The sequence below is a fragment of the Danaus plexippus genome (genome assembly GCF_018135715.1).
Source record: "Danaus plexippus chromosome 13 unlocalized genomic scaffold, MEX_DaPlex mxdp_40, whole genome shotgun sequence".
Classification (NCBI taxonomy): Eukaryota; Metazoa; Arthropoda; class Insecta; order Lepidoptera; family Nymphalidae; genus Danaus; species Danaus plexippus.
This window is the reverse complement of record NW_026869850.1, coordinates 624,130-768,308: the sequence shown is the minus strand read 5'-3', so window position 1 is coordinate 768,308 and position 144,179 is coordinate 624,130. Positions and strand designations below refer to the sequence as shown.

The window sequence follows — 144,179 nt, the reverse complement described above, 5'->3', positions numbered from 1 at the left end:
ATTGTAAGTTTACTCACAATTAAAAACCGTGTTATATTTAAATAATTTTCCATACATCAAAGTAAACGTACATAAAGCTGAATACAATCGACCGTTCTGAAGTAATTTGTTCCGAACATCGCCATGTTGCGATACGAAGTCATTTCCTTATTCTATATTGATGCTAGATGCTCTCCTGTTTGTGTTGCACCGCTTCAATCAGACCGACGTGTTCAAGAAGCCTTTTACGGTTCGCTATAAATTAGAATATGTCTAAGATTAAGTAAGGGTTTGACTACGTTTTAGGGCTTAAAGAGTAATAGCCTCAGACGAATGATGACCTCTGTATTGAACTTATTTGAAATAAAATTGTTCACATAATGAGATCTAAGACTTTCGCTAGTGTTCATCCAAATAAAACAATTATTTTATTAGTTGTAGAAGTCGTAGGTAGTTGTAGTCTATTTTATAAGTTGATTAAAACAAGCTGCATATTAATAATTTGGTTAAATTATAATCATTCAATATTTGATAAAATTGATAATACTCAATGTATATATATGTATATACAATTATGTAAGGCTAATATTTTCACTGTGATTGAACGGTTTTAGCTTAGTTTTATAATTATATGATATAGCGGGCAAGGCTCGTAGTTTATAATGTTATCCTCGGAATACAAATATAAAGTCATACGAAGACAGTGTTAGTTATTCAGTTAACTACACTAATGAGTTCGTTATCAGCTGTTATCAAATGGGCGAGCGAGCCTCGGAGTTCGGACACAATTATCGGTAGTTATAACCTTGTAAAGGATATTTTTTACTTACTTTGACAAAGGAGAGTTCTGTTTTCAACTTTTCTTAGACACGTTTGTTTATTATATCACTATCATTATAAATGGTTTTTAAAATAATTTTGAAATAAATTTATATTTCGGTATAAATGTACAGATTTGTTCAAAGTACCACATGCCATATCTTAGGTCACAAAAGGTTTCGCATACATTCAATCATATATAGCCTGTGTCCTTTCCCTTACTATATTATTTTATTTGCCTCATGTTTATAATGTGGTGCCAGTAAGAATTTTGCTCTCGATGAAACACATCTTTAGTACACCGGTATTAAAGAACCGATTAACATTGTGTTTTGAAAAAATATATTATTTTCTATTCTATTCCAACCATTTTTCTTTGTATGCAATAAAGATTTTAACCTTTAATTTTATATGAGAAATCCTTATGGTGGTAGTCTTGAAAGGAGAATTGTTTGACATTAAAGAAAAGGTGGCCATGAAAACCCCCTGAACGAAATGCCAAATAGACTAACTATCCGAATCATGACATTAACTTATTTAATATTATATAATTTAAAGAGTGAATCATGAATGTTTTGCGTGTATTAATCAAATAGTATAATTTGTATGAAAAATGCTTTTGGGAATAGTTTATGAGTCTTCCTAATAATTAAACTTTTTCCTTAGCTCAGCACGCTTGTTGCTGACCACAGGCTTGCCTCCACATACCAATCGTTTCACGTTGATACTCTGTTCGAAGATTTATGTTAACGCTCCGTATATAGTGAGCTAAAAACTTGAGGTAAACAAACAAAACCGCAATATTGTGAAAAGCAAGTTAATTTACATGTATTTTGAATAAATAAGAATTTGTGATGTTTTTCTCAGTAAGTTATGTTTTTTAACTTGAGTTATCTAAATATATTCCACTTACACGCAATGCCTTCATTTTTGGTCTGATGTCTGAATTAAACGTAGTGTTTCTACTCGCTCTAGTTCCCTTAAAAAGGTTGTGCCATTTCGTGTTAGATATAACGTGTTCTAGTTAAAAAAAACATGAAGAAAAAATATGTCTGATTTCTGGTTAGTATTAGATGATAGGCTATTTTACGCAAATATTGATGAAAATCCACTGACTGTCGTACTGCCTTCTCATAGTACGTTGTCTAATTTGGACACTTTGTTCGTTAACAGAGTTACAGAAACCTTAAGAGTCTCTCTTCCCTTTTATGTCGAAACTAATGTCCGTTCACATAATCTGACACCTTGATACAGATGATCTTCATGGGTGACATCACTATAACATAAAAAATAAATAATTTCTGTAATAGTATATAAATATATTAAACAAATTTAATATCAAGCATTTTCGTTGCTTTTACTGCAAGGACAAAGATTCCTAGGAACGGTTTTAATGACTATCTCTCGTCTTCATAACATAATGTGTGAGTGTACCGTGTTAGCGTGAAAATAAATAGAGTGTACTTGAACTAATTACAACAGCTGAGTCAATCACGTGTTCGTGATATTGGAATCGAGAATGATCTTGGATAGTATTAATATGTAACAGAAATACATACATCCCTACACAATCTAGACAAGGTGTATGTCGTTTAACCGTAGCGAAATAATGGTACAATTATGATATCTTTATGATAAGGATAAGGATATCATTATAAAAGTATCATAATTGTATAAAGTCAATTAGTTTATTGTTTCTTTATCAGGAGTACTGTTACCTACCTTATATCTAATGATACCATTTTCTTACCTAATCAGAGACCACTACAATCTGGAAACCTTAAAACAACCGAGTAATCTTCCTATAATAGAGACCGCTTTAAACAAATCGATGGGAGAATTGATTTTATACAAAATTATTTTGCCATCACAATCTTTTTAGAACATATTAAATAAGTCGTATTGTTTTCGTATATAAATTTGAAGGCCTATATGACACAGCAAATAGTTCAAAGATTACTTGCTCCCTTATTCGCCCCCTCGCCGTCCTCTCAAGCATAATAAACTCCTTCCACCTGGCCTCACACAGTCGTATACAAGTCATTTTCCTTACCTCTCTTGAAAGCGTGTCACAACCTAATGGTCCCATCAGTGGAAATAGGTCGTCCGTCACTCAAAGACGGAGCCATGTAATTTGTACATCCTTCCCTCGAGTCAGGTTGCTTGAAGCCTGTGTCGTTTCCATTTTCAATCCTGCATACAGCGATAATTGGCAATATCCCGCAGTGAGTCGCAAATTGTTTGAGGTGTTTCGTCTCAGGCACGTAGATTGTTCCTTGAATTCTGATTTACCTTTTATAACGTTTTATTGATATTATTTAATTAGCATTATGGCCAAAAAAATAAATACACAAGACATCGTCAGTTATAATATTTGAAAATTAATTTTATATTACAACTAGGAGTCAGTTCCGGCTTCGCACGGACTCTTTACAAAAAATATAAAAAAGACTTTTAAATTTTGAGAATTATTTAACTTATATTATGATAACTTTCAAATGGTTCGCCCGATTTAAATGATGTAAAAAATAATTTACAGATGATGATTACTGATGTAGGCTTGAAAACGAAGTATTTTATTTTGATAAGGCTTATGTAAATAGCTTTCCAATAGAAGCTTTAGTAATGCCAATTTTTAAAAGTTTAAATTTGATATAGTATGTTATGCTTAAGGTATAGACATATGCCACTGCGGACTGCTCTGTAGGCCTATATAAGATACACAAATTCACCATATATTATTTTGTTATATCTCAAAGACTTTAGGCAGCGTTTTCGTTAAAAGCTCTCCTGCTCATGTTTTCTAAACATCTTCAACAAATATCTTTAATGTACACCAAAGTAAATACAAAATCTTAACAAATTATATACTAAAACCTTCCTCGAGAATCACGCTATCGAGTGGTGATAATTGTTTGATAATCAGTGCAACAGTGTTTCCGTTTATCGCGAACAGACAGACAGGCGCGGCGAGTGCCTTTGTTTTATAATATGTATTGATATTATTATTAAAATAATATCCGATAAAAACATCACTAAATTGATTAGATCTATGAATTTTATGTATTAATTAAATCAGTACATATTAGTGATTATAAAACATTTTAACTTTAAATCAGTTAGTTGGAGGATGTAGCTGTTCATCAAATGGTTTGATCAATTATAAATGGTTATGATTCAGATCAAGAAGCATGACATTTTTTTAATAGTTTTTTGATGAATATAAATATTATAAAGAAAACAATTAACACTAGCATTACGTCTACTAACCTAAGTTGTATGATTACTCCAAGGTTCATAGTCACACTCCTGAAAAACTATTAACGCTCCGTATTTAGTGTAACGATGGGAACTTGAGGTAAACATAAAATGTTCACTATTCCCTAGATTTTAACAGTGAGCCGTTTATGTCATATAAAGTGAATTAAAACTCAATTAACTGATAATGTATACAATACACTAACCTAAATAAACATTGCTATACAAAGGGCAGTATGATATTAATATCCTGAGAGTAGTGTGAGACGGCTAAAGTTTAGCGCGTCTGTCTCATGACCCGCGAAGTCGGACGATGACCTCCTTAATGTCTTCATTTAACCATTCATTTGCCACGTGACAACCGATGACTCCGGCCCTTTATGATGAACTGCCTCAGAGGAAACACTGTCCACAATGTTATCAGGTTAAGACAACAGTTCTAAGTTGGCTGATGATTCAACCGCGCATTCCTTCTCAAGTCGAAACAAAAGCAATTATAAAGTATGGTGGTCTTGATGAGAGGAACGCTAACAGTTCAATGAGAGTCGTCACCTCTATTTCTCACGATCGGCAAACCTTCATTAGGTTCTGTATATATTTTAATATGAATAAAACACAATTACCTCCGTCACGTTACACATTATAATAAATAACAGAGGTATTTATATTAAATTGTTGTTTTCAACCGTGAGTTATTCAGAACTATGTCTTGAACAATAAACCGAAAACGTCTTTTTAAAAATTGCATGTACTTAAATCTGATTATAATGATCTCATCTCCACATCTAGCAATACTATTACGTTATAAAACTTATTTTTGATACAATACTTTTATATCTATTTATATGTATGAGAAACAAAAGTGGTCCAGATCATGACACTCGGATGGCGTGGTTGTATCTATTAAGTGAATAATCGGTGACGTAATGTTGACAGAGTTAGTGTCCTTGAAGTTTGAGTAGATTCATATTTTGATGACTATATATATATATATGTGCGTGTGTGTGTGCGCGCGTGTGTATATATTTATTTTTGAAGAACTTAGTAAAGCATTTGATCGATTGTATGCGGTCACAAATCTTTTATAGTTTTCATCATTAATGATGTAATTCATTTATTGATTATCATCATTTCCACAATTTAATGATGATCAGTCTCAGCAGTCGCTGTCATGTGTATTTCGAAGTTAGCTCTCACACTAACGTAATCTTTAATTTCAAATGAAATCATTAAATATCAGATATACAATGAATAGCGACAATGGTTGTTATAACCATCAAGTCATAAATGCTTCAGATAAAAGGGTTTTTAGCGTATGTTCTCGTGTAATGTTATTTCTATCACTTGTATAAATTCCTTTATGTTATCTATCGGTGTGTGTTTGTTAGTGTGAATGTAAACTGAGCATCCGAAATCGGAAATAGATCTGTGTTCCTCGCCTCCTGGATCGCAGCGGCGCGGTCCGAGTTTAATATTTATATTATAAGCGATCGAATAAAACATCTAACAAAATGTAAACATTCACATTAATAGTGGAGTTTTCTTAATAGAATCTATATTTGGATTTATCCCACTGACACCCTTGACGTTTATATATCTCAATTCCTTTAAAAGCTTCTTAATTTCCACTACGATATCAATAACCTTTCTCGGATGAAGATCATGTATGCATACTCTGTCGTCATTTCTTGTGTGATCTCATAGTCTCTATATATACATTAGAGTCCAACATTAGTGTTGTATTTTATATTTAGAGTTCAAAAATTCTATTTCGGTGTCGACCCGCCGCCTCTTTCGTCCTCGTTGTTATTATTATTGCTATGACTTGAATCTCACCTGGAGCTGTTACATGTAATACAATTCACGCTACTCGTTTAATCGCTCGATTGTTCTGTTTCTGTATTCTTATAAAGGCCGGTTGTCCTCGCAGTCCTGTTTGGGAGCGCCCACCGCACGTGCCTTCCATGTGCTGACACGCTTTTCATTTATGAAGGTCACGTACTCGGCACTTGTATCGGACACTACTTTCGAGTGTTTTGTTTTGCAGCACAAGAGGTGACAATATATGCTGATGTTTAATTGTGAATATCTTTAATTAAAGATGGGGAGAATTAGGTTATATTAAAATCTCAGTTTCATATTTAAAAGTAGGCATACCAGTCTATGGTAATTTTAACAAGAGATCAATAGAAACGTAGGGATTTCTAATGTAAAACATAAAACTCATGTACCCCGTGTAAAGTCGGTGGCGAGGACTAGTAGTATAAAGTAAATTTTTCATCAATAGTAGAAAATATGATGTTCTCGCTCAAGAGAGTGTGGGTACGACTTACGAGCATCTGAGTGCGCTGGGCTGTTATTAAATATTATATGTGAGTTCGTCTACTCACATTAAGTAATAAATTTCAAATTAATGTTAGTAATTTAAATCTTATAGTCGACTAATAAAACATATTTTTAAGTTTAACTTGTTCGGCAACAGTATAATCTTTTAAATATTTATTGGCAACTTGTATAATACGCTGTGAGTGTTGCACAGTTCCTGGATTGTTAATAGGTATCTGAAAGATATCTTTCATTTGAAAAACTTAATAACGGAGAAGACGTAACTGGGAAATTATAAAAGAAATTCGTGAGAATTCTACAAGAGAGTATACGGTGTTGTTGTGGCTCACGACAATGGTGAGCCACACACAGACACATTACGTAACGGCCTATGATTCAGTGTCCCAGTAATGGACATGACTTTATCAAAGCTTATCAATGCTGTCCACCTTATCTCACGATATCAACACACTTGATATAAATTATGTGCAAATACGAAAAGTTTTGAACAATTTTAAATAACAGTGTTTAATAGTTATTTGTTTTCGTCTCATTTTCGTAATATTAATTTTCTAGTCTGTTTTGTCATGCTATGCCCAATGCCTTGTGGGGATGACATTATTCATTTTTTTTTTTGGGTTTAAGAGTGGTGTTTCCACTTGTATCAACTTTTATAAAGTCAAGTACTTTAAAATATAACTTGTTAAGTAAATTTATTGCTACTTTGATTCTATGAGGTAAATTTGTAAGGCAAATAAGTATAAACACAATGCAACATTATCATTACTCATCAAGGTCATCTCTGATGATCTCTCTTAGTAGGTACAATAGAAATATATAAGATCATTGAAAGAAATGTTAGGTCTTCATATTTCAAAGCTTGTTTTGTTGAAGAGAACGTAATTTACATTTATAATATAACAGAAATTTGTATAAACTTCCATCAAGACAAATATAGGTACTGATGAAAGCTCATATTTCATTATGAGAAAGCTGGTACAGGTGGTAGCGTCCCGGTCGTATGAGCAACGACTCCGTGGCGCTACGTTAAGGCTATGACGGTTATCGTTTTGGTTAAGTAATCACTCCTGAGACTATCCTGGGGAGTCCACACACAACACGAAAAGTGATAATTCGCTTAACCAATAAAAAGAAAGGGGAAGAGTTAAACTGCAGGTCCTTATTTGTTTGGCTTGACGGGGACAGTACTACCCTTCTAAGTACATCAAGTCCAAAAAAACTATAACAGTACTGGAAACTATAATATTCCTAAATCCTATACACAATGGGGCGTTAAAACACCTGGAGCTGTAGACAGGTGTTGACAGACGACTTCATGCTATGACTTACCGTCTGATAGGCCGGTCGTTTGTTGTTTTCGATTGGGCATACATTTAATTTGCATTAGATGATACATATAAATTAATACATACATTCACAAGTTTACTGAAAGCAACACAACATGAGGATCATTTAAAATGTATTTAAACGTGTTCAATAAATATTTAGTAGTATGTTTTTAATCGTCTATGAATCATGTCATTTTAAACATAATGTTATTTTTGCGTGACTCATCGCAGAGCTAACCTCGTTATATCACAACTGAATTAATGTTACTTTGAAAACGAAACTTGTCTTCTCTTATATAATAAAAGAGCGAGTGTAAAACACGTTCGTCTGTAGTTTTTACTCTTGGGTCTGTTACGGTCTCATGAGTAGGCTTATAGTGGTCCTGGAGTGAGGACTAAACGAGGGTTTTTGATCTTATTTATCGAAGGTGATCAAGTATTATGAAGTAGGGTGACATAAGTATGAAAGGAAAAACAGTATTTATCGAACGCAATCATCCGTCATAACTGCTCTACACCTTTGATTGGACCTAAGACTATGGCGGGGTCGATTCCTCGTTTGAGACAGTTTTTGTGTCAGTAGCCGACCTGGATGCAATTGGCCACAGCCAGGTTGGAATACAATGTACAGAAAAATCGTCTGCGGTTAAGTAAAAGTATAAAAAGATAGCAACATTCATATAGGTCGTTTGTTATTATAGAGGACTTGAAAGATCCTTCGTCTTCAGTTCTCAAATGTTCTCCTCTTCGTCGAATACTGTGCACTTTGACAATCAGTTAACAACTTCTTTGCGATAATAATATCTGCATTAGCATGAAATTACGGTTCTATCGGAATGAGGTCGTAAAGCATTACCGATCTTTCCTTAACGCGATGCTGTATCGAGCAAAAAGCCATAATAACAAAATCGCTAATGTATTTAGCCTCAACGCCGGCTGATCTTGAACTGAGAACCGGCCTCGGAGGAGTGCGGCCGGTGACGTCATCACATGAACTTGACAATACATTAATAACACATCACACCATTTTGAACTCCAACCCCCGCTCTTTAATGACCAAAATTCATTAATGACGCTCAAGGTTCATTAGAATTCTATTTATATACAATATGTCGAACTGTATATAAGATAGCCTTATATTTTGTTAACGTTAGCTAAAAAAAGTCTTGCAAAAAGTCCGATTAAAATTTCAAAGGATTTAATGTATGCATGAGTCTGGAGTTTTATGATTTATAAATGTAGTATGGAGTGGCATTAAGGTCGTGAGCAAATTGCTCTCGAGGCTCCTAGTGCCAGAGCTTGAGCTCAGAGCTACAGTCCGTTATAGTGAGGCGTTTATAGTGACGTTATAATATTGTGGTAACGGACAGCGGACGGCTGCCTCTGATGATGATCATGACTTTAAGAAGGATTTTGGTATTCCCGAAATATAAAAATCCCTTTCCTATTATAGTATTAACCAAGTTAACAGTACTTAATAAAAGTTAAAAGGAATATCTCTGTTTTGTATCTCTGTTTATGACCAATATGTATCTACTTATCTTATAAATGTTTTATTCTCGCACATAATGGGAATGCCTTATATATAAAGAGTAGATAGATATTAGGGTTATTTCCTGTCAGTATGATTTATACTTTTCCATGGATATTACATCAAGGCGTGCTGACATGCAATGAGCTTGTGAGGTCAATGGACTCCCATGTGAATTTTGGCACGTATTTCAAAAAAATATATAAAAAATAGAATGTCTGTAATATTTATACAGTAGTGTGACGTGTGTTATTTCGGTGTTAATTTTATAAATGGTGCTGTAATGGTTTTGTATTATATTAAAAAAATCGATGTCTTCAGGTACCAACACAACAAGATCTACACGTATATAGGCGAAGTGCTGGTCTCTGTGAACCCTTACAAGTCTCTGGACATCTATGGCCAGCAGCACATGGCCCAGTACAGGGGCCGGGAGATGTTCGAGGTCCCTCCTCATGTGTATGCCGTAGCCGACGCCTGTCAGAGAGTGCTCAGGCAACAGGTCGGTGGAAACTTTTAATATCTGTTATAGATCTATAACGTTTAAGAAGCAATACGAATACTATTAAAAAAATGATAATTATGAATCAATATCTATAGGTTGCAGAGAGAATTTTTTCATTGTATATTTTTTTAATTGAATGTCAATTCAATATATTGTAAACCAAAATTTGTTATTAGAACTTGGTCCGTTGATTACATAATTGTTTGATACCTTTCCCAACCGCTCCGTCGTCTCAGTGTTTGTGGTTTGACTTTATAATGGATCCAAATATATTATGACTGAATTGTAATATGAAACAATTCACCCAGATTCACTTTACAACAACAATATATGGGATTCGCTTGCTAAATATTTTATTGACAAGTGATGTGTGTTTTAGTTTGTGGTTTTTATTATTATTATTATTATTATTTACACTAAACGTAGAAGGCTCACGTAGAAAATATAAAATATCTTTTGACTTGAACAACAGCGATGTTCATTATCGTCTGTGGTAATTCCAACATCATAAATAATTATCATAAAAACATAAATATTTATCGTCAAAAAAGCACCACTTAAAACATTATCACTAATATATTACATAAATTACTGCTTACATCTGACTTATTTCTTTATAAAGTCGTACCACAAACAGCAGAAATAATCTTTACCTCGATGACAATTGGCTTTATGTATCACAGATCACTGACGATTAGAGCTATTGCAAATAAGTAACTAGTCAATGGCACTCGTAATATTACTGAACACAATATTGTAACGCTCATAGAAACGATTTAAAAATTCTTTATTGGTAGGAGCATTTATGTTTGCATTATGTTTATGTATGTACATACATATTTATATTGCAAATTATATCATTGTCGTTGGATGCAATTCTACGGCGTAGTGTGAGAAGTTTTCTGTCAGGTTCTGTGTCTTTAATAGGCGATCATAATACTTCGTATGGAATATTTCACAATCGCTTTGTATTAGATATGACCAGCACCGACCGTATACCAACAATAACCGTGTCCAATCCGGGACACTGATTAAACCACAATGGATGTTTATTGTAATAAAAATTACAGGGGAGGGACACCTGTGTGCTGATATCAGGTGAGTCCGGTTCGGGGAAGACGGAGGCCTCCAAGTTCATCATGAAGTACATAGCGGCCAACACCATGCAGGTGCACAGGGAGTATATCGACAGGTGAGGGGAATCCCAGCCCACACACACACACACACATAGAGTTAGTATCTAAAAATGACTACAATGATAGCATTCTCTTTGTTGTCACAGAAGTACAATCACTTTAAATTAACCGACAGTCACAGATAATATTGGATTATATTAGTATGTGAAGACATAACACAAACCTAGACGTTGACATTTAAGACTTTAAAAGCGTCGCATATTATTTACCATATAATATTCAAGCCGCGCTATAAATACTTCATATCGATATGTTTCAGAGTGAAAAACGTCTTGATACAATCGAATTCTATCTTAGAGACATTCGGTAACGCGAAGACGAACAGAAACGACAACTCCTCAAGGTTCGGTAAATACATGGACATACACTTCGACTACAAAGGGGATCCCATCGGCGGACACATCAGCAACTACCTGCTGGAGAAGAGCAGGGTCGTCAGTCTGCAGCCCGGGGAGAGGAACTTCCACGCCTTCTATCAGGTCAGTGACCTTTAACTTCGTCACTACTTGCAAATTTATATAGAACATTCCGGGGCTGTCCAAAATGAAAAAAATCGGAAGTATTGATCTGATCTGAAAATATATCCCTTTGTCAGAAAGCTTATTTAGCGTAAAAGCTTATTTACAAGCGATACGAGCCTGTCAAGAAGGAATGTTGCAAAAATGGGGGGGGGGGAAATTTAGTTAGGTCTGTTCATCACTTTATAATTTGTAACTCACATTAGTGATGTATTTAACAATGACGGAACTAAGTCCATCGATTGGCTGTCGGGATGACTTAACACTCGTCTTTGTTTACTCTACCAATAACATCACTCACGTGGTGATGTAACGATTGTTACACAGATGATGTTACACCCGGTGCATTTAGATAATGTGGCATTTTGTCACGTTAATGTTTTGATAATCCTATGTACTTTGCTATAATAATTACAAGGAACCAGCCCCGCTTCGCACGGGCTCTTTGCAAGAAATATAAAATAGCGTATTTCATAATGGAACTAAGACTTCTGCGAGTTTTATTAATTTAAATGACATTAATATTATTCGCAAAAAAAACTACATACTCCCGACGTTTCGGTTACTTTTCAGCAACCGTGATCATGGCTTTTACAAAAATAAAGCACGCGTAGTATATCCGAATAATATTAGCATCATTTAAATTGCCTATGTCATTTTAAGAATTATTAAACTTATATTATGATAACTTTAAAATGTTTCGCTCGATTTAAACGATTTAAAAAATAATTTACAAATAGTGATGTAGGCTTGAAAACGAAGTAATTTATTTTGACAAGACTTAATACCGTATTTATGTAAATAGCTTTCCAATAAACGCTTTAGTAATGCCAATTTTTAAAAGATGTAAAATTGATATAGTATGTTATCCTTAAGGTAGAGACATATGACACCGCGGATCTTTATGTAGATTTTTATAAGATACACAATTCCGCCATATATATTTTTTTATATCTCAAAGACTTTAAGCAGCGTTTTGGTTCAAAGCTCTCAGACGGCTCATGTTTTCCTCACAATTAATATGTTAATGTGCACACAAGTAAATACAAAAACTTAAATTATATACTTAAACCTTCCTCGAGAACTAGCAGTAGTTTTTCCGTTTACCGCGAACAGACGGACAGACGCGGCGAGGGACCTTATTTTATAACATGTGTTCATATAGTTGTGAAGATGATTAAGAAAATAATTAAATCTCATGGCCCTCGAAATGTTATGTTCTGTAACCATCCTATTCTTCCAGCTCTTAAGCACAAACAACCCGCAGACGAAAAAGTATGGATTGAACTCGAGTTCCGTGTACAAGATTTTGGGCAACGAGCGTGCGACGGCACAGGACTCTAAACTCTATAACGTGACCAAGAGCGCCTTTAATGCTCTGGGCTTCCCGCCGGCAGTCGTCGACGATATATGGAGCATCGTAGCCGGAGTCATCTTATTGGTAAGATGTTCGGAGAATAGTTTAACAGCTCGTCTCAAGTGACCGGAGAGTAATAACGGACAGAGTTCAGACAAACATTATAAGGAATTAATTACACAATCATTTCTATGACTTGACTTTTCTGACTGGGGTGATTTAAGTGGAGGAGGAACCTCGACAAATTAGGTCCCTTCAATGTTTTTTAAGGTTTTTACGAGAGGATTCAAGGGCTCCTTACAAATAATTAACAGCTATTACATCCATATCAACTCAGTCGAGGAGTGAACCCCTAATCGAGATTGACTGAAATCAGCTATCATGTAGAGAACGTGTTTGGGCGCCCTAAAACATTTTTATATAGGACACATAATGAGTAGGTCTCAACACCCGCCCAATTTTCGCTGACTCTGTTAAGGTTGCAGGTGTAACAGCTATACTTATTAAAAAATATATATTCTTGTTTCTAGGGTGAGTTGACATTCAGCGAGGGCGCGTCGGGCGAGGTGGTGGTGGGCGGGCCGGTGTCGTCGTGCGTCTCCGCCCTGGGAGTTTCACAGGAGTCTCTAAGGTCCGCGATGGTGGGCAGAGTGCTAGCGGCGGGCGGGGACTTGGTCAGCAAGGAACACACCCTCACTGACGCCCACTACACCCGGCTGGCGCTGGCCAAGGCCGCCTACGACAGACTGTTCAGTTGGATCGTACAACAGGTAAATGTGTATGCATTACAATGGAACCACCACTGTTGAAGGTGAGGTACCCGACAAGCGGAACACCACGGACCGTTGATATAATTTTTCATTACCGTAAGGATTGATTAAATATTTATTTGAAAGCGCAAAGTGGGTATAAATAACTGGGAGGAAACAATTCTTAGTGCAATTGGTATACAACTGGTGTATGTATCCGCCAGTCCGTATAATGTGTGATGCCCCACCGTCAGATCAACGCGGCGATAGAGGCGCCCTCAGCCTCGTACCGCTCCAGTGTGATCGGCGTCCTCGACATCTACGGCTTCGAGATCTTCGACACCAACAGCTTCGAACAGTTCTGCATCAACTACTGTAACGAGAAACTACAACAGCTCTTCATAGGTGACTCATGCATACACACATTGGAAATGAATGATCTTATAAATTCCTCAGACCCCCTCCTCTCCCCCTCCCCTCCCCTCCTCTAAAGTATCAAATGAATAATAATAAAACTATAGACCTTATCTGAAGCTGTAGTTGACTCAAGACGTCATGTTGTTTGTAGAGCTGGTGTTGAAGCAAGAACAGGAGGAGTACTCCCGCGAGGGCATCACGTGGACGCCGGTCCCCTACTTCAACAACAGAGACATCTGTGCTCTAGTGGACGCGCCGCACGCCGGGATCATCGCCATCATGGACGAGGCCTGTCTCAATCCCACCAAGGTCAGCAGCTCGAGAGAGGGATCTTAACATCACACATCATTGACAATTAAATTGACAGTGACATCTATCCCCAGACATTAAAAGCTCTTTTCATGATTACCTCTGTTATAACATCGCTCACATTCCAGATATCCGACGGTCAGCTGTTGGAGGCGATGGACAAGCGCCTGAACTCGCACAAGCACTACACCTCCCGCCAGTTGTCTCCGCTCGACAAGAAACTCAAACACGCCGTCGACTTCCAGATCACGTGAGAATGACTTTATACTCAGACATTATCCTGTATATAGAACATGAGTGAGATATGTGTTGTTGTATGCGTACTGAAACAAGTTGATGAAACTATTACCGCATCAGCCACTACGCGGGTCAAGTGACCTACAACATCACCGGCTTCATGGAAAAGAACAAGGACTCGCTGTGGCAGGACCTCAAGAGACTTCTGCACCGCTCCAGCAACGCCTCCCTCGCTAAAATGTGGCCCGAGGGAGCCGTCGACATACAGCAGGTGACATACACAATACACACGCACACGCACACACGCACACGCACACATTATAACTATCACGCGTAAGAAACTAGAATATACATATATCTGCTAGACCGACCACAGTACTGACCCTAACAAAGATAGTGTCTTGTTTCCCTGCCCTCAGAACATAAAAAATAATTGTTCATAAATACTACACACTCTAAACAATATTAAGTCAAACAGTGGCAGTCATAAACGTTCCTCTTGCAGTAATATGTTATTATTCCTATAACCCCAGACGTCCAAGCGGCCTCCGTCCGCGGCCAGCCTGTTCCGCTCGTCGATGGCGGCGTTGGTGAGCGGCCTGTCCAGCAAGGAGCCGTTCTACGTCCGCTGTGTGAAGCCCAATCCCGCGCAGGCGGCCCACCTTTGGGACGAACAGCTGGTGAATATGACACCATAATATACAGAACTATTCAGTTGTAGGAGGCCCTACTGTTCGTAACCGATTTCAATAAATGAGTATATAAGTAAGGCGGTAAATAACAACTTAAAGAAAGGGAACAAAAAGGTCAGCGAGCCAATGATAACTATTTTCTTCTTAAATATTTGAAGTAAAAAAGCAATCTAACAGTGTTGACAGCGAAATTGATTTAACCTGCAACCTGACACCGTGTTCCATTGAGTCGCTTTGCTGAATTGTTAAAGAATCTTTCTTAAAATATCCTTAAAGCCAGTACACATTGTGTTAAGTCCTATATCTGAAGGAGGCGTCGTGTGGTTCCAGGTCCGTCACCAGGTGTCGTACCTGGGCCTGGTGGAGAACGTGCGTGTACGGCGCGCGGGGTTCGCCTCCCGCCAGCGGTACGACCGCTTCCTCAAGCGGTACAAGATGCTATCTCAATATACGTGGCCCAACTTCCGAGGCTCCAGCGACAAGGACGCCGTCATGGTGCTGCTCAGGGACCTGCACATCACCGACGTGCAGTTCGGGCACACCAAGCTCTTCATACGGTAGGCACGGCTTATGACCACCATTCATATGTTACACGAAACGAAATTTCTCAGCATCAATGCATTCGCCGTGCAGTTTTAAGTAGGTTTGTAGGTTTAAGGAGCCGCTATGTTTAATCGAGTATTTTAATCGATTCACCAGTATAATATTACAACTATTTATAAAGTTTTCATAGTATTATAGAAAAAATATTTATATCTGTCAAATTATCCACACTCTCCCCATTTTCCCCCTCCAGGAGTGCTCGTACCCTGCACGAGCTGGAGCGCGCTCGGTCCGAGCTGATCCCCTCCATCGTGGTGCTGCTCCAGAAGCTGTGGAGAGGAACCCTCGCCAGGCAGCGCTACAGGCGGATGAAGGCGGCCCTCGTCATATACAACGGATGGAAGTTAGTACTATCTGATATCTACTGATAACGTGACGGCTCAGGACATTGATCCTCATACCTTAATACATATACTAACTGATAGGTCGGCTCCAGAACACCTTCCTGCGATTTGTTCTTTAAGGATGTAACTTAGGAATGATCTCGTGGTTTAGATCTCCCTTTCGTCGGCCAGAGTCGGCGGAAGTTCACATAGTTTCTTTTAGAACACACTCTTTAAATCAATACGTTAGTTGAATTGAAACTCTGAACCCCAATATTTTATTGTGTCATTTAAGTGTCGCCACCCGCTGTTCCTCGTATAGCCCGTGTTTGTCCGCAGACGGTACCGCTTCAGGCGTTACATATCCGAGCTGCAGGCCATCCTCTCCCGGCACCGTAACGTGATCCCGTCGTGGCCGGCGGCACCCCGGGGGGTGGCGGTTCCCTTGCTGCAGGCGGCCTATCGTCGCTGGCGCGCCTACCTCACCCTCAAGCCCATCCCGAGGGACCAGTGGCCTCAACTCAAACTCAAGATATCCGCGGCCAGCGTGCTCAAAGGCAGGAGGGCCCAGTGGGGGGCCTCGAGGGAATGGAGGGGGGACTACCTGGCTATTAATTCGTACAACGATAAATCATGTAAGCAACTATCAACATTCTATTCCGTATGTATATTTATATGCTGACCCAACCCTGGTCTCTGTTCGCTAGCGTCGTACCTGTCGTGCGTGTCTAGTCTGCAGCGCTCGCAGTCTTTGGGCAAGCCTCTGTTCTCGTGCCGCGTGTTCAAGTTCAACCGCTACAACAAGATGTCGGAGCGCTGCTTGCTGGTGACCGACACGTCCCTGTACAAGCTGGACGCGAGCTCCTTCAAGCCGCTCAAGAAGCCCACGCCCATCACGGAGGTCAGTTACATCACTTGTATTGTTGTATTCGTCCTTTCGACTCACAATTTGTGTTTTCAAATAAACATGAGGTGTAAGTATTTATATATCTTTTTTGACAACTAAGTATTTTAATCCAGTCAAATGTAAACCTAGTGTTCGTATACATATAATGTTATGTGTGTGTGTCCAGGTTGGCGGCGTGCGTGTCATGAGCGGGGAGGCCCAGCTGGTGGTGGTGGTGGTCCCGGGCGCCAGGAACGACCTGGTGGTAGGGCTGGTGGCGCCCCCACACACTGACCTGCTGGGGGAACTGCTGGGAGTGCTCGCACATACGTACCACAGGTACGAGACGTCTATATATACACTACAATTGTTTTAGTTCCGACCGACTAGTGCTCGGATGTCATCCAACTCGTCCCTCAGCACGAGCCTCCATCGTCCAACCATCGCAGTGTTATTAAGATGTCATTAACATTCCTCAGTCAACGTTTCCGCGGCCCAAGATCAATGCACTCTGAGGATCAATAACAACACTCAGTGTTATAACCTGTTAATGCATTCATTTTGTAATTAAATGACAGTGTAATGAAAGAAGTGACCAAAATACTTCAAAATGAAGCGGCGGTGTCGTACGTCGTAAGGAACGGGGGTGATAACATTATAAAAACCTATTATTAATTATTAGAGTTCAGGGGCTTTTGAATAAAAACTGATATTAAAGTGAATTGTTATATGAGAGTTTCAATGAATCCACCCACCGCCAGGCTGACCGGCTCCGAGCTACCCGTGGAGGTGGAGAGCGGCGCCAGCACGAGGTGTATCCTGGGAGGGAAGACGAGGGCATTGCAGCTACCGCCGGCGACCACCAGCCCCGCCTCCCCCACCGCCACTCCCGCGCCCTTCACACACGCACACAACGTCATCACATACCACCCGGCGTCGGCGAGGGCGTAACCCGCGCCCGGCCCGTCCTCGGGGAGAGTGTATTCATAGTTGTGATATATTACCGTATGTGAGCGGTCGCCCGCGGCGCGGCGCCGGTACTTAATAGCTTCACGTCTCCTCACTCGTTGCGGCGTGTGCGGCGCGTGCGGTGTACAGACATCACGTGGGGTAAAAGAAAATTAATGTAAGCGTATTTAACATAACAATTATTTTTGTTAGTTTCGCGCATAAAATGATGTTTTATTTTTTGTTGTAAATAATTAACGAGCGTTTAATGTTTGTAATTTTAAGTTATTTTTTTATCTTATTTATTGTAAATTCCGTTTTATTCGCGAGTTGATGGCTTCGATGCAGTCATCGAGAGCGTCGTGACTAGCTTTCTTTAGTTTCAAACCACTTTAGTATTATCTATGACAGACGAAATCTATGAGGCGGACAGTATGTCGGTCTCGTAATGTATATAAAATAAGTCGTATAATAATAGGCGCCCTCTATCGACGTTATGAGTGGTTGTGGCGTGACCCTGACGATGTGCCTTCAGCCGGTGCCGGTGCCATGTCCTTTGTTTAATAAACGGAATATTTATTATCATTGTGTTTTTATTTCTGAACCCCCTCCAAGGTTTTGTTGCGCTTCGGGACGAACAAACACACATCAAAACTGGTCTATTTCTTAAACAAATATGTATTGGAGTCTACATAAACACAAAAGAGAATTATTATACCTCGCACAAGACTGGATACATCAATGGATATTTATAAAATAACAGTTGTCAGGAAATAATACTAGTATATTGTACGGGGACGAGATTTGAAACACGAGCCTTTATATAGACGAGGCAACAGACCGCGCGGAAGAAGCTGTACCTACAGTTACAGCAAGAAACACAACGAGATACAAGTGACATTCCTTCTACAGCTATAATATTATTGGTTAAAGAATACTAGCAATATTTTTTGCACTATAAAGAACATACGCATACCAAATAATACGCACTTCTGAAGAAGAATTTTTTGTCTCCTACAAAGCTTTTGTTTCCCTACAAAGCTATTGGTGTAAGTGAAAGTATGTATATTCATTTCAAAGTCAGAGCCGACTGAAGATTGTGGCTTGAATTAAATTCATATAAATCTTAACACTACAATTGGCACTCCCTACTTGATAATTAGGGCCCCATTTTTTTTTGACATTTGATCTTGAAATGAGAGTATACGACATGCAAAATATATTGTATTATTTTGTTAAAGATAAACAGACATCAGTATTTTAAACATTGTTATCTTAAAGTATAGGATACATTTTTTAAAGATATAGATTTATATAATTCAATCAATCAATGCTCTTTTGTAGAGCCTTTGTTCTTCTATCCCGTTCTATCGTTTCGAGAAACGTCTACATGTTTGCCAACAAGTATAAGCTAGGAATGTATACTTTTAACTGTAACAATAAGGCTTAACTTAAATTAATGACCCAAATTTTAAAATCTAAGAGATTTTAAATACTTGAGAAACGTGAAAACGTTCACATTAATAAAGTAAATTTACTGTTATTAATAAATACATTTTTTTATATCTTGTACTTAATTTTAGAGAGACGAAAAACATTTTACAATTTTACTAGCTATATATATATGAATATCGCTTGTAAAATCTATCTGTTTATCTAAAATAATTGATTGTATTTTTTGTTATGTTAAAGGTGGCAAAGGAGCAGACGGTCTACTTGGTGGGCAGTAGCTACCGTCGCCCATGGACATCCGCAACTTCTCTGTTGCGGATGCCTTGCCAACCTTTTTTGTTAGGAATAGGGAAGGGTGGGAATAAGGGAATGTCAGAAAAAGGTGGAAATAGGGAAAGGCATCTTTAATGACGATATTAGGCGCTTCTTTCCCTAACCTAATCAGTAAACTTGTGTGGATGGCCTGTCTTGATAGATGACAATAACTTCTCCCATGAAACCAGCTGTACAAAATAAGTCAACATCAGCAGCCTCAGTGAGCTGTTTCTATAACCGAGTCCTTTCCTGTTTATTGCTCTATGATCGGTTGATATCAGCATAAACTATTTCGTCCACGGCCGTGTACACCATAGTGGAAAAAGTAAGAAAAATGGAAGTGTTCAAGGTGCCTGGCATGCTGGTAGCAGATGTCACTGCTGATATTCACAGACACGAAAGTTATCTCTCTGTAGGACATCGAAATTGTGTCACCGTCGTAATAAGCAAGGATCGCTTTGTAGTCTCTGGGTGGCGGACAACTGGGAAAAAAATTGAGTGCTGACAATCGATGTTAAAAGGCCTATTAGATGGATGGATGTGTAACCAACCACTTTAAAACTTGACTCTTTAAGTTACATTAGTATTAAAATAGAGTGAATAGATTATTATAATGGAAGAAAGTTGAAAGAGACCTTGAAATAATAGACCAGCAACAGAACCAGACCGTGCCGAAGGTTAATTTGGAGACTGCGGGAACGCCCGAATCCCAACAGAGATCGCTATCGTGGCTTCTCGTCCATTCGCTAACCAGTACGACGGAGTCATCCTAGGATCATACACAGTTGTTCGGGCAGCTTGTCATAGAATAACTACCCTAATATCTTACTACCCTATTACCCTACTACCCTACTACCCTATTACCCTATTACCCTACTACCCTATTACCTTACTACCCTATTACCCTACTACCCTATTACCCTACTACCCTATTACCCTACTATCCTACTAACTGCGGAAAGCCAGTGGAGCATCCGTCCTTGTGCCCCGCTACCCTCCGTAATCAAGCACACGACACCACGAAGAGCCTGGTGTATTGCACTCGGCTAGACTCAACCCATACTTATCTTTAATAGACAACAAACGGGAAGTGTCAGGAGGCTACATACTGATTCAAAAAAATATTTTAATTATTTAATTTTTTAGTACCTACTTAAGTTTATCTGCACGAAATTATTTATAAGTTTCCCTTCATCTCGTAACGATTCGAAGCGCGACTATAAACTCTATAAGTAAATAAATAACGTCAAAAATATGATGGTATGTCGTAGAAATTTTCAGTCTCGCAGGACTTATAAAGTGGAATATTCTCGATCGTCGGAATTAGTTGACATTGTTTTGATAATTAGTTACTATTTGCTGAATACCTACGAACACTTGACTTGGTTCCTATACACTGTACAGGGATGTATATTTCGGGGTTTCTCATTAATATATACAATAAAAGGTATGTTAAGAGTTAATTGCTAAACGTTATTAAAGCTTAGCTAATTGAGTTTCAGTACAGCTACCTTACCTTATTAAAAATACTACGAGTAAGTGAACTAAATATCTGTAAAGAGATTAAGTTTATTTCGTAAGTGCCTTTTATTTAGTTTCGATTACAGGATCGCTTAAAAATAAGCTAATAAGATATATTTTATTAAAACTGGAAAACACAGCACGTAAATATAATATATTTCAAGCAAACTAATTCTAAACAGCTAGTATATTTAAATATATTAGACTAAATTTTAACAAAGATCGAATCTGGTTCTAGACTTTTCCATCGTCAGAATGAGCTGGAGCGCCAGTGTGGCCCGGGTTAATTAGGGACGGTCCACTGGCGATAAGACAAACGTTACATTACCTTGACAAAAACTGGGGATCCATAATTCAACTCAGCTCACTTTAATTTTGAGAGAAAGTTTACGTGAAAAAAGTTAGTGAAATTATTCATTCAGTACCTATTTCTAGGTTACATACATATATTCATTTCTACGATTCTTCATTCTACGATTTGTTGTTCCATTACACTTGCAAATAATGATACATAGGGAAGTTTCTAAAAGACCGTCGTCATAATTTATGGTATCTTACTTAGGATTTAAAAGGAAACAGAGAGAGAATTACACATAAGAGATCTAAGACCTGAGTGCACAAAGGCCACTTACCTGACGTTTAAAGGAAAAGTTAACTCAATTTTAATTAAAAGATTAACCAATTCAGTCAAGCAAGTTTAAATATAAGTTTATCCACAGCTCTTAAAAATACATGTAATTTGTATTAATATATTGTTAGTGGAACCTTTTTTAGTAAATGGATTTTTTTTTCGTATATTATAATTTGCCAATTTTGTTACTATTATTATTTTAAAATTAAATGTTGTCTGGTACATTCTGCGTTGTTTTACGAAAACAGATGTTTCTGGAATCAATATTACTCTTATAGCGTTTAGTTGGAATGAGGCCGATATTTTTAAATTTATAACTTAATAAGTTAGCAGTATTAAAGACGAAAGGAATGCAAATTAATATTACATTATTATTTTTTGTATAATATTTATATAGCATGAGATGTGAGCAGCTACACCAAAGCTTTCCGCCCACCTCCCATCCCCGGTATAAATACTGTGCTCGCTACGAAGGTCAACAGTAGACTTGTAGCGAAGCTGACGGAGTGATTTAAATCATAAACGAGATAAAACCAGGATGTGGAACATCAGGTATGTATGTAATTTGAAATATATATCTAGTCGTTGTCTGTACTGATATATACACATCGAGTATTGATCCCATATAAATACTTCGACGTAGCCTTGAACTTCGATCGAAAAAGTGCATTATATGGCGGCTCATCTGAACGTTACTTAATGTAACTCACATATATTGCTTTCGAGTTTAAATTGAATTACATTAAAATTAAATATATTTCATAAATAATTATACTTTATTACTTATTTGTTGAAGCTGCAGGCATGTTGAGCCTGCAGTTTCATTCTTCTCAAGACCTTCATCTAACATCGATTGATGCACAACCAATCCGTACAATTTGTAAATTATTGATAATAATCAATGAAGAATTTATGTTAAACTTATTATAAGTATAAAACAGTTCCTTGGTTCAGAAAAAATTAGAGTGAAATAAAATATCCGTGGGAAAATCATACACAATGTTGCATTAAATTAGCGCGTAGTTTTCTAAATGCACGTACCTATGCTTCATCCAAATTGATGTCTTGAAGTAAAAAGGAGGTTTGTAATCATTATATATGTTTGTTTGATGGTTCGTATATGTATTCTTCAATGGCAAGCAGATTTATAAGACGGTTTAGTTAAATTCTTTACTAGAATATGACTTTTTTTGTTTAGACTTTTTTTTATCAAATTTAATGTGGGACCATTTATTTAAAAGTTCTTCTTAGCATCTCGAACATTCCTAAGGAAATCGAGTATTCAGATTTTTGTCGTCGACCTTTGTGACAACTGACAAATAGCCACTATTAACTATATCAAGAATAGTTCACTACACAATATCACCAAGAACATTTGGACCAACTAATGCGTTTTTAAGATAATAATTAATAATTGTTATGTAATACCATAACATTACAGTAAATTTTTGTATGTTCCTTTTAATAAAATTGATTTTAATATATTTTAAAGAAACTTGTTTGAGTGGACAGAGTAATTATTTTAGTGTTTCAGATAGAGCTTCATACAAAAAAATCTCTGACTATGATCACCGCTAATATCAGGAGTAAGGTTATAGACTAACGAATGATAATGATACCTGTAAAAGTTTTTAAATGCTATATAATAATCGCAAAACAAACACATTAATAGCAACCAGTTTTAATTTAAGGCTTAAGGTAAGGTAAGGTATTAGTATTTTTCCGCCTTCATTATAAAGGTGAATGACAGGATTTGGAAACCTTTTTCACAATTTTAATATCTCAAGAAGCCTGAAATAAAAATCAAAATTTTAAAGGTTTCCTTAAGATACAAAACGATATTAGAGATATGTTTTAAAAAAATATGTACATATATAAATGAGACTTCCAACTCTATTAATTTTCTATATGAATAGAGTGTTTATATTGTTTGTGTTTGTTTATGTTTAAAGTGTTGGGAAAACAGTTCAACTTACGCCTTCAATAATAAAAAATAGACCATTAGGCAATTTAAACTCATCATTTGGCAAACAAAGCGATGAAAATTGTAATGAAATGCTGCTAAATTGGATGTCATGTAAAAGAAAAGTCATATCAAAGAACACGGAACATTTAAATTTTTTTAATGTAGCTATACACGTTCCCACCGTCTTGCTATTTTGTCAATAGTAACCATGAAACCAACTGTATACTTCACATTATAAGTTGTAGCAACTGTTTTGCAAAGTGATATTATTCTGGAAAAAAACGATTTACTGCTGGAAGAGGACGCAAGATTGGATTTCATGGGTCTAGCAACAAAGTATGGCCACCCAGCGGTACGGCACCAGGTGACCACGGCCGATGGCTACATTCTTACACTCTTCCACATTCCTGGTAGAAGCAAATTACCTGTTCTTCTTATGCACGGTCTTCTGGACACAGCAGATACTTTTTTATTGAGAGGAAATGATTCGTTGGGGATCGCTTTAGCTAATTCCGGCTACGACCTATGGTTCGGTAACTGCAGAGGCAACAGATACTCACGAAGACATCGGGATCTCGATCCAAATAGAGATAGCAGTTATTGGAGCTTCACTTTTCATGAAATGGGATATTACGACCTTCCAGCTATCATAGATAGAGTTTTAAATGAGACAGGAACTCCGAGCCTCACAGCAATCGGCCACTCACGAGGAAATACCATCTTTTTCGTTCTGGGTTCCACGAGACCGGAGTACAACTCCAAGGTTAATGTTGTCATAGCTCTTGCGGCCGTGGTCTATCTAAAAGATTTACCTCTCCCTTTTCAAACCATTTTAAATTCACTTCCCGTGTTATACAAAATACTAGCGAGTGCAAATATACAGGTGAATGAATTTTTTGGATACGACAGTGTCTCGACCATGTTCCTCAGAACTTTCTGCCCACAGAACTTTATAATTATCAGTTTTGCTTAAACCAAATATTATATCCACTATTAGGCTTCGACCCGTTCACATTTGATCAAAGTTTTCTACGTATATTTCTCTACCACTATCCTGCTGGAACCTCTTGGAGAGATTCTTTACATTTTACTCAATTAAGTAACAGCAGAATATTCCGACGTTACGATTTCGGAAACGATATAAACATGTTAATGTACAATTCCACAAGTCCGCCATTGTACCCGCTGGGGAGAGTCACGATGCCAGTGGCTTTGATAGCGGCTAGGAATGATCCTATTTCAACCCTGAGCAATGTTGATCTATTAAAACGTCAATTACCGAACGTGGCCGATTATGCAGTGGTTCCGTGGTTACTTTTCAATCATGGTGATTTTGTGTGGCTTCGAACAGCGCCAATACATTTATTTCCTCAAATAAAACGTGTTTTGTTTCGTTTCAATCCAATATATTTTTTAACAAATTCTCTTTTATTTTATAAGTTTGCTTTTCATAATTTGTTTTGAAATCCATTAAAGAAAGAAGTTAAATAAAGCACCATTTTTTTAAAACATGTTTTGGTATTTGTAACAAATGTAATAAGTTGTGAATATATAAAGTAATTTTGTTTTCTCTTTAGTTGTAGACTTTATAAAATATTAGAAACATGTTAATGTACACGCAGGTAACGACAGTTGAGGTAAAACAAGTAAAGGTTACCTCCTATTTATTGTCCCCTATAAATAAATAATGTGCAGTGTTATTGTCCCTCATCTATTTCCAACGCTTTTAAACCCAGCGTTAGTTTCTGCCTCTCTGGAGTCTGGAGCAAAACGCAACAGTATTAAGAACGAGATATAATGAACGATAATATTTTAATGAATTTAAATTTACATAAATCTTCAAGTAAAGTATACAGAGCAGTTAGGTTTCAACACATACTGATATTTTGTCGGAAAAAATAAAAAAATCATCAGTAGTTTTGTAAAACCACAGTAGTGAATATAAGTATAATAATGAATTAACAGACATATTTTAATTTTTTAATTTCAATTCTTTATGTTCTTTGACAAACTTATAATAGTAATTCTAATATCTTTTTTATTCTCATACAAAAGGTTTCTTTTTTTCCATTAGCTTAAGGAAGATAGATGAATTTAAATGCTATTTGGAAAGTCGTATCGTTATTTTTCTAGAAATAAAATCAAATTTCTGATATCAGTTTCACATCACGTAGATGTTTCTAACTCCTCGCTGTTGTCTTTTCATAAATATTAAATTAAATGTAAGGCTGGGATGAGTCACTTTTATCTCGTTTGTTCGTTATTCTTACAATATTCGGTAAACATTATTCTTATTGTCCAGGTCAAGGTTTTCCTCAGCTTGTGCTGTTGTATTATTGAGTCTCCTCGTGTCGTCTGCTGCCACTGATTCGTACTTCGACAAGACCAGTCTAGACAATGATTCTGAATATAAGGTGGGCAAAGCATCAATCAAGGTAATGAAAAGAAAATTATATTTCCTACATAAAACATATATATTTAAATAAATATCAACTTATAAAGTTTGTCTTGATTACTATAAAAATATATTAAATTCTTTAGAAAAAAAAAAGATTAAAAAATCCGTTGATTTTCCAATTTAATGTAATTCGTAAACAATTGATCGATCACATAGGAAGCCCAAAATTCTATTCTGAATTTTAAGAACATCATTTGTTATATTTTGTTGTTTAGATTTTGAATAAAAAATATTTACCTTTAAACACAGGTTGAGAATGAGAACACAATTTATCCAGTGGCTGAGTACGAAGACCTCGGACGTGCTGGAGAGGATCCCAGAAAAAGTCTGATGGAGAACATGATGGAATACACTGAGAGGCTCACTGATGCCGAGGACAGACGGTATTTTTATATACTTATAAAACGTATTCTCCTGTAGATAGGTATACAGTGGTTGTAAATTTACATTAATTATTAGTAAACAGTAATTTTTCCTGCATTAAATACATCTCTCTATCACTGAAGTCGTTTGTGAATAGATCCAATAGATTTTGTGTGATTCTAATACAAACGAAAATACTCCAATCCTGATGACTTATGCTGACCGTTATTAAAAAAAACATTTTTACGTTTTATCAGGTTTATTGGTGATCTAAGACGAATTGTTAAAATATTAAGACAGACTATGAGCAGAGACAAGAAAGAGTTAGAGTTTCTGCAATGTAATTAAAGTATTGATCGACAAAAACTTATTCATAAAAAGGAGTGACACCAATCGCAAAAAACAATTTATATTGTTGTAGTCAATTTCCTTGTACCTACCTACCTTCCTGTGTTATCGTAAATGTACATATAACATGCTGATATATAATTATTGATAATTATTTTAAACTGGTTCTTCGTATTAACAATTTTATTAGACGTTACTTCAGTTAAATAAAAAACAAGAGAACATAAAAAAAAATAAGATTCCTATAGAGTTTTGGGTCCTACAACATCATATATATAATAATATCGAGTTGTATAAAGGTAGTTTTTATTTTTAAAATACTTTTTTACCTTACAAAGTTTTTTATATTTCTAATCAAATGTACTGTCTTATATATTCTAAAAAATATATTATTCCTTTTCAGTAAAGTTTCATTTTAAAAAGTCAATTATAAAGAAAGAATTATATTATATAATGACGCTAATCGTCGAATCCCATCCCACGAGTTTTCACCTCCAAACTAAACACTCGTCGGGGTAGTCTAGATCTAGCTCTGGAGGTTAAGGCTCGCCTCTCGTACACGAGGGTGCGGATTCGAAACCTGGCAAATACCAATGTAATTTTTTCCGAGTTATATGTACTTTCTAAAAGTATTAAGACACCACTGGCAGACGGTGACAGAAAATTCCTTAAGGAAACCTGGACTTACAATTTCAAATTAAAAATTTGAAATCACAAATCCGCCTTAAGCAAGCGTGGTGATTAATGCTCTAACTTTCTCCATGTGAGAAGACGCCTTTGCTCAGTAGCGGGCACCAATAAGCTGATGACGATCATGAACTAAACACATACAATTTTCAGTTTCGCCTTCATGTGCTTACGTTAATACGATAATTAAAACCTGGAAACTGCTTACCCCACGTTTGAAGCGCCACACAACATACTGAGCGTTCGTAGTTTTCATTTATACATCTTCCCGTATATAATATTAATGTAGGTTATTGAATGGGATAACTTAAACTCGTGCTTATCACGCTGTTGTTTGGATCGATACAAATAAAAGCTAGGAAAAGGTATCAGTGTTACCAAATGTGACTTTAAGAACAAAAGTGTGTTTTTGTAATTTCGATAAATTCATTGCTTTTAAGTATTGATTTTAAAAGTACAGAATACTTTACAGCGATATAGTCCTTCATGTGGATTTTGAAATTTAATTAAAAAATCAAATCTCTTGATTAGCCCATCTCCGAAAGTCGAAGCCAAGTATCCGAGCTGGTCTGAACTCGCCGGTCTGAAGGATGTAGGCATCAAGAAGTGGGTGACGGCGCTCAGCAACAACGTCAGTTCCAAACTGTTACCGAAGAATCGCCGTCAACTGAAGTGGAGGAAGGGTATCTAACAAAAATATATGCCTATGTAAAATATTATGTTGGTTGACCGGGTGATTTTGCCCGTCATGTCATATATATACATATATAAAAATACATAATGAAAAAATTCATAAGTCAATTTCATTAAAAAAAAACAAAATATTTATATTCCATTTATATTGCAATAAACGAATATCAGTGACACGAACATGCTGACGATCATTCAACATTACATTTTACAAAAATCTTGTTAATTTCTAACGTTTTACTTGTAAACTTTACGTTACCCTGTTTAAGGCACCACTGTTGTCTGCTACCTGAAGCTGTGTTCCTTCAAGCAACCTTTCTGAGAGCAAAGTTCATCCGGGGTCTACAACAGCCAACATGCGTTCAGACCGAAGATTCGCCGAGTCACTATTTCCGTGATGTTGCATCTGTTGCTCGTAGGACAATTGATTTTAAATCCAATTTTATTAGATGCTTAATTTTCTTTTTCCCTGATTTTCTCTTGAATTAATTAGTAGTTCTAGAATTGTGTTAATAAAATTTATTAAATAAAGAGTTTATGATGTTATGTTTTTGTATGAACCTTTACTCTTGGTAAATAAAATGTCTTCACCTGATAAAAAACTAATGAACGACACATTATAAATTACAACACTTTTTACAAATTAAACCTAATAAAGACAAGGCTTTAATTGTTATTAGTTATTGGTAGCAAAAAGGTACACACTACATTCCTACAGTGTCACGTAGTCTGGACTCTATAGGGCCCTTGAAAGAAATAAATATTCCGGCGATAAAAATATTCCGGACGCCAAATAATAAACTTAAAATAATTTTAAAAGTATGAGCAGTGTTGCAGTTGAATATGGATCAATCTATCTACGGAGGACAGTTTTACGTCCAATATGAGATGGGGTCCTTTCATTTTGACTCAAGTTGTCTCTACTAATTGTCTGTAACGGATCACCATCCAAATCTCTTATCTTTTTTGGTTTGCTGCTAAGATTAGGTTAAAGAAGACAAATATATACTTTTTCGACATAAGCTTCCAAATTCGGCTTAATAATAGGCATAATTTGGCTTACGAGGGCTAGCACCCGTGTGAGTGATGACATGATTGGAACTTGGGACATCTTTGGAAGCGTATAACAAATACCAATAACACAGACTGTTTATAAAAATACCAATATCAGAGGCTCTTTAACATAATTTCAAAAATCAGAAGTTGTTGTCTTTTGTAATTAAGAGACCTGGTAGGTTTTCGAAGAGGATCAAGTCAAGTCAAATCTAGTAATTGACATAGCTGTGTACCACCTTCGTTTTTATATAGGCCACAACTGTTTTGTTGTGGCTCTGAAGAAATAGTATTAAATTTTAGACTTCCGTCACTTAGGGTGACGTTGTGTTTATTACTGTATACACTTTTTTCTAATTGCAATACTAGAATATGTCTGGTGTCATGTCGTTGCTCGCAAGGACTTCTTTCTCCTTGAAGCCTCCGTAATGACACGATTCGTCGGCATTCTTTTGGAATGGATTATTTATTTTGTATACATACTTTCTATCCACTAAATCAGTCCTCTTCACATGTCCTGAATACTGAATCTGCGATCGCTGATGCTTTCTGAGCCTTTTCCTATGTTGCAACAAACACTGGCAATACAATCTTTTCCGTTGGATGATGAATGGTTCAAAGTTTTGGGGTCCCAATAAGCGGTGTATCTATTTTTTATTGTAGGCGTTTGGGGATCAGTTTTCTTAAAAAATTGTTACAAAAATTACATTATCATTGTGGGGGAAATAACAAAAAACCTACAGTTTTTTTTTAAAGAATATTTAATTTAATCAATAAATAACATTAATACAACAATAACGAGGTAGTCGTAAGAGTCTGGATGACTAACGTCTTTATATTTAAAAAGTTTTCGGTAAGATAACTGATCTAATAAACAACTATATGCTTAAGTATAACTTTACTCTGCTTGTATATCCTAATTCAGTGTTCTACTCAGTGTCTCTATAGTAAATATCCTGATATTATTATTAAAAGAAAACTAAAAAAATTCTAAGAAAATTAACTGACACTAAATTTGACGAGTCTTTAAAAGCTGATTTTAAAATAATTTATGTTGAATATAGATGAACATCGTTGTTTAATAAAGAAAAAAAATAGACCAATGAGAGTATTTTGGCGACAAAATTAGAAAAAACGCGATAAGGACTTATAATTACTCGCCAGCTAATTTCGATGTCATGTAAAAGAAAAGTCATAATAAAGAACACGGAACATTTAAATAACATAGAAGTAGTATTATTAGCACTTGTATTAAAGATTCTAATGTAGCTATACACGTTTCCACCGTCTTGCAATTTTGGCAATAGTAACCATGAAACTTACTGTATTCTTCATATTTTCAGTTGTGGCAACTGTTTTGCAAAGTGATATTATTCTGGGAAAAAACGATTTACTGCTGGAAGAGGACGCAAGGCTGGACTTCATGGGTCTAGCAACAAAGTATGGCCACCCAGCGGTACGGCACCAGGTGACCACGGAAGATGGCTACATCCTTACACTCTTCCACATTCCTGGTAGAAGCAAATTACCTGTTCTTCTTATGCACGGTCTTCTGGACACAGCGGATACTTTTTTATTGAGAGGAAATGATTCGTTGGGGATCGCTTTAGCTAATTCCGGCTACGACCTATGGTTCGGTAACTGCAGAGGCAACAGATACTCACGAAGACATCGGGATCTCGATCCAAATAGAGATAGCAGTTATTGGAGCTTCACTTTTCATGAAATGGGATATTACGACCTTCCAGCTATCATAGATAGAGTTTTAAATGAGACAGGAACTCCGAGCCTCACAGCAATCGGCCACTCACGAGGAAATACCATCTTTTTCGTACTGGGTTCCACGAGACCGGAGTACAACTCCAAGGTTAATGTTGTCATAGCTCTTGCGCCCGTGGTCTATCTAAGAGATTTACCTCTCCCTTTTCAAACCATATTAAATTCACTTCCCGTGGTATACAAAATACTAGCGAGTGCAAATATACAGGTGAATGAATTTTTTGGATACGACAGTGTCTCGACCATGTTCCTCAGAACTTTCTGCCCACAGAACTTTATAAGTTATCAGTTTTGCTTAAACCAAATATTATATCCAATCTTAGGCTTCGACCCGTTCACATTTGATCAAAGTTTTCTACGTATATTTCTCTACCACTATCCTGCTGGAACCTCTTGGAGAGATTCTTTACATTTTACTCAATTAAGTAACAGCAGAATATTCCGACGTTACGATTTCGGAAACGATATAAACATGTTAATGTACAATTCCACAAGTCCGCCATTGTACCCGCTGAGGAGAGTCACGATGCCAGTGGCTTTGATAGCGGCTAGGAATGATCCTATTTCAACCCTGAGCAATGTTGATCTATTAAAACGTCAATTACCGAACGTGGCCGATTATGCAGTGGTTCCTTGGTTACTTTTCAATCATGGTGATTTCGTGTGGCTTCAAACAGCGCCAATACATGTATTTCCTCAAATAAAACGTGTTCTGTTACGTTTCAATCCAATATAATTTTTAATAAATTTACTCTCATATCATAAACGTTTGTTTTTGAACCCTTTAAAAGAAAGTTATTTAAAATCAATTTATAAAACATAAATACCCCAATACTATACCTAGTTATGTTTTTCTGTGAAAAGTTACAACACATATGTTCAAAAATATATCTAGTCTTAAATGATTTAATATAATTAAGAACGGAACCACCCTACGACATTAAAACTTTGTTCACGTTGGTTTTAAGAATGATAGAATACTTAATTATCTATTATTATTTTTTATGTTATTTACAATCTTAGACGTCCGACATTCAAATTTTTTCTTAAACCTTAAATTATTATAACAATGTACATGAAACATCGTTATTAAACGAATGTAATCTATACATATAATAAGACAGTAAAAATCGAATGTCTGTACATTAAATATTTTTCCAAAAACCTGACAGGAGGCAATTAAAGAAGGGTAATAGAAACCAAAAAAATATTTTTTGCAATTTTCGTCTATCTGTCTGTCTGGTACGTTATAACTTCAAAACTACTCAACGGATTTGAACGCGGTTTTCACAGTTAGATTACATATAATTAGGAGCATTGTCAAAACTTTGTTTCGTCAAAATCAGTTAAGGGAAAAAGTATTTATAGTTAATTGAAAATTTACTTCAAGCACTGCTTCAAAACTTTTAAACACTACAACTTAATATTGATTATTTATATATTATATATTAGTTAATTCGTTACTAAAAAAATATGTTCTAATATATGTTAATCTTAGAATTAAAACTTATGAGAGGTCACAAAAATAACAAATAAAGCAGTGCGCGCGGGCGCGGTTGAAGTGTTGAACACTGTGCTCGATAGATGGCGTTGATAAAATACGACATCAACCTAGATCGCGGTGTTAAGATTCTCTCTTGTGGTTGTCTGACATTTGTTATCATCTATTTTCTGTATGTAATTATTTTAAGTTTGATATATACATGTTAATGCGAAAAGCGACCAACACGCGGGCAGCAGTTAGTATATAATAAATGTTTACTATCAAATTGTACGTCTATGTAGCACCAGTATGTATAGCAAAAGTTAACAGGACCACACTATATACGAAGCGTTTTTCTTTATCATTCGTTACTCTAATACACGAAGATGTTTATATTATACTGGTCCATTTGTTTTGCGATGATGATTCTTTAGTTTCAAGACTGACACTCATTCCACATAATATTTTTATTTCTTTCACGAATTATAATCTAGAGTACTGTTAGTGAAAACACAAAGGAGTTTGTCGAATGACATAAAAGCGTTTAACTTAATATTTTACAAATAACATGTTCATTTCTAACGTTTTATTTATAAACTTTATGTTACTCTGTTTAAGACACCACTGTTGTCTGCTACCTTTTTTTAAAGGAGAAAATGATCAAATGACCTCTCTTCTCGTGGGTGGGGCAAGAGGGAGTGTCAGAGTGACTAAAATCCCCCCGTATCTTCTAATGCTCCGTTCCAGGCCGTGGTACACTATTGCGCTTGCACCCGCAACTCGGCTTGGTATCGGCTCTAGTGCTCCATCTGTGGTGGTCTAATGGCTCTTTGAGGCGCGCGGTACGCTACGCGCCGAACGCTTGCGGTCTTTTTGTTGCTCGCTGTCCGCAGACTCGCGCGTACGCTGGCTGGATATCGTTTCGGGATCCCCAACGTCCGGAGTTTCTCCTGCGGCGGCTGGGGCGTGAGGAAGATCGTTCCCCCATCGCATCATCTTTTGGTAACATGTCTTTTCCTTTCGCTCTAGTACCTCTCGTTCCGCAACATGGCCTGAACTAAACGTGCTTGAGAGGTTGCAGCCGCCAATGGTTACCCTAAGAACACGGCGGTGCTAGGCCCAAGCTGGGCACTCCGCCACCGTACGCTCCACTGTGTCCTCTGGTTGGTCGTAGCAATGTCGACACCCGGGCGTTTCCTTCCTCTGAATCCGAAACAGGTACCATCCGAAAAATCCGTATCCGATAATCACCTGCGACAGGCGGAAACTGAGGACACCGTTGCGTCTCTCCAGCCACTCCTCAAAGAGGGGTCTTAGCGCTGCGATACTAATGAGCCCGGTTGTCTGCTACCTGAAGCTGTGTTCCTTCAAGTAATCTTTCTGAGAGCAAAATTCATCCAGAGTCTACACCAACCAATATGAGGTAAAATTTTAAAATGAGTTCGTCTTTTGCTTGATAACAATTTTAAATTGGATTCAAAAAAATATTTTATTAATAGTTATGGTTGATAATATTCGTGACTCATCGGAAAGTATTGTGTGTAACATAGTATTAGTAGGACGGGGAAAAAAACAAAAAAAATAGAAAAGATTGCCTTCATTTTTCCGACAGTTTTTATTTGATAGTTCAGAAACTTGAATAAATTGATATAACTTTTAAATTTTTTAATTCATTACGAAGAAATGATTTTTTAACTTTACTGTTTATCATTAATTTATATTTACATTGTCCTGAACACCAGAAATAAAGGAGACCGCTCTTAATGCCAAATCACAATCTGTATCAGATCAAGGTATAAGAAAATTGCAATGAAATATATCTGGTATCTCTGACCTTGTAAAAAAACAATAATACAAAGCATTTCACTACATAACAATAATACATACATCCTGAATAAATTAATGTAAAAGTAGCTTATACCGGCTACAATATCCCTTCAACTTTCCCCACATACATAAAAAGGAAAGAGATGCTGTATTAAGCATTTTTATTTTCATTTGAAAAGTATCCCACAATTTAATGGAATGAAGAGTTAACGATGGAACGAACGAATGAATGAACCAAATATCAAAGGCTGTTTGTTTGTTTTTTGGTTCGATCATTAACGAATCCTTTTGTTATCTCACGTGCTCTATACATACATATGATTATTATTGCATAATTGGCATTTCCGTGTTGCAGTTTTCTGAAACAATGTTAAATAAACAAAAAATATCCTGCATTAGTTGAGATTTGAAATGGAGACGGCTACAACATTCCCTCTATTTAGAATATATTTTATATGTGATTTTTTTGGGATTAGTGAGCGGTTATCGGTGATCGATTGATTTTCGACTGATTGTTATTGTCTTCACCCTACCTAAGAATATTACAGGTCCAGTGCTCTTTAAAGATGCCAATTGTTAGTGATTTGCATTTGTTTTTGTCCGTCTGATAAAAAGTCTTAGTGCCAGCGGTACGTCAGTAATTTTTTAAAATTGAAGTATATTTAATTATTTTTTTAAATAATTATAATATTATATTTAGTCGGCGCCTATTCTGTTACTAGTCAAAGTTTATTAATTGTATAATGTTTCTCTCGTCGAATATTATAATTTTCGGAACAAAACGATTACTTTTGAATGTTTGTAAACAAAACATTTATATAATTAATGACACTTTACTTTTAGGGTTCGATATCAATGTGGAAGATATTTGACAGCGTCTTAATTGTCATAAACGCCAGGTCGCCATAAGCGACGGATCGTTTGAACAACCTGCTGCGGTCGACCAAATCGACTCACTCGTTGTAGATAAAGATTAAACCGTGACATACAAACTTAGCATTTATTAAAAGTGCACAAAGGTTATATTCAAATAAAATGTAATTTGGAATATATTGAGACACATTGTTGATTGCTGCATGTTACTCTCTACCTGTGTGCATAGTGATTTACATAATTAAACTCGACCAAGTGACCTGAAACTCTATAACAGCAGCTATTAGAGCTTAATTGAACTTTAGATAAGATTGAACTTGAAATATATTCGATTTCACGTGTCACCTTCTCAGCTATTTAAAACATCTCTACCACACGGCCGTATAAAGAAAGACATTTTTATATTTAAATTAAACAAAAAGTAATAATTTTTATTTATTAACTTGATAGGTTTCACTTATGTTGTTCTCAGAGCATGCTATAAATATAACAATAGTGTCTCACTATTCTATGACATTGATAAAATCTTCGGAAATATGCTATAGAATTGTTCAAACCAACATTGTCTTCTTTTAAAACAGGTTTATTTTACATAAATTCTTTAGTTTTCTTATGGATAAGTAACACACGATAGATGATTTCCTTTATTAATAATAATGTCTCGGCCTAAAGGCGCATAGCTGCAACAACCCGCCCCAATTAGATTTTACGATCCTCAGACTTGAAACTTCATTCTGCTTAAACATTAATTAATGTCGATATGGATCCCGAATGTTCCAGATAATATGAATGCAGGTCTCATTTACATTTGGAATTTCATTACAAGTCACAATCTAAGATGCCCAGTGTCTATTGAATTAAATAAATAATGTTAGCAAGTCAAGCAGAACGAGCTAACTTGTACAAAACTTTAATGCTGATTCAGATTTTGTGTATCAGCATTTTTTTGTGGGTCATATTCGTAAGATCAGAATTACTGTGTTATTCATATGACATGTTTGTTTTTAATTATAATATTTCATTTGAAATTTTTTAAGTTATTTAGCAGACTGTGAAAATTATATTTGAAATGGTGTGGGCAATAGTTTTATCGGCTTTAGGTGAGTGAAGAAGTTTTAAGAACTCAGTATCTCTATAGTAAAATTGTCACGATGTCATATACTTAATTATGAAATAGATCTGTCTATCAATCAAAACTGTTGTCTTACTGAGACTAATTTCTAAGATGTATGAAGTGCAGGCTTTGGAAACTGAAAAAAATCTTATAACTAACCAAATAGATATTAACCTGTTTCCTTAACACGTGAAAAAACCGATATGGTGTCTAGGTAAATATAAAGATGGGCGACGTTAGGCCTCTGATTGCACAGTACTGATGTGGACAGTATATCATATAAATATAAAAGTTAAAAAAAAATATCTACTGCTTTCGGATATTCCTTCACATTATTTAAAGTTATGCATATTCAGTTCTATATTCTATATATTCTTTTATTTTGTGAACAAGATTTTTTAATACTTCACGTATATTTCATTAAGGTAACGCTCTGTTATATCTAGATAGTTTACTAACAGATGCATATTGCAATCGTAAATCAAATAGAATGATAATTCACTGAGCAGTAAAGCCTTCCAGTTGTCTTATATTTGTCGTTCTTGTCAAAGCTTTGTTTTTGCCACTGCATACATCACTCAATCCTTATATTACTTTTGTAAAAACCAAGTTTTTCTTATCACTTCCACACAAGTTTTATGTTAAGAATACATTATTTAGACCTACAACATTCTGTGACTTTTTTTTCTATAATCAGCGTAACTTATGAGGATGTCTAAGATTTTCATTAGCATACAAATTTAAATAAAACTATTGTCTTATTTATGGTATACCGATTCGGATAAACTATGAACTGACAGACACATTCATATCGGCCGACCGCGATCACGGTTGCTGTAAAGTATATAAAATGTAATAAGTCGTAACGTGTCCGAAACACTAAAGCTGACATCATTATCATGCTCATATTATAAACCAAAATCGTAGTAGTATTTCTGTAGTTGGAAATATATTTTTTTAAGCAGATTACATACTTTTCTTGATAACTAATAGTAAAGCAAAAAGCAGTAAGTCATTATAATTCATTTATTTAAAAAATCAAAATGACTTATTTAGATAACATTAAAATATTTTGAATGACAAATAAAAAAGACGGTTTTTGAACTACAATAATATGGAACCAAAATAACGACACTTGAAAATGAAAATGTATATATGAATTTTATAGTATTTTATATAAAAAAAACAGAATGAAAAATGTATAAAGCTGTCGTTTATTATTGTCGTTTTCATCATTACATTCGAATATTAATTATATATACAAAATAACTCGAGGTTCTTTAAATCTCAAGGTTTGTTTCTACCGAGTGATCTGACACACAGTAGCCATAACTATTTTATAACGTTAACTTGACGCGCGTTTAATTATTATTTAACTAACTCATAAATAATGTGTAAGAATATAATCTTATGCTTGTTTGTACTTATTCAGTGTTCTGCTCAGTGTTTCGATGGTGAATATCGTGATATTATTTACAAGAGAACTCCAAATTTTACTGAGATTGGAACAAAACTAGGGCTCAGAGTAAACGAGCATGACGTCGTAAGTCAAGACGGATATATTTTAAAACTTTTCCATATACCGGGCAACGCTAGCAGACCTGTGCTTTTGATGCATGGTATTATTGATTCAGCTGATACTTTCATTATAAGAGAAAATTCTTCTCTCGCAATTGTTCTTGCTAACGCAGGCTATGACGTGTGGGTTGGAAACGTCAGAGGCAATAGGTACTCCCGCAGACATGTATTCTTGGATCCGGACATAGATAAGAAATTTTGGGATTTTAGCTTCCACGAATATGGCTTTTATGATCTCCCCGCCATCATCGACTTTGTGTTGGACAAAACTGGTGAAAAATCTCTAAGTGCAATAGGCCATTCGTTGGGAAACACGATATTTTACGTTCTCGGATCAAAACGAGAGGAATATAATCAGAAGATCAAAGTGATAATAGCAGTCTCGCCGATCAGCTATTTGAGCAATTTAAAAAATTCTGTAGCAAAATTAATGGAAGCAATGCCAGCCATATCAAATTTTTTCATTCTTATTGGAGAAGAAGAATTCGTGGGGGATGACACACCTATTGTTCAAGGACTAAGAGTTGTCTGCGGATGTAAAAAATATTATGAATTGTGTGTTAATGGTCTCTTCTTCACGATAGCCGGCAGAGATCCCGAGGAGCTGGAACCGAATTTCTTTCAGACTGTCGTCGCTCATTACCCCACTGGATCGTCAAGAAAGACTGCGCTGCATGTCTCACAGATTGGATTAAGGAAAACATTCGCGGAATTTGATTACGAACGGAGGAATAATGATGTGTACAATTCAACAACTCCTCCAGAATACGATTTAAATAAAGTTGTCATGAAAGTTGTTTTAGTCGCTGGAAGGAATGACGAGATCTCTACTCTAGATGACGTCCATCTCCTTAGAAAGAGATTGCCGAACACTGATTATATTGTTGTTGGAAGAAAGAAGTTCAATCACATCGACGCTGTTTGGGGACGAAACATGAAAAAATATTTATTCCCTCACATATTCCATTTTTTGGAAAAATACAATTGATTGACACTTAATAATTATACTTATTGTATAAAAAGCATACAAAAAGCTTAGTTCTTAATTATATTATCTGAATTACAGATAATAAATTTTGTCGTGAATGAAGTTTAAATATTACAATGTAAGTTTAAAAAATAAGAAAAACATATATATTCGTGATAAGATTTTATGTTAAAATTTTAATATTAAAATGTTACTTATTCTACTTATGCCTAACCATTATTCATTTGTTCTACTTAATTTTAAAGGTCGTGTTATATTTTCAATGCTTACGACATTTAGGTTTTTAAACGAGCCTGTGTCGTGAATGTCTTAACGAAGTTAATATATAAAAATTAAAAACTATTTTTTAATCAAGACACAGACTATAATATATTTGGATCTATCATATGTTTACAAACTTAATGATTTCTGATATTCCCAATCCTTATTACGGAATGTAGAAATATATAATTTCTTAAACTTCAGTTCGTGTCTTAAATATGATAAATAACGAAATTCTAATTCATATCTCTAGTTAATATAATAAGTTTAAAAATATTATGATACGTAGTTGATGCTCTTAGAAGGAGGTAGGCTAAATGTATGAAAGAGAAAAATACCTAAGGATAAAATGTGTCAAACGTCATATTGAAATAAAAAAAATAACTTAGTTTCGATTTTCAGTAAATACTATATCTATGTGTTTAGGACAGACATAAAAACTATGGTTCCTCGTTACCAGTTATTTATGTATCGTGAAATGATGTAATTAGTAATCTTTAAAGTTTACCTTGAATTTTGATCGACCTCTAAAAATTAACACTGTTTAACAATTTAATGTTAATAATATATTTCAACCAATGTGTGTAGAACAACATGCTTATGAATTAAATAGTGTACGATTTCTATTTTTGTTCATTTCGGACTTCGTTGACTCTTTTTGCATTAAAAAGGCTTAAAAGTATATATTTGAATACATTGTAAATTATCAGAACGTTATAAAACTCTTTTAGAATCTTGTTAATGTATATGGAGTAAGTATTATATAAAACTGTGTTTAATCGGCAGAATAAAGGAATTGACGGAAATAAAATAGGTATAATAGGTTTTAGATGATGCAATAGCATTGACTTTTACGTCATAGCTAGTAGTGATGAGCCTAGAAAATTAATACATTGTTTATTAATTATTGTTATTTTACATGTAGTAGAAGTGGAACAGCAATAAAGAAATTAAACTCCAACTACTCTCTCTCTCTTATTTTTGACTGTCATTTTTGTAATATACTGAAACCTTATTTTATTTGGGTAAAATAGAACATTTGCTGCATGCATTAATGAAGTCATTTCACAAAAAATTCTTGAAAATTAAAATTTGTTTTATGTAGTAAGATGTATATATAAGAACAATAATTTTTTTATGGTAAAGAGGGCAAACGAGCAGAAAACCTGCCATATGTAAGTAGGCCCGTCGACCAAGGACATCCGCAAAATACTTTTGCGGATGCGTTGCCACCCTTGATTGGGGGGGAGGGAGAGGAAAGGATGGAAAAAGGGAAAGGATGGAAACAAGGAAAGGGCAACCGGCTCTCTCACTCATCGGAGAACAGGCAGCCATTTAAGGCTACTTCACGCCGATTTTCTGTGAGAGGGTGGTACTTCCCCGACCGAGCCAGCCCATGTTTGAGCTGCAGCAATTTGACCACAGCTAGGGTCTACCATTATTAAAATTTTACTTCGTAGAGAAAATAGTGGAGAAATATTTCTTTTAAATAATTTATATTTCTTTTGAAATAATGTTTGTTTTAACTAGGAATCCAAGTTGAAACTATATATTTACTATGACATATATTTTTTTTAGATACTTTAGTTTCTAATTTCATTGTAATTTAAGCAGTCATGATTTTTTTTTAATGTGGTCACAGGAAACTTAGGAACTCAATTATTATGCTTACTGCTATACACAATACATTCGATAAGTTTTACGCACAGCACTGCTCTATATACGGAACTGTCATCGTCATGTGTCAAATTGCACTGTAGTTTAAAAATCCTATTAGGTTCAGAGTTAGTTTCCGGAATATAAATTTTTATATTGTATATTATTATTATTTCTGCTACCTAACGAGTAAAGTATTCTTGTCATTCGAATTTTAGAAAGCCGGGAAAATAGATACCTGCTTGAAATATGTACTTTTATTACAATCCATCAAGTGTATGAGGTTATAAAAAACTTAAACAATGACTTTTCCTGATGAAAATGGATTTTCCGTTGGTGATGCAGCAAGAGTTAGAGGTGTTCAAGGTCATACAATATCACAGGCTTACGCCGATGGTAAGTTTTATTCAATAATTCATGTTTTGTTGGTCTCTATAGCGAAACATTTAACACTAACTTTACATAACATTGATATACTTAACATAGTTGTACTAAATTAAATAATAATATACAAATTTACTGGAATAATATGAGATACCTCTTAATTTATAATATACTTTCTCAGTGGACCATTTTTTTTATACACATGTATGCCATATGGCATTTTGAATTATTTAATCAATAATTTGCTTGATTTGGAATGAAAACATTTGCCTTTTCAGTCCCATCCGCTGCTATCTAACATGACCCTGTAAGATATAAATGTTCCATGTACATATTACTGAAAAATAAATTTTGTTTTCAGACTTGTAGTTTTATTCATAAATTGAAGAAATTCTTATTTTTAATTTATTAAATCCCTTAAATATTCATATTTAATGTAAATCTTTCTCGGGCACCCCCGTAATTGAATCAGCTAGATTTGGTTGGATCATAACCGACCCATGCGATTTACATTCTGAGGAAAACAAAATAGGGATAATTGATATAACGGGCCCTTGTTTCACCTGGTCATGCCATATGTAACTCGAGAATGGCTGTGAATTCATGCGTTTTTTAAATGTTTTCTACTACTTGGTAGAAGATTTATGTGTTAAAAGAAATTATGAAAATTCCATATGCACTGCAAAAAATGAAAAACTGCCAGTCGTTCGAACACATCATAGACCACAAAAAACATTTGCTAAGGACATGTTATTCTAAACAGTCATTATATAATTTTTGAATTATTAATCTTATAGGTCAGAATCATGGACATTTAAATTCTTTGTTAAGAACAAATTATAGCTCCCTGGTCGGAATAACTTTTGCATGAGCCAAAGTATGTTGGGTATCTGAGTAAGGAAGAGATATGTACATGTAATATACAAAACGAGACATGTCTCTGTATATAATGGGTTATCATGTACAGTAAACTACATCTATTTATAACAAGATTGTGATTTCTGTCTCAATATAGTAAGCTCACTGTTTAATAAAATCATTAATTTATCTGATCTATCTTAGTGTTCATCATTTTATTACCTTTATTGATTTTATCTGTTGAATGTACTTTTGAATCTTCGTTAGTAATTTTTTAAAACAACATTGAAATAAATATAAAATATCTTTTTGTAGATAGATTTGGGTTTTGTTTATATATAAAGCATTATGTTAGCAATGTTTTTGAATAATAATGTCATTGGCAATAGAAAAAGATGTCATATACATTTTTAATTCCTTTACCTGAGACTTGTGAATTTTCAGGTCTCAATTTGATGTTGAAGTACTCTTAAAGGTCGTTGCACTCAGAGCTTGAAATCGTTGATCAAATAGAACGAAATTGTCAAAATGATTTAAATCACCAATTGATCTCGGTTAAATGTATATATGTGTCTGTGTGATGTTTTGCAATCAATGAATAATCAATGAGTTCAATTGAGTCCTTGTCAGTTATAAGGAGACGGCTATGTGGGTGCAAGTGTGCTGGCTTCTAGGTAGACTAACATAATATTATCAAATGTTTAATGTACAAGTTTTTATTGTTTACACATGTAATGTAAATGTGGTTACATCACACGTTACTCAACAGGTGGCTCGGTGTAAGGGCGACCGTTAAATTAGTGACTTGATTTATAGTTGATACTTAGTTGTGACATAGAATTTTTAATGCGCTTAAATAGAAATATGTTTTTCATATTAGCTTCATGCATATAAAACTAGCACGGATCAGCACGGTGGCTACGAAGTAAAGGAAACGTTGGGAGTATATAGTATAAAACAATATATGAACGCGTATTGATCAGAAAATATTAGTTTTATTTAAATGAATACTCCAGAAAGTCTTACATCTCATCGCTTCATACTCTTTATTTTTTAAAATTTTTGTGGTCGTTTAAATTTTTTTGTCAGTGTGTCAGTGTCATAAATGTTTGAAAATTCAATATTTTGACATACACACACACATACACACGCACACACGCATATATATATCTTGTTATAAAGAAGTTCCTTTCAGGTGGTATAAAGGCCGGTGCCGCTCGGGCAGCTAGACTCGCCTATGGAGTGCTCTCACGACGCAAGGCGGCCGAGGAAGGTGTAGCGAGGCTCGCGAGGGTACTGTCAGCACTTGACTTGACAGCCCTCGGTGTAGGCAGTACGCTGGGTGTGGGGGTGTACGTCCTAGCTGGTGATGTGGCCAAGAATTATGCTGGCCCTGCTGTGGTTCTGTCGTTTCTTTTGGCTGCGGTCGCTAGCGTATTCGCCGGTAACATTTGTACTGTTGTATAATTGAAATGATTTAAAACTTACATAGTTTAAGAAATGGCAAAGGAAAACCAATTGTAGTTTGTCGCTTTTATAAATTTTTTGTTGTAATTGAATGACCGCTTGGCGTTGAAAGACCGATGAATAGTATATTCTGGCAATTATGATTGACTTCCTACACAGTGTTCCTACCTGATTAAAAGTATATATGTTCTATCAAATGTCGTTACGAGAATAAGCCAAGAGCTTTTTGTGTTGTAATGAATTTAAATCATTGGTTCAAAAAATGACTATGGCCACTTTAAGAAAAAAAATATTTTTTATTTCCCCCATCTATTCACACTACTGAAAAACCAAATTATCATTTTGAACTAAATTAGCGCCCCCTTTTTTTTCTTGGTCTTTTTCGCCCCTTTTAGGCCTGCAGCACCCACAAGGGGGCGTGATCGCCCACTTTGGGAAAGGCTGATTTAGATCATAAAAAAATATCTATATTTAGAGTGTACATTAAAAATTTGAGTCATTTTAAGAAACTGTTACTTATGAATTGGTATAAATATTAGAACTATATACTACTATTTAACTATAGCTCGGAGAAACATGAAGCAGGATGGCCGGGAGAATTAATATTTAATTTTGGAAAAAATACTAGGTTTTTTTTTCTAGATAAAAAAAAATCTCTACTATAGGAGCTGGATTTATAGAATGTTTAATAAATTTAAAACTAATTTAGACAGCAAGTAGTCGTAGCTCGTATATTATGGTGTATCTGAAGTGTTCCCATAAAAACTGTATTCGTATTTGTTACATCCTAGGTCTCTGTTACGCTGAATTCGGTGCTCGCGTACCCAAGGCCGGCTCCGCTTACGTTTACAGTTACGTCTGCGTTGGAGAGTTCATTGCCTTTATCATTGGATGGAATCTGATATTGGAGTATATTATAGGCGAGTGGTTCAATTAACATCTATTACATAACTATGTGCGACATTCACACTATGGTGAGCTAATGATTAAATTAAAAAATAAATTAAAAATTATAGAATGAAAAATTTATCCTTAGGAGCAGGATCCCTTTTCAGGATTTCAGTTACTCTGTGAACTGAGCCATCGTCACTCGGCTGGACTGTGCGTAGTGCGTGTAAAACCTCCGTCCGGAGGGGCTCGGATATATAGACTGCAATTTTAATATTTTCTTCTAGTTTTTTCTAATTTATTATATTCAACTGTATACACAGAGTAGTGTATGTAGCGATGGACCCGGCTCCCGCACGCTGACTCCAAGGAACGCTGCGAAGTATTGTCTCATAGTATGGTTGTGCCCTGTAGGTGCGGCGTCTGTGGTGAAGGCGCTCAGTGAGTACCTGGACTCGTTGCTGGACAAGTCTATCTCCAGTCAGCTGTACTCCTGGATGCCGATGGACTCCCCTCACCTCGCCAAATACCCGGATCTGTTCGCCTTCCTCGTCATCATGCTGTTCTCTGGTCAGTCAACAACTAACATTCTTCTATAGCTGCTGTGTTAAGATTTGAGACAGCTCTTGATAAATATGTACAAGGTACGAAATGGGCTTCGCTGATTGGTGAGTGAATGTGTGTGTGTGCGACTAGTGCTTAACGAGGTGTGTGTGAGTTTAGGATATGTGAGTAAAATTGAATTTAATCGCTAAGTAACTACAGATCGAACATAGGCTGGCTCGACCGGTGAAGTACCACCCTCTCGCAGAAGGTCGGCGTGAAGTAGTGTTTAGTGGCTGTGTTTCGCTTGAGTAGTGAGAGAGCCGGTTGCTTTTTCGTTTTTCCCTCCCTTTCCTCTCCCGGGATTTTGCTGTGCACAATGATTTTCTGCCCTCTTGTCCTCTGAATTTTAGAATTTTAATTAAGGGATGACACGTTCTATATTTGAAGAGTACATTCAGAAGACACAATATTACGAAATTCATACTCGAATTGTTAATTATAAAACACTTGTGGCTATATGTTAACTATAAACTGTGTCAATAAAAATGTACGCAAACATATTTTGTGAAATAAGTGATGTAATAATATACTGGCAATACCAGTACTGTTATAATTGTTTAGGTGTTGCCTGTTCATAATAAACGTTAAATGTTTGTATAATAAATAAATCTATTCTATTGTTATAATGTGGTATTTGCTCGTAATTTAGAGAAATTATTCAGAAAAAATATTTTTTTTTTTGTAGAAAAATGTCTTGTTTTCTCCAATTTCTAGTAAAATTATTAAAATATGAAAGGTTTTTCAGTGGAGGGTGACTTACTTTTTTTATATCAATTTCAGTGGGTCTTGCATTCGGTGTGAAGGAATCGACCAAATTCAATAACTTCTGTACCGGTGTCAATCTGTGTGTAGTGCTGTTTGTCATTATATCTGGATCATTCAAAGGTAATCTTCACCTTCAAGATAAGTTCCAAATCAAACACTCGTTGTCTTCTGAGAACACTTCTCCCACAAAACCCGCTCCCCTACTATATCGAATTTGTTCAGAAAAAGTTTAGTCCAACAATTTTTTTATCAGCTGATACAAAGAACTGGCGCATCCCTGAGTCGGAGGTGCCTCACGACGGCAAAAAGAACTTCGGCAGTGGAGGCTTCGCTCCCTACGGCCTGGCCGGGGTTGTGAAGGGTGCTGCGGTGTGCTTCTATGGGTTCATTGGTAAATATCAATGACATGTGTTTGCTGAACCGGCGCCGACATTTTTATTCCGTTGTCTGATATAACATTATAAATAAACATTTGTGGTTTGCTGTCTGTGTGTTGGATGTCGTCCTTGTCACGTTAACCATATTGCAAGAGTGTGTTTTGGTTCCGACGAACTCATTAATACATGCTAACGTCCTAAGAAGAGAAAGTTGATTAAAACGTTGCATAGCCTCTGACCTCGCTCAAGCCTCTGACCTCGTGTGTAGGTTTCGACTGTGTGGCGACTGCTGGCGAGGAAGCTCGTCGTCCTCAGAAGTCGATTCCGTTCGCGGTGGTGGTGTCGCTACTGGTGGTGTTCCTCGCGTACTTCGGCGTGTCTTCAGTGCTGACCCTCATGATGCCGTATTACATGCAGGTAGTTACACAATTTCAAGTAAACGCCACTCTATTTCGTCTCTTTCATCTCTTTCATCTGTATGTCTCATGTTCCCAGGACGAGAAAGCTCCGTTCCCTTTCGTGTACGACCAGCTAGGCTGGACGTGGGCCAAGTACGCCGTCAGTGTCGGAGCAATTTGTGCTTTATTGTCTAGGTAATAACATAAACACGCATTTATTGGTCGTGTAGTACTGAGTGGTACGGACACAAAATCACAACGTTTCAATATTAAAGTTTTATAATATGTCTCTTCTGTATGTGATCTAAGCCTCTTCCTCCTCTCCAGTCTGCTGGGAGCTGTGTTCCCCCTCCCTCGTATTATCTACGCGATGTCTTCGGACGGTCTGTTGTTCCGCTGGCTGGGAGCCGTCAGCGAGAAACATCAGACGCCACTCGTGGGGACCATGGTCGCTGGTCTGCTTACTGGTTAGTTGTATGGACACGCCCGCACCTCCACGTACTCTGTAACAAGTGCACACTTGTATCGTGTAATATGTGGGTATGCCCCGGCTGTATGTGAGGGTGTGTCGCAGGAACCCTGGCCATGATCTTCGAGCTGGAGCAGCTGATCCACATGATGTCTATCGGGACCCTGCTGGCCTACTCCATGGTCGCCTCCTGTGTAATGCTGTTAAGGTCAGTAGAACTTGTGCCATACAATCTTCAACTACAATTCAATGAATATCACATGTCGGTTGTAGTGGCATTGCGCTACATTATTTAATGATACATTAATTACGTGTAATCCAGTTGTTTATAATTCCTAAGCCGGTAAAATTACATGCCTTTAAATTACTCATGAATAATTAAATTAAGTCACATGTAATATCAATAGTTCCTGCTATACTTGTAGTCTCGGCCATCGGTATCGGTATTATCAGTTCGCTGCTAACTGAGGCCTTTCCTAGACATTTCCACGTATCTCCGTTTGCGTCTGTTCTTCGCCATGTAGGCCTATCCACCTTTCCGATATCGTGCTCCCATATCATTTTTTGTCGCCCTTTCTTTCTTTTCCCTACTCGTGGACCATCTGAAGTTACCTTTATTTATACATATATTTGTTCACACTCTCTCACAGACACACACACACACACAGACACACACACACACACATATACACAACTGAAAAATGTAATATTCACTGAATTTAACAGCTGTTATAAATGAGTTGAAAATTTTAATATTTATTTTCCTTATTAAATTTATCTGCTAGGTGATTGTTCTTGAATAATATATATTTTTTGTTATTTATGACGCGGAAGAAACAAATTTGTCATAAAAAATAGTTTTTCATCAGTTTATCGAAAACATTAAATTAAACAGTAAATCAATTGTTTTCCTCATAGAATAATTCCAGAAGTGTAATTCTGCCAAATTATAATCATTCAACGGTTAGGATTACAAGCAAACTAAGATATGACACCTTCAGCGCTCCGCTAGTGTAAAATATGTAGAATGATTCATGCACTGACCATGTTCAGGAGTCGTGAGCTGCGCCTGTAACACGACTGGAGCCTCATGTCTCAGAGTTCGATCCTGTTCGTGACGATGAATTTTTCATTAATTTTTTCTTATATATCAGAATCGCGGATGTTAAGAATGTCTTGACCCCAAATATATTTATATATGTGTGTATTAAATATAGTATACAAGACTAAACATATATGTATCTATGTGTGTATAACGTCGGTTGTGTGTCATAATCCGCCGGACCGTCACCGTGTAATCCGTCCAGGTACCAGAGCTCCCAGTCGCCTCACCGCGCGCCGGAGCCCATCCGTCCGTGTGTCCGCGGCCTGCTCCGTCAGTGTGTGAACTTGGACCGTGTGACGTCACCGTCTCCGCTCAGCTCCACCGTCGCCACCACACTCGTCACGTTGTACGGTCAGTGAACACGCTGTATATTATTACGGACTATACAGGATGATGATACACAGGGTTAGTGTGTACATTTAGAAAAATAAAAGTTACATCATATGACATCAGCTATAGACCGTCGGAAGACCTGGCGGAATCACTTCAGCCGTTTCAAAGATTACTCTGAACACAAATCTACAAAGAAAAATGTTTGTATTCATATACACCTACACGTCTATACATAACATAAGCAGATAATTCAATTTTTTTTATTTGTAAAAAGAAGCTGTAAATGTGAAGCTGTAAGGAAAATTATAGCTATTGATTGGGTTTTAGCGCTTCCTTACATAGTAAGAGAACGATTGTAATATATCGTTTTAGTCTGTGTACAAATTCTAACGGTTTAAGTCTGAAATTATTGTTTATTTTTGGAACAATCATACGAACAACTTTAAATATGCAAGCTCTGGTTGCATATTGTTATATTGGTCAAAGTAATTAAAACTTTCAAAGACGTTGAGTTTTGAAAGAATACTTCTTAAATTAATGGGGGCAGCAGTTTGTATTCGTGTCTCAGTATAATCTGAATAATGTATCATGAAGAATTTGTTTAAATATGAACAAAGGAACGAATCCCAGGGTTTGAACCATCATTGTCAAACTGACCACAGACCTGCAGACAGCAGTACTGGAAATGTTAAAGCACATATTTTAAATGCATCTACAGATCTGTCTGAATAGTTTTGTAACTGCTAGTGTGGCTACAGGAGTGATGGTCACGGAGTTGTCTTTTCCAGGAGTATGGTCTTTGGTACTCATGAACAGTATCCACCAGCGCGGGGAGGCGGTGCTCTTAGGTGATCCGGCGGCCGTCTGCGAGGTGTCTGTGGGCGCCGCCCTGGTCGTGTTCACACTGTTCGCGATATCAAGACAACCTGTCTCCGAAAAGAAATTGGCTTTCTCGGTGAGAAATATTCCATTCAGGTAGAAATTAACTGTCTCTGTTCTGTGTCTTCTAGAAGATAATAATTGGTACTTCTCGATCCTTTAGTACTCTCGATCCTTTAGAAAGATAACGTCAACAAAAATTAGCTCGCTCGAGGTTCTGAATGTTGAATCCCGTGTCCTTAGGGCAGTCATGGGACACGGGCTTTGGATAGCGATTTCTTGTACAAAGCCGGGTGGTACAACTACTCAATATATATATTCCCAGGTGCCGTTGGTGCCGTGGCTGCCGGGTGTGAGTGTGTTGTTGAACGTGTACCTCATGTTGAACCTGGACCACGCCACATGGATACGGTTCGCGGTCTGGATAGCGGCCGGTGAGTAGAGGGGGGGGGAGTAGTGGGGGTAGTGCTGGATAGTAAGGAAAGGTAGGTGGTAGATAGTGAGAACTCAGGTGATACAAAAACTATCTTTGTTTGTTAGTTAATCAGTCAAACTACAGTTCACCCATGTACCTTGTCACCATTGACTTCTGTTTTCTTCAATTCTCTTTCCCCCTCCACTCCATTTCATATTACAAGTATTAAGTCTTACAGTGAAAAGAATTTACTTATACTTATATCCCAAGGGAAAATAAAAATCAGTTCCATATCAATGGTATAAATGATGACAACAAAAATGTATAAGAATATCTATTAAATATTTTCTATTGCTCGAAATATATGCGGGAACAGGTAGTTGGGCATATTCTCTCCCCACACGTAGTCGAAGTGGTTCATCAGGTAACGTTCGATGATTTGGTAGTTCTCAACGTTGGGTAGTTCCGATCTCAATCTTTGGACATCTTCCAGCATACATACTTTGTCGTTATTGGCTGCCAACAGGACCACTGGCATCGTAACCGATTTCAGTTCATAATCTGGAGGCATCAGCGATTTATATTCCTTCATATTCCTCTCTGGGCCGTAGTCGAATTTTGAGAAACTCTTTCTTCTAGCAACTTGGGCGAAGTGGTATAAATTGTGCCTTGTCGTACTGGACGGGAAATGTTCGATCGCTATTTTATAAAAAGCCGGTCCGAATTCAGTTACATCGAAGCCCGATAGCGGTAGCAGTGCGCCCAGAGCGCACACGGGATATCCGATTAACACGTGGTTACATAAAAGGTCAATAAGCTTCCCGTTTATAGTGGCATTTCCGAATATTTCGTTCAAGTTTATTGCCTTTGCAATGGTATTTATCTCCGGAGCGAACTTGATGAGTATTGCGAGAGGTGATGGCGCGTGGCTCAGATAACAGACGGGTGCTAGAGATACAAGAACGTTGATCTTGTCATTATACTCCGGCCGAGTGGATCCTAGCACGTAGAATATCGTGTTACCTTGAGAATGACCGATAGCTGTCAATTTGGTATGTTTTGTCTCGGATAGAACGGTGTCAACTATCGCTTTGAGGTCGTAATAGCCGTGCTCATGAAAACTGAACTGCCAGAAGGCACTGTCTTTGTTTGGATTTAGTGTTTTGTGTTGTCTGGAATATTTGTTGCCTCTGATATTTCCGAACCAGACGTCGTATCCTTTTTCTGCGAGTGTGATTCCGAGAGAGTTTTTGCCTCTCAACAGCCAGGTGTCGCTGGTGTCAGCTATTCCGTGCATTAACAGTATCGGTCCCGGTTTTTTTCCCTGAATATGGAATAGTCCAAGTTTGTAACCGTCATCGGTGACTATCTCGTAGTACTCCGCTTTGTATCCATACTTTGAAGCCAGAGAAGTAAAATTCAATGCGGTTTTCGATGGAAGGAAGGATCTCAATTCTTCACTGAATACTTCGTCAAGTATTAAGGACAGTAAAAGGACAGTAAATATTGAAACAAAACGTGTGTCCATCCCGCTCGCTTGACTATTGTGGGTCACTTAAAAGATTACACTTGAATCTCGTTCTAATATGAACCTTTAGAAATATATAGTATGTCGATAGTTACGAGTACATAGTATGTTTATTAAAAAACTTTTAATTACAAAATCTTTTCATTTGTTAAGCTACCACGGATTATTGATTTTTCTTATATAAATTTCCGTTATTATTTTTATGAAAATACAAATATCTTTAATTTTTTTTTTGCCCACACACTAAGATATAGACAACAAAGTAAGCCGATCGTTAAAGGACTCATATAATAAAAATGTCATTAAATACAAATTGGAACGTATCATTGACATGTTCCAAATTGTAAGAGCAATGTCGTCTGTAATCGATTTTTTATTATTTTTCTAATAAAGTTAAATCATCTTCACTTAAGAATAGTTTTTGGGTGAATAGAATACTGTGTGTTTATCCGTATTGACCCAAAAGTTTTAGTAATTGTGGATACAAATATAAATACATGTGTCGCCCCCACACGTGGTCGACGTGATTAAGCAATAGTCTAGGAACTACAAAATATGATACAATATTACTCAAACGTTTTCTGAGTATATCAATGTCTTCGATTGTAGACAGGTGATCGTTTCTTCCAGCGAATAAGGCAACTGGCATCGTTACTCTGCTCAGGTCATAAGCAGGAGGTGCTGAGTTGTTATAGACTTTCATATTAATCTGGGAGCCGTAGTCATAAAGCGCAAATTCCTTCCTGTAACCAACTTGTAGATAATGGCCAATACTTCTCCAAGAGCTCCCAGATGGGAAATAAGAGGCTGTGTCTTTAAAAAAATCTGGTTCCAACTCCGCTGGATCGTAACCAAATAAAGGAAAATATAAGCCAAATGCACAAATAGCGTAACCAAGTACCGGTAGGGAACAAATCTTAAACAAGATTCGTCTTAAAGTGGTTTTATCACCTAGGACTTCTGTGAGGCCAATTCTATTTGCCAATGCATTCAGCAGCGGTGCATTCTGTATGGCTATTGAAACTGGATACTTAGTGTTTTGTAGAAAACATATAGGTGCTAGGGCTATCATAATACTAACTTTGGAATTGTATTCTGGTCTGGTAGAGCCCAGAACGTAAAATACAGTATTTCCTTGAGAGTGACCGACGGCTGCTAGTCTTGTAGCTTTGGTTACATTCAAAACGGTGTCAATAAAAGCAGGAAGATCAAAATAACCGAGTTCATGGAAACTAAAATTCCAGAAACTGTCGTCGAGGTCTGGGTTGAGGTATTGGTGCCGTCTGGAATATCGATTGCCTCTATAGTTACCAATCCAGACGTCGTAGCCTTTATTAGCCAAGGTGATGCTAAGAGATTCTTTACCTCTCAAAATCCAGTCGTCTCCTGTTCCTTGGAAACCGTGACTCAGTAGTATTGGATAACGACTATCACCGGGGAGTCTGAACAGAGAGAGAATGTATCCGTCTTCTGTGATAACCTCGTATTCTGTGGCCGGATGGCCATATTTTGTGGCCAAATCACTAAATTGTAATTTGGAATCATCTAAATATGAACTGTCCTGAGATGCAAGACAGTGTTGTGAACATACCGACATAACTAAGATATAAAAAACGCTTGGAATTACATGAGTTGGTCGCATCGCTCGAAACTTCGATAAACCTTACAGTGTTGATATGCACGTTATATGTTTTATCGCTTTAAAGAGGCCGGTACTTTTGGCTACATACACGGTTTCACAAAACTTGGGGTTCCTCAACGTAAATAGTATATTTTATTTTATATATATTTTTCTGTTAACACATCCGGTAATAGTGATAGTCGAAAGAGATATTAAAGGTTATTTAGCTTTAAAAACTTATTTTGTGTGTTATAATTAAACTAGTTGTAGAAAAAAAACATTTACGTCTATATTCTCTACGCATGCATTTAATATATCTTTATACTTTATCAAAGATATTTATTCAGTAGTGAAGGAATTAATCGAAAGATGCTTTTTACGACGGCATTTAAAAAAACAATAAAATAGATAAAATACAAAATTAAACTTGCAAGGAATTAAAATAAGTGCAACCATTGGCACAATTTTTGGTTAATTTGGTTGAAATTTAGAAAAACTAGTGGAAAACGATATATTATTTGCTACTAAAATTCCTCAGTAACCTTCATCTTATTAATTTTGATTTAACGTCACGAAGAACATATATCAAATTTTCATTTAGATACAACACATAACTGTCCTCCTGTTAGGACTAAAGGGTGTTGTTTATTGGGCTTTGGAAAGTCGACTTTAGGACAGTGCAGCAGGTAGATAAGATTACAATGGCTCAAATCAGAGTCTGTCAATTTAATCAAACTCGAATATGTCAGACCCCCAATTGTATAATTGTACTACGATAAATATGGCATTTAGTTGAGGCAATCAAGATAACTCGTATATTTCTTTTTAAACACTTTCATTCCTTGCGCCCATACACGGGTGAAGTTGCTTCCCAAGAATACCTCACCATCGGTATGCCAGCGCTGCTTCAAGAAATTATGCAAGCGTATCCTAGATTCCTTTTTATTTAAGACCTTAATTAAAATGATGTACTAGGTAATAAAAATAATAAAGAGACTACAGTAGTCAGTGGCACATACTATTGCCATGCTGCAAAAGAGCTGACATTGTGATATTACATTTAAATATCCATTAACAGTGTCTAATCATTTCTGTATTCAGAGTTACTTTGTTCAACATCTTAGTTTGCCGGCAGACAATGATTTCTCAGAACTAATAAGAACACTGATTCTCATGATGCTCACTCCATAAAGAGTACTTGTTTAATGAATTAGAAGGTTTTATAGCCAACTCATATCAAATTTCCAGCTCAAAAACTATAACATCGGTAAAAATGAAAATCTGGCTACAACAACCTCGCGTAATAACCTTATAATTAAATAAAAATATAAATGTATATATCCTATATACAATGATTGGTGGAAGAGACTTATCTTTTCTTGTTTCGGTATTATATATTTGTAAACATTAAATATGGACGTTAAAGAATAAATGCGTAACTCACAAAACTATTTTTGTTATCACAAAGACAGTCAAAATTTTTCAAAAGCAAAGTTACTCTATAATGATGTAACTTATAGCAGACTGAAACGCCATTAAACACAGACCACACGCTGTAATGATCTAAATTAACAGAGCAATTTCCTATGTAATCAATGTCATCTCATTTGTTAATAATATTATAACCCTCCGTCTAAGAATGTAATTTGTCATTGATGATTGATAGTTGTTAAGGGAGGTAGTAAACATCAGTTACCTATACTGACTCAAAAGTTTAAATAATTCTGGATACAAGTATACATACATGTGTCGCCCCCACACGTGGTCTACGTGATTAAGTAATAGTCTAGGGACTACAAAATATGATACAATATTACTCAAACGTTTTCTGAGTATGTCAATGTCTTCGATTGTAGACAGGTGATCGTTTCTTCCAGCGAGTAAGGCAACTGGCATCGTTACTCTGCTCAGGTCATAAGCGGGAGGTGCTGAGTTGTTATAGACTTTCAAATTAATCTGGGAGCCGTAGTCGTAAAGCGCAAATTCTTTCCTGTAACCAACTTGTAGATAATGTCCAACACTTTTCCAAGAGCTTCCAGATGGGAAATAAGAGGCTATGTCTTTAAAAAAATCTGGTTCCAACTCCGCTGGATCGTAACCAAATAAAGGAAAATATAAGCCAAATGCACAAATAGCGTAACCAAGTACCGGTAGGGAACAAATCTTAAACAAGATTCGTCTTAAAGTGGTTTTATCACCTAGCACTTCTGTGAGGCCAATTCTATTTGCTAATGCATTCAGCAGCGGTGCATTCTGTATGGCTATTGAAACTGGATACTTAGTGTTTTGTAGAAAACATATAGGTGCTAGGGCTATCATAATACTAACTTTGGAATTGTATTCTGGTCTGGTAGAGCCCAGAACGTAAAATACAGTATTTCCTTGAGAGTGACCGACGGCTGCTAGCCTTGTAGCTTTCGTTACATTCAAAACGGTGTCAATAAAAGCAGGAAGATCAAAATAACCGAGTTCATGGAAACTAAAATTCCAGAAACTGTCGTCGAGGTCTGGGTTGAGGTATTGGTGCCGTCTGGAATATCGATTGCCTCTATAGTTACCAATCCAGACGTCGTAGCCTTTATTAGCCAAGGTGATGCTAAGAGACTCTTTACCTCTCAAAATCCAGCCGTCTCCTGTTCCTTGGATACCGTGACTCAGTAGTATTGGAATTCGACTATCACCGGGGAGTCTGAACAGAGAGAGAATGTATCCGTCTTCTGTGATAACCTCGTATTCTGTGGCCGGATGGCCATATTTTGTGGCAAAATCACTAAATTGCAAATTGGAATTGTAAGAGTAATTAAAAAACTTATCTAAATATAAATTCTTTTGACAGGCGATACAGTTTGCACAGCACATAAATGTTATTATAATAATTAAACCACTACGCATGTTCAAATGAATTCCTCGCATCGTTTGGCAGTTCAATGTATAATGTTTTTTTAATGGGCACTGTTAATTTTTTTTTTATGGTAAATAGGCCTGTATTTTGGCTGACATCATAATAATATAATTAAATTTACTCAGCTAGGTTTATCAAATGTAAGGTTATCCGCGATAAAACTAATAAACGCTACGTATCTTGAATAGTTTTTTTATGTTTGAAAGTAGTGAAATAATTGGGTTAATAGAAGTACAATCAGCTCGGTCTAGTTAAGTTATATATGAAAGTTGAGATCTCCTCTATGAACTATGGACGTGAAGAGAGTATCCTATATAAATTCAAACCACTTACAAATTATCTTAGAAATACATAAAGTAATAACGCTTTAGAAAGACTTAATTTTAGTCAGAACCTAAAATAATGTTTTAAATTAGAGATAAAAATAGTAAATTATACTGAAAAGATAAAAGTTGTTACTTTTGGAAGAAAATAATAATGAAAATTAATAATTCATTAATCATCTAAATTATATAATAATCCTTTTAGATCATATTGAACCGGAAGCGTTGTTTTAAATTTTTCTGTGAAAGATGAAGAAAATTCCTGTTTTGTAGGAATAACGAAGTGATACGATGCAGACTGAATTCCAAATAAATGGCTTATTAAAGTTCTATGTGACCGGTTATAGGGATAAAAAGATGCAAGCACTTTTCAATGATTTTATGTACACGAGTTATTTTAGGACCAATAAATTTCAGTTACCAAATTAGGATCTGTCCTAATTTGTGAACTTTAATTTAGAGTCTTCTGGATCTGAACATATGAGCGGTTAGACATAGAAGATTTTTGCATCCCATTAGCACTCTAATGGCGCCACATATTTCAGGATTAGTTGCCAAAACTGCTAAAATTTTACATCAATGCGTTCCAGAGGACTCTTATAGATCAGAGTAATTTAGTAACATGGGGTAAAAATACCGAAAACACTCGATATGTCTGCGGGGAGGTATTTGGAACTGTTAAGCAATTGCTGGTAGGATGTAGGGTACCTGGATAACGGTCAATACTCGCATCTCCACGATAGGGTCCTAGAAATCATACGTGAAGCCTTACTCTCTCCTTTAAGCGGCACCAGATTAGATACTTAAGGATTCGCGAATTTTAAAGCGCGTTGTGTTAATAAGCCTCATGGTTCCTTGGAAAACCTACTTCCCCTAAAATCATGTCATCATGGTCAAAAGGTATGACGAATTCGCTAAGAATAGGTTCGTCGAAAATTTTTTACGCATAAGAAGTGCGAGCGAGAGTTATAACAGCTAAATATCTCTACAAATTACTCAAAGCCTGGGGTCTATCGAGAAATTACATCAATTCATTCTAGAATGTACTTCCAAGGCAGCTCTAGTATGTTCGTTACAAATTTGGTTAGATAGAAAGAGAGCTTGGACGGTGAAGGCGATTTTAACGCGTGTTAGATAAACGGCCTCTTAAACCTACACCTGGGTCGCGAGTCCCAGGCACTGTTAAAGCTCCTCTCCCAGTAACACGATGGACCCGGCATTCGCACCGTCAATCTATAGAATTCTGAGAACTTTTAGACTGTCCTTTTACAGAACAGAAGGCTGTTTCTGCGATAAAATTAATATGAATAATGGTCCAAATATCATTTTTTTATTTCAATATTTTGCGTTGTAAGTCACTTTGTTTAGTTTGGAACGGTTCAATAAAGGTTAAGAGTTTTATTTACTCGTTTTAATTATTTTTGTCTTTTTCAAAAATCATTTAAACTTGGTTTCTATTTTATGTTGATATACGACGTCGATTTTACTTACCAGAAATATTTGTATTACACTCATTGCCTAAAAAAATATTCAATAAAAGAACACTATTTAATTATGTTCTTATAAGAACCGAAACTTCAGAAACCAAAAATGTTATCAGTGTTAAAACCAATTATCAGTGTTAAAACTAATTTGTCAACCGCTAACGTGTTCATTGCCATTGATTGTCAACTTCCAACAAGTTAATATTAATTCAAGATAAGTTTTGATGTTTTTCGGATGTCTTATTTTGAAAACCTTTAACTTTTGTTCAAGTAAAAATAAATGATATAAAAGGTTTTTGTTTTTTATATAAATTCATGCCAAGTTGATTTCACTTAATAGTGTCCTTTTAACCGACGGAAAAATTCTGAAGACTTCTTTACGTATATCTCGAACAGTTAAACTTAACAGTCTTGATTTATTTCTAGAAGTGGTAGAGCCTAGCTGTGTTCAAGTAGCTACAACTGGAACATGGGTTAACTCGACCGGGGGAGTACCATCCTCTCACAGAATATCGGCGCGAAGAAATTTTTATAGTACCGTTTCGTCGGATGACTCAGAGAGCCGGTTGCCCTTGCCTTTTCCCACCTATCCGCTCCCGGGATGTTGATGTGTACAATGATTTTCTGTCCTCCATCCGCCTAAATGTATTTTGAACAGTTGAGCGCAATTAATCGGCACGGGGTCCAGGGAGTGCGGATCTCATGTGCGACCGTTTGAAGTTGGTTGGACAAAAAGTTATACATTAATAGTTCAATTCCACTCATCCCATCTCGTATATAATATTTTGAAGAACTTAGGATTTACCCACACTTTGGATTCAAATCTGAATATAACACAAATGAAAAATTTAAACTCACTCCGAAAATACATGATCGATAAAATCGAAATGAGAAACGAGCAAATCGAAAAGATTGTCCTTATCTCTTTAGACAATGGCTTATACGTGGTACGCGCCTCTCTTAACCTCTCATCTTCCTACTATAATGTAATTGCTTCCCAGGTCTCCTGATCTATGTAACCTACGGCGCGTGGCACAGTTCTGAGCGCCGTCGAACCCTGGACACAGTACAGTTGGCTGAGCTTCACAACGACAGTCAAACTGCTCTCCTGGGTCAGACACTCTGACACATACCACAACAACAACAACAACAGTTGGCGAGCCCCACCGGGACTGTTGTGTCGTTTATATCCAGTATTTGATAAAACGAACTCTCGAGGACTCTTATAAAAACATGCATAAAAAGGTTTGATACAAATTCATAATAAAACTTTACTCGCTTGTAAAACTCAAATTATAGAAAGAAAATATAGGATTTGAAATATTTAAAAAGATATCGCTATTGAACCGTTTCTTTCGCGTTTGTGTAAACATTTTTATATCCTAGTTCTCTTTCGTTTGATGTTCACTGCCTTTAACCATGTCTTTGTTGTTTTAATATTCGAATCACTAGATACGTTTAGATTAAGTCTGCGGGATTTTAACTGAGAGATATATTTTAGTCGGTATAACAAAAGCTTCTCTGTTCTCTTGCAAATGATTGAAATTATGATATAACGAAGAATCTCGTTGGTTCCTCCCGACACCAAAGCGTTATGTTAAATGTAAACTACCAAATCGTTATTAATATAAGCGTTTATGTCTTAATCACTGCTTTTAGACTTCATTTGCTTTTAAAATTAAGGAGTCTGTTTATTCCGCTATAAAAATATTTTTGCAAAACAAATATAATTTGAATATTTTGATGATGATTATTATTATTGGACGATCTTTATTACGATATGAAGTTAAGTCTTTCATCTCACACGTCTCAGTACTATGAAATTGTAGTCGGAATAATGTAAGACAAAATGTGGAATCATGTAATGTTTATTTTAAGTGTTCCGTTGTATTTAATACGACTTTAAACAAACTCGGTATTATATTCTTGTACTTAATGTTACATTAGAGTAGGCTGTGAAGTAATAAAATGTGCTTGAAACTATACTGTTTTTATTTTCTCCTGTAACTTCTATTTGCTATCTATTGTATTTGAAATAACTTTTTGCTCACTTGTTTATTCCTATGAACTGTATACACCTCTTTAAAGAAGTACACGAGGCTGGCACGTAATTTCATACAATATAGAATTGTTTAAACTAAAATTTCAGCCGATGTCTTATTCTGATGTCTGAGATACTGTAATGTTTTATCAAAATGAGTTTAGTATGTAATCGCAATAGGTCTGTAATTGGATGGATCTACGCTATCTTCTACTAAGCCTTAAAACCTTAATCAACTCTGTGGATCGGATTTCGTCGCACAAAGCGGGGATTCCATCGGGAAAGCCAGATTCCTATAGAGTCTAACAGACTTCGTATGTTGACTTTTAAGGAAATATATTCTAAATTAAAGAGGTTCCAATACTCAAACTAGACACAAACAATAATTAAGGCCGATGATTGACTAGCGAGCTGTCAGTGCGCGATAAAATGATATTAATGTGAATACATTAAATCTATTTACATATCTTATTTTTTTTCGACTTTCGCCAGCGACGTCCTTAGCAAATAGTGTCGTTTGTGATAAGCCTTTTACATTACATTTATTACTAGATGTCATGTAGGCCAAAAATATTGATAACTCTTTGAACATATCTTATCACTCCACGGCGCGGCGACCCTCAACTCTTTTGGTAATGAGGATGTGAGTATACTTCAGTATGGGACATGGTTTAAATAGTATTGGAATTTCTGTTCGAAATACTAAAATAATCTGCTAAAACAAAACGTATATCAATATACATAGTCATGGTATTTCTAAAAATTGTGTGTCTGTTTGTTCCGACTAAAGTCTAAATCACCTGGACTGATTCTCATGGGACTGTCACTGGCACCTTATTAATGTAATAAGAAGTAACTTAGCTTAGTTCAATTTAAAGAGCTTTATACTTAGTCTTATTAATATAAATAAAAAAATATTGATGTCCTACCTACCAAGTCGGGAGCGCAGCTAGTTCGAAGTACATATAAGTACTAAAAGTTAAAAACGTTTGAATATTTTCTTTATTAGCTAATTTATATGACTTACATATACTGAAACGACGCTCTGAGTAAACTTGGATTTATTATTATTATTATTAAAATATAATTAATAATAGCGTTTGGAAAACAATGTTTCTTTATGTACTATGTGATTTTTAAATTTTAAATCTCATATATTTTTCATAAATTACACAATAAAGAAAAATATGTATAAAACCAAACGTTAGTCTATCCTTAAAAGCGGCTTCAGCTTGGACTGTAATAATGGATACATATGAGAAACAATACAAAATCTCAGATTTTTGAGCGTAGGCCTCCAGACCAGACATATTTATGTATTCGCGAATTTTAAAGCAAGTTGTGATGATAACGCTTACGATTCCTTGGTCAATATATATTACAAGGTCACTAACCTACTCACTAGAAATAGGTTGGTCGTAAATTTGTACGCGGTAGAAGTGGGAGCGAGTAGTATAACTGCTAAATCTCTCTCCAACCCGCTTAAAGACTCGAGCTGACCAGAACTAATATCAATACATTCTTGGAACTTACTTCGACCGCAGCCCTAGTAGGTTCTTTTCAAATTTGGTTAGGTAGGGAGAGGAGCTTGGACGGTGGAGGTGAGCGTTTAACGCGCTTTGTATAGGGGCCCCTTAAACCTAAACCTGGAACGCAAGTTCCAGGCAATGATGAGGCTCCTCTCACTGCAACGCAATGGACCCGGCACCCGCACGGCGATACCATTGAATGCTAAGAGGTTTCGTCTCATACATTAGAAAATAAAAAATTATTTTATCTGAATTGTTCGGGTTTCTGTATCACCTGGGGCATATTGATGGTGATATACATTTTTCCAACGATAAAGAAAACAAAAAGAAACCTAGTTCTATACATTTATATTCAAAGATAATAAAATTAAAATATTCATTAATTTATTGCTCAGATTTAAAAATTTTCCTTATTATCTGTTGCGCTTGATTGTGATAAGTTATGATCAGGTGAATTATATTTTGATAAAACATGCATTATGTTGGGTATCGAATTGACTTTCATATTCCTCGCCCATACGTGGTCTCCGTGGTTGAACCGCCTCCTTGGGTTAACGAAATAATACACAACGTTCGCCAGCTGGCGCCGCAAAACGTCAACGTTGGCGAGAGTTGACAGTGGATCATTCTTTGCGGCTATCAAGGCCACGGGCATGGTGACTTTACTTAAATCGTACACTGGAGGGACTGTGGAGTTGTATGCTATTATATTTTTATCACTTCCGTAGTCGTACCATTGGAACTGTCTACTATTTTCCACCTGTGTATAATGTAGAACGTCCTTTATAGACGTACCAGATGGTAGATGATGAATGAATACATGAAAAAAGTCCGGTCCAAATTCCTTGGGATCGTAACCCAACACTTGGTAAAATATTGCTGTCAAACATAAATGGTCCGTTATCGATGGATGCTGGCACAATGATCTCAGAAATATGGTTTCATGACTGTTATAACCGAACAATTCGACCAGATGAATATTTAGACTTTTTAAAACATCATTGAACAATGGAAATGTATTTATTAATAATTTTAAGAAAGGTGAGGTTGTGTTATGCAGGTAGCACACGGGAGCTAGCGATATCATAACATTGACTTTAGAGTTGTACTCCGGTCTTGTAGAACCTAGCACGTAGAAGATAGTAGTCCCTTGTGAGTGGCCTATGGCGGTAAGACTTGATGTCCCAGTCTCGTTTAAAATCCTGTCTATGAGAGCCGGAAGATCATAGTATCCCATTTCATGGAAACTAAAGTCCCAGTAAATTCTGTCCTTGCTGGGATCAAAAAAAATATGTCTCCGTGAGTATCTGTTGCCTCTACAGTTACCGATCCATACATCGTAGCCGAAATTAGCCAAAGTTATCCCCATCGAATCGTTGCCTCTCAATAAAAAAGTATCTGCTGAGTCCAGGATTCCATGCATAAGAAGGATAGGTAATCTGCTTTTTCCGGGAAGACGGAAGAGTGACAAGATGTAACCATCATCAGTAGTGACATCGTACTGAACAGGTGGGTGACCATACTTGCTTGCTAATCCAAAGAAGTCTAGTGTGGCGTCCTCATGAATTAACAAGTCCTTGTCTGATGTTATATGACTGCACCAAACAGTTGATATTGTAGTGAGTACGTAGAACTTAATTTTCTTGATAATCATGTTCGCAATTTCAACAATACAATATTATTTAATATGTCTATATTATTTTGTTTCTCATCTGTATTTTAAATAAATTTTAAAGTTTCACAATTACTTTACAAGTATTTTTATATCTTCAAAACTTATGTCACTTGTGTACGTCTAATATTTTTCTTGAGATCTTTGATACTGATCTTACTAGAAATAATATTTTACAACAATTTTCTGCAAACAAATAAATTTTAATTGTCATTGGAGGCTATTTTAATGTAATTTTCTTGTATACACTAAACATGTGACAATTAGAAAATTACCTTTAATAATAGCATTTATTTCAATAGTGGCGTATTTTCAGTATTCCGGCATAAATTGCTTAAAATTTTTGAAAATATTTATTAAGTAAAAAATAATTTCCATTTTTCTTCTATATCGAGAGAATTATAATTGGCTTTGATACACATTAAAATCATTTTATTGATATTTATTTTAAGACTTTTTGTATTTATACGACATTTTGTATTAGTCTTGATGATAAGAGGAAATGAATCCTAAGATGGTAAACTGTTTCAACCCTTTTGCTGTGCCTTTCTCTTTTGCCCGCACCCTTGCAAGTAAACCAAGTTTTCATGCAGCTGCCTCAGTTTTGAACTCCAGAAACCGATAAAAGGTTACGTTTGAGGGCACCTATTGGTTTTACACTATTCAGCTTCTGTCTGAACTGTGAAAATACTCTCTATCATGGCAGTATATCATTCAAGATTTTTGGGACATAAAATTGTGAGTTTAACGCATGAGGCAAATTTATGAATTTAAACTATTAATTGTGAATTGAGATAATTATGTCTTTATAAGATGATTAGATTCTTAGATCCGTCAATATAACAGAGAATCTTGGACCTAACGCATTTGAGGATGTTATAGTTGTATGTAATGGCTTAGTAGTTCTATAGAATGAATTTTTTGTTTTCCTTACAACTATAGGTTTAAGAAGCACGTACGAGGTTTGGACAGGATTTTATTGTATGTAGATTGTAACAGCACTGTTCACATATTGTGACCCTAGTTTGGAAACGTTTAACTCCTCCGCATGGACTATCTGGTAATTCAGACAGATCTCTTCATTTGTGTAATGGTGAGGAAGAGGCTTGGAACTTTATTGTACAGCTGTGTAGAGCGATTGCTTCGGCGTTGGAAGCGGGAAATGAGGATCGTCTCTGAGTAGGATGACAATTTTTGATTTTCGTAGAGCAAAATACCCACCATATCCTCCAAAGACATATATATGCCTTGCAATGTAACCATTAACTGTAGTCTCTTCTGTGACTCCACGGTCTTCTTCGCTTCGAGGGTGTTAAACAGAAAGTTGAGTTTGTCACGATATCGAAGTGTCATCGACACTCCCACCGTCTGTTGAAGTCGACGCGAAGCTTGGATTTGGGCACCGAAGAAACTTTCGGATGGGCATATTTGCTGGGCTGGGAGGTAAAGCTTTTTCTAAAAACTCGGCAGTCTCGGGGACTGCCGGTCAAGCAGGTTGCGTTGATAACCTAAATTTGTAAGCATGATTAAGTTGCTCAAGCTGAAATACAATTTATACAGTCATATTTACAAAAAAAAAAAAAATGTAAAAGACGTGCTAGGAATAACATAGGTAGAAATGACCAAGTAAACAGAATGCTTTTTAAATTTATTATATTTAAAAAAAACTAGCTATGACCTGTCTAAATAATTAAGATTATCTGTGTAAAGTACACTAAGTGAAGTGCAGTAAGGCATAAAAATGGTAAAAACTTCGAACTAAAGCCAGAATCTAAATCTGGATATTAAGTGTTAGACTTCATTATTAAAATCTCAAATAAAAAAGTGAAAAAAAAACTTGGCCTGTCTCGATTAAAACAATTTTTAACTACAACTTACTGAAAATGAGAGGCGGATGGGGGAAAAAGTGTTTATAGTAAAAAATAATAATTTTATATGTAATAAATAATGTTTGCAGAGTATCATCAATTTTAATTTATTAGATAGTCGTAAAAACTAATGACTGACAAAAGAAAATTATCATTAGTTGTATACATTATTACATTATTGTTCATTATTGTCGTCGTCAATCTCGTCGATGTAGATTATACAATGTAATTGAAGGACTACTACAGCTGTCAACATTGCATTTTAACCGAGCTGCAGCGCGGTTTGATCCACTTTCCCTTCACCCACAAGATGTTCCACGTACTGTTATATATATGAAAAAATGTTATAAAGATTCTGGAGCTATTGCCGCGTCATTGTTTGCGGTATTAATATTCAAACTTATTATTCTGGTCGTATGTCTCTACAAAATCATAATTTTTTAAACATATAATTAAATTAGATCCAAATTTACAACTGAACATGGTCAACTGTTACAATACTTTTTACTTTTGCCAGTGATAACTGACAGTCGCCATTTTCTTCAAAATATTTGAAAATCTGCTCCATTGCTTCATCGGCTTGTATTTTTACTGGATGATTTTTTCTCACTCTGCGTCTGTTTTGGGGTAGCTCTTAAACGCATGTAACAAACCGCGAGATATTTAGCTTCCTGAGCTACTAAATCTAACACGCCTATAATTCTTTTATGAATGTTGCGACAATATTCACTTTTGTCTTTACATATCAAATCAGAAGTAATGACACATTTCCTTCATTTCATCCACTTGTTTTCCGCATGAAAACACCTACCTTTCCAATAAAAATCGATTGAAGTTATTGTTCAAGTTTTTTTTAGGTGAAGAGCATGCTGTGTGGTCTTCCTTTTTTAAAATTATTATTATTGATATATTTTTGTCTGCATACTGAATGTACGTAGACGCGATTATTTAAATTCTGAGAATGTCCATCCGCTCTTTCCTCAGAAGCAGCTTTTCGTATTGATATTCCTCAGGTGACTTCTACAATATCTTGTAGAAAGGAGTTTAATTCAGAACTAGGTCCGATTTTATCACAAATAGGGCAATCATTGCTTATACTATCACTACTTGAGGAACGTAGATTATGCTAGCACTGCTTATACTATGACTAGTTGATGTAGATGTTTTAAAATAAGGCCCCAAAAAGGTTACAAATTTGGGTTATTAACTAAAAAATAAATGAATACAATGTAAAAAAGTTCACAAATAATAATTTTTATTACGATTTTAACAAATAAAATAATGGGAATTCGTTTACAATTCATTTGAATCACAGTCTGTTCCTTAAAACTAATATCTTCATTAATTTTTTTTATATTAAACAATGACAACGTTTGTAAATAACATTTTATATATCTTGGAATGTTTTCATTACGGACTAAGTGTTATCACAGAATCATGTTATTGTTTCATTTATATACATTTTAACACATTTCCATTTAATATTTTTTTTACAATGAAACTTCCACACAGCAGGAAAAATAGGTTTCATGTGATAAATAAAAATAAAAAATTTTGATGTACGTACATTGTCTGTCTGTATACAATTTAGATTTAATTTAAATAAATTTTATTAGAAAGCTATTTGATTTTCATCGTTGCATGTTATGAGACGGACGGATGACAACAAATATATGTGTAGTGTGTTTTTTTATACTTAAGACGCAATTTATATTAAGTCTAAGATTATTGTGTAACACTAAAGCTATCTTGAAATGTTTTAAAAATGAATTCTAGAAAATAAGTCAATATAATTTGTCATATTATACAGATTTAATATGTACCGAATAAAATGAATCTTTTGAGCAAGCACTGGCTTTAACGAGCTAGTTACATTATTCTAGCTTTCGGCCACTGTCTAGACAAAACTAGGTCGTTCCTAAACTCTAGACCGAGGTGTTCTACAACTAATTCATCTATCGGTAATATCACAACTATAAACCATAATATCTATAGACTGATGCGTCTTTACGTCACATTAGAGTAAATTCAGAACGTTTCGTCAAAATTTGGTGACGATTTGCTTCACATGGACTCCATTTCCGTTCATGACTGGCAGCTTCTTCTCTCTCAGGGTACTGTTGCGAAGACCATAGAAGAAGTAAATAGCGTAGCCTGGAAAGAAGAAATTTCACTTGACCAAAGAATCGTAGAGCAAAGAAAATACATACTTTTAATTTAGTATTTATTGTTTGTTATAACATATGGATTCGTGCCACATTAATAAAAACAATGTCTTGTATAAAAACATCGTTCTAACGAAGGTTAACTTCAGATAATATGCAAGGCAGTACAATAACTTTCAGTGAAATGAAGGCAGTTTTGAATATTTGGGCCTTTTTTGGTTTTAACATAATTTTAAAATACTTGCCTATAACCAGCCATAAGATGAAGCGGACCCAAGTCTGGTAGTCGAGTTGCGCCATGAGGTACAGGTTCATACACACGCTGAGGTAAGGAACTAGCGGCACCAGCGGCACCTGGAGGTATACTCTCAGTAAGACATTTGATGATGAGCTCGGAGGTTTTAAGACACATCGAGAATTCAGTAGCAGATGCTAGTTCTGGATATGTTTCATCAAATGCAAAGCGTTTTACCGTGGAAGTGGTCTTGAGTTAATGACTACATTCAAATATATGTATTTATGTAAACTTAATATATAAGTAAAAACAAGTGGTGTGTCTGTTTATAACATTTATGTAGGAGCATTATACTTAATGTATACGTACTAATGGTATGTACACGTACACATAACACTCATATAACACAATATAAATTACAATACTATGCAGGCAAAGACGCGGACAACGTTAGTTTTTTTAAATACTCCAGTATCTTTTTAACCTGACCAATTAAACTGGTATAAACATAATCATGCCAACTGAGTCAAGTGCTGACTCTACTGACTGACCTTGAAGCTAAGTTGTTTGACGTCAGCGCGAGGCTGCCGGTAGAGTACAACGAGCAGTACCAGCAGGACGGCCCCTATCGCGCTCCACACCGCCACACTTGAAGACCATTGCATCACGACACAACACACCAACATACACACGACTACAACAAAGTTAAAGTTATATTATTACATTGACCTTTGTTACAAAAATATGCAAAAAAAGAAATTTTGTTGGAAAAAAATTACACTGTAAACACAATTTAATTTACACTCTTAGATCATAACATTGGTTTTGGGGTGTCATAAAAACGGTGGAACTGAGTTCTTATTTGTAACAAATATCACCCAAAGGCTAAAACTTATCGGTGACATATGGTACTCGAAGTTACTGTTAATTATCTGGTTGTTATAGCTGTATTTATAAAAAAAATATAGTTTTATTCAAACAGTAAATTGAAAATTAGCCACAAAAATAAGGAGAACTTACAAAATATCCCGATGGTACACTTGGCGATGGTGGCGGACAGTTCCGTGGGGTGTTTGAGACCCAGCAAGTTGCAAGTCTGCAGGATAGTCGCTCGCGGTCCTCCTACTCTTAATGATTTGTCTTTGACCGTCAACGGATGCTCCTCTTCATATCTGATAGTTTAAGTTGTTTAAATTTGGAAAATATACAAGAAGAATCTATCCCTTTATATCGACGGAATATATTTTTGTTATATTTACCTTAGAATTAATACGCTTGTAGCAACAATTGTATAAGCCAGCAACGTCCCGATAGACATCATATCTATCAGCTGGTTCAGATTAAAGATGGCCGCCATCACAGCTTATATGGAACAAATCATCGCATGAGAATAATATAGAAAAGTAATGAAAGTCCTACACACTCCCTTACAGGTCGTACATCGGAAACAAGTTAATGGAATAAATAGTACATATAAGTAGTAGTAGAAAAAAGATACTTAGAAAGCGAATAAAAGTGTGTAATTAAATTTAAATCTGTATTTTGAATTAAATATCTCAATCTGAGAGTTATATTAGGAGTTTTGTATCTCAGTACATCGCAAAAAAGCCATCAATGTTATAGCGTGGTTATATTTTATAAAATAATTATGAAAATGAATCCAAAACAATTACTTCATCACCAAATAAAATATACAATCAGACAACAATTTTAACTTCAACATAAATAGAGTTCCATCTACCTGAAAACAATCCACTCAACCCGGTCGCCAGTAACGGCGTTTTGGTTCTCTTGTGAATAACAGCTAGCGGCTTGAACAGAACACCGTCCGAGCCCATGGCGTACAGGACCCTCGGTAAAGGGAACATAGCGCCCAACAGACTGGTACAGAGAGCAAACACAGCCCCTATCGTTACAATCCATTTGATGACCGGCATCCCGGACTCGTCGAACACGTGCGGGAAGGGAGCGTCGGCGTCCTGCAAGACAAACAAATTGTTATCAGTTTAATTTTGTTTAATTAAACATCTCATTGTGTTTTTATTTGCACTAATTCTAAGTTACTAACAAAGCTATTGAATTAAAAGCAACGTTAAATGTTCAAATAATAAGTTTGTGCTTTAATACTTAGTTTTGGTCTTGGAAGTTGGCACCAATATTGAATTTGAAAAATAAATAAATATAATTTATTCTAATATGTAGTTCAGTAATCTATAGTAGATAAGTCAGGAGTTATGTCTTATAAACACATTTAGTTGCTTGTTTAAGATAAGATTTATGCAGTTATTTTAAATTATGTTATAACATGAATTACTATGATTCATTGGTGTATAACTAAATTATTTCTCGTAATATAATCTAGTTGATGCAAATATATAAATCACACGGGAACGTTTTAATTCTCAAGGCAGTAACATTATAAGTCATGTCTTTTGTTGATTCATGTGTTCGATAATTTAATATTATAATAGAACGAGCTGCCATTTTATAATTGGTTATTGTGTTTGTACAGATTTAGAACTAATAGATACCGATCTATTGTTTGTAAATTTAAACATAAAGTTATATTGCTAATACGTATTAAAAGTGCCAAAGATAAATCTCACCTGTAAATAGTAAGGCCACATCATAGTTAAGACGGTGGCTATACTGAAGTATGATACGAAAATAATCACGAGAGACAAGACTATGGAGAGTGGAATGTCTCTTTTGGGGTTTTTGGCTTCTTCGCCCGTTGTCGCCACGCAGTCGAAGCCTACGAAGCCGAAGAAGCACTTCGCTGCTCCAGCCATGACACCCGCCATCCCCCACGGCATGAACCCTCCACCGCCGGCCTTGTCACGATACTCCTCTGGTATTTCCTGTACATCGATGCGCCAGTTGGCTGGGTCACCTGAAAATATTAAAAATGTCATCCATCGTTCTCATGCTCTCAGTTATATATGAACCCATTTTGGTAGGTTAATATATACATATACAAGTACTTATGTTTGTTTTTATACAAGAATCGACTCTTATAACAAGTGTGATTAACATGGATTCAGCACATTAGAACAGTAATTACAGTCGTATTAGTATTTTCTATTAAAAACTTTATATTTAAATAAACAAACATGAGTCAGGATTGATATTCTTACTTCAAATTACTGATACGTGATTTAAAGGTACGTGTAGGTACTTGTAATCGTTGCTAGTTTTTTTATACGTATTTCTAAATTTATCAAGCACTCTTCGATTAATCGAAATAAATCTCATGAGGTTAATGCGTACCTCAAACTGAATTGAATATGCGGGCAAAACCGCTCGTAACGATTAGTAGATAATAAATACTATAACTTACTTTTAATAGCACCCGCAACTACGACGATTATGACGGTGACCATGTTGAGTGCGGTGAATACATTGTTCAGTTTAGTTGACTCGCTCACTCCGATACCGAGGAGAACTGATATGTAGGAAGAAATAAATGTTTTGAAAAGAAAAGTCTCCGGCGGATAGCTGACGATTCTGTACATTGTTGGCTTAGTTGGGAGAAATATATGATACAAAATAATATTGTAGTACTCAATGATACATAGTTTATATAAGCGATATTAAAATTATTATAACAGACTACATTTCATTACAGTACGATGTGAAATTTGATGCATTTAGACTTGTTTAATGTGACTTTATGAACAGTGAAATCCTTGAAGAATTCTTGTAACTAACATTGTAAATTACTTAGCGTAAAAAATATAATAGGAGCATCTTACTGGTTATGAGGAGTACGAGTGTGAAGGCGAATATGTCCGGATAATCCGCCAGGAAAGAGACGTTTATAGGGGCGATGCGCGTCATGGTCTCGGCCATAGTGTTGTTACAGAGACTGTCTATGTAATTGGCCATGCCCTTCGCCACGCTGGCCGTTCCTATGACATACTCCAAGATGAGGTTCCAGCCGATCGTAAACGCTATGAATTCACCGACGCTCACATAGCTGTACACGTACGCGGAGCCGGCTTTTGGAACTCTAGACGCGAATTCGGCGTAGCATAAGCCTGGAATTGAATCAAAGGTAATTGTATTATTTATATTACACCAGCCATCTGTACATTATGATATGAAATTAAGATTGTTTTCAAGGCCAGAGAGAATAGGCTGTTAATTGGTTACGATTACCATCTTCAGCTTCATTTCCACCTACCCTCAGGTGTTATGACAGTTAAGCGTAATCCAATTTACGAAATCTAAACTTTAATATATATATGTACAGGTATGTGAAAATACTTTACATTACAAGATTCAATCATTCTCTATTTTTGCTTTAAACGGTAGAAAATGGAGGATAAAAGTGTAAATTTTAACATATTCACAAAAAAGCAAGAATTCTATAAAAAAGACACATTTGGTAAAGCTTTAATGATTGGATAATATATACACATATATATACAATTTACCGTTTTATCATAAGTAATTGGTAGTTGCTTGTCATCGGCCTCGACATGAAGACTAACCCGGACTATTGAAAACTGAATAACCAGAGCAGGATTACGTTAAAAAAAAACATGCGTACTTTTATGTATATTTAGACATACGTCTTAGACAACTACCAGTTATTATGTAACAGGTCTATTTGAAGCTAGCCAAGATAAATACTAGGAGAATTTGTTTAACAATTCAGTAAAATATTCACGAAACTACGACGAAACGAAACTAAACGAAACTATTGGTTATATGTAGTTACGCGAACATACATACGTAACACATATATCTGTCGCTTATTCTTGCTCCTGTATGCTTAACGTACTAATTGAAAATATTTCTTTACAACCAACAAGTAAATTCAATTAAAAAGACGCTTTCAAATAAACTTACGTTACACAAGTCGAATAATTTCACACAGACAACGTTATAACTTTAAAAGGTATATTTGCATTACATAATTGCTTTGCCACTGACCGACTGGCACACATTGAAGGTTGGATTGCTGTTGAAGATACTCTTTATGGCACTTAATATATTATAATATGATTCAATTGATTCCAAATGGCGAGTTACCGCTATCATGATTTACAGATAATGTTCAGCAATAAACAACTGTCTAATACTACATTCAAGTAGTCTTCGACTCGTCAAGCTCTGAATGATTGTAATGATTACCATATTATGCTATTTGGTATAATAACTGATATATGAAATTCACCTGCAAACGCAGAGGCAATAGCTGCAACAAGAAAGCTCAGGGTAACTGCTGGACCTGCGACGGTTTTAGCTACGGCACCGGCCAGCACATAGACGCCCAGACCGAGGGTGCTGCCCACTCCCAGGGCCGTCAGGTCCAGGAGACCGAGGCACCTAGACAGCTGGGTCGTGATCTCGCCCTCCTCAAGTTGTTTGCAGCGGCGTAACGCAGCGAAAATTCTGGCGCAACCCATCTGCGTCAAATAAATTTGATTTTAAATTATAAAGTAACGATTGTTATTCTAATCACATAAAACAATTTAACTTTACTCCTTATAGAAGACTGGTGTAAAATAAACACAATCACAGAAAACGTTGTGGGAAAATTCAAAAGACACGGGAAAGAACATTTTAAAGAGAGGCCTTAACCGATCATTTAATCTGCATTTAGATATCTCATCGTCGGAAGAGTCTTTGCAGACTAGTCATCACGTATCAGTGATCCATGTACATGATGACTTTCTTGGGAAGATAGTTGCAATGGTTTCCCCTTACATTCTGTATCAGCACTTTTTTAGGGCTATTTAGATTCCAACCCAAGGCTTGCTGTAGCCTGTTCCAGCCAGTGGTGTCTAAATACTCTTAGAAATTACATATGACTCGGAAAAGATCACATTGGTACTTGCCAGATTTCGAACCCGCGCCCTCACGTATGAGAGGCGGGCCTTGTAACCTCCAGGCCACCACGACTTTTTTTTTACATATATGCATATATATTTATATACATAAAAGATTTCTATAGAAACTAAAATGGATGAACTGACCATCAATTTGTATTGAATAAGCGATATCATTTTTTTATATTGAAGGTTTGTCGCCAGTACTAACATCCGTATGACATCCACTATGTTATTGTATTAATTTCTCTTTTATAAATCTAGTTCCAACATTCCATAGTAACATTACCTATGAATGCTAATTAAATCGTTTTGTATTCCATCAATGAGGACGCGATCAGCTGTCTACTGTCAAGGTGAGCTGAAGTGACGTCACAGTACCATCATGCTCAATGTAATTGCGATTGTATTAAAAACTATCTGACACCCGCGACTTCGCCCGCTTTTTTTGATATATTTATAAATATGACTGAAGGCACATTGCTTCTAACTAATAAATTTATAATAAATTTTTATTTTATGATAAAGACCAAGTGTTTTAGAAACAAAACCTAAATGTCAATGAAAAATCGCTCATTTTTATAAACACGTAATTTTTAAGGATAAGGTTATTTCAATAGTCTCAAAACTGTTTACCTCATTTCCAAAACGCTACTTAAACTGCCGACCAAAAATTAGAGGCCAGCGATGTATTTTATAAGGTCATGAGATAGGCCGTTCTCATTAAATTGATCATAAGGACGGACGAAGGAAAACATGAACATCTCTTTACTACGAGCGACTCTCGCCACGTTTAACTTTTAACATCAAACAAACAATGATCATTGTAATGTAATGATTTGTTAAAGATACATCTATTACTTTTGCTTATTTAAATGAAGATAAGTTTTTCGGATGTTGCGCGTTTTTTATTATTTTATATCCGCATAATCCCGATGTTTCAGTTCCTTTACAGAAACCGTGATCACGCTGAGTATCCGAAAAACTTATCTTCATTTAAACGTGTACACCAGAAAATATAGCTATCATTAATTTTACTTAATATCCTTTAAAATAATTATGAAATATCAGAAAAAAAATAATTAAAATAAACTTGATAGTAACAAAAATAATTTGAACATGAAGAGTTCCCCTTTAAACGAGTTTCAGGATTGCTTAAGCAAGGTAAATATGAAGTCAAGTCTTTCACCTTCGTATTGGAAGGGATTTTCCCTTTACCTGACTCTGACTCTCACGATCAAACATAACAGTAGAGCGTATCAGAAGAATTCTTATTGAAAATTATAATGAAATTAATAATTTTTTATTATTATTTAGCTTTATAACAGTCGATCTAATTTTTTAGATATTTTCTTGAAGCAACATATTTAATCGTATTTATAATGTATATCAAATATAATGACTTTGTTTGTTTGTTAGTAAAATATAATAACATCTGCCAAAATACATTGATCTCTTATAAATACATATAACATACACAGAATTAATAAATAACAGGTAAATGTTATATTTGTCAAATTAATTTATCCTTAAAGTATAATTATATATGAATAATTTTTATCGCGAGAAAGCTTTAATAAAATCCGTCAAATGACCAATGAAGTTTTGCCTTTGTTAAAACAAAGACAATTACTTTCATTTTCTTATCGCAATTTATGAGTTTGAATACTTAGTTACATATATAGTTAATCCAAAAAACTAAATGCGCGTTTTACAACACGGATGAGAACCAGTTTAATCAAGTGATTTTTATACATAAATTAATCTTGAGCCGAAGGTTTTGGCAATATTTTTATGTCCATGTCCATTATGCCGCGTCTCTTGGTGATAGTTTGATCATTTAGAACGCCTCTACATGGTTATCAAGCATTTATTCTGACGATTGAGCGTACACGTCTAAAGAATATATACGTATGTGACTTTTACACCTAAAATTACTTAATAATTTCATATCAAATTTATGAAAAAGCTCTTGTCTAATTTAATATTGATATATTCGATAGAGAGTTACTCCAAAATTTTTAATATCAATGTATTTTATGTGAAGGTAGATGAGATATTCTATTAGGACAACATCCTTGTGTATTATGTCGTTATACGTTAATATTTTTTTGATAATCGACACGAGCGCAAATACAAACAGGTTATATCAGGCACTATCTCGAGTGTTAGTTCAATGATTCCTTTTATTAATAACTTTTTTTGAAAATACACAAAATTTAAGGCGTTAATCGCGGTATGACTGGTATTTTTTTATGAACATACACCCAAAAGTTTAGAGTAAAAAAACAAAGGGGAAAAAATCTAAACAACATAAAACGTTGGTATATTAAGATTTTTTTCAGATTACTTCACATCTCCGTACAATAAATACTTTGTATAATATATATATATTCTACATATGTTGGTATGTGTATGTGTGTGTTATATATAAACAAGTATATTGTTGACGGATTATTGACTTCACGATTGATGAATTTAAAGGAAGTGAAAAACAAATAAGCAAAAGTTTCAAAACAAAAACATTATACCAATTAATATGATTATGATTTATTAATTATCTACATTTTATTTCGTGAATGTGAATTTGTGAAAACACAAAAGAAAAGTTTTATTAATAATTTATCAAAGAACAAATGTCTTAATAATTCAATCATACTCACCGTGACGACGACAGAGGAATCAATGAATCGAATAAAATAATACTTAATAAAAAAAATGACAAATCACGCCAATAACTAAACAGTGACAACGACAAACTGAAAGTGTCTCGTCATATCACACCTGTTTGATTTGATGATATCTTTATAGTCTGAATTAAGCTTTATAAATACTATTATCTAGTTTTACAATAGTAAAGATGTGTACACACGAGATGAGAAAAAAAATAAAGGCCTTATCCTTGAGGGTGCTGCAGCAGTGTGAGAAAAACATCTCTTATATTGACTGGAAATAAAAAAGTGATGGTAACAAAAAAAAAATGATTGGTTTATGTCGAAACAGTAGAAGAAGCTACGAGTTGTTTTTTACATACTGATTTATAACCTTTCAACCTTTTTTGTATTATATAAGTGTCTGTAAATGTTTTTCTAAAGTCTTTGTACCTATAAATTTTTTTGATACCTAAAAATCTAAGACATATAAGCTATAAAATGTAATAATACTGACTTTGAGTGTCACTAATTTACATTGTAATAAATATAAATTTCTGTGGCAAATAAAAATAATTTTATAAAACATGTGATCTACATTGAAACAGCTTTCATAATAATATGACCAATAAATAAGAATTTCTAATTAATAATAAATAATGTAAATAAAATAAATGTCAGTTGTTAATATTCGTTTTCTCCCAAACGAGAGACGCTCCAGCATGTAGTGTTCACGTGAACATACTTAAAAAAAATGTCAATATTTACACAGTTTTATTAAAATGCACTGAAATGACACATCATATAAAATCATATAATTACGTATAGTGCAGGTTAAATAAAGATATACTTAAATATGGGATATGATTTGTTATGTTTGCCTTGCTTAGACTAAATTGTAGAATTTTGTGAGACTGTGTGTTGGTTAAGAAACCTAATAGTGACATTATATGCAGACGTAATGCATCCTGTTGCTATGGATACGCGAGATAAAGTATATGATCAACAAATATTTGTTAAATGAGAGTGAAAGACTTTCCAGCTTTTGATGATTGTGTAAAAATAGTTTAATTGTAAACCCGCCGTGATTAATATAAGGGATTTGTTTTATGATAGTTCAATAATATTGTTTGCGATATACCTAAGGTACAAGCTGTTGTTGTCGAGTCTCGCTTTTTGTGTTTATGTAGTATTTATATAAAACACGGCAGAGTCAACGACCGCGTTCGCCATTCACTAGCGTCACACTACTCTATACAAATGTCCCCGTTTTAAATATTATGCGAAAAAAGTTATAGTTTCCACCGAACACAGCACGCTTTTAATTAAAGTATTTTATAACCTTATTATAAACAATAAAAAAAATATATATGCAATATATAAAATCCTTATACATATTAAAGAGAAAAGATATGCCACGGCGATGGTCAAAAGATACGAAATATGTTATTATTGTGAAATCGAACTTAACATTCTCTCGGAAGAAACGTGTTTACATCGAGGGGGACTACCCGAAAAGAATTGTCGCATATGATATTCGCGACGTGGGCAACTTGACTTTACGTTCAATATAAATCCCCTTAAAATATAACAATCATCATTAAGTTATTACATCAAACTGATAAGTCAGTTTTATATTCCTGAAAGAGGAAGTAAGACTTTAATACACAACATTTTTAGTATTCGTTGTGCGTAAATAACTAAAAATATTTAAATTTTCACAATGACAGTTGACAATAATTTAAATCCTAACTGTATTCGTATTGAAGTACGTTTCATTGCTCACTGTTTTGTTTACGTCAGCTTACAATGGCCACGAGAGGATAAACACGAGGAATAGTATTGCTGGCACATTCGCGTACGTTAAATATATTGTGTTATGTGGGCATGTGTTTTGCGATGAGGTTTTGTTGGCTTTGCCTTTTACGGTAGAGGTCAAACCTATAAAGGAAGATTTGGTGAGAAGCGAATCACTCTGAATGATAAGGATTTTGCAATGAACCGACCATATGGAGATAGATGTAAATATTCATTATTACAACACAAATCTTGAAGATATTAACCAAGGAACGTATTAAGGAAATTGTGAAATACATTCTTATAAATGTTATTTGTCGAGTGTTCAATGTATCTGAATGTTGTTCCACTCCCGTCCTCATAGTATTATCGGAGACATTAAACTTACTAGTTTTCTTCCAATTACTTGTGTATGTATGCGGTATTAGCGGTTTTTACCTTAATTAATTCCATTTAAGTCGCCATTTGTAATTCAAGCTTTCACGAGCGTCCTGATTTGTGCGACCGGTTCAAGTTGTGCAGATTATATTTGTTTTGATAAATAATTTGAAAGTTATCTTGTGTTGTAATACTTAGATGTTGACAATGGATGCTGCCGGTGTTCACGAGCGGTTGATCGACCGCCCGTCTAAAGTATTTAATTTTATATAACGAAATACATTCCGTTACTTAAGTTGCAAGTTGATTACGAAACGCCCGATACCTATCTATATAACGTTATAAATTTCGTCAAGCAATTTCCAGAGCAGTTATACTTTACTTACAAACTTTGACGTTTATTTGAACAAGAATTGCTTTATGGTCTTTGCAGTATTTTATTTTTATTCGTCAGCTTTTGTCTTATCTTACCAGACAGTTTCTATAAAAGCTGAACCCAGTAGTGACTGTCGGTGAGTTATGGGTGAAAGTAAATTTCTACCAGCAACAAGAGGTCATCTTGTTATATGCGATCTGAGTCATAAACGTCAAAGTAACCAAAATGTTATGATCCCTGTCTAGTTTGTTGCTAGTGTCTGGAATCGCGTCATCCCGGCTCTCCCTTGCTCGGTTATCGTAACCGCTCTATGGGAAGTATGTTTCCTCTCAGTTCAAACTAGACACAAGACTCGGGAAGTCAACACTTTTCTATTGGCGATTCTATTCTAAGACTAATAGTTTTAGACGAACGGAACTAACAGTCATAATCAATAATAGTTTTATTGACTTAACAAAACTTACAGAGGAAACCACTACTATATTCGAAGTTATATAAAAATACGTTATATATTTTGTCTATATATATGTATATATTTTTAAGTTAAAATCTAATACATAAACGACATAATAGACATACATTTGTTTATCACAAATAAATATTATTCAGTAAAATAAGTTAATATTAAATTGGAACGGTGTCGCGGCAGCGGCCTTCAAACACGTGGAATGGCCACACTGGAATGAAAAATGATTCAAGTGCTTTTGTGTTATCTACATAACATTGACTGGCGTATTATCTGGAGCCTTCGTGACAACACGATCTGCGTGTGATGTACGAAAAACAAAAACTCTAACTAATCAACCCATCTTAAAGCTGACAATAAGGACACGATGCAACACTCAGAGTAAAATGCCCGTAGCTTTTGTATAACGTATAAAACAAATAAAGAGGACATAAATTCGTATAACTTGGCATAAACCCACTCGCAAACTTATAAACTCGTTTCTTAATTACATTATATAGCGGTATCTCTGATTATTTGTGTGTATGTTGACCAGTAGGAGAACGGCGAAGCTCATGAACGTATCCACTCATGGATTGCATATTACATGTACTGATAAGGATATTAAATTTAAATGGTCATTTTCTCATCCCTTTCTTGATAAGACGACTACATAAAAATATTTTCTAATGTATTATTTTTTATAGTATCAGAAAATAGAATTCAAACGCTAAGATCATTTGTTAATCAAATAATATCATACATATATTTTTACTATTTTTAACTTTTATTACAGACGATGGTCTTAACGCCGTTACTTATTAACTATATACAGACTTTTGGGAATGACGAAAATATGTACATATATATATTCTCATGATTTTTTTATTAACTTATAAAGACACTCCATGATGTATTTATAGATAAAAAGGTTTTTAATCCATTTTCCGAGTCCGAGTTACAAATTTATAAACATTCTAATATCTGGATTACATATTCTGTTCCTTCCTGTTAATATTTCATTATGAAAAATATATTTTTTTACAAAATAACAAGAAACTAACATTCCAGATACAAATAATTATGTCGTTTTGGACAAAAATTGTATAATTAAAACTGTGTTACGATACATTTGCAGTAGTTTCTAAGCTGTGTGTTCACAGAAACTAAATTATACCAACCTTTCATTGTATTCTGATCATTAACAATTATGACGCGGGTTGTCTTAAATAAACGTGGAAACAAGTGGCTATCAATACCAAGACGTCCTTCTGTTAATATTTAATTTGTAAAGAAATTTTGAAATCATATACTTCTTGTTTAAATAATAATGTAATAATAAACAAATTATTGATCATTTTTTATATTCTTTACGTGTGTCTATCGTGTAAAATTAATTTATAATGTCTATGCGAGTTTTAATCAAGGCTTTTACAAACCGACTCTGAACTAGTGAACACGTATTCTACGATTGTCTATTGATACAAGTATTTTATTGTCTATTGTAACTCAAACAATAAAGAGCAACGAAATATGACGAATATAATTGTTTTCTACAAAATAATAAAATTAATTTCATTAATAATAATGTCTTACAAGAAATAAAAAATATATATATATATATAAACCTATGAGTGTATTTAATTAAATGTTTACGAACAGTGCTATAAGAATTTAATTAACTAGTTGTTATCCGTGACATTGTTCGAGTGGGTCAGATATATGAATAAAATCGGAATAAAGTCCTTTCCATATAATATAATAGTTACAACTTATTTTGCCTCTTATTCCAATATAGCTATATATTATATCAATAATCTGATTATGTCAATTTAAATTCAATATAAATCAATTCAGATTCACAACATTTATATTGAATGTCAGAACACAGGAAACTACTAATATATTTTGTTCATGAAAACCAGCTAGTTCAATTATTGCTAGCCGAGGTGTTCAGTAAAAATCTACTTAATGATGTTGATTAAGGAGCAGGATGTACATATAAATATGATCGGACAGCAATTAAAAGAACTTTCTAGTTTCTAGCGTGTTTATGGACAAGCGACGTGAATCTTTACGACGATGTCTATTTATCTAACAATGATTTATTGCCGAAATTAACGAATTTTACACCAAAATATAAAATAGCTATTCTATATAGAAAAAGATCTTGAAAAAAAGGGAATTCTTTGGAATAAATTGATCCTAGCTTGATATTTCAAAAAGAAACCTCTATTTATGTAAGCACGTGTTTTGCTTGATTGTGAATCATATAGTCATCCTCCCAACTACTTATTTTAGGTTTTTAATACGTCTCCGGCCATCTCAAGTAGCCTGAGCTTATTTTTTGCTGATTTCGGTGTATGAACACATTAGTTTTGAATGTTTCTGTTATAACATGAACAATCGCTAGCTTAACTCCGAGCGCTTTTAGAAATGGTCCAAAAAATGGCGGGTACAAATATTATAAATAAAATTATTATGTATTATGATATATATATATATATATATAGATGTATATATATATATATATATATATATATCATAATACATTTCCTTATTAATTTCGAGAATTCAATAATAGTATCAAATTCTATCTAGTAGATATACTTTTACATAAAATTCTAAACACTTAATACATATCAAAATCAATAAAGGGAATAAAGTATAAGAAATAAATATAAAATCGTGAAAGTCATATCTTAAAATGACAACCAAATTGCGTTTGACTATTAATATAAACTTCATATAAATATTATAATAAACAACATACAAACGATTATACTGTAATTATATATTTTTCTATATCCGTGAAGATCTTTGACTGTGAGGTATGAAAAAAATATAAAAAGATACTTGAATTATGTAACCTTAATGTGTACTCTTACCACATGTGTAAAACGTCACACCAAATACGCGGCGTTTCCCGTTTCCAATTTCATAGAATAATCTGTTTTATATAAATTTTTTACGATAATTACGGAGTTACAATCACGACGGCTTTAAGTCCACACCGAATATAGTGAATTAATTAGGTTCCTGATATGTATAGAGGAATAGGAATTTATAATTGTTATAGATTTCGATACTAAAACTTCAAGTTTGTTCATGAAATACCAGGCACTGTTGAAGCTCCTCTCCCTGCAACGAGATGCACCCGGCACCCGCGCGATATATCCATGGAGTGCTGAGAGGTTTCGTCTCAACTTTCTACATAAAAGCAAGCTGGGTTGCTTTATTCCTACGCAACCATCACCTCAAACCAGCGTTAATGATTTGTCGTAATAGATGTATCGCAACATTAATATTGATTGATAAAAGCAATGTTTACAAATTATTTACCAAATTGTATTTGTTTTTTTTTCATGAAAATAAGTGACTATATTCAATTTGCCGGTTCAATACTTTAAGAGCACTGTTCGTTCAATGTGTTGGAACTAATTTTGTTTGGAATGTGAAATCAGTCACTATTCTTATATCGAGCTGTTATTATGATGTATATTTTTGTTTTATTTTTACAGCTGTCTTTTTTACGGAGTATAATAAGTTTCCAAACGAGCATAAAAATCTAATTCGAAATCTAAATCTACGAGCCTTTCCTATGCTATAACGTATTTTCTAGTTTTTCTAAGGTATGTTCGTCAATGTGTGAGGAGTGTTATAATCGACCGGATGTTGCGACAAACCGTTTTTAAACATATAACTGTATAGTGCTATTGACTTCCTGCAGAATTCTAAATACGAAGTAATTCGTATAAGGCATACGACGCGGACTGTCTTACTATATTCATAGACAATGAGATCTAAGACTTTCGCTAGTTTTATTCATTTAAATGAAACTAATATTTTTCGGATATACTACGCGTGCTTTATTTTTGTAAAAAACTACACACTCCCGACATTTCGGTTACTTTTCAGCAACCGTGATCACGGGCAGACGACATCTCGTGTTTTTTAGGAAAATAAATCACGCGTATTATATCCGAAAAACATTAGTTTCATTTAAATCTATATGTAATTTTGTATATTCTGAATATACCTTACTTAATATTATACATCAGGTACTATATTTTGAAGATGTAAATATGGTAGATGTTAGAAAATTGTGATGTATCCTATTGATAATTGATAAAATTACGAATACAAGGTGAATAGATATAGCAATAAATAAATCCCGGTCAAGGTTTTGTTTGTGTCATATTAAACCTTAAAATTATTTAGACTTAAGACTTATTTATCAAAATGAATAGTTTCAAAAGAGCTTTGTATGGGTACTTCTGAAATAAACATCTGCACACTACAGTTATCTGAACGACAACATGCAATGTACGTGTCAGATAGTCCAATAAATGATGAACCTGGCATAAAACTGTTACAATGTTAGAGACTTTTATATTAGAGATTGTATGTGAGAAATTCATCGTATGACGTACATAAATAAATTATATTCATTATGAAAATATATTAAGGTCGATTTAAAAACATTGTTAAGTTAAAACCAGTTTAATACAATAAGTTTATAAGTGTCACGATAAGGAACAAAAAATATTCGAGTTATTTTCATAGAGACCAGTTCATTGTATTAATAATGTTTTAGTTAACCTATCAGTGAGTTTAATTATTGGAACTCTTGACAGAAACATTTAGATCGCTAATATTTTTTTATCATAAATAGTTTAATATGATTTAAGTATGTATTTCTTGTATTTATTGTACTCTAGGTACCAGCCCCGGCTTCGCATGGGCTCTTTCCAAAAAATATAAAATGAATATTTAATTTTGAGAATTATTAAACTTATATTATGATAACTTTCAAATGGTACGCCCGATTTAAATGATTAAAAAAATATTTACAGATACTGATGTAGGCTTGAAAACGAAGTAATTTATTTTGATAAGACTTAATACCGTATTTATGTAAATAGCTTTCCAATAAACGTGTTAGGAATATGAATTTTTAAAAGTTGTAAAATAGATATAGTATGTATTACTAAGGTATAGACATATGCCACCGCTTACTTTGCTGTAGGCCTATATAAGATACACAATTCCCTCATATATTATTTTGTTATATTTCAAAAACTTTAGGCAGCGTTTTTGTAAAAAGCTCTCAGACGGCTCTTGTTTTTCCGACATCATCAACAAATTTCGTTAATATACATACAAGTAAATACAAAAAACTTTACAAATTATATACTAAAACCTTCCTCGAGAATCACGGTATCGAGTGGTGATAACTTTTTGATAATCGATGCAGTAGTCTTCCGTTTATCGCGAACATACAGACAGACAGACAGACAGACGGATAACGCGGCGAGGGACTTTGTTTTAAGATATGTATTGATTTAACCTGACCTTTATTACTATACAGTAACCGTGATCGCAAAGAGTTGAGAGTCATTAATAATCTTGTTCATTGATTTATCATGGTTACTGAACGACATCGAAACGACGAGCTAAATAAGAAAATAATTTTATTTAAATGTGTTATGTTTAGATTTCAATATCGATTGTTTCACTAGCCGTCTCAATGTTCTCAAAGCACTCTATGGAACTGTTATAGTTATTTTCATGTACTTAGATATAAACCTGACAGTAAATGTCGAGAAGATTTACATTTGAAGCAGTTCTCAGTTAATACGTAATGAATAATAAATAATATATGCACATGTAGTGACAGTTATGTTACGATAACATTAAATAAATTACTTGTTCTAAGATATGTTGAATACTTTAAATTGTTTAAATATTAAATTAATATTAATTAAATGTTCTTGTCATCAGTGTCACACATTATGCCAATAGGCCCCCTTTTAGCTACATTTAAAAGATTTAATGACACTGGCAGAATATACTGTGCACGTTTTTGCGCGGATGAAGGCCGTATTATAAAAAAAAAAGATTTAATATAACTCGCTGTTTACTGAGTACTACATAATATAAAAGGTAAAATATATGCCTGTAATTCATTCTGAAAATGGTGAACTAATGTACATATATACAATTTTGTACAAATTTAATGTAGTAGGTAACAGATTGTCATATTTTTTCTTGTCCTTCGATTTCGGGACTAAGCCCTAGATACACCTAGTTATGTATTTTAAGCAGAGTATTCATCAACTAGTTTTATTAAAAAAAGAAGATTTTATCTTATCCCTTAGGACATATTGAATATAGGATTTACACGATAAAGTGGTAATCAATTTACTTGTCGATAACATTTGAAGTAGCGTTATATAAGATCAGAGAGATTTTCTATCCTCGTGTCTTTGTCTCTCCTTATGTTTCCTTAATTAAATAATATATACATTTTGGATTGTGTTTTTTGTATTTATTTTTAATCTGAACAATCTTTATAAATTAATATAAAATGTATATCAAACAGGTTCTTAATTTTTTATATAAGTTGGCATTTTATTATCTATTAAAACTTTAATGTTAATGGGAATTTAATTTTATATTAATTGCAATTACATCAGAAGAATTGTTTTTTATTCTCGGTATGTTTACTCCAAGTTTCCATCGTCACACTCAATACGACGCGTTTCCAGTTTCTTATTCAATACTCTACGTTATTTGTGAATCAAAAACTGTAAACGCCTCGTTTGACGTGTGATGATGGGAACAGGTCGACAACCGATTTCACAGTGAATTATTCACCTTGAATACATCAAAACAAAAAAAAAAGAAGGAAAAGGCAGAGTAGAATACAGTTTAAATTGATAAAAAATGTAAAACAATCGGAACTACGTGAATCTTGAACCGTGACATATATAAAAAATACTTCATTGTTTTCAATGATATAAAGCCAGTTCTGAGAACATTACTATAAAAAATTAATTTAATATCCGAAAAATTGTATTCTGATTGACTTGAAGCGTGACGTGACGTAAGGGAAGTAAACAGTGAAACGGGGGTAACCAAATATTTTATACAAAAACATAAAACTCACACATTCTTTGATTTGAATACAGTTACGATATAAATAATAATTTGAGTTGCAAAAAAAATATATAAGAAAATACAGTGAAGAAAAAATATATAAGAAAAATATGATTAAAACGTGAAAAATTAACTCAGTTTGTCATTAATAATAAAAAATACATATACCACATGCCAAGTCATAATGGTTTAAAAGAAATAATTCAAATATTTCTTAATGTCAAGAAAATTCTAGTAGATTTTTTTATAAAAGAAATATTAATAAATAACACACTTATAAAATATTTGCCAGAACAAGACATATTACTTTTAAGCCAATTAATATTCCGTGATCGAAAATTATATTTCTAATTAAAATTCAATCACCACATCCGTTGCCGTCCAACATTTTTATGTTATAAAAATCGAGATATTATTAAAGATGTTACATTAAATTACGAACAATATTCCATTCATTTCTATACTGAAAAATATAATTTCACTGAAATCACAATTTATAACTACAATAATATAAATATTTTTATGTAACGCAAATTTTCATGTACTGACCTTTAATACCGTCCGATATATCCGTGTATAATGAAACTGTGACACGAATAAAAAAAAAAAAGAGAAATGTCAAGCGCGTGTGTCGGCCATGTTGTCGGCCAGCCGGCGTCCGCGCAGTCACTCACGGTACTGAACAGATGAAATTAACATTCACGACAGTTTGGAGTTAGTTTGATAAAATGTTTTCAAACGATCACCTGCAACATTGTTAGGAACGATTCTTGTAATATCCACAATAATTTGAGTTACATTTTAAATCTAAATAACTTCTTTAATCACTGCTACTTATTATGTTTTAAAAAATAATATTATATTTACTTAAAAATATTTTTATCATTTTAAATATATAAACAAATTAAATGTTCATGTTAGATTTTCTAGATATTTATTAATGAGTGGCGCTGTTTTGTGCTATGTAGGTTATGGTAATTAATGCGAATGATTAAATGCTCTGAGGCTAATTATTATGTATAATATAGAAATAGTATTGAGCAATTATGTAGATCCATAAGAAGTATTTAGTCTCCAAATAGGAACATAAATAATGTTTTAAACTCAACAAATATCTTGTTATTAATATTCTGTCGAAAAAAATCTATTCTAATGACAACAATATGTCGAAGCACCATGTCCAAGTTGATTGTTACGAGCTGTGACGTCAGCAATGCTGCCATCACTAGCACTATTTCCAACAGTCTGGTTATCCATTTCCACAAATGAAGCACTCGCACTTACTTGCACTACTTTATTTCCAACTATAAACAACACTTCTATCTCTCTCTTAGTTAGTGGCGTTTGCTTATAGACTTCGCCAATGTCATGTGTCGATATTAGACTGTAATATTTAAATAAACGACACTTAGTAATTTAATAAGATTCCTCCTGGATAGCTCTCACGCTACTCTACGTCCACCACCAAAGATTCCAAATATAAATGGTTTTTGTGGATTCATTACATTTTCTCTTTTCATTTTAAATAATAAGTTAGGAACGACGAATAATCGTAGTGAATCAAATAATCAAAAATCATTTCACGAGTTTTCGTAATTAATTTTTAAACTATCTAAACTTTATATTGTTACTTAATACTTTATGGAAAACATCTTTGTTATACTAAAAGTTACAGAATGACTAATATTCACATATTACAAATCACGATACGAATTAATATTTACTGTTCTTTAATACAAATCACACAACGATCTGTAGAACAAATAATTTTATTAAAGAAATCACTAACGCCATGACATTGTTTATGTCACATCTACCCTCTAAAGTCTAAAGTAAAATACTCATCAAACGACTATCCCTTATAATGGTTTTAAATGTTGTTGCGCCGACAAATATTTTTACTTACCTATATATAGAAAAACAAAATAACTTTCTCGTAAATTTTTAAATGAATTTTGTAATATAATGGAATTTAATAACGTTTTTGTTTGAAAGACTTTGACCTTTATGTTACGACCATGTCTGTATGTCTCTAATAGGTTTGGCTCACTCATTTAATAATGCTATCATTATGCGTGACGATATATTAGTATCAAATAAAAAGTAAATTATAAAAACACATGATAAAATAAATATAGTCACAGGATATTCAATTTATATTAATTTTCCCCTCATATTAATTAAAAATATATAAACCAACACATTTTATATGTAAAACATTGAGAAGTAGTTGGCCGACAATAGAAAGCTAACCGTTGTTTATGATTACAGTCCGATAGTAGTTAACTTTAACAAATAAAAAAAGTCGCTTTAACTTAATATAATTTTTAATAAAGTTTCAGAACGTCTTAAGATCCTTTCCCCGGGACATTTAATGTAAACATGTCAAACGTTACAAAACAAATAAAACACGAATATGAACAATGAACTTGACAAACTATTCTATTTAGTTGAACCTGTTTTTCATTCAACCTTCGAGGAGTCGTAATAATACTGTTACTTCCTTCACCACATACTATTATAACTGAGGCCAGTCTCTAAGCTATAATATTATACGATGTATGTACTCGTATATATATACATATATAGTCTATTGAAAGTATCACTTGTATATAGCCGAGGATCCAGCTGATGGAGCTTATGTTGAGGTGCCTCCAGGTGTCCAGGTATACAGGTGTACCTATTCACTGGAGTAACAATTACGATGTAGGCAATAAGCAAAAGCATTGAAAAGCCTTTACTGTTTTACCAATCATGCCGACACCTTTCGCCTCAATCGATGTCCGAAACTAAAACAGGAAAATATACCCGATATCTGTATACACTTTATTGATAATTAAATAAATACTTATAATTTAAATAATTAACGATTAAAATAGTTATTTATAATTGAGTAATTATCTTATTTAAGAAATCATTGTAATTCAAAACACTTACGAGATTTTCTTTAAGTGAAGTTGAAATAGCAAATTAACACAAAATAGATTTAACACAGATGTAACATTCGTTTCCTTTAACATAATACGCGTTTGTTGAACATTCAGTCCTTAATTAAGACAAACATGTTTAATATACCTACAGATTTGATTTACATGTATAAAATTGTTATTGTTTAATATATACAGATCTTAATAGCTGACAGGCGACAACTTTAGTAAACCGTTTAAAGGATTTTGTTCCATTTAACTGATAATTGTTTACGTCAGGACTACTATTTTTCTTGTTTTCTGTAATGTTTATATTTTAAGGTAGTTTTCGTCCGATAATCACAATAGAACTCAAAGTATCAGACTCAAGCTGGAATACTTTCCTTTATTTGTTGTTCTCAGAAAATAAAAAAGTTAGTTTAACCTTCTTCACAGACTGGTGATACAAGAATTATCTGAACACCCATCAATTACAGGAAATGGTTAAGAGCAAACGGTTCTCCAACGAGCTCTAACGTGACAACATGTTTTATAACAGCAGTAAGCTGTATTTCACATTCAGATACTAAACAGCACATATAAATCTACAATTTTATGAACATCAAAAAAGGTTGAATTTCTGCTATAAGAAGCTTTTTTGTTACAAATTACTCTTTTCAATACTTCGACAGCCTCAGAAACACGTCACTGTCATCACAATAAATATAAATATCCAAGTTACATACAATACCAAATACATATATCATTTCAACATTCGCTGCGCCTAGAAGAAAAGTGTTCTTTTAGATTTATACTACAACGTTGCTATTTTATTTTATAAGGTAAACTCAATTTCAATAATTTAAATTACGTAGTAAGAAATATTAGTATAGGCCTTATTATATGCAAAAATGACTTCAGAAACGCTATTAATGGATATGAAAAAATATGTCTCTATTTCATTGGAATATATCGGAATAGAATGAAATTTTCAATAAAAACTAGATAACATAAATGATCCTAATTAATTTTAGGTTTCAGTCCCAAAATTTTTTTTAACTTAACATGTAAATGACTGAAAAATCACATAACAAGAGAAATTCCAACAAGAACACAAAGTAATTATATGAGTTCTATCGATGACATGATAAAGTAAAGAGGCACTAATCGGATATCTTGCTATCCGATAAGAGTGCGCCGTGGTCGAGTAACGTTTGTATTGTTTTACATTTAACGTGAATGTGTTTAAAATTAAAATTCGTCCGTTTGTTGAAATAATCACCACCAGTCGTATCGATCGAAAGTTGAGGTAAGAGTTGAACACTGTCCTGATATTAAGACAGGTGAATTAAATCTTTAAGATATATCCAGTGACATAACCTGTGATAACAATGACTTGTATTTGAACGTGCTAGTTTATCTGTCATTTTGATAATTTTATCCTATATCATGAATCAAACTTTGTTTTTTTGGAAGAGTAAAATTTATTTAGCCATTATTCGAACCTCTTTTATCATGTTTAATCTGTAATATTCCTTCAATATTTGTTCTGTATCATAGTATATTATAACTTACAAACTAGTAGTCTTACGTTACTATTTACGGTGTTATATGAATGGTAGATCAGATTACAAGGTGTTCTTGTATGTTTCTTATTAGTTAAATGTTTTGTATAAAATCATGTGCCTAATAAGTTTTATAGACGACACCGAAATTAAAATAAAAACAATTTCTACCAAACAATAGACGAGTGAAACTTTTACTAGAAGAGACCTTCTAACATAAAATTCTAGTACTTGATAAAAGTCATCGTTTAGGAAGAAACTGTCATACAAAAATACTTAAAACTCAAAATATTTCCATTTTTCTTTGCGCTTCAACTTTTCGACGTAAAAATTAACACCAAACGTACAATTTGCAACTTAATTTCACGTTAAAAATTTTAGGAAATTATTATAATAGAGAAAAATTCAAAGACACTCACTCGTAATGGCTATCTACTCAATTGTTTAATAACTTCTGAGAAGCACGCTATGTGTTTTTCAATGACTGTTCATACAACAAATATACCGATGACGATGTTACTGAAACAATATTTGAATAAAATCTAAATCTCTTCCAAAAAATCTGATACAACAAACGGCATTGCGCAGTGATAACTCAACACTAAGTCTGTGTACACACAGATGTAACAGATGTATAACACAATAACTGGGTTACAAAATCAACAGATATGAACATAATGCTACTCAAGTAGCCATTTTTTTTAATGACGAAGTCCGAAAAATCAAGTGATGTTTATATAATTCATAATAATAAGTTATAATAAAATAAATTAACTCATGCAGGATATTATTTTGTTTCAAGTTTGGTAATGTAGATTTTGTGGAGTAAAAGGGCTTATCAAAAAAATCATTTATGTCTGTCCCTGGCGCTGCACATTCAGTCTTTTTCTGCGGTTGTTAAAATATCGTCCTGTATCAGGGAGACCCTCTGCTTCTCCTACCATGCGGTCTTTTACAATTTGTGATGTTGGTTGTACAACGATTGTACTCGTATCTCCCAACATGACTAGCCCAGCTCCATTCGAAACTTTTAGTGAGATGTAGAAAGTAAGTTATCTCGATAATTTACTGAATTTCTGTATTTCTTACTCTGTCTCACAGCTTTAGGTTTATCAGCTCCTTTGTAATGCTCTCTGAGTGGTCTGGACCTTGTCTTGCTTTCTTTTCGTAGGTCCACATTTGGCAGCCATAGTAGAGTAGACAGGGTAGAACTTTCGGGTAAAATTATACTTTTAAATTTAATTGTTAATTTCGATTTCAGAACCTTTTTTTCAGTTCAGTTCTTTTTCCACGCGGTTCTTCTATTCTTCTGTTTATTTCCTCTCTATCCCATATTTTATCATTGAAATTTATTTACCAAGATAATCATAGCTCAGTGTATATTCGAGTGGCACATCTTAGTAGCACCGGCACCATGAGCAGAATCAAACAACACTCTAAGGAAAACAAAACATCCAACTTTAAAAACTTAAAATAATCTATACTCTACCCGATACTCCCCAAAACCACACAAATAGATCGCAGTCTAAATTAGTATAGGAACTAATATAGAGGTCCCTACTCCCCACCTTCCACCACGGCTGGTCACCGCGGGAGAGTCACACCAAAACCTCCCTACACACAAATCTTTAGCTTTCACTAATGAAAGCGTGTTAGCACAAAGCTCTGTTTTAAATTTCATCTTATCGTATCTCATCTTCTCCTCATCGTCTTCTGAATATTTATCTAATGTGCCTTTCGATACCATTCCAAATGTAACGAATGGACTGAATTCACTGTATTTAATAATAGCTTCAGAAATATAAAGCAACCTAAACAGATTACTCTTCTCTTATATAATATAATAAATTTGTGCTATTCATTAAACAATTCATTTCATAAATATATTATTACGATATATATCTTTTAAATGTTACATATAGTTTTGATAAAATTTTACCGTGAGTTTTTAAACCTGTGTTAAAAGTACCACTAAATTTCGCTGTATATAAACCAATCAGTCATCATTATAATTACGAAAAGTAAATATCCTCTCGACACATATTGTGTGTTTGTGAAACAAGATACAGCGAGAGATACAAGGGAGAAACAAACAAACACACTCGTAAATTACAATATTATTAGTCAAATATTAATGTAAAGAAAAATTTTACATATAATAATTTATTTGATAAAATTTCGATCAGGACTATTTACTATTGAATTATTCTAGTTAATAGTTATATGGCAAAAAAATATTTATATATTGCATGGCTGAAGTGAATTAGATCTGTATACACATGGCGGAGTAAATTTTATATAAAAAAGAATAATTTAGTATTCGCATATAAATAAATACAAATCTCGGAGAGCGGCATTTAGAATCACGGCTGTAAGTAATGTAAGGTGATGTACTTTGTTTTTAAACATGAAAATATTTCAACCAGTTACTTTAATCTCAAGGCAAGTTAAAATTCCCGATAAGATAAACGTTACTGTGAAGACATATGTATGTCTTAGTAGTACGTATTATATTAAGAGAATGCGTTTATCGAATATAAAGATACTACGAGCACAAACGGACACAAACGACAGTTCATTCAAATTGAATTTCAGATGGAGTCCTCTATCAAAATAGATAACTGAATTACACTAAATTATAACTGATGTAATTAGCACAACATGAAATCTTCATTGTTGATGATCGAATATTGTATTGTATCTTTAACGATCGTCTATGAAATTCGATTTACCTGTCTGAGATATGAAAATCATTCTAACACATCAATTAAATATCCGAGTAGATTTTATTTATTATTTTCCTATACAATCCTGTACGGACGGGAGCCGATTGATAAAAAGTAGTTTTTCTCTTAAAAATCCACGAAACAGCGGAGATGTCATGATTATTTTTTTATCTTATCAGCGGCGGAGTTTGCCTACCTGTTTAGTTTCACGCCTACAACCACAGTGACATGTAGTTTGAGTGTTGTGGGATAATTAGAAAATTAGGTATGATTATATTAATTTATTTGATATCAGATATCGCTGGATACGTCTGTCAGGATGGACATATTCCATAGATATTATTCGAGTGACAGTCATAAGAGTGAAAGCATTACATCCGTACAGTGGTTGATGTCGTAACGTGATAATCATTGATTGTGAGGTCTTTGGGAGACGTGTAGATGGCACCTCTGTATGGACCACGTTTTAGATTTTATTATTAAATATTCATTTATTATTAATTTCCAGACTTCGAGGATTCAATGTATTGATTTTTTAAAACAGATATTATTAAAAATCTGTGATCAAAATTACAAATAATTGTTCACGGAAAATAAGAAGTTTATTAGATAATGTTAGTTATAACTTTTGTTTAAAAGATCGGTTTTTACAAACTTCTGACACTGAAATTCTAGATTGCACACTTTTTTGTAGAATTCTTTTAATATTTAATTTGTCACACATTGTATTTACTATATTGAAACTCGTTAAAGCTTAAATATCAGAACTAATATTAACAAGGTATTCATTACGTTGGCAATAAAAATTGTCAATCCGAACACTAAAAAACATCCTTTGCTATCCTATAAAAATCTGAAATATTACTATGATAACACAAAAAGTTTTATCAAAACATGTTTAGTGTGAAGACTTACGAGTTACGAATGAAACTTTATGTGACGAGCAAACTTATGCCAAACATAACAACAAAACGGTGGCTTAGAAATATAATGACGAATATTAGTTATATATATTATGTATAGACCATTATTTTATATTATATTATAAAAAAATATGCACATATATCGACTATATACGCACATCTCAAAGATATTTTAGGGTAAAATATTGACCTAGTTTAAGAGTAACTTCGCAATTTAAAAATCATTTACGAAAACCGATAGGCTTGACTCATTTTGCCGTCTTAAGAAATGTCCTGGAATTATAGATATAAGTCAACTTAAGTAACATATTGTCCATAGTGAATTATATCAATATAGGTGACCGTCATATGTTAAATCATTTAGCAGCAAAATTACTTGATACATTTAAAAGTCTTATCGTTTATTAAAAAACAATAGCTGTTTAAGCATAAAGGTTGCATTTATTTAAATGGCTGGTTCTCGGATAAACCTTGTAAATAGATTTTAATCAACGAATATTAAATATAGATTGAGGATGTGGGTCACGATGTAGGTCATCTGTTGATTATTAATTTTTAATTTTCTGGTCCTGTTTCTGGTACAACCTATTGTAATGTTTGAAAATATTACTGTTTCCCCACATTAAGCTTCATAGTTGTTACAGAACAGTTATTTACATCAACTAAATATCTATACTTTCCTTCATATTTTAATTCTGCTGTAGCTCCGAGTTCGAAAGTTCAAACCGTCATCATTCCTTCTTGTTCAAACCAATATCAATTGTAGTTATAAAACTCTCGGTGATATTTTGTGTAAATATAAAATCAGATATTATTTTTACTTAGCTGGAAATATAAATAAAATCGTATTGTCTTCAGGTAAATTAATATTACATTTTGATACAAATCACGTTACCGTGAATTTAATTCCAATATTTCTAAGAGAAGTAATTGAAACCAGTTGAATTTATTCAAAGACTATAGCTTTTAATAATAATATTAAGCTAACTTAAGCTTTTTAATATATTCTTCAATATTGTGAAGTTATTTGAAGGTACATATTTTTTCTTATTGATTTTAATCTCCCATAAGTTTTTTTATTTAATGGTATTTATGTTGTGTTTTTATCAAAGACATTATTTTTGTGAAATCGTTTGTTTTTGTGTCATTTTCTTAGAGGCGAAAGAATTAATCTAATCATTTCTTTTAGTAATACTGACCTAGAAGAGAAACGAATTTACTTCGAAGTTTAACGAATGTACCCTTGTTACTCTCACGATATATGTATGTATGTGTGGTGACGTTACAAATTCCTACTACACACACCAATTAACATACCACTCGAAGGCGAAGGCTACAAATTACTGTGCGGTTTATAAGCTCGTGAAAATTGCTATCAAGCTTTAATATATCCGAACTAATTGTTTTAAGAAAGCCATTCACTCATGTACAGTAACAGCACAGCTAGATTTTCATTTTCTGACGTATCAGAAAAAGAAACTCACTTTTTTCCTGCCGATATATTTGACCTTATATGGTAAAACCTATTTTTTCAGTTGTCATAGATGTAGATCGTTAAACTGCTTTAAGAAATACAGAATAGTGTCAGTACTGTCACGTTTGAGTGTTTCAGACTGAGGTCATTTCTTGCTTAACACACGAGAACTATTGAGAAGATATTGTGAAGACTGTAGGAGATCCTCAGTGTTTTAGTTGAGTGTGTCGTTAGCATGTATTGTTTGTTCAGTGTGAGGTATTCTTGATGGTACCAATGCACCGCCATCTCGTCCCTGGTTGCGGCTGATCCATGGCAGTCAAGTGGCGTGATCTGCTCTGCACGCTGAAACGAAGGCGAGTCTTCGAACCCGATCAGCTCGACGTGGGGAATCTGAGACGGTAATGTTATACTTATTACAAATGAACCATAAAAATGACTATGACTCAGAATAAATAATAACTTCAAATAGAAAATAATGAATCGAAAGCAACTGTAATCTGATATACCGGAGGTTGTAGCTTCAAATCCTAGTTGGGTTCCTTTATTTTGGGATTGTATATGCTTCTTGAATCTTAAGTCAGCTTTAAGCTTAACATTGCTCTATTGCTGAAACATAATTATACGTAATTCTTATTGAGTTATTTGGGGAAAAAAAAGACAAATTAGTGACGAGATGTATTAAAGTAGTAACTTCATGGGCATGATAGTGTATGGACTACGTTAATAGTATAAATACATAGAAAGATATAATTTTAAAATCCTTTACAGAGACATTATCCAGTAATTGTATTATTAAATGCTATCGAAGTATTAAATATGACGTAACTTAAGTCGTATACAACGTGAACTATTTGCTAAAGCATAAACTAAAGTGGAAGAAGTCAATGGATCAATTGTTTTTATTCCAGATGTCTGTCAGTATGGGATCTGACGGCGCTGGGTGTGGGGAGCTCGCTGGGAGTGGGTGTGTACGTGCTGGTGGGATCCGTTGCGCTTCACCTGGCCGGACCCTCCATAGTGCTTTCCTTCCTCATTGCAGCTGTAGCAGCTGTTGTGGCTGGTTAGTATACATAATTATTTGTTAAGCAGAGGCCCCTTAATCCTACACCTGGGTCGCAAGTCTCAGGCACTCTTGACGCTGCTTTCCCTTCAACGCGATGGACCCGGAACCCGCACCGTGAACAGTGGAATGCTGAGAAGTTTCATTATATTGAAATTGCTTTATTTTATAGTATTTACTTAATAATAGGAAGGATCTGAAAAATTATTATTACGGTATGAAATCTTTATAAGTGTGAAAATAAAATGATTTTTATTGAAACTGAACGTTACTTACGTTACATTGTTTAATATCACATTATTGATCATACGATTTATATTTATTTAGCGTGTTTATTACTTCGTAGAAAAAACGATGTGATTCATAACTTTGGGTGCCGCCGTAGATGCAATAACAAAGAAAAAACGCTATCATTATAACACTTCATTAATATAAAACGAAAACAAAAAAGTTACATGTCCTGAACACTTTAGGAATCCTAGACTTCCGAATACTGAAATAATCTTGTTTAATAATGTTTTACATCAAATTATTATTTTGTATTGCAAAATTAAAATTATCGTTTTAAATATTGAAATCTTTTTAGGAAAGCCTGGCTTGTTTTATGTTGTGTTTGTTGAGAGCATCCGTGATGTGTTTTGTGGACTCGCCATACATTTTTTATTATCAGTTTGGTATACTCTTCTGCCTGTTTCCTTTTTATCCGGGATTAAATCTTACCCCATAGTAGTAGCAAACGATAATAAATAAAGGTGATAATGAAGGCAAAGTCAAGTGGCAATAGTAATGTTGTCAAAAGTGTTCAAAACCCCAGATGTTAAAATTGAACTTCCACCTACAAATATGTTGAATTTAGCTTTAATACGTGTTTTACAGCAATGTGTTACGCGGAGCTGGGGTCGCGGGTTCCGAAAGCTGGGTCTGCATACATATACACATATGTGACTGTTGGAGAGATAGTGGCCTTCATTATTGGTTGGAACATGATCCTGGAACTGGTGTTTGGTAAATAAAAAGATATATTCACACCACAAAAACCATTACAAGAAGAACGCGATTAGAGCTATGTTATTTTTATTTTTTGTTTGTAGCTACTAAATATAATACAAGCCGTGTGTGTAACCTGGATTGAATGTAAGGTTTTATACTAAAAATATTTCGTCTGTACAGATGTTAATTTCCTATGTGGTATTTAATCAGGGACGGCGAGTGTCGCCCGGGGTCTCAGCATGTACGTGGACTCGGTCACCAACAAGACCATGTCCTCGTGGATGGAGTCGCTCGTTCCGATTCACTCTGATTACTTCTCCTCCTACTTTGATATCTTTTCATTCTTCGTGGTCGTATTTTTGGGGGGTATGTAAGTTCATTATATTGTATTTCCCTCTCTCTCTCTCTATATATATACATATATATTAATTTACATGCTGTACTTCTCCAAGATATGAAAATGTTACCCTACATCTAATATACAAGTGGGCTTTCTCTTTCTTCATATTTCTTATGTTAACTTTTGTTGTTTATATGTGTAGTGCTTCTGGCTGTTGGTGTGCGCGAGTCAACATTTGTGAACAATTTGTTGACAGCTGTCAATATACTCGTCATAGTGTTCATCATATGCGCAGGCGCATTCAAAGGTATTCATAATTTATTTGTCATTCATTATTAACATTCTTATCGTTATCTAAGGTTTTGATAAGATTCTATCAAATTCATAACTATGAGTGTTTATTTAGTTAATTTTATACATTTTTGAAATATTAATTTATTTACTCATCAAACTTATCATCTTTAATGAATCTTGGCCATTGAAAAAAATATACGATTAGATAAATGGTTGAGTTAAAAATCAGCCATTGAAGAGTAAAAGGCAATTTTTTTTTTGTACTAATGAAAACATTTTCAATCTAATATCATATAAAAACTATTTGACATGTCAAACAATATACAATAAACTTACCTTCACACGTATATTAAAGTTACTTTTCCATGTATGATCTAATATTTATTATTTGGTTTTTCAGCGGACTTCAGTAACTGGAATATCCCACCGAGCGAGGTGCCGTCAGGTCGTGGTGTGGGAGGATTCTTCCCTTACGGCATCTGGGGCACGTTAAGAGGGGCCGCCCTATGCTTTTATGGATTCGTCGGATTTGATAGCATTAGCTCTACCGGAGAGGAGGTAGTTCCACCTACATATTGTCGTTATAAAAAAACTTCTGTTTGGGAAGACTTATTATATAGTTTTGCTCTTACATTAACTTTTTTTAGACATGTTTTATACTGTTTTGTAAATGTGCGTAATATATACACTGTTTGGTACAAATATCAAAATACATATCTAATAATAAAGTATGTTTTATGCTATTATATTTATCACACTTATTAATTTGTATTAATTAATGGTAAAGAAAGAACTATATGTGAATTTTAAACATGAAATTCCGACAGGATCATGATCAGACCAAACAAGATGAGTTGAAGAACGTCAAAGACATTGACGAGGAATCTACAAATATGACTCAGGATAACTAAATGTTACTAATAAGCTTATGAAGGATCTAATGAACTTTGTATGTATTAAGAGTTGCGTTGTATGTATTAAGAGTATGCTTCAGGTGCGAGATCCTCGTCGTGCTCTACCAATATCAATAATGGCAACGCAAGTGATAGTGTTCCTGGCGTACGCGGGCGTGTCCATCGTCGTCACTATGATGATGCCTTATTACCTACAGGTGATTTATCGTTCAAATATTTCTTGACCCCTTACCACAAGTGTCCTAACTTCAAACTACATACGCAGAGTTAAAGTATATCTTTTGTGAACCGACGATGACATTATAAGGTGCGAAGAGGTATGATTGACAAACTCTTAACTTTTCGTATTTAGTTCGATGACCAAATTTGTGATAAAGATATTGATATATGCTTTAATAATTTGTAAGTATTTATTTTACTTCAGTTGACTGAATACACTCAGATGAGAGGTTCTGTATGTTCCTGAATATTCAAGGTTTAAACCTGTTTATTTTTCTAGGAGACGGTAGCCTCAGTGGCAACGTCATTCGCCTACGTGGGCTGGGACTGGGCGCGGTGGTTCGTCACAATCGGCGCAGTGATCGGCATATCAGCCAGGTAGGAGAATCGTCTCAAAACCAAGTTTCGAAACTAAAACTAACTTCTTTATTATATAAGCATTATTGATGGAGGTTTGCAACAAGAATTCATGTCTTCAGACATCTCACACCGTGATTCAAGGACAGGAACTGACTTCGGAACTTCTGACTTCGTCGATTCTGATACTATGGTCAAATTTTGGTTATCACATTACAGCTTTTGACGGAAATAAAGATACTAGTATTATTCGGATTTACTGCGCGGATTTTATTATTTAAAAACTACATAATCCCGACGTTTCGGTTACTTTGCACGTGATCACGGTTGCTGCAAAGTAACCAAAACGTCGGGATTATGTAGTTTTTAAATAATAAAATCCGCGTAGTAAATCCGAATAATACTAGTTTCATTTAAATGAATACTCGCGAAAATCTTAGATCTCATTATGGAAATAAAGATAATTTAGCGTAAATACAATATCTTATTTGTTGAATAATTTACAGTTCAATAATCTTAATCATATTATATATGATTTGATGCGCCTCGAAGATGATGTTCAGTGAAGGTTAATTAATTTTGAATAAAAGATGTGTACATTCTGTAAATTAGAATTGATTTTTAATGTTTTTCCTAGTGGCATAGTTAATAAAATAACAAAGTCTTAGCGCGATGCTCTCACAAACACGCACACGAACACACTGCATATATTAATGAAGTCAAGATGTAATTAAACTTTTTATTAGAAAACAAAAAACGTCAAGCGCGTACAAGGATAAGCCAGAAGATTGATGTTTAACAAGTCACTGATTTAATGATTGGAAAATATTCATTGATTTGTGAATAAAAATTGTCTGAAGATTAAATATTTTTTAAAATTATAGTTTTCATTCTTTGCGGTTCATAGAAAAATAATATTTAGTGTACTGTTATTAATTACTATAACGGCATAACGGCTCGTCTATAGTCAGGTGATTTTATTTAATTTTTATAAATTTTTAACTGTTTATAATTTATAGACAGAAAATGTTTTTCTCGTTAAGTATCAATATTATTAATAATAAAGTATTAAAATGCATAAAAAATTCATTATATTTTTCAAGAACCCAGTTATCCTATTTATTCTGACATGTTAAATGAACTGAGTTCCAGTTTCTTTGTGTTATTTGATCGTTACGTATTGTTTGTTTGTTTCAGTCTGTACGGCTCGATGTTTCCTCTCCCTCGTCTGCTGTACTCGATGGCATCAGACGGTCTTCTGTTCCACTGGCTGTCCAAAGTGACTTCGAAGAGGAAATCACCAACCGTCGCCACTATACTGTCTACGGTGGTTATTGGTAATAACAATGACATATCAACCGAACTACCGCATTAAATCGAAACTGTGAACTATGAGCGATTTAAATATTAAATAACTTGCGACTCTTCTTTCAGCTATACTAGCGGCTTTATTGGAGTTGAATGATTTGATTTTGATGATGTGCGTTGGGACACTTTTGTCTTACACGATCGTCGCTTCCTGCGTTATTCTATTGAGGTAAACGATATATACAAACAAGATAACGTTAACCCTTTTTAAGAATATTAATCTGACTGATTATATTTGTAGGTACCGTTCGAACACACCATCACACGAATTGACGGCTAAGCATGTTGTTGGTAACGGTCGTAGGTTACCGACGAGGACGACATCAACTATTGTTGTTACATTACTGCTATTGTTCAGTAAGTATTATCTTGTTTGTAATTCCTCACAGATATCACGTGTGTCGTATAAGACAAAGCAATAAAATAAAGTGAATTTAAAAGAAAGTTATGGAATGAAAAATTCATCGACGAAAACAGGATTCGAACCAGCTAACTCCGATATATCGGATTTCACTTTCTTTGTCAAACAAACCATCGGGCCTGACTCGAATCTCTGAATTAAATGGCTTAATGTTAAGAACGTAATAATTATATTAAATAAATTACATCGAAAATTATTTCAAAAGCCAAGCCATTACATTAAGCCATCAATCGCGGTTCATGTTTTTGCTCTTAACACATTTTAAAACTTAACTTTATAAATCATTTGTCATGTGTCAGTTTGTGCGTGTGTGTCGTCTGCGGTGGTCGTGACCCACGTGTCGGAGCCTCTGGTCGGCGCCTGTACCATACACGCGGCAGGTCTACTACTGATTGTTGCCATGGCGCTGCAGCCGCAGAATGACGAGGACTTAACCTTTCAGGTATTAACAGCGAGCTAAGAGGTTTATTGCATTTAAACAATTTTTTGAACAGTAAAGAAAGCTTTTGAAAGAAATTCACATAGCTCTCATCATTTACATGAGACGTATCAACGGTTTTTTTTAATCAAGATAAGCTTGAAAATTCGTTTCATTGTATATTTTATTCATATAACTACATATCATCACAATACACAAAGTGAGGGTAGTTCAGTTGTATAGTAATTATAAATTTTAAGTAATTTAAATTAGTGAAACAGTTCCATGCAAATGTTGCGTATAGAATTTCCTTAATTTATGTGTAACTTTCAGTGTCCCCTCGTCCCCATGATTCCTTGCATCAGTATTTACGTCAACATACATCTGATGATTCTCATAAAACTTCAGACCTGGGTACGTGTTTTGTGCTGGATAGCAATCGGTAAGATTTGTAACTTAATAGAAATAATTAAAGAATATAATGTTAACATTAACACTATTATCACTTTCACGCTCACAGGTATACCAGTTTATATATTCTGTGTCTGTTGTTATAAGCAAAAAGTGGAAAATTACACAGAAAACAATACAAACTCGACACAAGCGAACGGTAAGGCACCGGTTCAGATATTCGTTGTGTCACCCACACCTCCCGCTACTATCGGACGTAGTAACCAAGGAGGCGGATACGATCACGATGACGACATCCGGGTGGACTTGAAACAAAATATTATACACATTAAAGAACCGGTTATAATGGAAGAGATAATAGTTCAACACGCTTACATTGGGGACAATGAAGAAAAGGAAGCCAAGATTATAGATTTGCTGGACCAGGTGTTACAGGCTGAAGAGGATTCTTATGAAGAGATAATAAGTTTGAAAGAACATAAGGAAGAACCTCAAGAAGAAGTTAAAACTCCAGAAATTAAAACGCACAGAAAATCGTTGAGTGAATTATCTGACGCTGGGTCGGATGTATCTAACCAAGTACTATCTAAATACGATGTCATTGCTCAAGTTCATAGAGAGGATTTGCAAAAACTCACAGAAGAAGAAGAGAAAAGCGATAAAGAATCCGAAAGCAGCGATAATGAAATTCTCGAGAACGAAGATCTTAATTGCAATGGTAGCGATACGACCTCTAGGACAGACGAATCTGGTTATTCGGATACACTCGATAAAACAGTTCTCGGTGAATCCACAGAAGATTTAAAAGAAGCAGAGGAAATACCAAATATACCAGTCCCACCGCCATTAGACGAAAACTTCTTCGCTAGTCCAACATTTAAAAAATCCTACACGATATCTGTTAGACCACCGAAAAGACAAATCGAACAAGAAGAAAACAAGCCCAGGGAGAGTGTTGATTCGAATCATTCCTACGACGACGCACCGATGGTATTTGGAAGCGATAAGCAAATGAATTTCATGTCCAAATTAGAAAACATCTTTCAAAGTAAAATGGCGAATGACAATGAAGACGACCCCCATAGAAAAAGATCAAATTCTACCGGTAATGTAGTGGATAGTCCGAATTCACAGCCAGTCCGACCGGTAATGTTTCTTGATCTCAAAAAAGAAATTGTTTCAAGAGAAGTGGCCCAGAATTTACGTCATGTTGATGCAGAAGAGAAAAAAGAATCTTCTGAGGACGAGGAAGAAGATGTCAGTATGAGCCGCGAAGATCTAAAATCCAAGTTAGAAAATATATTTGCAGTGGGTGGACCGCAATTAATTAAAAGTAGATTAATGAAATCCAATCCTCCTACACCTGAAGAGGCTTACCATACCGACGCATCAAGTACAGAGAGTATACCTAAAGTGCCTAAAAAGGAAAAGAATGACACATTAAAAAGACAAAAGACCAAATTTGGGGAAGTTCTGAATTCTTTACGGATGATGAACAATGATGATAAAGTCTAGGTCACAAATTAGTGTGTCCAGTGTTATGAACTGTATGTGCCATTTTGTGTACTTAAGGTTTCTAAGACCTCGCGGACCTAGTCTTATATATAAGTGCCTTATTTGATCGTTATTTAATTTTGCCCAGTAATTACCGATAAAATCTATTTATGAAGAACTTGCTGTAGGTCGCGATCCATGTACTATAAGTGATATTTTGAATAAAACGATTATGTACATAGGAAATTTTATTTTAATGAACAAAAACACACAATCAACTAGTTTCACTTTTATATAAATCTTTAAGAAAACTCTGCAACTCCATTTCTTTGGCGCAACTAAGAAGTAGGTCATCAATGATTTGCTCTGACACCCTGGGGATAGGTTGAAGATAGAAATTATATAATGTTATTATTAAAACTATCATAGCTAAGGCGTAAAATTTTCTTAAAAATATTGACAATTTATACACTAGTGATATTATGGGATGACTAAAAAATAAAAATTATTAAAAATATATACTATACAAGGGAAGGCTAGCATTATTTATCATGCGCAGACAAAAAAAGGTACCGTTAACTTTCAGAACTTGTAGAAAAAACTCTTAGTCGACTGCCGAAAGGTTTTACGGAGCTATTAACTCAGAAAATTTGGGATGAAACAAATGGTGCTCAGAATTAGGTCTTCTGGCACTCTTAGTTATCAAACACGAGATATGTTACAGCACAACGACAAATATTATTATTATTCAATGAGGACAGTTCCTACTGACCTGCCGATCTTCTCCCAAGGCTTGCCCACCGAACTGTTAGCGTACATGGGGCTGGTGAGCATGTGTTGTACGAACTTGGTCCGGTATTGGAACATGTTGTCCAGGGTACTGTCCGGGATGTTGAAGGTCATGCGGTACCGATCCTTGTCGCGAGCTGACAGCGACTTCGGGAACAAAGTCTTCGGTGCCTTCTTCTGGATCGTCTCTTCTAGGATCTAATTACAGTTTTCAGTACATGTAACACGTACTATTGATTGCATACGCAGAGTCCAAATGCTGTATATATTTTCTTACCCTCAACAATTGCGGAGTGCTGTGCTGTCTGGGACTGCCGCCGCTGATGCACAACAGTTGAGCGTTCTTTGTACCGGAGACTCTCTCATTGCGGCTTCTATCGTGTTAATGATAGCATTGTATTTTTTATATCATTATAATTGAAAAAAAAAACGAAAAAATTTCACAAAAAATATTGTTTACTGAAACATGAAATTTTGTTTCAGTGTAAACAATATATTAGATAAAGTACAGTGCAACTAATTAATAAAATTATATTTATACTAGCCGCTACTAAACAGTGGTCTGTATTTCGAAAACATACAGACAATTTATATTTAACCTTAATTTTACAACTTATTTCACCGATATAAAAGTTCTTAAAAAAACAGTTACCTACCCTACGTCTAGAAAATCGGAGATAAATGACAGCAATAGAAAATTTTTGTCAAACATATTGTTTCCATTGTTATTTAAATTACAGTAAACCTACATATAATACAGCCGTGTCACGACTTATAAAGAATTATAGGTATACAAATATATATATAAGGAATTAAAAACAAAAATTTACAAGTTATTCCCAATATAACGTTCGTCTAACAGACAAGGTGACCGAGGGTGACGGCGAGGGTGAGCTCAGGGTGTTGGTGAAGTTGAGGGTGATAAAAACAGTCCGGGCGTCGTCTAGACTGCTCTACATCACATTTGTCATACGGGTGGGGACGAATTTATAGCAGTCAGAAAGTATAAATCATAACGCTAACGATATTATTCAATTAGCAAAGTAACTATAATTAAAGCAATTGAAGTATTATGTGTGTTATATGAAGGCAGAATAGCTCAATGTCATTTATATTAATAGTCTATATGGGCATAAATTTTTGACAACCCTGTAGTCTGTTCTGCACATCAGACAAGGCCAGGTAATCTCTGGTAATAATTCCGCCAATTTCTGGCGCGTTCGTGTAAATCCAGTGTAATGAAGCAATTGGCTGCTATTTATTTTATGTGTATTAGATTGAACCGACCTCGAGATTCATCTCATTTGATTCTAGTTCAGTAGATTTCGCGATACACAAAAACAAACACACATACATCGTTACACACTGCATACAGATATCAAATGTATACAGCCAATAAATGAATCATCGACCTAAAAATACACTGGGAAAAATGTTCTAGATAAATCCAACTGAAGATATTACAAATATCGCATATAAGATATGAAAAAAATATAAAGGGAATATAATAAAAAAGAAATGTCTTAAAAACTCAGAATATAAATTTATAAATAGTTAACGTCGTTCAAGTGTATTTTGTTATATTTACAAAACAAAAAATGTAGGAAATATATTCAATTATCCTCATGTAGAATCGTCATTTTATACTCTAAAAATTGTAGTATTAAATCTTAACTTATATAGTTTAATCAATGACTATTATAAAAGTCCAGAAATTAATTTTCTACTTATCTCTGAAATAAATGCACCCTTCGACTTTAAATTGGTTTTTTCGCACGGAATGAGCTCGTAAAGACGTCATAGTTAGATCGATGGAATGTTTTGTGGCGTGACCTTGACCAAGGACGAGCTGAACACGGAAACCAGATCACAGATATGGTGAGCGGTACGGGGTGGTATCAGGATGGTGACCATAATGTTATTGACATTCATGGAATAAGCTCACAAGTATTTAATTTACGTAGTTTTATTATAATCATTTAATACTAGAAATAGCCGCGTTTCCATCTGAGAAACCATTAGTGACGTCACCAGGAATAAACGTTCAGCAGATATGAATATGCCGCTAATACAAAACTGACAGAGTATAGATTCTACATATTATGTCACATACAGAAGTATAACACTCAAATGAGTTCCTGACTTTCACATGGACACGAGACCAGACATGCAGAAGCTATTGACGCATGCATAAAGCATAAAATGTTGGGAGCGTGTTTGTGTTTACAATTATAATCTTATGGTCTGTTTTGTTCGAGAGACAGTCATCTATACCGTTATTAAAGTTGAGCCAATTCGGAGCATCATTCCACCTAAGCCTGTAGAAGTAATGAGATATAAAATATAAATCATTTTATTTTATTTTAATTTAAATTTTCAAATTCAACTGCATCATACACATACTATTAGGTTATGTAACAGTTGAGCTTTATTTAAAGCTAACGTTATGTAAACGCCATCTCTGTCTCTCTCCATCCATCTCTATCTCCGTACATCTCTCTCATAATGTGCTTTGAACGTTCGCGTATGATCTCATGGCGCGTGCCTATAGGAGCATCCTCGCCCGATCGGAACAATGGGATGGTGCAAGCTCATTACATGCAAAACAATAACCCTGAGATTATTATTACTTTATGGTTACGAGACCTTCATTATACTTAAATATATGTATGTTTGTGTGTTTATATTAGGTATAATGAAAGCCACAAGTTCCTACTCAATGACATGTGCACTTTAAGCAATCATACTTCACTCTGAAGTATTCTCCTTACTACACTTTTTTCATTTGTAAACCATCACATGTGCTAGTATCGACTACGCCTTATGATTTAAAAACCTGAGAACGGTCAGTTTGTAGGTGACGTTGCGTAAAACTAGTAATTCATCCGTCTTTACACGATCTCAACGAGGATACTGTTGGGAATTTGATAGTTAATAACTACAAACGAATTAATTGTTTAAGTCGTTTAGTTATTTCAATATATATAATCAATTAATGTCCAAATACGCAGTACATTACTCGCATATAGATCAACGAGTATTGGATAAAAATATTGCAAGTTCAAAATCTATATAATATGCGTTTGACGTTTCTGGAAAGAAAAAAATCAAACGAATAATGAGAACTTACTAACTACGCCGAGTTATTCAAATAGTGTGGATTACAGGGAACCAATTAGTTTTACACAAAGATATGAAACGCGGAACAGTTGTCGATAAAGCAAATAATATTTTTATATAGAGACGGTAACAATTCAATATAAACTAATCAGTTAAGCCGATTCCATGAAAAGATTTACATACACACATTAAAACTATTTACAACCATTTGACACATAACAGGCAGGTACAGTTAGATAAAAATTTTAGTTTGTAATCAACACATATAATAGTTACAGGAATTGTTAATTTTTATCGCCTCGTTAACTGTTATCGAACAATTCCGATTAATACATATCTCAACATGATTATTGTATTAAAGGAGTTCGACAAGTTTCGACACCTGTACGCTTAACACAAGTTCGCAACGTCACAACACACGGAGCATTAACAGTTTGTCATTGAAAAATCTTCGCACAATAACTATAATGTACTAACGTGGTTATTCGGACGGACTACGAGTACCGCTGTCTCGCCGTGAATGAAATTCGTCACACTCAATACAGAATGTCTTCCGTACGTTATTAATGTACCTAGTTACGTTGATATCAAGTGCAATGATTTATGAAATAAAAAACCGAAAAATGTATGTGTATTTCGACGATACAAAACACGTAGTAAGATTATAATACAATTGAACTGTAGTTATAACGATGACACAATGCTACGTGTTTAAATACGCGTCGCCATAAGTGATTATTATATTGGGTTTGAACATTCCCTCGGGTACATTGAAGTTTTTAATTAAATTCTATTATTGAATTTTTGTTATTTTTAAATTGTATAAACTAGGACGAGCCTTATGAATGTTCATGAGAATTAATTCATTAACTAGCTCAACGTGTCCGCCATATTATAATGTAACTCAAAACGATTCTCATCACCCAATGTACATAAACTACCTTTGGTGATGAGACTACACAGTTTAGATGAAGTCCCGGTGAACTGAAACAATTATTATTAAAACAAATCCCTCCGTAAGTTTGTTCATTAAATATTTTGCAATTGCAACTTCGTTAATTATTCCTTGTTATAATACGAAAAAACCAGCCATATTGTTAATTAGTACATATATATATATATATATATATAATCATCTGTCTTATTTAACGCGTCAGCTCAAGCGGAGTCGTATCCATGCGGTAGTATGTATGTATAATATAATCAATCATTAGAAAAAATTATCTCGCCATCCTGTATATAAGATGATTCGTCATGAGAATAGGGAGCCTTATGTAAAGGACAGAACAAAATGGTTTGAATTAAATCCAAATAATATTATTATTCACATAATATTTCCCTCCAACCACTATATAATGAACTCCATGTGGTTATTTTTTTTGTTCCAGTGTTCATATATAACGGCTCACAGACCACACTTACACCAACTGTATTGGTATAAACTGTACCGAAGTTTGATGACATTCAGTAATCACTGTTATAGTTTTAACTGAAACCGTCTGTTGGGTGTTTTAAAATAATATATATATAAGGAGGCAATCTTATTGAGGAACCCTTTCATTTACAATTAACACATATATACATATTCACCTTTTTTTACAAGGTAAAGACACCCACCCTATTACGTAGGAAACATAGGTATCCTTAATAAATTTTGATTGTTAGTCGTCAATACACGAGTATATACATATATAACTCACCCGGCACCGTCTCCGCCGCACAGCTGTCGAAGCAGCCTGGTCACCTCAAGGTTGGCTGGGGCTACTTGATGCTCGGGGCTCTACAACAGAATAAACGCTGCTCAATATTTATAAACGAGTCATGCGCACGATCCTATCCGCGGATATCACTAAGAGAAACATCCATTACATTTTTTGACAATGTCTACTGGCGGAACTTAAAAAGCACACGATCCCACCAAGTGTCACCTGTAGTTTTACATTGATAGAGCTAAACAGTTGTTATCCGGATCTGTATCCGTGGACGCAATCCCAGCGATCCGAAACATCACAAATATATATGATTCTACAGGCTAGCGGTCATATATTTAGCATTTAGATAATCTTGTAGGAGATCGTTTTCCATTTTCTCTCGTCTTATTTCCCTCTCCTTTTTCCTTCCTTCATTTAGTCTACTTTTAAATGACAGAAAACGTGAATGAATCATATTTTTTTTTAATTTAAAAATAAAATCGCGCGATTGTATTATATAAAAAAAATTATAAGTAATAGTGCTCGTCGTCCTAATATATAATTCACGTATATATATCACAACAGGCCGCTGGTGATCGCGACTTTGGTTTACTTAAAAATGTATTCGAAATGATGCAGGTTCAAACACCAAATGATTTTCACGCAATAGACGATCTTTTATATTAGGTTGTTCAAAATTCTACCGAGCATTATAAACGAAATGTATCAGAGAACTGGTTCCTATGGATCCTGTCTGCGGACGAGATGTGACCTTCGCCGTATCCCGAACGTCCCAAATGTACTTCCGTTTTATAAGTCAAAGCAGTTAATCGCTTTATTATGATATATTAATGCGATTTTCATTTAACATATAACAATATTTTTGCTCCACTTTTAATATTTATATATAGTATACACTGTTAATACTAATTCTAAAGAATTTCCTCAAATCCGTGCAATTCCTTGTAGCTGCAGCGATTACGTCATTTACGATAAGGCATTTATATTTTCGCCGACCAGTGTTGTCTGTAGTGCTAATATTTAATCGATTGCAATTTACGTATTTTTTATTATTAAAATTAAATAATACCACTACTGATGACGTTATAAAAATATTTATCGATATAACGATGCTCTAGTTTTCAATTATTCGAAATAAGTTCATAGTTAGAAAGTGCCCGGATCTATATATTACTTGTGGTATTGAATTTTATCGATAAACATGCAGGTCCTCATCTTATATCGATATCATGATTCTCATTCTCTATATTCTATAACGTCACTACATACAACTGTAACGTGAGTTCAGTCCGCGCTTCGTATCCTTCCACAGCTGACGTGTGTCACATAAGCAGGGTTCTAACTACGATAAACATGGTGAGTTATATGATGAGTAGACACGTACAAACTGTTATATTAATATTTTACTTACAATTAATTTCGGTTCAACTGATATAACGTTAGTTATTAATTTTTTCGTATATTTAAAGTGTGTATTAAGTAATTTTGAGCATATTCCATAATATAATATTATAAGGATAAATAAAATTGAATGTGTTGAAGATATCGGCCGACGTAATGAATGTTCAGCATCGGATGATAAAGCAGACCGATCTGTATGTGAAAGTCTAGTTTTAAAACATTGACTCAAATCTAAAATATTTAAGCATAATATTTTAAACAGTTTATAAACATAAGTTTCTTTAACATACAAATGAGTATTTGTTCGAGGTTTTAATTTGTCTTATATATATATATACCTTGACCGTCTCGCGACCCTCGGCGTCCCTACGCTGAACTAAAACATAAATACTGCTTGTTTACTCCTAGTGTCATCTCTTAACTGAAAATAACTATTACTAATAACGTATATGTGATTGTTTGTGTTCCGTAACATACTGTCTTATAAGAGCAGTGTCTTATTACACAGTTATTACTAAACAAACATAGTAAACAATAACTAATAAAAATGTTATTTTAATTTTAAAACCAATTCGGCCATTGAAACACCTTTTTATTGTACAATATTTTCTTCAGACACTTTTTTTAATGACATCTAAGACTTTCGCGAGTATTCATTTAAATGAAACTAATATTTTCCGGATCACTACGCGTATTTTACTATTGTAAAAACTACATACTCCCGACGTTTCGGTTACTTTTGTAAAGTAACCGATGTAATTTTTTGAAAATTTGGTTTTAAAAAATATTAGTTTAATTTTTTTTTATATGTAACTCCGATGACACCGTAGTTTAAAAATATAATTACTTATATTTATATTTTATAATATTTATCACATTAATATAAGTGTATTTCACTTTACATTGCTCTATGTATCAGTGAGACAGTTATGAGACATTTTAACTGAATTTGAAGAAATAACACAAAGATGTATTTCAACAAAAATATCTGTACTTCTACAAAATACAACAACATCAAATGTAACAACTACTACAATATATAGATATGACACATAAAGAATAAACTATTTTTAATCCTTTAAACGAAAAACATCGTAAAAATTTAAAATAATGTCCAGTGAGACAATGCCAAGAGGTTTATTGAACTCATGAGAAAAAAAATCTGGTCCGTTAAAAAAATATCACGACAAAGTTTCTTTTTATAACAAACAATTAAAAACTAAAATCCACGAAGAAGATTTTGAGATAGGAGAGAAAATATATCCGAAAAAAAATTGAATACACGTGCAATTTCATGCTTAGTTTTTTTTTTGTAGCAGGACAATTTTTTTATACTTTTGTGTTTGACACCAACATACGATGTTATTATATATTATATTCAAGTATTGATTTAAAAAAAATACAATTCTCTATATCAAGTATATTGTCGAAAGCAACAATTTCGTGGCTGTGATAATTTCATAACATGTGATGTGGCAGCCCTGGTAATATCTAATAATTTTCAGATGCTTGCACACTAAAGTCGTTTTCAAAATATCTGGTCTTTGTAAGTAGATCTACAATATTTTATATAGTAAGGCTATTTAAATTTAAATTTCTATTTATGTTATTTAAAAAAATGCAATAATATAATTAAAATAGATTAAAACGATACTATTTATATACTTATGTTACATTATATGTAATGTACGTATATTTAAATTAAATTTTCTATATGAATCATTAAAACAAAGTGTTAGATATTTATATGTACGCCCACGTACACATAAATGTAGTGAACCGCGTTCAAATCTCGTCTTTTTTCGCCGCGGGTCGCTCTATCACGAGATACAATTATAAACGTGAACAGCTCATTCCATTCCACACGGTACTCTCATTGTCAGACCTGATCACCTGCCAAAACTATATCCTTCAGATGATACCGTTTATGAAGGTGGACATTCTCTTATATATTGTAATCTATTTATTACGAATGTATTTCCATGAAGTCGCGTTCCGCAAATAGACAGTATATTTTGTAATAAATCATCAAAATCTAGACTTACAATTGATCTGTAGACAATAATACCTTCCCACGCCGCTACTATTTCTGAACAACACTAATACTGTTCGGGATCCAAGGACGGCTAGCGTTTCAATGCAACGGGGAGAATTAATCCGTTGCTGCTATATTTTTGTAATATAAATAATACAACAATTTTCTATAAAAATAAATGAATATGCTAAACGATTATAGTTCATAATTTTTAATTTGTATTTGTGTAAAGATAATATACAAAAAAACATCATTAAATACATCGAACGTCCACTTATTTTTATTTAATACTATATATTAACTATTATATAATATATCAACCATACTAAGTATATAAATATGTATTGCACATACGAGTACGTAATGTTTATGAAGCTGACAGTAAACAGAGTCAACAAGTCGATAAAACTTTGAGACGCTGATGAAGCCATAAATTATTGAAACTATCGCTTACTTTTGACGAACTAACTGACGAACATATTATATATATATGATACAATAATCTGACAAACAAACTTCTCTAGCGAACCAATCGATACGGAACATTCTGGTAACACGTCTTGTCCAAGGATTACGATTAACATTACACTTAATAAAAGCCATTATAACGGCGGTGATACATTTGTTATAAATTAATAATTATTATGACACATACATGTATTGATATGAAATGATACGGATGGTGTGATTGCAACTTTACAGAATTACGTTTCCGTATGTTTATCGCAGTAACAGAACGATTATCAGCAATTTAACACAACTTGCTGGTCATGTGTGATATAAAGCTAGATGCAATCCCCGGTTTTGTTTATAAGGAACTCATGTGTTATAGTTTTGTACGTCAGCGACAAATTTCAGTGACAGACACACAAACATACTGAGCATTGAACAATAAAATATAAGTAATTAGTTTCACAAATATCTAGTTATTGCAACTGTATGAAGGAGTGACATTGACGCTCGCGAACTAACATCTACCATAGAGCCACCACTCGCTAGTGATTGACAATATATGATCAATTAACAGAAATGAATTGTAGTTATTTAAAATATATATATTATACGTGATACAGAACAAAAATGGTTAAAATATATTAATACACAAATTAAATGATAGCCAACATACAGAGACATCAGCACGGGTCTCCCTCACACTAAGTAAGATGCGTTACGAGTTTTATCACTTCTATGCCATCGCAAATGAGTATCGACTTAGGTTTACAAACTATAAACTACTAACTCTCCGTCTTTAGTGTTACAAAACAAACTCGTAGTATTTCAGCGTTCCATGTCATGTATAGCTAACCTTGACCTCCTCACACTGCGGAGGTCCAGCTCCCAGCCATCACAAGCGGTAGCAGTCCATATCACATTCATCACACAAGCTTCATTGTTCCACAACCAAAAGAGGCACAAGACGGTCATATGTGACGATACGTCACAGATACAATATATAACATATTCTATAAATATATTTATAGTTTAGCCCACTGACACGGTATTGGAATTAATTTGATATTAATTAATATTACAACCTAGTATTTTTTTGCGTCAGTATGAAAAGTTCCCTGTTAAACAAACAGTCACTATGTTACAACTAATTAATAATATTGAAAGTAAAACGACTAGGTAAATAATTACATACAACTAGCCATTATAACTGCTAGATAAATAACTACGGAGCACGCTTAACAATCAATTATTTGAATGACGACGAAATGAATCTATTAAAAAGATGTTTTACTTTTATTACCAATATTAATTTATATTAAAAATCAAGGCTTTAAAAGTTATTTTTCCAATCGATGTTTTATTGACGGCAACGTTTTTATCTGCTTCGACGTATATTAGCTATTTAATTTATATTTTATTATTTCACAATAAGATGCCAAACGTCTATTGTCACCGGTAACGCTATCGGTGCTATCAGTATACAATATTTATCAATCACCGAAGTGATGTCACAGTTGAGGGTAAGCACGAAATAACACTTATCACACAGATAGGTCGCATGGGCTCTAGTGATGTTACAAACGTGTTTAAATTAAGAAAAATCTCGATTATAATGATTTTTTAAATACTTAGAATTGGCGAAATCACGATTACTGGAACCGAAACTACGGTTGGGAAAATATTGTTTAATTATTCACTGATTAATTCAACTTTATAATAATTTGACTTTGTTTACGAAATATACTGTGTTATGTATGAATGTCAGCATTGAATATAATCTTATATTAAAAAATAAAAATATTTCTTTTGTTTCAGTCAACCAAAGACGGAGGGCCGGTCGTTTGTAACAGCTGTAATGGTGCTATCCAGGGCAGAGTGAGTTAACATTGACTTATACACAAGAATATAATTAAAAATTGTATATTTTTTAGATATGTTACAAGATTAATGAAAATTTTTTTTTAAATAAAAAAATATATGTCAAATGATAGAAAATACACTCGTAGATGCAACGTACGATGCACCCGTCATGAACACTGTACGAGTATAATATATTAATATTGTTGCTAGCGTATAGTAATGTCACATATTTTTTTATATCCACGTATATAGTTTCCACGTTCGTTGTTTACACATTTTTATCGACAACAATAATGAATATAATATATCGATGATCGGTGATAACGAGATTATGGTGTCGTGTGCACAATTATACGACTGATAATGTAGGTACTTGTATTTTTTTGTTTTTTAATGGAAAAAGAGTTGTACCAAACATATGTACCTTTATTATAATATTAGTTTTTGACTTAACTGTAATAGAAAACGTATAAACAGTCAGTCCAACCGTTATGTAGCAATTAATCAACACTTTTATTAATTATTTATCAATGGTTTGTTTGTAAGACACACCGTTTCAAGACCGGTGCCTTATTTGGTGACGTGAGTCACACTGAGGTGTCAACTGCCCATATAAGACATATCTCATTAAAATCTATTAGAAATTAAACTAATAATGACTGTTTAATCACTTGCTCTATAACGATCAGCCCTACATCCAAAAACAATTAAATGTACCTTATTCCAGATAGTGACAGCCCTGAACAAGAAGTGGCACCCGGAGCACTTCACCTGCAACACCTGTCACAAGCCTATAGACGGAGCCAAGTTCCACCAGCACGACGGAGGTATACACTGCGTCATCTGCTACGCTAAATATCACAGCCCGAGGTGCCATGGGTGTGGGGATCCCATCACTGATGTGAGTAACAACATTGACTATACTATTGAAAGCATTCACCATGCACCTTATGATGAAGATGCCCATAGCTCTTGTAAGACGTTTAGAAACACCCGGGGTCCGATCAATACCCAGGAATTAAAAAAATTTGAGACCTCCAAATGCGTAGGTCTTATCTAAAATCATTAGGTCAAGAATAATATACAATTAAATTACAAAAAAATAATTATTTTGCAACAACTAATTGATTTATTCATTATTAATCTACAACATTTAGATATTATTAAAGTGTTACGCTCGTGGACCTTCATTGTTTGATAAAAATACGTATCATGCTCCCGGTTCCGGCATAACAAAATGTGAGACACTACTACCCCGACTTACAGACAGTTTACGTGACAAATATATGATGATGTACAAAAAAAATATATTCAATAAGGGCAAGAAAGACTTTGATGGCAGTTATATTAGTTAAAACATACGCGAATATTAATATATTATTTGTTCGTAACCAAAAATGTACATGTATTTGTGGCATGACTAGTTGGTGTTTGGGAAGAATATGAGAGAATCGTTGTCATGAGGTGACGTCACCGGCTCCAAATATAGCGGATACAGAGTTGACCCACGCAAGTTTGACAAACAAAAAAACACTAATATCATTGACAAGTGTATGAGGTACAGTTAAACATAAGCCCATTGAATAGAAGAGATCAAAAGAGAAGGAAACTACGCAGGATTATAATGTGCATCACAGCTCTTTATAGTACAACTAACTGAATCTATATTCATATTTGAGATAGCAAATAATAACCACAGTAGCCATAAACAACGGTAATTACAAGTGACCTTCCATCATCGACTACGGTGACTCACTCACAAGATGTCAAACGTATAATGGAAAAAAAAACATTCTACATTATGTATAGCAACCACTCATTAAGAGGAAGCGACGAAACAAAATCATTTGGTGATTTAATATGAGACCCGAGCCTTATAAGGTCCCGGACCACCGCTCAAAACCTCTCGGTGGAGTGAATCATGACTCCTACAAAATAATAATATATCTGAACACTGCTTCGATACGCCAAATAAAACGCTCACAATGTAATACGTCTTATGTTATACAAACACGCAGAAACTACTGAGCGAATTTTAATGAAACTTAACAATAATATAGCTCATATAAAAGAATGATATTTACACTGCGCATCACCAGATATATCATGTAGTTCCGCCACGTACTTTTATCACATATCACTACCGGCGCGTTCTGTATGAAGTCACGTGACATGGACAAGACATTTACTCATCACCGAAACTTAATGTGGACGGAGTCACGTGAAAATCTAGTTTTATATGAATTCTATAACAGAATCTTCAAATAACTTCTTAACATCGGAATTGTGTTAAATATCTTAAGTGGGTGTTGGCGTGTTAGTGAATTGTCATCGTCTAGTTATAATAAACATGGGATTTATTTAAAGACACAACATCACTTCACTGTTACAGAGATCTTATACATACGTACGTACATACAAACAATGTTATATGTATTTATATATATGGGGTTTTTACTCGAAATGCAGACATAGATACAATATTGAATAAAATGCATAGGTCTGATTAAAATAACCTCTGGATGAAAGTGGCGATGTGCTCATGAGCATGTATTGCAATGTATATGAGAATCTTGTATGTAATGAACAAATACTATGTTGTTGAGAATAAAGACACTCGGCGACTTTTTATTTTTTCATAAACAGGATGATGTCATCTGATACAATGAGAGCTATTTACGGAACAGTGGAGACACACACACAGACACATATACGCGCACACACACACACACACACACACACAAGATGACGTCTATTAAGGAAACAGAACGGGAACTAAAGCATTATTATTTCCGAAAAGCTTTCCTTTATTAACCGCACGTACGTAGATGTATACACATAGACCTATAGTCTATACGTTAAAACGGACAGTATCTAGTTTGGTGTTGAGAACTTGTACTAAATGATCGGTTTCAATTTCAATTTAACAAATTTTCACTAAAAGAACATAAAAGTATACACGATACTTATATTATCTTTTTCAAATTATTGTCCGCCTGTTCGTTCCGCCCGTCTCTGGACCGGATGGATCGATTCTGATGGGAAATTCGCCTCCGGGCAGGTTATATCATAAGCATTAACTAATGTCATTATTCTACAATAGTAGAAACACGAGAATATAAGGACGGACGGACGGACAAAGTCGTGTCTTGCGATACAACTCTTGCCAACAACATATAGTTGTAATTCAGAGCAATAACTTCATTTCCTTAGACTTATTCAATACATCTCATCACATCATCTCTGACTACCGATCTCCACGACTTTTCGTTGGTTCACATATGTTTTTTTCCAATATTTTAATGCTGAAACAATTAATTTGTAAGTCAGATTGTCTCGTTTTCTAGTTATCTGCCTTCAACACACGCGGGATTTGTAAAGTGCTTGTGCTCACGTCATGGGGTCATTTACAGGGGGTTTAATTTTTCTGATAAGCGGATCCAGAGTGTTATACGGTAGCAGACATTTATACAAACAGTTGTCTCTTACATTAAACTCCGTAGTTTATAAATGTATCATGTCGCATGTAACACGTTTGATGTATCTTTAAGTATTTCATTATAAGCGAGTGTAAATCCCTCTTTCTCTTGGTCATTTTTAAATACTTTTTGCTAAGCACATTTTAAATAACTGTCAGTTGGTCAGGTAGACCGCACACCTTTAGTATCATTTGCGAAGATCTCATGATTCGAAAGTAAATATTGTATAATTTTTTTGCTTTAATTAGAGTTATTTTAGTCGGAAAAAAGAACTTTATTATTGAAAACCATGAATTTTACCAACGGACTATATCCCTCACCCAGCTCAGGGGATCTGATTGATATATGACATGACAGGACAGGGTCTACTAGTTAGTTATAAGAGGAATAATATTAATATCCCAACTTACAATAACAATCAGAATGTTCTCGTATTGATAAATCAATATTACTACGTATCAACGTGTGTATGTCTGTATGTTCCAGCGTGTGATCCAAGCTCTGGGTGTGTCGTGGCACGCTCACCACTTCGTGTGTGGTGGCTGTAAGAAGGAGCTCGGAGGAGGTGGCTTTATGGAACAGGTAATGAACACTTGTTGATATCTACAATGTTCTGTGTCCCTGGTCTCGTCTATATTTTCTCTTACACCCCCCCCCTCTCCCCCAGGCCGGTCGTCCATACTGCTCGTCCTGCTACGCGGACAAGTTCGCAGCGAGATGCGCCGGCTGCTCGTCCCCTATTGTGGACAAAGCGATCATCGCGCTCGATAACAAGTGGCACCGCGACTGCTTCACTTGCACCGTCAGTATTACGATAATATTTAATCTAATATATGATTCGAGATATTAATATTATTATCAAGATATCGGAGTCGTCATTATTATATTTGTTAAAACTTCCAGAAATGCCGGAACCCAGTAACCGACTCAACGTTCTCTGTGCTGGACAACAAGCCGCTGTGCGGTAAATGCGCTTGAGGGCCTCGATGACGTCACAACCCCCCTACCCCAAAGTGCACGCACACAACACACACCTTATACAACACTAAACTCAAACAATACCGAGTCTATACATCGGGGTCGCGCCGCGTGCTGGAGAGCTGTCGCATACTATTTATGTTTTAATTATATTTAAGTGCTGTTATTTCCTATTTATTAAAAGCTTCTTTATATCACAAAGACATGTAAATAATATTATTTTTTTATTAATAACACACAGCTTACAAACGTATCACCTGTAAGCGATAACGTCTCGACGTTCGTTCTCTGCTACATGAATTCTTCAATAAATAATATATTTTTACTATCCGTCTATCATTTCATAAACAATTTAGGTTTGATGTGTCTTAAGGTCTGGTTAGTGCGTTGTAATATGATCGGTTCGAGATGGAACCAGGATTTACAAGTGATGCCTCGCAATAAACTTGTGATCTTTGAAGTTTGTTCCATATATTTGTTGCTTTGAAGCATACAGAGGTGATTAAAATTGTTACATAATTGTATGGCTATAAATTGTAATTTTTTTTCACTAATATATATACATATATTTGGTGGACTGTGTATGAACATGTTATAAATAAAACTCACCTTAGTCATCCTCTCTTCTTCTCTCTTAGTTCTCTCCGTTTCCTTGGCGTCTTCTCTACTACTCCCGACCTCCACATGACCAGTGGGACATCTCTCTCTTTCCCCCGTTTCCTGTTTCACATCTTTCATCTCCCTCGCGGGGCTCCTTCTGTCGCTGGTGGGTGTGTGTTCCGCCTGCCTGCGGCCCTCAGTCTTCGGTTCGCTGAGACTCCTGCTCGTATCCTTCCCGCCCGTCTCCCCCTTCCTGTTATGTTTCGTATTCTCCCCTACTATTCTGTTACTATAGAGCCGGACCCGCGGCGTCGTCTCCCTGCTTATCCTCCTCGGCGTCGTGTTCCTACTCCCCGGGCTCAACATGGGACTGCCTTCGTTGCTGATATGGCTGGACGCACACTGGAAGTCATTTCTTTTATGAGATGTCTCTGCATTCATTTGTAAATGTTGTGAATGTGTCCACACTCACCGCCACGGTCTCAACCATAGTCGGCACGTCCTGGTCGCGGGGCACACGCGGGCGAGGCAACGAGCTCGGAGCGCGCATCAATGGACGACGGCCGCTGACGGAACGATCACAGTTAATACTAAGACGGTGTGTCAACATCATGGTATAAAAACTATGAAAGCTACAATAACTAACAATAATTAATTGTTAGTTACTGTTAGTTACTGTAGCTGTTAAATCTTCACTGATTTGAATTCAGCTTAACGTGCAAAGACTTATTATCGGTGGCTACAACTTGGTGAAAAACATCTCATCAGCCTTAACACGAGCGCAAATTAACCAACCTATTAATAATATATTAGTATTCTATATAAAACACTTTGGAAAGTTTACGCAGGGTGAGTTCGCTTTAAGTCATGCCTCATCTTTTTATCAGCAGGCCATCATTTCCTTCCAACTATACAATGGACGTCTTCAAGGCAAGAGTGAATAAGCTGTTCCCCAGAGAGTGCGTTCACTATTAAGGCTTTTTTATCAACTATCCAGTTCAAACAAAAAATATATATATTTTAAACAAAACGATCAAATTTCAATAACACATGGCGTAAGAGCACAGCGGAAACACCATCGAAAAAGTCCTATTTAGAATAACAATTCATACCATATCTGCGTTTGTGAAATTCTATGAAAAAACTACCTCGTCAATTTCTTCGGGGTTTTATTTTGAGTTTCTTTTTCAGCGACCTGTTTTCCTTTAGCGCCGATGCTCGCTTGCTGCCTGGACGTCCCGCTGTCATATACATTGAGCGATTTACACAAAAAGAGTAACATGTGCCAAGACAAGTACCCAAACATGGATAACATTAGTATCTGATGCAGTTTAGGTACAGTGGGATAACCTGGAGTGTTCCCGGGAGCTGGTGGACTTGTGCAGTGTGAACCTCGTGTCCAGGGAGTACATGGACAGGCGAGCCTCGGCCGCGGACAACACTGAGACATAAACACTCGTATGAGTATATTTGAATATCCACTACTTCATGATATTCAGTCATTCTCAACTTATTGAATTCAACCATCACATTTAGCTGCCCCCCCCCCCCTATCGTATGTACGTTTATTACCTACCATGAATGAACAATCTCTAAAACTCTCATATTTACTGAATAACATTCAATACGCTTTGTGCGACATTAAATTAGTTTCATAGCTTTCGCGAATCGATAGAATCCAACACGTAATATTAGTTACATGATCTCCCCGACCTGGTCCAGCTGCCGACGGACTTCTTACTCACTCTTGACTTCCGAGTCATAGACACGCTCTGAGGAAGAGGAACATTATAAAGGTAGTGCCGGGAACTATACGCATTGTATCCACAGGGTATGTGTGTTTCTGTATATCTCACCGTGTCCACCGTACTGTGCATGTAGTCCGTGACCTTGGCCTCGTACTCGTCCAGCGTCTCCATGAGTTTCCCGCACGTCTCGTCCATCGCCTGTAAAGATATAAACGGTACAGCCTGTATACACAGTACCAACTACCAACATCATTATACGGTATGTGCATAATATACTGTATATACCAACATCAATGTACAGGGTGTCCGCGGCGCCGAGTCCCCTGGGCCGCGCGGCCTCGCTGGCCACCGTGACCTGGCGCGCCGCGGACGAGACGCCGCGCAGCACCGACACGCACTCACACACACACGCCGTCTGAGGGACCGCCTTCACGAACACCTGCGCACGGCTGGAGGGTAAGCGGCGGCTGGTCCTGGGCCCGGCCACACTGGCCGAGGCGGCGCTGGCGGCGACCGGTCCAAGATGCGTCTGTTTACTTTCCATAGATGGCGCTTCTAACAATTTTCCCAAATCATACCTCCAATGAAATTATATGTTAATATCTCTCTCTCACGTCGAGTAAAATATTTAAAAAAGTATATAAGAAAATAACAATATAGGTAATGAGAGATTATTTGTGTGTATGGAGTGCTCGTGACCAGCTGGCGTGGGTTTATCAAGCTGTATTAAACTACAAACACTTCCTGGACGCCATATCATAAGAATCATTTAACCGCTGAACGCTGTGCGGTGGATAGCGTCGTCATGTGTCACACACCTTTATTACTTGTTAAAGGGTTTCTTTATTATCTCGAGAGTTATTTTGAAAATAGTATACATAGAAATAATAAATCAAAACTAAAACATCCTCAGTTTTTGAATACAGTTCACAGCTATAACGAATAGATGTCTTAAGATGTCTAGCATCTATCGTTAACCTTTCTTTAGCTGGTGATAAATTTAATAATTTGAAACCTTGTACTAAAATAACTAAATATATGAACGATCAGCTAAACATCCTGAATGAGACGGCTCAGGGGACGAAGGGAAGGCATGAGGGGCGGGGCGTGTGAATTGTGATATACACGAGGTATACACACCAGACATATCTCAAGACATGTGACGTCACATCGGTTTTTAAATTACAATTGTATAAATTGAATCTAAACAAATTCGATTACTTACTTTCTTTTATTTTATTTTTGTATATATATTTTAATTTATTAATTACCGTTTTAATTAATACTCGTTCACGTCACATGCCATTTGTAAGTCAGTTATCGATAAGGTAAATTTATCTACAGATATTCCTCTTCATCTTGCGGAACCATTATGTATAAATTACGAAGTTACGTGTTCGTTAAAGGGGTGAGTAACTATGTAAATGCATCGTGTTACGTAGTGTGTCACACGTGCCTGCAGAGCGTGCAGGAGGTTGCTATGTACCGAGGCGACTCTACATAGCTGTGCCTGGAAGTGTGTCCGAGCGGCGAAAGGTAGAGCCTTACTGTTGTTCCGCTCTATGTCGGATATCTGTAATAATAACATACCTATTTAAAGGCAAAAGTACATATTTTAAATAAAACCAATATTTCCGGATTTATTACGCGTTTTTTTTTACATATTTTAAACAAAATATCCCGACGTTTCTGTTACTTCGCAGCACCCGTGATCACGGGCGGACGGTATGAAAAATATTTTTTTTTCTCCAAATTTTTTACTTAAGTTAGTTTATTTAACGAAGGCTTTACAAATGTTCGATTAACAAAGAAGAGTACTGCGGCTGCATAATTAATGACACGCGAATTTAATCTCAACGTCATAGTTATGTTTCAGTTAATATTAACTAGTTACATGCTACTATATACAGCGACCTGTCTCTGTAGCTGGTACAGGTGTATCCTCTGGTACCTGGAGCTGAACTCCTTGGCTCTCTTCATGGCGCCTGGCAGGGCTGCCGGGTCTATATCCAGGACGGGCACCAGGGACAGAGTCGACCTGGTACAGTAACACTCCTCAATAGTCAATACAACAAGGAAGTCAGTGCGGACATTAGGACAGCTATATACCAGCTACAAATATATATCTTAACGACTATTTCCTTAACATTATTATTAAGACCAGCTGTCTCCGGCAACTTCCCCCTTATAGTAAACCAACTTGATATTTTAGAAATTCAGCCAATAATAGAACATATCGTTGAAAAGAGAACTGCCTCGTTTTTGAAGTCTGTTAAAGAGTAACCTAAGTTAATTTTCACGACATCACGCGCCCCCAGCTCACATTACCATGCGATCAACATCCCCGACCGGAACAAACAGACGCGGTGACAAACATTTTACGATATAAATATTGTACAGGTATACTGTCATATTAATTGAGTGAAAAGCTATTGATTTGTGATTACAAACTGAAGTTGTAGAAATAACTCTATTGGAGTCACAAGGTCATAGATAAACAACTCTGTCACAGTCAAGAAGTCATAGGTAAACAACTCTGTCAGAGCCACACGGTGATATGTAAACAACTCTATAAGAGTCACACTCACATAATATTGTTAAGCTCGTCGATGATCTTCATCCGCAGGTCCTTTATTTTAGCGCAATATATACTGCCCTCGATGACGTCAGAGACATTCTCGTTAGAAGATTTCCCTGGGACATGAAAATATAGTTTTTGTGTTGAAATCATGTCAAAATATATAATATACAAAACATAGTTTATATATATATATATATTTTACCATCAGTAGATATTTTATCGGGTGAGGGTACATCTCTCTCCCTCACAGTGAGTGGAGGACTCATTGAGTCATTCAGTAATTCATCTTCGGGACCTGAAATGCATGCTAATAGTAAAACATATCACCTAACCTTATGTACTGTTCTAAACTGGCAACACTTTAATGCAATCAATATATTACAGTATTATTTAACTTACTCTTCATATACATAAGCTATGTTCACAAACAACGAAATACAGATAACAAAACTCTAATTATAAAACACATATGTATATATAAATTCCAATATTCTATTCTTATGTAATGTCTATATACCGAGTGCATTCTGTTCTTGTCTAATCAAATAATATACAAAGAAGTTTTAAAATTAAATTATAATAATTAAAAAATATACAGCAATATATTCTAATGTATATAAAAAACATGTAACAAATTATTCATAGTGTAAGTGTTATATATTCTGTATAAGCAGCTCACCGGACACATCGTCATCATCTTTCTCATCGTCATATGTATTGATGTCTTCTTCCGAGTCTTCAACGAAGGTCACCACGTGCTGGTTGTTAGGAGGTTCAACTTGGACTGCCGGCTGCTCCTTTAGCTTAGAAAATAAAAAATAAACTATTGAAATGACTTTATCCATAAAAAAATCTACTTAACATGTGTTGGAATGAAAAAATCTTAGAATAACAGAAATAGTACATATTTATTTCTTACAAAACAGCACAGATCTTAAATGAAAATGTCTTCGGATCAACTCTTGTAAGTATTATTGATAAATTTTCCACCATTCTTCTAATTACTCTGCTGTAAGTTATTTTAGTGATTCGTGTTACTGAACTGATGTTGAGTCAAAATTACAAAACAAATAAATGTGTATTAATCCTATAATTAATATAAATATCAATATCACTGATGGAAACAGAACTGGCTGAAAGCTTTTTGCTTTTTAAAATGAAAACTTTACTATTAATAGGAAGATAGTGTCAAAGAGGCTGGTTTTTGAACTTTAAATACACAAAAAATAAATAACTTCTAAAATAATAAATATGTAATGTATAGATATTATTTGTTACAATTATTACAACCTACTTCTAATTCTTCTATTTTTTCTTGTCTCATCTTCTGTAGTTCTGAGTCAAGGAGTTCCTTGATACATTCTTGCGGCAGCCGTTCCACAAACTGATAAGGATCATCTAGAATAACAGGCAGATAAGTATAGACATCACTGTTTGATAAGTTTTGAGGCAGCAAGACTGGAGACTGCATTAACATTATTTTCTAACCAAAATTCCGTACACATATAAATAATTAATCAAATTTAAATGTTTCAATCATAATAAAACAATGAATATGCTGAGAGCTGAAGTATCAACAACACTTAAATAATATACTTCAAATGAAATATGGGTCACCTTTACATAAGCTGTGAACAATATCTTGTTCTTTTACAAATTCCTCCCAAATCTTTTGCTCCTGATGTTTGAGCCGTTCCCGTCTCTCGGCTTTCCATGTTCTCTCTAAATCTTCACTCTCTACGAACTAAAATGTATGTGTGATAATTGAAAGCATTAAGGCAGTATTTAACGCCTTTCCTTAGATACACATTATTACTCAGAATACCTTTAATTCGACAACTTCAACTTTATTTTCTGGCATAAATGAAAATCCTCTGACGCAAGTTTCCATTTGATAATATACTGAGTATAAAAATAAATATAGAATATATAAAAAATATAAAAAATTATCAGTAGTTGTAGAAATATTTTTAAATGCTTCAATAAATTCAAAATTATCCAACTCAGTTGAAATTACAAGCTCTTGTTTTGTTTGTAGATATTTAAATTTGACGGCTGACCGGAAGTCATTGATATCGGATCCCCTTACCAGTAAGGTAAAATATAAATTAAAATGAGGTATTATATATATTATTCGTTTTTAACTAGAATTCGTATAAAAAGTACCAAGAAATCAATATTTTATAGTAGCAATCTCTAAATACACAAATTACCAATATATAAGACAAAGAACAAATAGATCTCATATTTCATTTTTTAATTAGTGGTTACCAAGCAACAAATCGTTTAAATTTTATCCACTAGTAAAGTCTCTAAAACTATGATGTACGTTTTGTAATTAGTCTCTTGTACTGAGTTTAATTATAATTAATATCACTACAATAAAATACTATCACTTGATCATACTTTTATAATACAATATTTTTTAAATTATGTTTTAAGTTGTTTGTTGTGTAGTCCGTCAGTGATGGGAGCGCCATCGTTACCTTCGGTGCTGCCACTGGCACGACATTTCCCTCAGTGGAGCCGAACTGCGATACTCACCATTACCAATGGAACATCAGAGACCGATGAGGTAAACATGAGGAATCATAAGAACCATTTTTGATGTACCAAAAAAAAATTATGTTTAAATAAGAGCGTCTTTTAATTAATAGAAAAAAACAAAAGCGATATAATATAATAATAATAATTTTTATTCTTCCATCTAAATTATACAATGATAGCATTTGTGTTAAAAGTATTCTAAAGAATTTGTAAGTTTTTGCGCTTTATAAAGATTTTGAATTTGGCGCCTGACAGTTTCAAAGAGCAAAGAATGAAGTTGCAATATATCTTATAAACAAGAGCGGTAAAAAGTTAAATTAATTATAGATAGTCAAAGACATTCTAGATACATATTAGTATGTTTATACCTATGAAGAGGAAAGCCTACGCTGGCATTTAATTTAACTAAGTGTTTTAAACAAGGGCACGTCCTCTCAAATGTCAAACATTAACCTTTATTTTCTTTAAGACCTTCGACATGATATATTTTGCATTTTCCTGCTAAGTGGTCTGTTAGGCTTATTACTTTGGTCTTTCATATTGTTTGTTACAATAGCATAATAAATGAGAAATATCGCTAGAACTACGTGACCTTACAATGATCCTCTCAAAATTTTATCATATCATAATTATCAAATTGGTAAAAAACGTGATACGTAAATATGACGGATTTTGGGAAATCTTTTTTAGGAGCAAATCATTAGCCGCCATAATAATTTATGTAACTGAGTGCTTTATGTCGAATATGTACACTCAATGCACTTTTTATTAGTAACGAGAACTTTTAAATGCAATCAAATTGTGACGTCATAGTAAATTACTAAATGTATTCATTGGAATGGCATTAACTGACGGTGTCCCACTTCCATTTCGATGGTATCGTGTCTATATCAATATGTACTTTAATTTATTTCTAGGACATGTCAGTGTTTGATGTCGCTAATGGTAAGCTCATTATTATTTAAATTCTTTATGATAATAAGTATGAAACACGAAGGTAGAGTTATGTTTTATTCCTTGTCCGTTTGTCTGTCTTTACTCAGATTTATTTAACAGTGTCACAATATAATGTAATAATGTGTATTCCTCGTTGGATTCAAAGATCTAGGATTATTAATATTTCTCCTTCCTGTCATCTGCAAGCGATGACTCGGATTGCAATATTTATATTTACTGGTTTTTATTTGCATTCTAGTTTTAAATTTGACTTTTAACAAATAAAGAATACAGGAGTAAACTATAGGAGTAAATTTTGATCACTTTAAGTATCTACTATATTTAAATACATTTTTATTAAACTTGAATATCATCGTAGAATACTACATCTCTCGTAATTATAATATTATCCAATCTTCAGACATATGTAATATATATTATATATTAAATAATTTAAATACTGTAATGTACAAACAGTTAAATTAAATAAAAGTCGCCGATGTAATGTATACCTAGTGAGTAGTGCGAGGAGTGAGGCAAGGTTGGCAGCGCGCCACCGTCAGCGTCTGTTAGACAGAATCTCGTGAGTCACGAAGACCTGTGCGTCTGCGCGATCGATACTCCGGCCCCCTGCACACCCTCAGTCCCCAGTGCTCGCTCCTCACTGCACCTGTAACAGAATGATGTGATAAAGAAAATAAGCGCCTTCCAAAGTCAATTCAAGGTCGTAGAGTTAGTCTCCAGCGTGCTGTGTTGTTAATGTTTGTTGTTATTCGTGAGCCCGCTGTTGGTTTCACAAATGTCTGTCAGCCTGTGCGGTGAGCGAGCGCGTGTGTTGCCTTAGATCACAACAAAGGTGTCACAGTGAAGCTCGCTTCGAGTACAGGAGATGGCTTCCAAAGTACTCGTGCCGACGGCTCCGTTTGCCAAATTACAGGTAGGCCTCTTATACTAATGTATGTATATACGTCTTTATATTTTGTTCTTACGAAAGTCAATAAATAATATTTTAAAATATTCTCCGATCGATTGGATATTTTTTGTATTTTTATTTTCTTATATATATATTAATATTATATTAAATAACGATGTACATTGTTTACTTAATTTAATTTTAGCGACGAGATGAAGTCGTTAATATTATATTTTTCTTTTATTATTTAAAAATGCTTTTAATTCTTTTCTTTAGCACCATAAAAATTAAAACTAACAACTATGGAAAATAAAAAATATATAAACATACGTTCAAGCAAAACAAAGAGTCTGGCGGTCGTTGACTTCATGGGAAATTTATAGAATATTCATTGGGTTTTCCCCTCCTTCTGCTGAAGTACCTTTTATTATTCAAATACATTATTCGACATTCGTGTAGATCATTTTCCTGAGAGAGGAATGACATCTCTAGCCATTGTTATTGATAACAATATTCACGTTACTCATAGTGTCAATAATAATGTACCTAGTTCTATCGTCCTTAGCTAATCTTAGATTGCGTAGGATAGTTGAGTCACTATGGAATCAAGTTTATATTTAGATAATAAATCTAATAAAAAGATAATTCATTATTGGATTTTCTAAAGCTTAATCTACGTGGTTTGTTTTAAAGTTTTATTGTGTGTTTTGGTCAGGCTTTGAGAAATTACGTCTTATTTTACAGTGTTGAAAGACTGCATCATCACTGCAGAATACTGCAACATCATTCGTCCCTCAAGTAAAAGGGAATTGTCTGAGTCATAATTTCTTTATATTATTGTAAGTTTTAAATAATTTCAGCTCAAGAAATCGTCTCCGGAGTCGACGACCAGCGGGTTGTTCATAACAGGTGATGCAGCGGCCCGCGTGGTTCACCTGGAGCACAGTGTGCGCTTCCTCCAAGAACAACATAGACTGATGCTGAGCGGACTCCACGCAGAGATAGAGGCCTTGAGAGAGAGAAATAGAGGTGAGCTACGGAGAGGATGAGCTATACCTACACATAAACTGCTAAAGAATTGTTATGTTTGTTAATTGCCTAATTTGATTAATGTCTATTTACTTAGCGTTACATGGATTATGTCTGCGGTTTTTAAGTTATAAATATATTAATCTATATGACACTCATATCGAAGTTACTAATTTATCCACCCGAATTATACTAATGAGAATGAAAAACGCACTTGACTATTTGCCATCACAATGTTTGTTACCAGGTTAATTGTTAGTCCGTGGACAAAGAAGTCTCACCTATTCTTAGGGATTCTATAGAAAATATAAGAAAGTCCCATATAGGCTTTGAAAAGTTTAAATCTCTTAAGCACAGTCGTAACCTATTCATGTGATTTAAGCTTACATTATACACATTTATATCAGAATTTGCCGGCCACTTTTGAGACACAACAAGCCACAGGGCCTATTGTTGAGCCTGATATGTGATTTATATATCTCCTGCTGTATTCCAGACTTGCAATTCCAATTAATATTCAACAAGGAGACGCCGAAGTCCGCTACGGCTGTCGAGGACGAAACTAATGAGGTCTGTGATCCTGTTTCAATCCATGAAGTATAGATTCATAATAAAAGTACCAAGAAATTTCGATTGCAGTAACATTGTTTAATTATATTAACAAGTTATTTATTGGAGCTATTTCTGTTATGCGATGGTAAATTATTTTATTTAAAATTTTGGTGTTTTCCTTTACTGTTTCAAAGATAAATAATTTGGATAACAATCTTAATTATTTGAGTTATCTTGTTTCGTGAGTTATTTAAAAAGTATATGTTACAAAATGTGATACGATCTGTTCCTTGATCTATAAAAAATTAACGGAAGGAACTGTTAATGTTATTCAGGAGCGTCTTCGTAAGGAGGTGAGTCGTCTGGAGCGAGAGGCGAGTGTGGCGCGGGGGGAGGCGCGGGCGGCCGGGGTCAGGGAGCTCCAGCTGCAGAGGTTACTCGACGAGCAGACTGAGTGAGTGAAGAGGATTGGGGGGGGGGATGATGAGAAGCAATCTTGAACGACACCTTGATGAGGTTTCTCACAATACTATGTAGTTAAACAACATTTTTAACCACAGAAAGCTGCGGGAGCTGGAGCTGCGTCAGGTCGGTGGGGTGACCCCGGGCGGGGGCGGGGGCGCGGAGGAGGAGAGCCGCGCCGAGCTGCGCGTGCGGCTGGCGGAGGCCGAGCGGCTGGTGCGGCGCCTGCGGGCCGACGCCGAGCGGCAGCGCAGAGAGGTACTCGGGGGCGCGGGCGTCACCAACCTACTGTTCGACGGTGCGGCCGCGCGACACGCGCACGTACGTTACCCGCGGGCCCTGACACTGCCCACCTCGTTACTGCGCTCTTGTTTCGCCCTCGCTCTCCTCGCCGGCCAGCTGGAGGCGGTGATGAAACAAAAGCCGCAGTAGCGTCTGCCGGCGCGGACGGGACGGTCGTTTCGTTTGTCGCGTCACAGTCACCGACTGGTCCATGTCGAGCTGTGTCTCTTCTCCGCGCCCTGTCTAGTATCTGTGTTCCCTCTCCGCGCCGTCGTACTCGCTTCTTGTATATTTGCTGCTCTCTCACACACATAATTTTGTCTCATTAAAAGCAAAAAGCTCATGTCGGTTTCTTACGCTCTGCTACAAGAAGAGGCTGATAGGGAAAGATTTTTATAATAAATACCATTGCTTACTACATGACGAGCCCACGCATGTCGTTTGTTACAACTGTGTACTGTGTCTCAGTATGTTACTGACGCGACCCTCTCCGTCTCTCTTCAGCTACAGTGTATGAAGAACTCTCTCCACGCGAGTCTGCGCGCCAGCGGCCTGGACGCATTAGGTTACCAGAATACTTATGCCTTTCCACCAGTATACGGCGAGTTTTGGAGAGAGCCGCTCAGAGAGTAAGACATATTTTATAGTTTTATAAGAACAGATATCTATTCTCTTTATTATGGATAAAAAAAGACACCGCAGCTCTTTATTTGTTCACCATGAGTATTTTTGTAATTCTAATAGATTCCACCTCCAACTTAATACGACGATTAACTATTATTAAATGCTTAGTTAGGTGTCTCCAATAGGAACGATAGTTCATTCGATGAAGCGACTGTAACGCTATGTATCGAAGTCGTAGGTTCAAAACCTGTTCTCGTCCTGAATTTTGTATTCTATATGAGTTATTGGATATTTTAAATTAATAACTCTGGAGTAATTAGATATCATACCGTAATTATAAATACAAACATAACTGGATATATAGCAGGTAGGTATAAAAATTTTTATTCTCGTATATATATTATATTGTGAGATGAGCTATGAACGTTATCGATGCACAACGTTTTCTAATTTCAATTAACGGAGTAGGTTTAAGGCTGATAACTGCGAAGTACTGATTGATATTTATATGAAAAAGAACTAATTTAAATTAACACGTTATTACAGAGAGTACAGTATGGGATCAAGAAATAGAAATAACAGAAGACCGCTGACACTGCCAGAGCTAAACTCTGCTGCACGTTCGACAGTGTATGCGAATAGTGAGTTATAGTTAGGCACTTAACTATATTAATCACTAATCAGTTCTATAAGTTGACACGAGTGACAGTTCTATAAGTTGACACGAGTGACATTTGTTTTTTTTACAGATCATACGCGCGTTCGAGGTTACGGTTACGACAAAAATAAAAAGAGTCAGCCAACAAATGGAGAAACAACAAACGGGAAGAATCCCGAAGACCCGGCGGCATCAGGTAACATAGCATATAAAAATATAAATATGTTTATAAAATTTTCCTTTTTTACATAATTAGGATCTTTTGTTTATTTTATTGAATTTCAGAAATGTCACGATTAAAAACAATAAAGAACGATAATTTAAATAGAACCAAAACGACTGAGCCATTGTCCACATACCCCGAGTTGAAAATAGTGGTAACTAAATTAATACATCACACCGACGGTGAGAACTAAATATATAGAACCGTTTGTCGTCTGTCATAAACATGAATGCATGTTGGGACTCGGGATAATGTTTTGGAATCGCTTTTAACGCTGTTTTGTTAACTTTCACGCTAACTAATACGAACCATCTGGTGTCAGCTTCATCATGGGAATCATTAACTTTCATCGATAATAATAAAAAACTAAATATTTTTTTTTAATATCATTTGAGTAATCCTATTTGCTGTGACTAACCGCTCATCAGCAAAATTTTAATTACCAGCATTTGATAAATCTTACTGTAATTGAAAAAGAATGAAATTAATTTTCTCCTTTGTATTGTGAATTAACCCTAATACTGATATAATACATATATTATTTGTTTGTCCTCAGTGAGCGCGGGCGAGTCTCGGTCGCGGCGTCGCACGCACCGCAAACACTCGGACCACACGTAGCCCCACAAAGCTCACAGCTGTAGCCGCACTCGCTACATATACAAATATCTTGTCTATTATCTTCTTTAAAATATATAATTATTATCGGCGTCGTAGTTGCTGAAATATCAATATTTGAATTTTGTTGGTCTCATATTTACGTGTACTTGAAAAGTAGGTAGACACCGCTAGATTAAATCAAATTTACTTTTTATTTATTTAATGGACCTGATCAGAACCAGCTTTGTATAACTACTGTGAGTTAGGAATAGGATAGGCTCTATGGATATATTAGCTACCGACACACATTCAAAGTTTTTTAGTTTACTGTGTTTATATTAATTGTTAATCAATGCTGTGAGTCTTTTCAGTGTATTAGAGTTAAAAATTGAATTTCGCCTTCCTTCCAATCACCAACAAGCACGATTTCATATCGGATATAAGCGCGTACCTCGGATAAATATATTAACAACAAATGTTCCCACTTGCCAGCCACTTCGGCGATTACAAGTACCAACTTGTAATCATCTTAGTCCACTGATTGTTCTCGAGTTTTCCATAAAAGTTATCTGATTAGCTTGCCTCGCATGTCAGTTTCTTTATAAAATTTATTACATGGCTTACATCCATTAAGTTTAATAATATTTCTTTATTATTAACCGAAGATTGTAAACATATATCAGATGTATCTGATTGAAAGACAAATCGGACAGTATTTTTATTAGTTAAAAAATCAAAAAGTTAACTTCACCTACCATGTCACCTTTTTATTAATGCCTCAATGACTACATGCCTCAGACTACTGAATTCTAAGTCTTTCCGTTACTGAACGATAAGTAGATGTCAGATTTGAACTTTGAAGTATAGTTAAAACTTAAATCGTTTTATCTCAAACTCTAGAACAGACTACGGCACTTTTCCTAAGGGCCGTTACGTTGAACATTATAAATAAAGTTACATTACATGCAATATCATTATATGCATCCTTAAAATGACATAAAATACTTTTTAAATATCTTACAACTCTGTATTAATCTCGATTTAAGTGTACTTTCTCTAAACATAGATTTCTTTACCACCTCTCTCAATAGATGAGTTTTACTAATTGTAAATCGTGTGTTTTAAGAAGATGAGTTAGTACATGTCTTAAGATCATTGATTGAAAGCTATAGAAACAAATTGTGTTATTTAGCTACGTTCGAATCTTAAGATCTTGAACGACATTTGTCGAGAATTGTGATAATTAAACTAATTAAAAGTGATTTCCTTAAATTAGAAATATGATAATGACGATTTAAAATAATATTAATATTATTTAATTGTTGTGTTCGTAAATAGAGACATGATAAAACATTTGTGATCAGTAAATTTTTATTGAAACATACTGAGAAGACAGAATTAGTGAAAAGAAAATTTGTAGTACATATATGTTCTTTTAGGGATCCTTTAAAATTTTTAAAAGCATAATGAATGAAAGCATTCTAAATAATATATTGACTAGAGATCAAATTAATCTATAAACCAATTTAAAGTGCCGAGATTAAAACATCAAAGTGAGCAAAAGATGGTTTTATTTATATGTTGCTTTAGTGATATATAATAAATGTGTATGAAATGTAACAATGCTCAACTGTCGACTGTCGGGAAAGGTTGACGGTCATTGTCATTCCAAAGGATGTAGTTTAAAACTAAGACTGCCATTTAGATTATTGTTTGCACAGTGTTATTAATGTCAACTTTAACATACACCAACGGGTTTGTCTTCATGATAGACGTTGGCGGTATCTGTAGATCTTGACTTTGCAAGTGATAGTGATCTGTGCGGACAGTTGGCTACACATGTGAGACACATACTAATCTGTAGCAGTAACAAGTTATCCAAATTAATATATTAATATATTTATTGCAAACAAATGTGTTTTATTTATCACATACGATTCAGTGTGTGATAATAACTTACACAAAATGAAAATGACTTATAAATATTAATGTTGGATTTATCAATTAATAACTTTACAGAATATTTCTCTATCACTACAGTAATTGTACATATTACCTAGCAACCACAGCACAGATTCACTTATAGGGTTACTGGCATCCAACAACTGTTTTAAAGACATGCCGTTCACAGATAAGTAATTCAAGATATAATCAAACCTTCCTGAGTTGGCTAACGTCCGTATTAAATAGACTAATTCACAATCCCATTCCTGTTTGCAATTTTGTTGTGACTCTATCAAAGACGTCACATTAATGAGAATTTTTTGTAACAATTGTTCGGAAATGTGTTCAGGGAAATTCTCATGACACGACAGTATGAAGAGAATCCGTGATGATGACATGGTTATGTCCAGTTCTGTAATCGTTTGCAGGATCTCTTGCAAGTGTTCTGGCCTGGAGGAAAATTTATGGTTTAAAATAATATTAAGTATAACTCTAAATGTAAAGTCATATTTTACCTGTGCCTTTATATTATGTACTATTTAAAAAGAGATAAGTATAGTATAGTATGTCATTTATTAAGAAATCTTTCAACTAAATATTCTAATATATTGTTATTTATGGATTCATTAATTTTATATTGATTGGAATTGATTTTAATTATTTTTGAATTTGGAATTCAATTTGCTATTCACAATAATAGCACATGGATTGGCTTGCTTCTCCAAATCAATGTCGCCCCTACTTACAATATTTATCATAAATGAGTATGAAAACAACTTCTTAAATATTTTAGTATACAGGAAGGCCTAATGACTATGTAATAATTGTCATTGATTATAATATTAATTGAATTATATCAGTAATATAATATTTACCTCAACTCATCTCTCAATTGATATACAAAGTGTAGCAGGGCATATAAAGCAGCGTTTTGAATGTCTTCATTTGTGTAAACTTTGCACAGTTTGTTTAGGGCTCCTTGAGTCACCAGAATTTTACATACTTTAACATCGGATCCGGCCAAATTACCCAGAGCCCAAGCACAGTTTACCTGACATTTTGCATCAATTAAGGTTACAATTGTCTATAAAAAACACTTATAATATGACACAATATTTAGATTGATGTTTTAAATTAGCAAATACTTATATATAAATAACACAAATTTTATAAATGTATAAATGAGTAACGATATACAAATGTTTGTTGCTTGGGGCAAACATTATTGTATTGATATTGATAATATTCTAAAGAATAGTAACTTAGAAATCAGATATAATATGCTATATGTATCCTCTGACAAGGTTGCAATAAAAAATTTGTGGAAATAATTTAGTAACAGTGCTCTTGGTTTAGATATGAACCGAATATTGGTAAAATTATAAATATTAAACTCGTTTAGATATAATTTAATTATATTTTACTAGTTTTGACTGCAAATTTAGGGTAGTTAGATATTCTCACAGCTAATTCCACAGTCAGGTTATCAAGCGAAGCATTCAGGTATGGTCCACCAGCTTTGGCTATGATGCTGCAGCTTCCGCTGTCCCCGAGAGACAGGTTACAGACACAACCTGCTGATATACACTGCTTTTTAATATCGGAACCTGGAAATATAATTAAAAAAATATGTTAACCTTATGTGTTACAATTATTTTTTGGTATAGGTTCTTGATCACTCAATTTTATGTTTGAATTTTTCACAATTCTTATCTTAACCTTGAGATAAATTTAAAATTATTTAATAATATTTATTTTGTTCAAAAACTACCATAATCTGCTTACATGTTAGTTCCCTAATAAGACCTCTTAAGGCACCATGCACATGTAAAAATATCTCCACATTTTTAGGATTCATAAACCCATTTTTGAGTATTTTCAATTCTTTAGCAGATATGGAAGACTTGGTATGTAATTTGTTTGATATTTGTGCTATTATTTCTGATGTGATTCTGAAATTAAGTGTTATAAATTAGTTGCTAGTTAAAGATTAACAATAGGTGTGTACATCTTTTTAGGTATTTTTTTTACTCACCCAATATCTTCTAGAGGACGATGGATATCACTACATTCATTTTTGTGTTTCCGACGATGAAAATTTATAAAATTTCGTGTACTTTCTCGCATATAATTAAGTGACTGGTTTTCCATTTTAAGAATTAATATTTTGCTGGCGGTTCAATATTCACAGTTTTAAAGGTATACGGTAACACTTTAAAGGTATACGATTAAGCCGAGAAATTATAAGCCAAAGTCATGTTGTAATTTCTGAGACACATAGATACTTGTAAATAATGCAGTTGTTCTGTTGTCATATTTTTATTTAAATTATTTTTGAACTTATAACAATTCATGAATGTGACTTTGACAGTGACATCTTCACAAAATAAAGTTTGCGTTCAACATTAAATATATATGTTTAATAATAATCCGAAATAACTTCCAAGGTGATATGGCTTAGTTTTTCTCAAATCCCTATAATTCTTTTATATAATAATTTTCTATAGTCCTTTGTAAGTAAAAAATGAAAGTGTTTAACTGCTCGCTGATTTATGTAATATTTTAACCTTGAAAAAACGTTTGTTTTGATTTTATACATTTTAGTTTTCAAATAATAAAATTTTATTATTCGTTAATACTTCAACATTAATAGCAATAGAAAAATATTTATATCTTTAATGTAAGTAATAAAATTTTATCAAATATTATTTTATAACCACAATTATTTTACAATCGGTAAGTTTTTTAAGAGTTCTAATATTACAATTACTATTCCTTTTATCTTGTTTAAGTAAAAATTTTTATCAAAACCAGAAAAAAATACTATGTACAACTAATTTAATAGAGCTTAGAGCGAAGTACAATAAAAAAATAAATCAGAAAATTTACATAATTCCAGCTATTTTGTATAATACTTTTAGCAATGCGAAAAACATGTGCTCATGGATTGTTTAATATTTACATGAATCAGTCCAATTATTATTTGAATTACCGGTTTTTAAAGACTTCACAAACACATTCATCCTTCTATTTTCGGCATTGTTTCCTGAATTTGGTCTTACTTAGCTGGGGGCATAAGATAAGATTCGTGTCCGCTTAATCCTTCTAAGCTCTGAAGATTTATAATAAGGCATTCCTACAGGCTGACGAAAATTTGTAACGCGACGCAGACACTAAATTGAACGCTTAATATTTAATGTTACGTATAGTTGGACGTAGCAGTCTTTGTCGACTTGAATCTAATGAAGTTTTATGGGTTCCATAAAATTTAACTTTCCCATTTTTTAATAAATTAAAGTATCCTCTGCATATAGATAAACTATGAATATAAAGGATAAACTATGAATTAACTTGTATGTACCTACTACCGGCAGATAGTTCAACTTAGAAGCTTTACCACCAATATCACATAAGGCGTTATATTCTAAAAGGATATAAAGTTGTGATTTAATATTATTATTTTCAGTTTGAAATTTAAGTTTTAAATTATGTAAACATCATAATGTTGTGAATTTAGTTACTTAATTAAGATGGCGGCGACCGTGCAACGGTTTGTTTAAGATACTTATTCATGACCGTTCATGAAATAACCAAAATATAAAAATCACAGGAAATCTTCCATTAAGTTGAAGGTAAAAACAAATAAATATTAATGTATGTATAAAAAAATACAATTCGGATTTAATAGACAAATTAATTATCCATCAAACTTTCAATCGTGCATTACACTTAAACCTCACGAATAATTCAATTGCGGTTTGTACAGATTTTAACTAAACAAGAAGAATCGATCCGATCAATATTATAACACTCATCTATCTTATCCTTATACAATCCGGGTCTGGTGGATTGGATTAGCGGAGCTGTTCCAGGTTAATCGACTTATATTCCAAGTCCTAGCATTTTATTCTAAAGCTAATTTTATTAGCAACGTGAAAACTCAAAATTGTACGTTTTTTAAAATTTCAATCCTTAGTCAAATAGTACTGTTTAAGGCTTTAGATAAACTCTGATGTTATTGTGATTTAACATTATATGTATTAAAATTATTATTTCTTACGTTTTTGTGGATGATAGAGCCTGTGACCAAGTAACTGCGATTCTAACATGGGCTGGCTCGACCGGGGAAGTACCACCCTCTCACAGAAGATCGGAATGAAGTAGTCTTTAATGGCTTCATCTTGTCCGATGAGTGAGAGAGATAGTTGTCCTTTTTTCCTACCATTTCCTCTCCCTCTCCCTCTCCCACAACCAAGGTTGACATCGTATCCGCAACATCCCTAATATTGCAGATGTCCATGGGCGACGGTGATTACCTTCCATCAGGTAGGCCATCTGCTCGTTTGCCGCCTTTTAAATAAAAATAAAGCGGTAAAATATTTTTATATAGTCTTGGTGGCCCCTGGGGTAAAGGCCCGCCTCTCATATGTGAGGGCACGGGTTCAAAACCTGGCAAGTACCAATGTGATCTTATCTGAGTCATATGTACTTTCTAAGAGTATTTAGACACCATTGACAGACGGTGTCACCGAGCAGTGGCGGGATAACCACAATCCCAGCCGGGAAACTAGCTGGAAGAGGCTACAGCAAGCCTTAGGGCGCATTTTCATTGGTCGATAAGGCCCGCATTCGGGGTGCGGGAGATTTCTGTAACGCATGCCATAGGGCCCGCAAAGAGTTTATCGTTTTCACTGGTCGTCAGAGCCCGCATACGGGGTGTGGGTGATTTCTATAACGCATGCGAATTCCGTTATTCCGGAATGCGGATATCACCCGCACACGTTTAATCGACCGAGTTATCGACCAGTGGATTTCATTGGTTGTTAGCTCGCATGCGGGTACTCCCCGCAATCGGGCTAACTACCGACTTATCGACCAATGAAAATGCGCCTTTAGGGTCTAAATAGCCCAAAAAGTGCTGGTTCAGAAGGCAAGGGGAAACCACAGCAACTATATTCCGAAGAAAGTCATCATATATACGGAACGCTGATACGAGATAACCACGACGAGTCTGCAAAAACTCTTGCGACGATGATGTTGAAATATTTTTATATATTTACAAATTACATTAAATTAAATATTTTTATATATTTAAAAAAATACATTAAATTAAATATTTTTATATATTTACAGATTAACCTATCGATGAAAAAATATAAACCTCTAACAGTTATTATATTCACAATTTTTTTTATAATTTTTTTTATAATTTACAAAAATAATAACCGTTAGAAAAACAACTCATTGAGAGATTTTCACAAAAGTTTCTACAGTGAGAGGTTTATATATATCTTAAAATTAGAAATGAATAGATTCACTAAATAAAAAGTGTAATTATCAGAAAAGTTATGTTCTAAAAACTTGTATGGTTTTCTTTTTAATGTTTGGTACGGTTTACACGGATCGTGCAATTTTTTATAAAACTACTTTCTGTGAAATCACTTAGATGCAACATGAAACTGATTTTATGGTTGGATGCGTGTTCACTTCCTGATAATTTTTAATATAACAAACAACTCGACCATAAATATACACCGGGAAATATAAGAAGAAATTATCTTTATCTAATCACAGTCATCTTATTAAAGCATCTCATGAAAAGGAAATTCAAAATGAAATCTATTCATTTTACTGCTTAGAATAAAAAACCTTTTTAGGACAAATTCGACGAATTTTATCGCACAAGGTGTGTTCTTCAAGGTTAGGTTAACCACTAAAATTCCGTCCTTTTGTTCTGCCTTTTAGATATATTTTCCAGCGACGTTTAGCGCCATTATGTAACAATCCCTTTTTCATTTATCTGGAATATAATATATATTTTTTTATATATTTAATGGGAATACAACACTTCCCCATTATTTCTAATGTACTCTGATATTTCTTAGACTTTAAGAAAGTTATCTTGTTGTAGGAACTAGTAGTTTTAATATCCCAAGAGAATGAAACAACGAAACTTTGTTGGTATTATAAAACCAGTTAATAGTTCTTAACTAACGCAAGCGTTGTTATAATGACGACTAAAACAATAAATTTTAAATATAATATTTGTGAACTAATGATAAGTAAGGGTTTTAATAATAGTTATAAGCGTTTATAATTTGAGTCGTGGTGGCCTGGAGGTTAAAGGACCGCCTCTCATGCGTGAGGGCGCGGGTTCGAAACCTGGCAAGTACCAATGTGATTTTTCATAGTCATATGTACTTTCTAACAGTATTTAAACGCCACTGACGGACGGTGAAGGAAAACATCGTGAGGAAACCTGGACTTATAATTTCAAATTATAAGTTTGAAATCGCCAACCCGTCTTGAGCAAGCGTGGCGATTAATGCTCAAACCTTCTCCATGCGAGAAGAGGCTTATGCTCAGCAGTGGGCTTCCGATAGGCTGATGATGATGATGATGATGATAATTTGAGGACAAATATATTCTGAAACAACCTAAACGGTGAATTCATTTTCGAACGTCCTGTTTGTTGTTATAATTATAAAGGATGAACTGTTTCAGTATTATTAGTTTAAAGACAAACATAAGCCATAGACTATATGGAATGATCAAAAATATGATAAAAAAGAAATTATGATAAATCCTATTCGTTAATCCAAACTTGTACTGACAATGTACAGGTTTATTCTTTGCGTCTTTTTCATGGCGTCTCCGAGTGATTTCGTCGAGTAGTTTAGTAAGTGGTTTGTTGTGTTGTAAACTCATAATAAATTGATAACCTAATCCCGTCCGTCCCTTCAGTCTATTATCCCTTTTTTACTGAGGAAACTGCAATCCGCGGGGTCAAAGGCCAAGCTGTCATATCCCATCCCTACATCACATACCTGTAGTTTATAGTGTTACAGAAACAGGAAGTATGAAGATATTTTACTGTCATTTATTTTTTATAAACTTTATACTACACCTACATTATTTTTACGTCACTATAAAAGATATACGTAATTTTGTATCAGATAATTTTTCAAAACGATTTTTTTATTGTAAAGAGTATTTTTAGCAATAAAAATATACGTTTCAGTATTTCTATCTTTATTTAAAGGAGTATATTAACATTTATGTTACAGTATTGCTTCACGGCATTCAACTTTAGACATTACCTAAATATAGATAGGATCATATTCAATTATTCTCGTATATGTGTGTAGGATCTCGTCAATAAAGCTGAATATGTATTTTAAAGCGGCGTAGCATGTGCTACTTGATTGTTTTTATACCTTGATGATCAGAAAATATAAAGAATAGTTCATTTAAATTGATGTGCAAACAAATCCAACTTCAACTATAAAAGTATTATTTAAATATCCGTGAATTATACAAGATTAATTCAGTTAGGGAAGAGAAAATAAAGTGAAAGTACGAAACGAAATAATGTTACATTATAAATAATTAACATAATAAATTACGTGACGCGTAAATCGTTTAAACAAGAAAGTAAAACTTGGTGAATAAATAATCGTTCAATAAAAAAAAAATCACCAGAAACATTCAAAGTATCGCTCAACGTTTGATCTTTCAGTTATTACAAAAGAAAGTGCTTGAACTCTGGATTGCCTTTGAAATGTTACGATAAAATAAGGCAAAATCCCTTTAAGGAACCACAAAAAACGTCAAAAGGCAGATGATATCGAACAAAGTAAAAAGTTTTTTAAAGATTTTTATATATTTTTAACGTACTTTACTCATAATATAAAAAAGCGTGTGAAAAACGAATTGTTCTTATAGAACTGTCCCATACATTTCTATATTTGTCATTGAAATTTATGTATGCTTTAAAAACTCAAAATGTTCTGCACCGGTTCAGCTACTATTTTAACACAATATACAACACGCTTCAAGGATTGTTTTCATCTATTTTTCACGATACTAACATACCTCTACGTGCGCCATTAACCAGCCAAAACTGTGCAACTATATACGACTCGCAGTTAAAAAATTAATGAACAACACAGTGGAAGCAACGGTTTTATCGGGGCCTTTCAGAGGTGAAGATGTCCTCATTCCTCGAATTCCCATGATCCCGGACGACACACCATTTCAATTTAAAAGATTGAATTTTCCAATTCGATTGGAGTTCGGAGTCACAATTAAAAAAGCTCAAGGTCAATCTTTAGAAACGTGTGGTTTAGATTTGGACAATTGTATGTTGGAAAACCAGATAGCCTCTATACACACAAAATATCGTATACCCACAAGTACTGTAAAATTAAACTTCAATGAAACGAATGCTGTATTTTATTGTTCACTTCTCACCCAAGAGCCATGCCTCCACAGTGACATGTGGCAGGGCACTAGTACTTTATAAATAAATATATTCTCATGTGTTTATGACGTCACATATATTCATACCTTTTTTAAATTTCGAATGTTTGTCTTTCTGTCTGTTGGATCATTTTTGGGACGGATCAAATCGACTTTCAGCGGATAACAGGCGACTAAGTAGATTAACGCATAAGAAACGTTTTACACCGGAAAAATTTGGGTTTCAACAATGATCATGTGAAAAGAACAATATATATTTCTGTCTGAACTAATAAAAAGTACTATTTAAGTATAAGTTAATCATTAGCAACCTCATACACTTATCCACTAAATTTGTATGGAAGAAAGTAACCATTAAAATATTTTACAAAATACATAAACAGCGTCGAGCGACATCTATAAACATCGACTCGCAACAAACAACGTACATACATTATTGTACATTAAATAAATGAAAGTAACGTATTGCCTCTGGCTTCACATTTTGCGGAAAAAGTAACGTATGAAGTGTCTTTGCTTGGTAATTTTTTTGTTTCATATCAGTAAGTAAAATGTACGTTACTTTTCTAGAATGAGAATACGGAATTACGAAAACAAAACATTGTCGCTTTATGGCTTGCGACGTATAAACTTAAGGTTAAAGTTTCATTCTTAACTTATATTATATTAAAAAGTTAGAATTTCTTGGAAGTTATTTACAGTAACAAGACATAAATGCATCTTAGC

General features: G+C 34.5%; 14 protein-coding genes across 21 annotated transcripts in view; 8 read left to right on the top strand and 6 right to left on the bottom strand.

Annotated features, from left to right (window-relative positions):
• Nucleotides 1-18,583, top strand: part of LOC116769958 (unconventional myosin ID) — a 21,599-nt gene extending 3,016 nt beyond the window's left edge. The window contains exons 2-17 of the mRNA XM_032661193.2: nucleotides 9,583-9,763; nucleotides 10,837-10,958; nucleotides 11,222-11,441; nucleotides 12,724-12,921; nucleotides 13,368-13,607; nucleotides 13,841-13,991; nucleotides 14,155-14,312; nucleotides 14,441-14,562; nucleotides 14,670-14,820; nucleotides 15,083-15,229; nucleotides 15,572-15,798; nucleotides 16,038-16,187; nucleotides 16,507-16,802; nucleotides 16,875-17,068; nucleotides 17,241-17,392; nucleotides 17,815-18,583. Coding sequence (XP_032517084.2) covers nucleotides 9,583-9,763; nucleotides 10,837-10,958; nucleotides 11,222-11,441; nucleotides 12,724-12,921; nucleotides 13,368-13,607; nucleotides 13,841-13,991; nucleotides 14,155-14,312; nucleotides 14,441-14,562; nucleotides 14,670-14,820; nucleotides 15,083-15,229; nucleotides 15,572-15,798; nucleotides 16,038-16,187; nucleotides 16,507-16,802; nucleotides 16,875-17,068; nucleotides 17,241-17,392; nucleotides 17,815-18,004 — 2,899 coding nt within the window. The 3' untranslated portion in view covers nucleotides 18,005-18,583. The remainder of the gene's footprint in view (nucleotides 1-9,582; nucleotides 9,764-10,836; nucleotides 10,959-11,221; nucleotides 11,442-12,723; nucleotides 12,922-13,367; nucleotides 13,608-13,840; nucleotides 13,992-14,154; nucleotides 14,313-14,440; nucleotides 14,563-14,669; nucleotides 14,821-15,082; nucleotides 15,230-15,571; nucleotides 15,799-16,037; nucleotides 16,188-16,506; nucleotides 16,803-16,874; nucleotides 17,069-17,240; nucleotides 17,393-17,814) is intronic.
• A 3,763-nt stretch (nucleotides 18,584-22,346) lies between these two features.
• Nucleotides 22,347-28,978, top strand: LOC133320234 (uncharacterized). Of its 2 annotated transcripts, none has more exons than XM_061527986.1 (5): nucleotides 22,347-22,472; nucleotides 26,189-26,300; nucleotides 26,594-26,727; nucleotides 28,274-28,425; nucleotides 28,702-28,978. In XM_061527986.1, exons 1-5 carry the CDS (start codon nucleotides 22,459-22,461, stop codon nucleotides 28,752-28,754), a joined length of 465 nt encoding a protein of 154 aa, XP_061383970.1. In that variant the 5' UTR covers nucleotides 22,347-22,458; the 3' UTR covers nucleotides 28,755-28,978. The 2 variants fall into 2 exon arrangements, with proteins under 2 accessions (XP_061383970.1, XP_061383969.1); XM_061527985.1 differs by having other exon boundaries at nucleotides 26,189-26,321.
• A 1,768-nt stretch (nucleotides 28,979-30,746) lies between these two features.
• Nucleotides 30,747-32,000, top strand: LOC116770123 (lipase 1-like). The gene has a single exon (XM_061527996.1). It carries the CDS (start codon nucleotides 30,798-30,800, stop codon nucleotides 31,998-32,000), a length of 1,203 nt encoding a protein of 400 aa, XP_061383980.1. The 5' UTR covers nucleotides 30,747-30,797.
• Nucleotides 32,001-37,861: 5,861 nt separating this feature from the next.
• Nucleotides 37,862-39,292, top strand: LOC116770274 (lipase 3-like). Its single transcript, XM_032661684.2, has one exon. It carries the CDS (start codon nucleotides 37,952-37,954, stop codon nucleotides 39,125-39,127), a length of 1,176 nt encoding a protein of 391 aa, XP_032517575.2. The 5' UTR covers nucleotides 37,862-37,951; the 3' UTR covers nucleotides 39,128-39,292.
• A 1,822-nt stretch (nucleotides 39,293-41,114) lies between these two features.
• Nucleotides 41,115-59,829, top strand: LOC116769908 (cationic amino acid transporter 2). Of its 2 annotated transcripts, XM_061527992.1 has the most exons (15): nucleotides 41,115-41,172; nucleotides 41,263-41,440; nucleotides 43,482-43,730; nucleotides 44,545-44,673; nucleotides 45,056-45,211; nucleotides 46,028-46,132; nucleotides 46,266-46,403; nucleotides 46,658-46,806; nucleotides 46,885-46,982; nucleotides 47,115-47,254; nucleotides 47,362-47,464; nucleotides 48,564-48,712; nucleotides 49,483-49,649; nucleotides 49,899-50,007; nucleotides 58,848-59,829. In XM_061527992.1, exons 2-15 carry the CDS (start codon nucleotides 41,347-41,349, stop codon nucleotides 58,970-58,972), a joined length of 1,911 nt encoding a protein of 636 aa, XP_061383976.1. In that variant the 5' UTR covers nucleotides 41,115-41,172; nucleotides 41,263-41,346; the 3' UTR covers nucleotides 58,973-59,829. The 2 variants fall into 2 exon arrangements, with proteins under 2 accessions (XP_061383976.1, XP_061383977.1); XM_061527993.1 differs by lacking the exons at nucleotides 41,115-41,172; nucleotides 41,263-41,440 and adding an exon at nucleotides 42,799-42,960.
• LOC133320230 (gastric triacylglycerol lipase-like) lies at nucleotides 50,326-53,113 on the bottom strand. The gene is made up of 2 exons (XM_061527979.1): nucleotides 52,468-53,113; nucleotides 50,326-51,455 (listed from the first exon to the last, which is right to left on the bottom strand). The coding sequence occupies exons 1-2, from the start codon at nucleotides 53,111-53,113 to the stop codon at nucleotides 50,326-50,328; spliced, it is 1,776 nt and encodes a 591-aa protein (XP_061383963.1).
• Nucleotides 54,830-56,029, bottom strand: LOC133320237 (lipase 1-like). The gene has a single exon (XM_061528000.1). It carries the CDS (start codon nucleotides 56,027-56,029, stop codon nucleotides 54,830-54,832), a length of 1,200 nt encoding a protein of 399 aa, XP_061383984.1.
• Nucleotides 59,830-61,745: 1,916 nt separating the features above from the next.
• LOC116770124 (lipase 1-like) lies at nucleotides 61,746-63,244 on the bottom strand. The gene has a single exon (XM_032661478.2). It carries the CDS (start codon nucleotides 63,068-63,070, stop codon nucleotides 61,814-61,816), a length of 1,257 nt encoding a protein of 418 aa, XP_032517369.2. The 5' UTR covers nucleotides 63,071-63,244; the 3' UTR covers nucleotides 61,746-61,813.
• A 2,945-nt stretch (nucleotides 63,245-66,189) lies between these two features.
• Nucleotides 66,190-86,503, bottom strand: LOC116770237 (cationic amino acid transporter 3). Of its 2 annotated transcripts, none has more exons than XM_032661625.2 (11): nucleotides 86,335-86,503; nucleotides 72,542-72,773; nucleotides 71,112-71,396; nucleotides 70,697-70,801; nucleotides 69,963-70,249; nucleotides 69,098-69,335; nucleotides 68,616-68,718; nucleotides 68,377-68,528; nucleotides 67,908-68,050; nucleotides 67,367-67,475; nucleotides 66,190-67,110 (listed from the first exon to the last, which is right to left on the bottom strand). In XM_032661625.2, the coding sequence occupies exons 2-11, from the start codon at nucleotides 72,771-72,773 to the stop codon at nucleotides 66,998-67,000; spliced, it is 1,767 nt and encodes a 588-aa protein (XP_032517516.2). In that variant the 5' UTR covers nucleotides 86,335-86,503; the 3' UTR covers nucleotides 66,190-66,997. The 2 variants fall into 2 exon arrangements, with proteins under 2 accessions (XP_032517516.2, XP_032517517.2); XM_032661626.2 differs by lacking the exon at nucleotides 86,335-86,503 and adding an exon at nucleotides 75,860-75,943.
• Nucleotides 86,504-89,867: 3,364 nt separating this feature from the next.
• Nucleotides 89,868-103,914, top strand: LOC116770255 (cationic amino acid transporter 2-like). Of its 2 annotated transcripts, none has more exons than XM_032661654.2 (15): nucleotides 89,868-90,000; nucleotides 95,632-95,780; nucleotides 96,291-96,442; nucleotides 97,319-97,447; nucleotides 97,643-97,798; nucleotides 97,975-98,079; nucleotides 98,467-98,624; nucleotides 99,061-99,177; nucleotides 99,480-99,577; nucleotides 100,754-100,893; nucleotides 100,991-101,093; nucleotides 101,166-101,281; nucleotides 101,645-101,787; nucleotides 102,097-102,205; nucleotides 102,284-103,914. In XM_032661654.2, the coding sequence occupies exons 2-15, from the start codon at nucleotides 95,692-95,694 to the stop codon at nucleotides 103,687-103,689; spliced, it is 3,021 nt and encodes a 1,006-aa protein (XP_032517545.2). In that variant the 5' UTR covers nucleotides 89,868-90,000; nucleotides 95,632-95,691; the 3' UTR covers nucleotides 103,690-103,914. The 2 variants fall into 2 exon arrangements, with proteins under 2 accessions (XP_032517545.2, XP_032517546.2); XM_032661655.2 differs by lacking the exon at nucleotides 89,868-90,000 and adding an exon at nucleotides 93,166-93,247.
• Nucleotides 103,899-127,044, bottom strand: LOC116770256 (uncharacterized). 2 transcript variants are annotated; one of them, XM_061527987.1, is made up of 19 exons: nucleotides 126,969-127,044; nucleotides 126,042-126,168; nucleotides 125,719-125,822; nucleotides 125,104-125,227; nucleotides 124,627-124,719; nucleotides 124,432-124,537; nucleotides 123,758-123,881; nucleotides 123,300-123,416; nucleotides 122,133-122,282; nucleotides 121,952-122,041; nucleotides 121,795-121,867; nucleotides 121,446-121,536; nucleotides 121,244-121,336; nucleotides 120,568-120,661; nucleotides 120,105-120,497; nucleotides 109,278-109,357; nucleotides 104,735-104,831; nucleotides 104,441-104,655; nucleotides 103,899-104,042 (listed from the first exon to the last, which is right to left on the bottom strand). In XM_061527987.1, exons 1-19 carry the CDS (start codon nucleotides 127,005-127,007, stop codon nucleotides 103,943-103,945), a joined length of 2,310 nt encoding a protein of 769 aa, XP_061383971.1. In that variant the 5' UTR covers nucleotides 127,008-127,044; the 3' UTR covers nucleotides 103,899-103,942. The 2 variants fall into 2 exon arrangements, with proteins under 2 accessions (XP_061383971.1, XP_032517548.2); XM_032661657.2 differs by lacking the exon at nucleotides 126,969-127,044 and adding an exon at nucleotides 126,250-126,366.
• LOC116770258 (transforming growth factor beta-1-induced transcript 1 protein) lies at nucleotides 110,500-119,821 on the top strand. Its single transcript, XM_032661661.2, has 6 exons — nucleotides 110,500-110,645; nucleotides 114,994-115,053; nucleotides 115,766-115,939; nucleotides 119,004-119,099; nucleotides 119,185-119,319; nucleotides 119,421-119,821. The coding sequence occupies exons 1-6, from the start codon at nucleotides 110,643-110,645 to the stop codon at nucleotides 119,493-119,495; spliced, it is 543 nt and encodes a 180-aa protein (XP_032517552.2). The 5' UTR covers nucleotides 110,500-110,642; the 3' UTR covers nucleotides 119,496-119,821.
• Nucleotides 126,730-135,161, top strand: LOC116770125 (uncharacterized). Of its 3 annotated transcripts, none has more exons than XM_061527989.1 (11): nucleotides 126,730-126,749; nucleotides 126,882-126,999; nucleotides 129,681-129,849; nucleotides 130,346-130,419; nucleotides 130,737-130,855; nucleotides 130,962-131,121; nucleotides 131,650-131,774; nucleotides 132,316-132,410; nucleotides 132,519-132,623; nucleotides 132,713-132,832; nucleotides 133,207-135,161. In XM_061527989.1, the coding sequence occupies exons 1-11, from the start codon at nucleotides 126,745-126,747 to the stop codon at nucleotides 133,266-133,268; spliced, it is 1,152 nt and encodes a 383-aa protein (XP_061383973.1). In that variant the 5' UTR covers nucleotides 126,730-126,744; the 3' UTR covers nucleotides 133,269-135,161. The 3 variants fall into 3 exon arrangements, with proteins under 3 accessions (XP_061383973.1, XP_061383972.1, XP_061383974.1); XM_061527988.1 differs by having other exon boundaries at nucleotides 130,962-131,184; XM_061527990.1 differs by lacking the exons at nucleotides 126,730-126,749; nucleotides 126,882-126,999 and adding an exon at nucleotides 128,702-128,844 and having other exon boundaries at nucleotides 130,962-131,184.
• LOC116770257 (uncharacterized) lies at nucleotides 134,802-137,534 on the bottom strand. The gene is made up of 5 exons (XM_032661660.2): nucleotides 137,227-137,534; nucleotides 136,977-137,143; nucleotides 136,656-136,798; nucleotides 136,067-136,242; nucleotides 134,802-135,641 (listed from the first exon to the last, which is right to left on the bottom strand). The coding sequence occupies exons 1-5, from the start codon at nucleotides 137,340-137,342 to the stop codon at nucleotides 135,248-135,250; spliced, it is 996 nt and encodes a 331-aa protein (XP_032517551.2). The 5' UTR covers nucleotides 137,343-137,534; the 3' UTR covers nucleotides 134,802-135,247.
• Between the last annotated feature and the right edge of the window lie 6,645 nt (nucleotides 137,535-144,179).

What these genes read in the sequence shown, in the direction of transcription:
- LOC116770123 (XM_061527996.1), top strand. Translation starts at nt 30,798, where the DNA reads ATGAAACTTACTGTATTCTTCATATTTTCAGTTGTGGCAACTGTTTTG.
- LOC116770274 (XM_032661684.2), top strand. Translation starts at nt 37,952, where the DNA reads ATGTGTAAGAATATAATCTTATGCTTGTTTGTACTTATTCAGTGTTCT.
- LOC116770124 (XM_032661478.2), bottom strand. Translation starts at nt 63,070, where the DNA reads ATGATTATCAAGAAAATTAAGTTCTACGTACTCACTACAATATCAACT.
- LOC116770125 (XM_061527988.1), top strand. An exon ending in CGGCCGCGCGACACGCGCAC is followed by an intron (nt 131,185 to 131,649) that starts GTACGTTACCCG and finishes GTCTCTCTTCAG; the next exon opens with CTACAGTGTATGAAGAACTC. An exon ending in CGAAGACCCGGCGGCATCAG is followed by an intron (nt 132,624 to 132,712) that starts GTAACATAGCAT and finishes ATTGAATTTCAG; the next exon opens with AAATGTCACGATTAAAAACA.
- LOC116769908 (XM_061527992.1), top strand. Translation starts at nt 41,347, where the DNA reads ATGACTTTTCCTGATGAAAATGGATTTTCCGTTGGTGATGCAGCAAGA. An exon ending in GTGCTTCTATGGGTTCATTG is followed by an intron (nt 46,404 to 46,657) that starts GTAAATATCAAT and finishes CCTCGTGTGTAG; the next exon opens with GTTTCGACTGTGTGGCGACT. An exon ending in GGTCGCTGGTCTGCTTACTG is followed by an intron (nt 47,255 to 47,361) that starts GTTAGTTGTATG and finishes GGTGTGTCGCAG; the next exon opens with GAACCCTGGCCATGATCTTC.
- LOC116770258 (XM_032661661.2), top strand. An exon ending in GTGGGGATCCCATCACTGAT is followed by an intron (nt 115,940 to 119,003) that starts GTGAGTAACAAC and finishes TGTATGTTCCAG; the next exon opens with CGTGTGATCCAAGCTCTGGG. An exon ending in GCGACTGCTTCACTTGCACC is followed by an intron (nt 119,320 to 119,420) that starts GTCAGTATTACG and finishes TAAAACTTCCAG; the next exon opens with AAATGCCGGAACCCAGTAAC.
- LOC116770256 (XM_032661657.2), bottom strand. Translation starts at nt 126,315, where the DNA reads ATGGAAACTTGCGTCAGAGGATTTTCATTTATGCCAGAAAATAAAGTT. An exon ending in AGATGATGACGATGTGTCCG is followed by an intron (nt 124,720 to 125,103) that starts GTGAGCTGCTTA and finishes CATGCATTTCAG; the next exon opens with GTCCCGAAGATGAATTACTG. An exon ending in ACCCCGAAGAAATTGACGAG is followed by an intron (nt 120,662 to 121,243) that starts GTAGTTTTTTCA and finishes TCGTTCCGTCAG; the next exon opens with CGGCCGTCGTCCATTGATGC.
- LOC116770255 (XM_032661654.2), top strand. Translation starts at nt 95,692, where the DNA reads ATGGCAGTCAAGTGGCGTGATCTGCTCTGCACGCTGAAACGAAGGCGA. An exon ending in TGATGCCTTATTACCTACAG is followed by an intron (nt 99,178 to 99,479) that starts GTGATTTATCGT and finishes TTATTTTTCTAG; the next exon opens with GAGACGGTAGCCTCAGTGGC. An exon ending in ACTGTCTACGGTGGTTATTG is followed by an intron (nt 100,894 to 100,990) that starts GTAATAACAATG and finishes CTCTTCTTTCAG; the next exon opens with CTATACTAGCGGCTTTATTG.
- LOC116770257 (XM_032661660.2), bottom strand. Translation starts at nt 137,342, where the DNA reads ATGGAAAACCAGTCACTTAATTATATGCGAGAAAGTACACGAAATTTT. An exon ending in CGTCCTCTAGAAGATATTGG is followed by an intron (nt 137,144 to 137,226) that starts GTGAGTAAAAAA and finishes ACTTAATTTCAG; the next exon opens with AATCACATCAGAAATAATAG. An exon ending in ACCTGACTGTGGAATTAGCT is followed by an intron (nt 136,243 to 136,655) that starts GTGAGAATATCT and finishes GCAAAATGTCAG; the next exon opens with GTAAACTGTGCTTGGGCTCT.
- LOC133320230 (XM_061527979.1), bottom strand. Translation starts at nt 53,113, where the DNA reads ATGTCGGTATGTTCACAACACTGTCTTGCATCTCAGGACAGTTCATAT. An exon ending in TGGCCTCACAGAAGTCCTAG is followed by an intron (nt 51,456 to 52,467) that starts GTGATAAAACCA and finishes TACTTGACGAAG; the next exon opens with TATTCAGTGAAGAATTGAGA.
- LOC133320234 (XM_061527985.1), top strand. An exon ending in TGGGCAAAGCATCAATCAAG is followed by an intron (nt 26,322 to 26,593) that starts GTAATGAAAAGA and finishes CTTTAAACACAG; the next exon opens with GTTGAGAATGAGAACACAAT. An exon ending in ACTGATGCCGAGGACAGACG is followed by an intron (nt 26,728 to 28,273) that starts GTATTTTTATAT and finishes TCTCTTGATTAG; the next exon opens with CCCATCTCCGAAAGTCGAAG.
- LOC116770237 (XM_032661625.2), bottom strand. Translation starts at nt 72,773, where the DNA reads ATGGGTTGCGCCAGAATTTTCGCTGCGTTACGCCGCTGCAAACAACTT. An exon ending in AGTTGCGGGTGCTATTAAAA is followed by an intron (nt 70,250 to 70,696) that starts GTAAGTTATAGT and finishes TAATATTTTCAG; the next exon opens with GTGACCCAGCCAACTGGCGC. An exon ending in GTTGAGTGGATTGTTTTCAG is followed by an intron (nt 68,719 to 69,097) that starts GTAGATGGAACT and finishes GTTCCATATAAG; the next exon opens with CTGTGATGGCGGCCATCTTT.
- LOC133320237 (XM_061528000.1), bottom strand. Translation starts at nt 56,029, where the DNA reads ATGCGTAGTGGTTTAATTATTATAATAACATTTATGTGCTGTGCAAAC.